The 141,854-nt window shown below is 30.8% G+C and overlaps 18 protein-coding genes and 1 non-coding gene across 29 annotated transcripts in view; 9 read left to right on the forward strand and 10 right to left on the reverse strand.

Annotated features, from left to right (window-relative positions):
- The first annotated feature begins 11,879 nt into the window (after positions 1–11,879).
- LOC114185970 (protein MAIN-LIKE 1-like) lies at positions 11,880–15,518 on the forward strand. Its single transcript, XM_028073960.1, has 3 exons — positions 11,880–12,057; positions 14,588–14,877; positions 14,997–15,518. The coding sequence occupies exons 1-3, from the start codon at positions 11,880–11,882 to the stop codon at positions 15,516–15,518; spliced, it is 990 nt and encodes a 329-aa protein (XP_027929761.1).
- Positions 15,519–15,681: 163 nt separating this feature from the next.
- On the forward strand, positions 15,682–16,142 carry LOC114185973. The gene is made up of 2 exons (XM_028073964.1): positions 15,682–16,070; positions 16,121–16,142. The coding sequence occupies exons 1-2, from the start codon at positions 15,682–15,684 to the stop codon at positions 16,140–16,142; spliced, it is 411 nt and encodes a 136-aa protein (XP_027929765.1).
- Positions 16,143–40,370: 24,228 nt separating this feature from the next.
- Positions 40,371–44,605, forward strand: LOC114185140 (metal tolerance protein 11). 4 transcript variants are annotated; one of them, XM_028072683.1, is made up of 7 exons: positions 40,371–40,694; positions 41,858–41,967; positions 42,058–42,303; positions 42,494–42,574; positions 42,679–42,912; positions 43,882–44,234; positions 44,314–44,605. In XM_028072683.1, exons 1-6 carry the CDS (start codon positions 40,523–40,525, stop codon positions 44,227–44,229), a joined length of 1,191 nt encoding a protein of 396 aa, XP_027928484.1. In that variant the 5' UTR covers positions 40,371–40,522; the 3' UTR covers positions 44,230–44,234; positions 44,314–44,605. The 4 variants fall into 4 exon arrangements, with proteins under 4 accessions (XP_027928484.1, XP_027928485.1, XP_027928483.1 ...); XM_028072684.1 differs by having other exon boundaries at positions 44,319–44,605; XM_028072682.1 differs by having other exon boundaries at positions 43,882–44,605.
- Positions 44,606–48,456: 3,851 nt separating this feature from the next.
- LOC114185053 (probable sulfate transporter 4.2) lies at positions 48,457–56,537 on the forward strand. The gene is made up of 17 exons (XM_028072548.1): positions 48,457–48,900; positions 49,006–49,054; positions 49,485–49,686; positions 50,049–50,217; positions 51,015–51,080; positions 51,164–51,271; positions 51,908–52,015; positions 52,103–52,168; positions 52,307–52,367; positions 52,545–52,672; positions 53,273–53,314; positions 53,796–53,912; positions 54,292–54,343; positions 55,141–55,279; positions 55,356–55,444; positions 55,848–55,924; positions 56,030–56,537. Exons 1-17 carry the CDS (start codon positions 48,577–48,579, stop codon positions 56,354–56,356), a joined length of 2,124 nt encoding a protein of 707 aa, XP_027928349.1. The 5' UTR covers positions 48,457–48,576; the 3' UTR covers positions 56,357–56,537.
- A 230-nt stretch (positions 56,538–56,767) lies between these two features.
- Positions 56,768–59,804, reverse strand: LOC114185055 (histone-lysine N-methyltransferase ATXR6). Of its 2 annotated transcripts, none has more exons than XM_028072551.1 (6): positions 59,523–59,804; positions 59,284–59,358; positions 58,953–59,182; positions 58,380–58,480; positions 58,050–58,262; positions 56,768–57,039 (listed from the first exon to the last, which is right to left on the reverse strand). In XM_028072551.1, the coding sequence occupies exons 1-6, from the start codon at positions 59,752–59,754 to the stop codon at positions 56,952–56,954; spliced, it is 939 nt and encodes a 312-aa protein (XP_027928352.1). In that variant the 5' UTR covers positions 59,755–59,804; the 3' UTR covers positions 56,768–56,951. The 2 variants fall into 2 exon arrangements, with proteins under 2 accessions (XP_027928352.1, XP_027928351.1); XM_028072550.1 differs by lacking the exon at positions 56,768–57,039 and adding an exon at positions 57,517–57,865 and having other exon boundaries at positions 59,523–59,791.
- A 4,502-nt stretch (positions 59,805–64,306) lies between these two features.
- LOC114185986 (NAD(P)H-dependent 6'-deoxychalcone synthase-like) lies at positions 64,307–65,961 on the forward strand. Its single transcript, XM_028073976.1, has 4 exons — positions 64,307–64,769; positions 65,007–65,250; positions 65,335–65,511; positions 65,597–65,961. The coding sequence occupies exons 1-4, from the start codon at positions 64,447–64,449 to the stop codon at positions 65,789–65,791; spliced, it is 939 nt and encodes a 312-aa protein (XP_027929777.1). The 5' UTR covers positions 64,307–64,446; the 3' UTR covers positions 65,792–65,961.
- Positions 65,962–70,179: 4,218 nt separating this feature from the next.
- Positions 70,180–72,027, forward strand: LOC114184275. The gene is made up of 3 exons (XM_028071563.1): positions 70,180–70,271; positions 70,345–70,450; positions 71,591–72,027. The coding sequence occupies exons 1-3, from the start codon at positions 70,230–70,232 to the stop codon at positions 71,737–71,739; spliced, it is 297 nt and encodes a 98-aa protein (XP_027927364.1). The 5' UTR covers positions 70,180–70,229; the 3' UTR covers positions 71,740–72,027.
- A 10,307-nt stretch (positions 72,028–82,334) lies between these two features.
- On the reverse strand, positions 82,335–82,491 carry LOC114186396. Its single transcript, XR_003605055.1, has one exon. It is a non-coding gene; the product is annotated as a U12 minor spliceosomal RNA (small nuclear RNA).
- A 614-nt stretch (positions 82,492–83,105) lies between these two features.
- Positions 83,106–88,256, reverse strand: LOC114185209. 5 transcript variants are annotated; one of them, XM_028072807.1, is made up of 5 exons: positions 87,998–88,254; positions 87,170–87,254; positions 85,566–87,052; positions 84,120–84,288; positions 83,106–83,999 (listed from the first exon to the last, which is right to left on the reverse strand). In XM_028072807.1, exons 3-5 carry the CDS (start codon positions 86,964–86,966, stop codon positions 83,329–83,331), a joined length of 2,241 nt encoding a protein of 746 aa, XP_027928608.1. In that variant the 5' UTR covers positions 86,967–87,052; positions 87,170–87,254; positions 87,998–88,254; the 3' UTR covers positions 83,106–83,328. The 5 variants fall into 5 exon arrangements, with proteins under 5 accessions (XP_027928608.1, XP_027928605.1, XP_027928606.1 ...); XM_028072804.1 differs by having other exon boundaries at positions 87,170–87,291; XM_028072805.1 differs by lacking the exon at positions 87,998–88,254 and adding an exon at positions 87,875–87,989 and having other exon boundaries at positions 87,170–87,291.
- A 2,660-nt stretch (positions 88,257–90,916) lies between these two features.
- Positions 90,917–93,515, forward strand: LOC114186353 (small nuclear ribonucleoprotein SmD1a). Its single transcript, XM_028074419.1, has 5 exons — positions 90,917–91,116; positions 91,273–91,330; positions 91,447–91,523; positions 92,773–92,964; positions 93,077–93,515. The coding sequence occupies exons 2-5, from the start codon at positions 91,317–91,319 to the stop codon at positions 93,136–93,138; spliced, it is 345 nt and encodes a 114-aa protein (XP_027930220.1). The 5' UTR covers positions 90,917–91,116; positions 91,273–91,316; the 3' UTR covers positions 93,139–93,515.
- A 386-nt stretch (positions 93,516–93,901) lies between these two features.
- LOC114186351 (triphosphate tunel metalloenzyme 3-like) lies at positions 93,902–94,655 on the reverse strand. The gene has a single exon (XM_028074418.1). The coding sequence runs from the start codon at positions 94,555–94,557 to the stop codon at positions 93,955–93,957; it is 603 nt and encodes a 200-aa protein (XP_027930219.1). The 5' UTR covers positions 94,558–94,655; the 3' UTR covers positions 93,902–93,954.
- Positions 94,656–97,597: 2,942 nt separating this feature from the next.
- Positions 97,598–98,262, reverse strand: LOC114183047 (glutaredoxin-C1-like). The gene has a single exon (XM_028069880.1). It carries the CDS (start codon positions 98,191–98,193, stop codon positions 97,783–97,785), a length of 411 nt encoding a protein of 136 aa, XP_027925681.1. The 5' UTR covers positions 98,194–98,262; the 3' UTR covers positions 97,598–97,782.
- Positions 98,263–101,224: 2,962 nt separating this feature from the next.
- On the forward strand, positions 101,225–102,013 carry LOC114185993 (golgin subfamily A member 1-like). The gene has a single exon (XM_028073985.1). It carries the CDS (start codon positions 101,225–101,227, stop codon positions 102,011–102,013), a length of 789 nt encoding a protein of 262 aa, XP_027929786.1.
- Positions 102,014–103,002: 989 nt separating this feature from the next.
- On the forward strand, positions 103,003–103,857 carry LOC114185998 (BAG family molecular chaperone regulator 5, mitochondrial-like). Its single transcript, XM_028073990.1, has one exon. The coding sequence runs from the start codon at positions 103,003–103,005 to the stop codon at positions 103,855–103,857; it is 855 nt and encodes a 284-aa protein (XP_027929791.1).
- Positions 103,858–105,469: 1,612 nt separating this feature from the next.
- LOC114184956 lies at positions 105,470–109,616 on the reverse strand. Of its 2 annotated transcripts, XM_028072381.1 has the most exons (11): positions 109,493–109,616; positions 108,996–109,153; positions 108,785–108,853; positions 108,425–108,504; positions 107,670–107,769; positions 107,534–107,587; positions 106,843–106,920; positions 106,555–106,652; positions 106,420–106,477; positions 105,955–106,076; positions 105,470–105,813 (listed from the first exon to the last, which is right to left on the reverse strand). In XM_028072381.1, the coding sequence occupies exons 2-11, from the start codon at positions 109,068–109,070 to the stop codon at positions 105,651–105,653; spliced, it is 897 nt and encodes a 298-aa protein (XP_027928182.1). In that variant the 5' UTR covers positions 109,071–109,153; positions 109,493–109,616; the 3' UTR covers positions 105,470–105,650. The 2 variants fall into 2 exon arrangements, with proteins under 2 accessions (XP_027928182.1, XP_027928181.1); XM_028072380.1 differs by lacking the exon at positions 109,493–109,616 and having other exon boundaries at positions 108,996–109,246.
- Positions 109,617–110,466: 850 nt separating this feature from the next.
- On the reverse strand, positions 110,467–113,447 carry LOC114184955 (ACT domain-containing protein ACR4-like). The gene is made up of 7 exons (XM_028072379.1): positions 113,106–113,447; positions 112,952–112,997; positions 112,745–112,859; positions 112,570–112,637; positions 111,470–112,069; positions 111,157–111,261; positions 110,467–111,068 (listed from the first exon to the last, which is right to left on the reverse strand). Exons 1-7 carry the CDS (start codon positions 113,177–113,179, stop codon positions 110,724–110,726), a joined length of 1,353 nt encoding a protein of 450 aa, XP_027928180.1. The 5' UTR covers positions 113,180–113,447; the 3' UTR covers positions 110,467–110,723.
- Positions 113,448–123,729: 10,282 nt separating this feature from the next.
- Positions 123,730–128,443, reverse strand: LOC114185253 (glucose-6-phosphate 1-dehydrogenase 2, chloroplastic-like). The gene is made up of 10 exons (XM_028072874.1): positions 128,021–128,443; positions 127,024–127,256; positions 126,859–126,953; positions 126,661–126,775; positions 125,781–125,986; positions 125,555–125,704; positions 125,350–125,470; positions 125,027–125,256; positions 124,717–124,917; positions 123,730–124,406 (listed from the first exon to the last, which is right to left on the reverse strand). Exons 1-10 carry the CDS (start codon positions 128,226–128,228, stop codon positions 124,151–124,153), a joined length of 1,815 nt encoding a protein of 604 aa, XP_027928675.1. The 5' UTR covers positions 128,229–128,443; the 3' UTR covers positions 123,730–124,150.
- Positions 128,444–131,448: 3,005 nt separating this feature from the next.
- LOC114185909 lies at positions 131,449–134,669 on the reverse strand. The gene is made up of 4 exons (XM_028073860.1): positions 133,858–134,669; positions 133,118–133,358; positions 132,140–132,257; positions 131,449–131,945 (listed from the first exon to the last, which is right to left on the reverse strand). The coding sequence occupies exons 1-4, from the start codon at positions 134,475–134,477 to the stop codon at positions 131,854–131,856; spliced, it is 1,071 nt and encodes a 356-aa protein (XP_027929661.1). The 5' UTR covers positions 134,478–134,669; the 3' UTR covers positions 131,449–131,853.
- A 6,981-nt stretch (positions 134,670–141,650) lies between these two features.
- The window catches only part of LOC114184255 (protein LAZY 1-like), a 2,619-nt gene continuing 2,415 nt past the window's right edge, over positions 141,651–141,854 (reverse strand). Inside the window, exon 5 of one of the 2 annotated variants that reach the window (XM_028071541.1) lies at positions 141,651–141,854. This exon is cut by the window's right edge and continues 184 nt beyond it. The gene's annotated coding sequence lies outside the window, so the exon portion shown is untranslated. The other variant, XM_028071542.1, reaches the window with a different exon arrangement.

Raw genomic sequence — 141,854 nt, forward strand, 5'->3', positions numbered from 1 at the left:
CCCTATATTTTAATTTTTGTAAAAATTGTGCAATTTTATCCCTCTCCAAATTGAAAAAAACATTATATATATGATATACAAATATTTTTATTAAATTTGATATTTTTATTCAAATTGATATTTTTATTATATATTTTTAACATAACTAAGTTTATGTAAATTTGTGTTTCACATTCAACTTCACTTAAATTTTTTTTCAAATTTTAAAGTTATCTTTTTTTGATTGTTACATGAACTAGTTAAAATCATTTTTAAAAGTTATATAATTGTTATTTTTACACCAACTCAAACATTTGTATAGAAATTATTGAACTTTACACATTTTAAAAATATACAACTATTTGAAATATAAATTCAAATAAAAAATATTAAAGTATGATGTAATAAAATATGAATATAATTTATGATTTTTTTTCTATTAGTATTATTTTCTATTAACAACTTTAAAACAATTTTAAATAAAGTTCAATGTAAAATATAAATTTAAATAAACTTAATTTTATTAAAAATATTTACTTGAAATATCAATTTTGATAGAAATATTTGGGTACATTTATATAGAAATTAAATTTGGTTTCAATTTGGAGAGGGACAAAATTGCTCCATTTTTACAAAATTTGGGACTAAATTGAAACAAAAATTAAAATACAATGACCAAATTCAGAATGTGGAAATGACACCTAGCATAATACTGACACGTGGCATTGTTACTACCATGTAGTCATTGCCACGTGGCACGACGTCGACTTGACACGTGGCAATTTTAAAAAAAATAAAAATTCAAAAAATCCAGGAATTGACACGTGGCACCCCATTTAACGTTATTACTACAGCATTAACGGAAATGACTTGATTGCATCAAATTTTCCAAAATAGGGACCAAATTGAGATAAAAACAAATAGAGGGATCAAATCGATATTTTGCTACGAACATGGAGACCAAAGGCATAATTAAACCAGAAATCAAGTACACCAAACAGTGGAGGATGTGCACAGACTTTACTGACCTTAACATGGCGTGTCTGAAGGACGCTTATCCATTGTCGATTATCGATCAATAGGTGGACAGAGCATCGAAGCACCACGTGTTGAGCTTTCTGGATGATTACGCAGGGTACAACTAGATACCCATGTACGAGCCTGGTCAAAGCAAAATCTCTTTCATCACTTAATGAGCCAACTATTGTTACGAAGTTATGTCGTATGGATTAAAGAACGCCAAAGCCACGCATCAGCGCCTCAGGGACAAGATCTTTCGTCACCAGATCGATCGAAGCCTGCAGGTGTATGTCGACGACATGGTGGTAAAGTCTCAGACGGTCGACGATCATGTTGAAGACTTGGGCGAGATTTTCCATCAAATCCATAAATATAACATGCACGACCAAATGTGTCTTCGAACTTGGGACGATAAAGTTTTTAGGCTTCATGCTCACCGAAATTGAAGCCAACCTTGACAAATACACAACAGTCCTACCTATGAGGAGCCCTCAAAACCTCAAAGAAATACAGAGGTTGGTGGCACGATTTACGTCCTTAGCGAGATTTGTATCGCAACTAATCGAAAGGATTACGTCGATCCTCAAAACAATGAAGAAGTAGACATTGGACAAGTGGGACGAGTAGTGAAAAGCCACCTTTCAAGATATCAAAGAGATGCTTGCGAGTCTCCAATCATGTGTTGACCGTCCACCGAGTGTTCCTTTCAACTGTATCTATCGGATTGATCACCAAAAGTCATCCGTTTGGAAGTCGACTTTCATAAACCAAGTAAATAATACACTACAAGTGGACTTTCGTACCGGAGGAAAATCAAATAAAAAATCTCACCGGAAGTTAACTGCCATAAATTTACTAAATGACGTGACTTTTGTAAGTTTACTAAATGAAACGATTTTCAGTGAATTAAATTTGGGACATGACAAGTGAATTGAATTTGGGACATGACACCTTACTATAAGTAAGTTTACTCAAAGACGAAAACTTTAAAATTTAATAATTTCAAAATTGAATGACTTGTGAATTATATAATTTGTTGTGATAAAAATATATTATTTTAGAAATAAATTTTTATATTACATTGTATTCCAAAGTTTTTTTATTTAACAATTAATATATTAAATAATATATGTGAATGTGGTACATTTCCCGTGTCAACTCAGTGAAGTACGTGTTGCTAGAAAATATTTTTTTATTAAGTATTCAAAGAAGAAAAGTAGAATAATTTAGTTTGCCTATTAAAATAAATATGTGCATATGTTAACAAAATTCAATTTAACTCATAATAAAATTTAATTTAATTTATAAAGTAAAACTAAATAATCTTTTTCTTTATAGTTTATTTCTCTGTAAATAAAATTCAATTTAACTCATAATAAAGATTAATTTAATTTATTCAACAATAAAATAAATAGAATTCAATTTAAGAAAATAAAATTAAAACAATAAAAAAATAAAAATATTCATTCAAAAATAAAATAAATATATAACATAAGTAAATAAATAAAATAAAACATAAATAATAACCCATAAAAATACCAATTAAAACAAAAACAAAAAAAAAGTTAAACAATAAAATATTCATGCAAAAAATAAATAAAGATAAAACATAAATAAACAAAATTATAAATTATAAATAAATACTAAAACGTAAGAAATACCAATTAAAACAAAAAAAAAAGATAGCTTTTACATTTACGAGAGAAAACTAAATTTTATACAAATGGAAGTCATTTGTAATTGTTCCTATTTACTTCCGGAAGAGAATCAACACACTTCCAGAGCAGCTAAATCACCGGAAGTTGATACTCAAATTACTTTATTTTCGAAAGTACACTTTATGAGGTCAAAATCACTTGTCCACTCCATATCGAAAGCTATTATTCTACTTCAAAAATGTAATTGAACTAGAATTTTGACCCGTGCAACGCACGGGCTATTTTGTAGATGAATGAATTTTATTTTTTTAGTAAATAAAAAAAATTAAGAAGTTAAAAATAGATATTAATAATAATGATAAATATGATTTAATATAGGAGATATCAATTTTATCATATTTATAAATAAATGCAACATTTATGAAGATCATGACAATATTAATATTTTAGTAATTATTATTTTGTCTAATATAAAGTTTTAACTTTCTGAATATTTATATGTGTACCTGTTATGAATATTTATACAAAACTTCTGATTGATTTCATGGTTCAGAAGACCATTATAATCTACAATTTAAAATTGGATTAAAACAATAAAAGAATGCAATACAGTAATTGACAAATAATCAAAGTAGTATAAGATTAATTTGTATACTTTTTATCAAAGATTTTTAAATATTTATTTGTAAACCACATTTGTAGTTGTAGTGATTAGTTATATTTTCATCTTCATCTATAATTAGTATTTTCAATCCAATCTTCTTTTCTATTTCACTTTAGAAACTGTTACATATAGTTGTCCATGAGTGAATATGGTGTGAGGAAGATAAAGTCCAACTTTAGAGAGAGTTTGTCCTTGTCTTTTGTTATATGTGTTCTAAGTCACACAACTACTTTTCACCTAATTAAATTGAATATTAATATAATTAAAATTCATTTCTTAATAAAAAATTGATATAATTAAAATACAGTTGCAATCCATCACAAAAATTTTCAATTAAAAAAAATTAATACGGTTATAATCTCTCCATTTTGCAACCACAATAATTTTGTATAGAACCAAAATATAATAACGTTTAGTATTTAATAATTATAATGTTAGTATTTATTATTTTTCGAATTTATTAATTATAACCTTACTATTTATTATTTTTTTATGAAGAAATTTATATTTGTAAGCTCTTTTTTTTTTAGTGTATAAAGTCTTTGGGCCTGGCCTTTTCGGAGGCCCAAGGCCAGCCCTTCAGTAGGACCCTATACCCTACATTGTCCCCTCATTTTGGCTCTTGTCACTTTTCAGAAGGCTCCCCCTCCCTTAAACGCTCTGAACTCTAAGAAAAGCAGGAGCTCTGCTAGGGCACGTACCATCTTCCATCTCCAAGCTAGCCTAACCCATCCGGTACTCTTGGTAAGTCGAACTCTAGAGCTTTAGTTTAATTCCTCCCTTTTTCTTCGCTGTTGAGCGCTTTGGGTATATTAGGGTTCGACCTCCTAACCCTGTGTTGGTTTGGATCTTCATGTTTCAGCTATACTCCTGTTCTTGTAGCTGCTATACCCCATAGCTAGGGTTGGTTGCTTTTAGTACTCCAAAACAAAGGTAAGGGAAGCTAGATTCTTTGGTCTTAAATATTTCTTGGCTGTTTTTGGTCGTTTTATGTTCATATGCGTGCATAGTGTGCTTTTATCGAATGAAATGGGGTTGCATGTGTGTTTGGGAGTGGATCTGGGCGGTTTCCGCCACTGCATGTGGGTTGACAGTGGTGAGCTCTGCTATTCTCGCCCAAGCGAGCTCGCCTCGCCTAGGCGAGAGTATCAGGATGCTCACCCTGGTTCTGCCTCGAGCACTCGCCCAGGCGAGGGGCTGCATTTTTGGGCGACAGGTCAGCTCGCTCAGGCGAGACAGCGTCGCCTGAGCGAGAAATCGTGAAACCTTCCAGGACCCAACGTGGTAGGCTCGCCTAAGCGAGAGCCAGTCGCCTGAGCGAGACAACTTCTCTCGCCTGGGCGACGTCTCCTAGCTTGAGCGAGGCTACTGCAGCGGGTGGTTCCAACTCTGTTTTCCTCCTTGTTTGATGGGTGAATGGTGTGATTTATTTATTTATCCCCTTTCTTTCAAAACCCAAAGCATGTGAATATATATATATGGTTGCTTGAATCTTATTCACAAAAAGTTGGTATGTTGGCGTGAATAACACATGGATTTTGTTTGGTTGGTTGGTTGAGAATTTGCATGAGAATTGGATGTTTCAAGATAAAGGTGGTGGATATGGTATGAAACATGATTTTGGTGAAATAGGCGTAATTCCATGAGTCCCGTGGGGAGACTCCATGGTGGCGTGTAGTGTATATGTTAAGATAAGGATTCAAGTAAGGATCGCATCCCGAAACTCTAAAGGGTCAGTGAGTCTCAGGTAGAGAAATCTGACCCAAGTGGTGAGAGTAGCGGGAGGCCCTAGTCTCTGGCAGGATAATGGCCTTAGACGCTTAAAGGCTAACCTTGTGTGTGGTAGGGTGAAACCCATTGGCAATGGCTCTGCAGAGCAGTAGAGGCCACCACAAGTGCAAGCGTCCGGTGAATCCGATCTTAATATATGTATCCGGATAATCGAGTCATAGTGTTTGCTTGCTTGTCATAACATGAATTATGTGCCTCTGTGTTGTATGTCTGGGAATGTTTACGCACTTATTCCTTTATACCATGATAAGTCTTATATTGCACTAGCTTACCCTTGCATTTTGTGTTGTTTCTGTTATGTTTTCTCTCTTGCGATGATCACCTTTTGGTGGGAGCAGATGAGAGGGAGGTTCGTGATGGATCCGGGAGACGCAGCGGTGCGGCCTAGACTTCCCTGTTTGGATGTCTTAGGAATAGTTTCAGGGCCATGAGGCCTTTTGTATCAGTTGCCTTGGTGGCAACTCTTTTGCAAAACTGTTGCACCCTTTTTAAATTTCCTTTTGCTTAGGACTATGTGGTATGCCTAAGTTTCTTTTAAGTAACTCCGGATGACTGTAATAGTTACCCTTCTTACGTTTCATGTTTATTCGATTGGCTCTCGTTATCAAAATTTTATGACGCTTTATTTGGTAGAATAATTCTATTAAAATGGGAGGTCACAATGTTAATGTTACTCGTGAAGCCAATAAAAAATTGTTTCTTTTGATTTATTTTTTCTCTTTTCATTTTATTTTAATTCTTTTCATATTTTTATATTTTTACATTAATTATTTTCATACACTATATATTAATACTATTCGTGAAGATCGATAAGAAATTGCTTCTTTTAATTTATTTTTTCTTTTTTGTTTTATTTTAATTCTTTTCATATTTTCATACTTATTATTAAACAAAAGAAGATATAAATAAATTCAAAATTATATATTAATATTTTGTGTTTGAAACAAAATATTATATTTTAAAAGTACACAACATAAAACAAAGTACTAACAAATTAAATTAAATTTTAATGAGAGAGTTTAAATACCTTCTTTTTCACCAAAATTACTCTTAAAATAAAATTATTAATCTACAAACTTGGAAGAAACTACAACTATAAAAGAAAAAACTAAAATTTATCATATCATGAAAACATAAGGATATGAGGTTGTCATCCCTCTGAATGCTCACACACTCACTACTAATGTCTTAGACAATTACCCTTTATCATGCATTTAGATTAACTTGATCAGTTTATTGTTTTCTATTATTTGTTTCTACATAGTATTCAATAGGGAGTGTTTTCTTTTAAAATTTTCTTTGGTGTATTCCTTTTTTTGTATCTTGTCGTATTAAACTAAATTGCAATATTTGTGTGATTATTTAATTTATTCCCTTGAAAAGGGAAAACGGTTTTTTGCATTCCAACCTTTGAGTTCTGTAAGAATGCTAAAAGATATAAAAATCAGTACAACAATGGAAACCTTTCATAAAAAAATGCTACACATAATCAAATTCTGCTCACATATTAGAAGTCAAAGTTGACACTCGAAAATTACCTTACTACTAAAAATTCAGGGGCATGTTAAACATTTTGTTTATAACATCCATGACTTCCTTTGTGAGAAGAGTTGTTTCAACCAAATTAAATTTCTTAGACTTTTTAAACAATCTTGTGGTGACGAAACTTGTTGTTCCAGTTGGTCATAGTTAGCAAGGATTGAAAACCCACCAAAGTCATTTCCTTTATTATTTTGGGATGCTTTTATTTGGTGCTTCCTTTTCTCCTAACAAAATCTATTGGCTTCCCAAACATGTTATTTAGATCACCAATAGCTACCTTCAAGGTGATTGTGGGGTTATACTAAACCGTAGTGGCAAACATTTTTCACCTCTGCGTTCATCCAAATGGTGGAACCTACCAGGAAATCTCTGACACTCATCCTTCTTATCAAGTTTTTATCATTAGCTACAACTTTGGCCAGATAACTCTGAATTTCGTTTTGCTTCCTGATGTTGCAGGAGATCCTTCTAAATTGCTAACTAAATGCCAATATTATCATTTTAACTTCTTATTATATTTATATAAATATAAATATATATAGTATGAAAAATATTTATACTTATATATAACTAAATATATATATATATATATATATATATATATATATATATATATATTATTTTGAATATTTAAAAATAATGAAAGTTATAAAACAGGAGATAAAATAAGTGAACACATGTCAAAAAAAGACATTGCCACATGTTATGTTATTATTCAACCATATGTCATAATGTGAAGTGTTTAAAAATTTTCTCTTTTGGTTAGTTTTTTGAATTATTTTTTGTTAGATATTTAAAAATTGTGTACTTTGTGCTCCCTTCAAATATTATATATATATATATATATATATATATATATATATATATATATATATATATATATATATATGAACATAAGAGAAAGATAAATGATCATAATAATAAATTTTGTAGATCAAAATCAAAATAATGATATAATATTACTTCAGTTAGGACCTAACAGCGTTGTAGTAATAATATAAATGATAGCTTATGATCTTGAACAATTAATGGTATATATTTGACATTTATTGTACAATGTAGTTAGTGTTGTAAAATCTGAAGAAGTGAATGTATTTTCTAAATTATTGATCACATTTGAAACGGTAATAACTAACCCATAACGACACCTACATACAAAAGATAGGAACAATGGCTAGTGTAGATTGATATAACTCAAAAACTTTATCAACATGGTTGCCTATTCCACTAACAAAATGGTGGTGACTACCACAAATTGGAGACTCATTAAAGGTGAACCTTCCAACATTTGCATTATTTCTGTCAGCATCAGAACCTGAGAGTTCGTTTTCTGTTATTTCAATCAGAGTATCAGATATCCTTCCAGCTTAAACATAGTTCTCAAAAATCCAATATACCATGCAATTGGGAATGTTATGATGACCATTCTCTAATTATTCCACCAAATTTTAATGGACAATGTGTACATTGTAAATAACCAAATGAGCATTTGGAATTCACAAACCTGGTCCGTGGAATAAAACAATGAGTGCATATGAGTAAGTGACTATGTGAATCATTTATAGAGTGAACGGTATAACTTTGTCAATGAAATTGTATCTATGATCTAACTTTTGGAAAGATGCTGCTATTGATATTATATATATACTGGTAGGATTGCAAAACAAACTTCAAATAAGATAAAAAAATGTATCATATAATCTTATATAATAATGTAGTATTTATAGTATTATATTTTAAGCAAATGATCCATAGAAAATATACCATCTTTATGTTTTCAGTGTAAGAGAATTGATTAATCAATAATTGAAAAGAAGAGAGAAGGAAGAAAGTGCAAACCTTATGGAAACCAAAGGGAACAAAATGTGAATCGAGAAAGTCTTAAACCACCCAGAAAAAGGTTTCTATTAAATACTTCAATATGCTTTTAGTACTTGTGGAATTTGTTGCTTCAACACCAACCTTACTCACGTGGAAGATAAATGTTAAAACATTTCTTTGCAGACAATCTTCCATTTAGATTACAACATGTTAGAAACTCAGTTAAATTCTACCTCTTGGTTCATTTTTTTTAATCTGCATCTAACATCAAGCCAATAATACATTAAAACCAGTGAATTAAAGGGAAAACACCAAAATAAAGGAGAAAAAAAAAGAATTACTAAAAAAGTAAATTGGTTTTACTCATTTCATTGTTCTCTCATCCACACACAACGTGGAGATGACCCTTTTCTTCTTAGAGCCTCCCTCTTCTCAGGCACCATCATCCCATCTTTGTAGAGTTTAAACACATCTTCAAAGCTACCAAACTCATCAGGGGCACCATCAAATAACAACTCATGTTTCATAACTTGAAATATGGACTTCAATGCGCTAGCAAGAAGGTCTTACAATTTCAAGTGCTCAAATCTTTCAACCCTTGAAACATTAAAGTAATCCCTTTGAAACATTAAAATAATCCATTTCTCCCAATACAGTTTTGATAAGTTAATATATCATAAGCTAATCCTAACAACATATTACATATAAAATAAACCCTTAACACATGAAAAAAATGAAAAACCAAAAGATGACAATGCTCGCATTTCATAGTTCACCTTAACACACTCACTGTTAATACAAAAAGATCTAGGATGTCCTATATTTAGGTTAATGCCTTCGTAAAAAAAAGATACGAAATTCTTATTTTATTTACCCAAAAATGAGAAATTAAGCACAATAAAATCACGTCAAATAAAAGCATGAACATAACACCAAAATTGCAAAAGAAATGAAGTTGGCATTTCTAATAACAAAAGCATAAATATAAAATGAATAATGCATTTATTATTGTGGAAAAGAAGAAACCTTTGTTGAAAAAAATCTAGGGGTTGATTGAGTGAGATAAATTTGAACATCTTCTTCTGAGAGTAAATGAGCACCAATTGACAACAATAACAATCATAATTGTTGAAGTGTTTCCTTATCTCAACGCTCAGAAGAATCCCCTTGTTTTTTGTCTTTCTCTGTTTCCATCCCAAAATTTCTCTACAACAAAATTGAGAAAAAAAAAACATAAAATTGTTAAGACACATAAAAAAATAATAATATAAGCAAACACATACTATAGGACGCTAAGTTAAATCCTGTATCACATACATCAAAAGCAAACCTGAGATTCACACCTTGAAACAACTAAATTCCTACAAAAATGTTTAAGACAAACACCTACCATAAACAATAACAAAAGAAATAGGAAAAGATATAAATCAAACCTACCTTCTTCTATGCTTGAGAGCATGTATCTTTAATCTAGGTCTTCTTTCGTTTTTCTCTTTTACACATCTGTCTTTTTCTTCGAGGCATATCAACACCTACATCTCCAACATTTTGTGAGTGGTGGTAGGGTTAGATTTTTGAGCAGAGAGAAAATGAGGAATGTTTGAATTACATGAACATACATAAATAGTAATTAGTAAGCGTTAAGGCACCGGGTAACATGTATTTCAAATTTTGAATTCAAAATGGTTAGAAAAGTCATCCATGTGGGCTAGACGAAATCACATAAAGTAATAATGGAGTTGAAAAAATTTTCAAATGGAAAAAAACATAGGAAATAATCATCGATTAGGAAAATTTTTGAAATCAAAAGCTGTCAAACAAATGAATGAATCATAAATTTGGAAAATCACTGAAATCAAATGCTGAAAAAAGAAATGCAGATCCTATAAGAGAAAAATAAGTGGAACTATGCAGAGGATCAGTGCTAAAAAAATGCAGCAGAAGAGAAAGCTGAAAATGGATGAAGAAAGCAAACACCAGCCATGGAAGATCTTTGAATCAACAATACAACAACAAAAAAACAATACAACATATTAAAGGGATTCCATTATCAATTTAATTAAACTGTGGAATCTGCCTTTTAGTTTTATTACCTTTAAAATTTGGTTAGCATTATCAACTACTCATCGGACTCTGCCTAACTCAATGCCATATTCAGAACTAATTCACATGATTTGCTTATGACTTAAGATGGCCACAGTTTCTGCATTAAATTATGAAAATGAAAGGCTTCGAAAATGAAATTAAGAATGCATTTAAACAAAATTAAAGCTGAAATCTTGACGTTCCTTGAAAGTTAAGGTGAAATCAGATCAATTGCATCATTTTTCTGGAATAGTAGGTGGACATCTTTTTGGAAAAAAATTGCTTCCTTTTTTCTGGAATTCCAACACAGAATAAGACAACAGTGGCAGCTTGGTTTGAAATCAAGCTATCTGAGTAATACAGGTAAAAAAAACAAAAATGAGTAAACCACCATAAGCTTTCAGTGATAAGCTTTGATAACCTATCTTCATCAGAAGTATATTTTGTAATGAATGGAAAGTAATACCAACTATAAAAACTACATAAGAATTAAGTAAACCTGAAATGTTGAGGTTTCTTGAAAGTTGAGGGATAATCAGATTAAATCTCAAATTACATCCTGGATGGAGAAAATTGATTTGATCAGACATCAAAAACTCAAAAACAAAAATGAAAGGCTTCGAAAATGAAATTAAGAATGCATTTAAACAAAAATAAACCTGAAATCTTGGCGTTTCTTGAAAGTTAAGGTGAAATCAGACCAATGGCATCCTAGATGGAGAAAAGTAATTTTATCAGACATGATAATTTTATACAAAAAAAGAAAAGAAAGAAGTGATCGCTTAATTGTGATTAGAAACTGGAATCCGCAATCCTCGTCATGATAAAGGTATCATCAACAACTGGAATCCGCAATCCTCGTTAGTGAAGGAATAACCCCAAAAACAATCTACACAAACAAAAAAAAAACAAAAATATGAGTTAGAAGAAACAAAAAATAAATGTAAACGAAGTTGGAATCACTGAGATTAAGAAAAAAATTAGGGTTTCAAAATGAGAAGTGAAGAGATCAAAATAGAAAGTATGATTAGAAGAAGATATGAGATTGAAATGCTAGGGTTTGAGGCGGCAAAGAAGTGGAGAGGGTTTGATTCAACAGAAACGTCGAAAGGGTTTGAGGCGACACAAATGTCGATTGCGTTTGAGAAGGAAGACAGGTGGAGAGCGTTTGAGGTGGAAGAGAGGTGGAAACCGTTTGTGGAGGCAGAGCGATGGAGAGCGTTTGAGGCGGCGCCAGAGAGGTGGCTAGGGTTTGAGTAGGCAGAAAGGTGGAGAGTGCGATTGGAAGAAGATATGACATTGAAATGGTTTAGGGTTTCATGCGGCAAAGAACTGGAGAGAGTTTGCGTCGCAAGAGACGTCGAGAGGGTTTGAGGCGGCAGAGATGTCGAATGCGTTTGAGAAGGAAGAGAGGTGGAGAGCGTTATAGGTGGGAGAGAGGTGGAGAGCGTTTGTGGAGGCAGAGCGAGGGAGAGCGTTTGAGGCGGCGGCAGAGAGGTGGCTAGGGTTTGAGGAGGCAGAGAAGTGGAGAGTGCGAAAGACATGGTAGGGTTCGGGAGATGGAAAGTGAAGAGAGCGGAAAAAAGTGAGTGTGGTGGAAAGTGAGAAAGAGGGGTTGAGAATTACTAAGTAGCTGACACGTGTAAAAATTACTTTAAGAGGTAAAAAAAATTTGAAATTTGAAATCGTAGAATTGCTAAGAAAATGACACGTGTAACATTTTGCTTTTTGTGATACTTTCAATTGTATTATAGATAGAAGTCACGTGTTCACCGAAATTTAACTTTCGATATGTATCCTCTTTTGTGGAAGTGGACTTCCGATCTTAATTTTTGGTTTGTCTTATAAAAGTTGCACAACCAATTTTGGATATCGAATGTTTTGCCGGAAGTCGACTTACGATACTTCTTCTTTTACGGAAGTCAACTTTCGATGTTGAGAGTCCTAAGATTTGTGGCTTTATATAAAAGATAAACATTATTAGTTAATCATTAATATTAATATTATATTTGTATTTAATATTTTACAGAAAAGTATTAGACAAAATTTAATTATCAATTATTTTTAACTAACTGTAAAGTTTGAGGGGTTTTTTTTCCTGCACCTCCAAAATTTCTTCTGTACCTCCAAAAGTTTTTTAAATTTTTAAAAAACCCTTTGACCATTTAAGGAAATCCACGGACATCACACCTCCAAAATTACTTCCGAATGTCGACTTTCGAAAATCAAAATATATGACTTCTGGAAGTCAAAATGTATCACTAGAAGTCAACTTCCAGAAGTCAAAAAATTAATTCTATTTTTTAATATTTTTAATTCTTTTTAAATGAAGTAGAATAAATTTTATTTTTTTGTTTTTTTTATTTAAAGTTTAATATTATTTTAATTTTACTTATTTTTATATTTATATTTATTTTTCAGTATATTAAATAAAATATATATATATATATATAGATATTAATATTTAAAAAAATATATATATTAAGAAATATGAAAACATAAAAAATAAATAAAATAATAAACTAAAAAAATCATTAAAAGTTAAAAAATATAATTTTAAAAAGAATTAAAAATATTCAAAATAAAATTTGTTTTTTGACTTACGAAAGTCGGAGAATGTTTTTTAACTTTCGGAAGTTGACTTCTGGGAATATTTTTTGACTTCCGGAAGTCGACTTCCGGGAATAGTTTTTGACTTCCGGTGATATATTTTGACTTCCAGAAATTAACTTCCGATAATATTTTTTGACTTCCATAAGTCATATATTTTGACTTCCGGAAGTCGACATAATTTTGGGGGTGTGATGTCTACGGGTTTCCTTAAATGGTCAAAGGGTTTTTTGGGAATTTAAAGAAAGTTTGGAGGTGCAGAAGAAATTTTGGAGGTGTAGGAAAAAGGACCCCATTTTGTAATGGTCTTTAATATCTTAGTGGGTGTTGAATAATGAAAGGGGCAAAGGCCTAAGAGAACCCCCCACAAAAAGGGACACAAGGTGCTGCAATCAAGAAATGTTGAGTTAGAGCCCAGTTAGAGAATAGTTTTGGGGGCTTCTCCCTACACCTCCAATGATTTCTCCTGTACCCCCAAAACCTAAATTATTTCCATCCTTTCTCTCCCCATCCTTCTTCTCCCGCTGTTCTCCCAGAGCCTCCATACAGTGTTCTTCTCCGCTGTTCTTCTCCCAGCAACGCACGCAGGCTCCTGTTTTCGTGCAACCCCATCTTCTCCATTTGCGCAATTAAGTGTGTATGTTGTAATTGATTTTAGCGATATTTCACCGATCCATGTCTTGTTTTTTATATTTCACTGATGCGTTTGTAACATTCGTGAAAGGGAATACATGTCGTTTAGGTAGATCACACGGAATACACATTCCGTTTAGGATTTTTTATTTTTTTTTACTAAAACGGTTTGTGAAAGCCGTTTCCTAGGTAGATGAAACGGAATACACATTCCGTTTAGTTTTTTTTTTCTGAAACGGTTTGTGAAATCCGTTTCCTAGGTAGATGAAACGGAATACACATTCTGTTTAGGGTTTTATTTTTTTTTCTGAAACGGTTTGTGAAATCCGTTTCCTAGTTAGGTTTTTTTTTTCTGAAACGGATTGTGAAATCCGTTTCCTACATAGATGAAACGGATTTCACATTCCGTTTAGGATTTTTTTTTTCTGAAACAGTTTGTGAAATCCGTTTCCTAGGAATTTTTTTTTTCTGAAACGGTTTGTGAAATCCGTTTCCTACATAGATGAAACGGATTTCACATTCCGTTTAGGGTTTTTTTTTTTCTGAAACGGTTTGTGAAATCCGTTTCCTACATAGATGAAACGGATTTCACATTCCGTTTCAATTTTTTTTCTTAGAAACGGATTGTGGAATCCGTGTTGGAGTACCCTGAAACGGAGCATGGAATCCGTTGTGGTGTTTGTTATCGGAATTCAAAATTCGTGTCATGTTGTTTATTTAATTTGGTTTTTTTTTTTTCAGGAAATTTATATTGGATTCTAATGTTTCAAACTTTGAATTACAGATATGGTTAAGACACGAGGAAATTTATCTAGGCGTGGTTCAAATGATGCACCTGAGAGTTCCACACAGGGTGGTGCACGCAAGAGACCGACAACTTCGGCTCGTAGAAAGGGTCAGCATGAGGCTAATGTTGTTGAGGATGATATTGTTGAGAATGAGGTTTCCGACGTTCCTCAGGAGGACGAGCAGGGGATTGATAACGATGGTGGAGGATTTCCTGGTGGTCCATATGATACATCTTTATTGACTCGGTACGAGGATCATGTTGCACGCATGATATGGGATGGTCAGGTCAGTAAGAAGTTTTTATCTATGTTTAACTTTGTTATTGTTAAGTATTTTTATTTATTTTTTGTTTCTTTTGTTAGGATTGAGTTGTGAAAGTAGTGTCCCATATTAAAAAAGTGAAGAAATTAGGACGTCCTCACCCTTCTGTTGCACCTTTTGTGTTAGCTTCTGGATTATCGCCTCTGTGCGATATTTTATATGAATATATCGATCTTGGGTTAGTATTGGGTTTCGTGGAGAGATGGCATCCCGAGACTAATATTTTTCATCTACCCATTGGGGAGATGACGATCACTTTAGATGGCGTATGGTTACTTCTCCATCTTCTCATCAGTGGAAACTTTTGCTCGACTGAAAATCTGGAATATGAAGATTCAATTGAGATTTTGACGACACTTCTTGGTGTTGACCGGGCCATGGCTTGTGTGGAGCTGAATCAAAGTCGGGGTGCACAGGTCCGACTTAGTTGGCTGAGAGAGTTGTATGATAGTTGTTGTGAAAACGAGCTATGGGAGTTTGCTGCACGTGCATATCTTTTGCACCTTGTAGGGTGCACGATATTTGTTAACAAAAGCGCCACCTATGTTCGTACACATTATCTCGAGCTATTTAGAGATCTCCCCACATGTCGTAGATATGCTTAGGGAGTTGCTGCTCTTGTCCACTTATATGACTAGCTAGGAGATGCCAGCTTTGCAAATACAAAGCAATTAGCTAGATATCTACCTCTTGTACAGGTACCATTTATATAACATTTTATTCTTTATTTTACTTTTTTTTAGTTTTATATGACAATGGTTAAACGAAATGTTATTTGTACAAGCTTGGATATACGAGCACTTCCCTACATTGGGAAGGAAGCAAGTACGGGATACATATGTGGAGACCGAACCCCGTGCTCTACATTATGTCACTGGACGCGCCATTTCCGCTATTGCTGATGTTAGAGTCCAGTTGGATGGCTTGACATATGATGGGATGATTTGGAACCCATATGTAGCACATAGAGTTGTTCGACAACTTGTAACACATGGCATGTTTTCTGGCTTCCTGAGGGTTGGTACCCTCCTACACCGTCATCTGTCGGAGCGTGTGTTGCGACAATTTGGCTTCATCCAGCCTATTCCACGACCGCCTAGTTCGGTTCCCATGATGGACTTTGAGGCTATTGATGATCGGTGGAAAACGCACAAGCAGTTTGTTGTACATGATGTGGTCCATGCACCAGCTCCTTTTTCATGTTCAGATGGATATTTGCAGTGGTTTAGGAGAGTCTCCCATCCATACATTTTACGTGGAGCTGAGACCGACCGACCTAGCCTTGTGCTTGTGCCCCGACTTTGTCGGAATTTGCCAGATGACATAACAGTTCAGAGGACGTCACCGTCATCATCTTCCAGTGGTTTATTGGTATGTTACAAATTTAGTTGTTCATATTATTAGTAACTTTTAATATTTGACATTAACATGTTATTATCACAGGGTCTCGTGAAACGCATTGTAGGTGGTCTTCAGCGGATGATAGACTGTAGAGACGTTACTGAGGGCACAGTTGGCTGGGATCGCACTCATGAGTTATTGCAGATGGCTCGAGATGGCGTTGAAGAGGAAGAGAGTAGAGGAGGATGTAGAGTTCGAGGTCGACGACCATCTACGTCTGGATAGTCGATTTATTTGTATTTGATGTCAGAATTGACATTTCTATTGGATTTTATATTAAGATATTTCATCTATATATGGTATTTTATATTAAGTTATTTAATGTTAGCAATGAGGCCAAAATATATTCGTCCCTTGGCCAAAGGAGTTAGAATTTTATATATTGGTAAAATAATTACAAACTACAACAGTGAAATATTTAATACAATCAACAAATATCAGTCTTCCATGAGATCTACATAACTACGATCCACTACGTGTAAATCTAGGAATGCTTGCATCCTATCTCTATAAAATGATGCCCACCCTTTTGCCTTTGGGTAACAATTGCTAGATGATATGATATTCACTGTTGGTAATGGACAACCTTCTTGTAGACGAACTTGTAAATATGCAATTAGTCAATAGAGAAATAAAGTTCTTTATAAAAATAATATATATATATATATATATATATATAAACATATATACCTGCACAAAATGAGAATTGTAAACATGTCCGATACAAATTAGTCGATGTTGACTTTGCGAAATAGGTGGGGATGTACGAAGTGGGACTATCGTCAAATTCTGAACTGATGACAAGCGCACGAGGATTATATTATACCGATTAGCAATCGCATACCCCATGTCTGGTATAGTCATCCACTTGTCTCGATTAGCCTGTATATAATTAATTAGATTATAATAAAACAAAATCATAAAAAACTTTTAATACATAAATTTCAACATTGGTGTATAGAAGTTGTACCCCTGATGGTGATTGAACTAGCAAAGACTTTCTCAGTTCTTCCAGACGATCATAGCCTCCAACTAATGTTGCATATTCATCTCGCCATTGACTAAGTTCTTTGTATATGTCATGTCTGATTAGAGGCCACGACTCCTCATCCATATCCAACAACGCAGCAATGCATCTATATCCACAATGACCGTCCGCCACAACATCGACAACATCGAGTATATAAGGATGAAAAACAGGATTGAACTGTTCTAGCATGGGTATAACTTTCTCTTCAATTACACGTTTGCTTTTCAGCTTGTTTTCTGTTTTTGCAACACGTGTGTCTTGTTTGAGGACTCAATGAAGGCGTCCACGTGCTCAAAATAGGAGGGGTCACGTTTGGTTGACTTCTTTGATCTATGACTCTTAGCTGCACCTTTCGTTTTAACTTTACTCGGTGGTGGTAACATCGATGTCATGGAAGGGCAAACTATGTCGAGTAATTTATGTTTTATGGTCACTTTTCCTGCAATATCAAGTTCTTTGAAAAGATTAAGCAGTAGATCAACCTCCCTCTGAATAGATAATTGCCCTTCAGATTGTGAAGACGAGACATTGGAGAAGCTCAACCTAGTCCACATGACATGAATTTCTTGGAGAGGAATAATCCCAGGATCATATCGTGTTAATTCACACACACATGGTAGACCATAAGTTTGTCTCAGAATGCAACCACAACGACTACTATCGAATCCATTCTTCTTTACTCTTTCCAACTCTGGAGCAAGGAGTTCTAAGGCACATCTAGAAATATTTCCCACTAATCTTCTATAACTCAATGCCTTGTAAGAGTCACTGATCAGATTTATACTTCTTTCAAAAGACGTTTTAATTTCGTTATGTTGCAAGATAATAATGTTGTGAATTCCATCCCAACACGAACAAAGGTCTCCCATACTACTTCCAAGAACTTTCTTCAGACTCCAGTGAGCAGACTCAACCCTAGTACAATTTATACAAGGAAATCATATAAACCATTAATAAATAAATTTAATTAATAGCAAAATGCAAATATACCTGTTTGATGTTGTATTCCCCAAATGCATAACTTTGTTCGTCCATGCCTTCACAAAGAATTTCTTGTAAGGAATGATCCACGAGTCGTTAACATATTCAAAGAATACAGGCCACGGTTGGCAAACAAGCTCAAGACGATGAACACACTCGTTGAACTTTAATTAATCTTCATAGTCCATGACATTCTCCCAGGCTTGCAGTACAACATCCCATGCATCAACAGAATTTACTAGCATTTTGCACTTTGCCTGCACATTTTTTTGAATGTGGAAACGACATAGAAAATGATAACACTCAGGGAACACAATGCCAACAACATTCATTAGAGCAAGATCCCTATCAGTTACAATGACTTGTGGACCACCCTCGCACGTCATAAACAGACCTCTTAGCCTTTCAAGAGCCCAAATGAAATTATTTTGCTTTTCACTAGATAAAAATGCAAAAGCGGCTGAGAAAGTTAATCCTGTTGAGGTCACACCAACAATCTCAAGTAATGGCAACCGATATTTGTTGGTTTTATAGGTACTATCCATTAAGAACACAATATTGAATGAATTTAACAACTTCACAGCATCAGGATGGGTCCAGAACAAATCGCTAACCACATCAGATTCATCAAGACATCTACTAAAATGGATGTAGTGATCACGTTCCAACATCAACATTAACTGTTGTAACTCAGTTCTTGAACCTCTTATCGAACGTTTGTACCTATATCTTGCATTATACACTTGCTTCAGGGTTGTAACATTACACTCATCTTTTTCTTTTAGAGCGAGAAGTATATTTGCAGGTTTGACTTGACTTTTAGTCATATCAACAAGTAACGACTGTTCAGTAGACTTCAACCTACCCGCATAGGGGTGACCAACTAGAGTAGATGAGACATCATGATTATGGTAACCACATTTTACGTTCAACACCCATCCCTCCCCTTGAGAGATGGGTCTCCCTCTCAATCTAAAGGGACAATCACATTTTCTTATCCCAGATAAACTCGGTTCTGCATCACACTTGTATTTTCTATATTTTCCACCTCTTTCACAACCTAATAATACATGGGTCTTTCTTCCAGGTTGTCCATTATATTTATCTGATCTTAGAATAATGACAACAAATCCAAGATTATAAGCAACCCCTCTAACCCACTTAATCAAATCTTCACGTGTTGGGAAAATAACATCGGTTGTAAAATGAGATGTATATGTTGGTATCGCGCAGCGGAATGTTTGAGCGTGTGGACAAAACCAAGAGGAGGGTGAATTGGGTTCTTAATAAAAATTGTGCTTTTAATATTTTCCCTTTTAATATCAAAGATCAATTAAAAATCTTTCCTTTATTTTAATAAACAACACAATAAAATAAAGAGAGTAGAGAAGAGAAAATTGCACAAAGTATTTATACTGGTTCAGATCAAAAGACCCTACGTCCAGTTGTTAATCTCTCAAAAACGAGATTAACTAAATCACTAAAATAAACCAAAGTTACAATCAATGATAAGAAAGATTAGGGTTTAGAAAACACCTCTCTTGAATCACACAAGAGATGAAGACACCTCCCTTGAAATCCACAAGGGATGAAAACACCTTCCTTGAATCACACAAGGAATGAACACCTCCTTTGAATCCCACAAAGGATGATCGGCTTCTCCTAGCAACAGCAGCAGCACTCAATCACTCAAGATCCCACTTGATGAAAGTTATCGCTCTACCCACACTAGGTTTTTCAAAGCCTTTCCACAGAGAGTTCTCAAGTACTCAGACTTCTCTAACTTCTGTCTATTTACAATGGAAGCCTACCACTCTATTTATAGAAGCCTATTTAGAAATTAGGTTAAGAATATGAAAAGTTAAGTCACAACTGCCATAGATAATCGATTATCATAACTGATAATCGATTATTCCAGAGCAGTTTCTGAAAAACATTGTTTCGCACTGATAATCGATTATCCTCTGAAATAATCGATTATTTCAGAGCAGTTTCTGAAAAATTTAAAAGAAAACTTATGATAATCGATTATCATAAGTGATAATCGATTATCACAGTGCATTTTGTAAAAATAAGACTTTCTCTCAGTGCTCTGTTGTTTGGGTTCTGCCTTTTGACTCTTGACCTACTATTTTAACTATCTTAAATAATGTACACATATTACAAGACTTTAAACAACTAAACTCTTAAGTCTTCAATTAATCTCTTGAATCGAAGCATTCTTTTAAGTCTTCAACATTTTTCCATGCATCATCATCAAGTCTTCCATACTTCTACATAAGTCATCATCATCATCAAAACTCCTTTTTGGAGGAAGATGTTCATCTTCTTCTTTTTGTCAACAATCTCCCCCTTTTTGATGATGATCAAAATTTGCTGAAGACTTGTGATTTGTCCTGTTCTTAATAAATAACTTAAGAGAAAATAGTAGTTAATCTAAATAAAAGATAATTAATTTTTCTCTCCTTTTTAAAACATAAGGTATTACAAGATATCAATAAACACATATCTTCTCCTTATATAGGTACAACTTATCACAAGATAATAACACAAATATATCTCCCCCTTTTTGATCATAATCAAAAATGAATTCTTTAGACAACTCCCCCTAAATCAGATAACTTAAGTTCCCCTTAAAAAATTGTTTAAGATATAAAACTCCTCCTACATGTAATATTTCTCCTTTTTGATACAAACATTTCAAGAACAAATACTCCCCCTTAATCAAAGACTCCTCCTAAAAAATATGGGTTTAAAGAAGGAAATGTTATATTAACAAAATGAACTCCAACGTTTAATTTGCATTTATGAAGTACCTAGTGGTTGCTCATGGTCTAAATTTTTGAAAAGCTCACTCAAACGGTAAAAAAATTTGAAAATATGCGTCCTACTATGCAAGATAATCTATTATCAGCTTAAGATAATCGATTATTGGTTCATACCCATGAACAAAAATTTCCAGATTTGCTGATAATCGATTATTACCTGAGATAATCGATTACTGATAATCGATTATCACCTGAGATAATCGATTATCACAGCGGAGTTTTTCGGAAAACACTGAAATTAATGATTTTTACCACTTTTTCACATATCTAATATTCTCAAACCCATTATAAAATCATATAACTCACCAGGATACCAAAAGTTTGATAAATATACTAGATCTTTGAACATCCAAAGGGACTTTCTTGATTTTTTTTTCTTCTTTTTTTAAATTACTTGTGAGATAGAGAACAATAAAATTTTGGTCCCCAATAAACTTCTTTGGGTCCTTTGAGGTTAGAGGCATGTTACTTTATAATAGGAATCCAAGCATATCTTCCATTAAGGACATCAAAATGTTTGATTCTACATTTATTTGAAGTGTGCCCCTTTAGCATACAATAAAAACATGTTACACAATTTATATTCCTAGAATAAGGTTTACCTTTTTCTACCCATACCCTATGGGCTCTTTTATTCTTATTCTTAGGAGCTTGCTTATTGTTACTTAAATCATTTTTCTTAAAATTAGGCTTTTTAACACTTTTAATTTCTAATGCATCTTCAAGTTGTTTTTCTAGAATATTTAAATCAAACATATAGCTTTTACAAGATGCACATTCAATAATTTCAGTCTCTTTATTTTCTAAAATTGAAATTTTATTTTTCAAAATTTCTTCTTCTTCAAGAGATTTTTCAAACTTACTTTGTAACTCCTTAAAATCATATTTTAATTTCTTGTGAGCAGCATCTAACTTACTAGATTTATGAAGTAGTTGTTGAAATGCATCATACAAAGAATCATAATCATTGTCATTACTACAAGAACTTACCTCACTGTCAGAAGAGTCATGTTCAGCAATCAAACATAGATTTGCTTCCTCATCAGATTCACTAGAGCTGGATGAGCTTGAAGAAGAACTTGAAGAAGAACTTGAATCGTTATCCTCCCATTTCTTTTTCTTGAAAACCTTTTTGCCCTTCTTTTCTTTACCCTTTTTAGCATTTGGACAGTCCGCTTTTACGTGACCTGTTTCACCACATCCATAGCAATTGAAATTTGAAACAAAGTTTTGGTTTTCATTTTTATACCTTTTGTGATGACCTTTGCCATTGCTCTTCATAAACTTTGTGAACTTCTTTATCATTAGACTCATATTCTCATCATCAGAGTCATTATCTTCTTTGGGGTTTTTGCTTTTGATGATCTCAGATTTGAAAGCTATGTTCCTTCCCTGGTCCTCTTCTTCATTTAAACGCCCAAGTTCAAGTTCATGCTCTCTCAATTTACCAAAAAGAGCCGCCATGGACATTGTTGTAAGATTTTGAGATTCAGTGATCGCCGTAACCTTTGGCTGCCATGTCCTGTTCAAAGATTTCAAAATTTTAATATTTAATTCATCAATATCAAAATTTTTACCTAACCCAGAGAGATGATTAACGATGTGGGTGAATCTCTTCTGCACATCATAAATGGTTTCGCCTTGTTGCATTCGAAACATCTCATATTCTTGAATTAATGAGTTCTTCCTTGCACGTTTAACATCATCTGTTCCTTCATGGGTTACTCGTAAAATCTCCCACATTTCCTGGGCACTTGTACAAACTGAAATTCTATAAAATTCATCAAGAGTTAGTGCAGATGATATTATATTTCTGGCCCTAACATCATATTGAGCCCTTCTATTTTCTTCCGCAGTCCATTGGGAAAAAGGCTTAGGTTCCTGCAAATTATTAACAGTAATAGTAGGAACAAAAGGACCATTTAAAATAGAATCCCAAATACCTCTATCAATAGACTCCAAAAAGATTTGCATCCTGATTTTCCAGAAAGGATAATTTTCACCAGTAAAAAGTGGAGGTCTGTCAATAGACGCACCCTCAGCAAAAGTTTGATTTTGTCCAACCATTTTCGAAAAATTTGAATAACTATCAAAGCAAGCTCTGATACCGATTGTTGGTATCGCGCAGCGGAATGTTTGAGCGTGTGGACAAAACCAAGAGGAGGGTGAATTGGGTTCTTAATAAAAATTGTGCTTTTAATATTTTCCCTTTTAATATCAAAGATCAATTAAAAATCTTTCCTTTATTTTAATACGATTAAATTTGACTAAATCTTCCCCAACCGAAATTTAACTAAATTCGATTGAGTTAGTCTAGTTAGAATTCGACTATAATTGGTCAAGTTAGCTTCGCCCGTTATTCGACCAAGTCCGCCCTAGAAAAATTCAGACAAGTCATCCTCATCTAAAATTCAACCGAATTCAAATGAGTCAGTCATATCCAAAATTCGAACGATTTTGACCCAATCAATCCAACTAAAATTCAACTATATTCAATGAGTCAATCCGATCGATATTCTGCCGACTTCTACCAAGAAATTTGGCCAAATTTAAATGAATTAATCTGGACAAAATTCTGCCGCAAGATGAGAAGGAGGCATCCGGTATAGTCCGCTGAACCAAAGAATAAACAAGGCAAGACCCTATATATATTATAATTCTAGAAAAACTTATTTGCTCTCTTACATTTTCACTTTATTAGGTATATGTCAAAGGACGCTTTTAATCCTCAAAATACAAACTCTATCTCATATATATGTCATAATCATAATATACGCGTTAATGCGAAGATTCTTTTCGTGTAAACATTAGAAACTATTCACGTCTTATTTTGAATTTAGTTCACGGATTTGGGAATTTAATTTTAGTAGATTCTCAAAACTAAATTGCAGAATCTTTACTTATTAGTAAAAGAATTCCAGGACTTAGTCCGAAAGAAAGGTATTGAAAAAGAAATTGTAAAAATCTTGATTCAGTGGACTACAAATTCTTATGAGTTATTTTTCAACCTATTTCAATAAAATTAATAAATAAATTTAATTTAAAGGAAAAATTATTAAATAAGTATAAACGAAGAAGATCATCCTTTGAAACTTAAATATTAAATAATATGGTTCAATTCAAAAGTGAGGTACGAACGGGAAGTTTGGTCTTTTTCGTTAAAAGAAAAACTGATGTGATACCAAACACAGATACTTATAAGCTTTGGCATTAGTTTATTAAGAAATAATAAAGTATAAACGAAGAAGATCCTTTATTGCAAACATAAAAGCATAATAACTTTAGCTTATTGAATATATTAAAACAATGAGTGGTTATCCCTGTTTAAGACTTTCAAACTATGCTTTGTTTATTCACCGGAAGAATAAGCCTAGGACACTCCCTGTTTTACACTTTCAATACGCCCTTTGCTCAATGCCAATTATAATCAATGAGAAGAAATAAATTGTATACACTTAATTTATGAAAGAAACAATTTAATTTTTAGTCTTATTTCTCTCTCTCTTCAGAATACTTACGGATAAATTTCTCTAAACACATTCTCATTCCCAGTCTCTTTATTTAAAAAAGTTGCCCCCATATACCAATAATTTTCCACCGTAGAAGTGTGAATTTGTGAAATGAAAACAGTGGAAAATACCAAGAATCACGACCTAAGGTGGGAAGGAAGCATCCAATATAGTCCACTAAACTAAAGAATAAACAGGCAAGACACTAATCAAACGTAGGACACTAATCAAACGTATCAACAAAGTTCTACTAGTATTGTAACATCAAAATACACTTCTTTTACCTCTCTTATTTTACATCACATCTCCTTTTCTCTTATCTTCCTATCTCTTTTCTTTCTTCAAGTCTATACATACCCATTTGGTGTACAAATATTATTTTTCCATAATCATTTCAATTTCGGAATAGGCTGCAATAAGGAATTTTACTTGCTACCAAACATGAGATTCCCATTGAGCACTATTCACTAACATCTAAAGAAACCATCAACAAGGACTTCACATGCTATGGAGGAATTTAGTTTGTTCTCGAATTAATAGTCAATGAATTATCCGTGCTCTATTCATCAAATTAGTGTAAAGTCACAACAACATATACATCTCAGGAGCCTGAATGAAGGAAAGAATTCCTTCACCAAACAAGTCAAACAGTGATACCTGGGTGAGAGCAGCAGATTTCTTCGATGCCTGAGTATCACCCATGTTACTTCTAAGTTCGCCATCTAAAGAAGTCTCATTTTTCATCTGCAGAAAATAATTGAATCAACTGAAGAAGCTTGAGCCTCTGCCTCTTCTTACTTATATGCATACAATTTTTAACCCTGGCACAATTTAATTATTTTTGTGAAAAAATTCCACTTGTATGACAAAAAAGCATCAAATATTACATAATACTAATCATAAAGTTTGTATTAGTCACATTGAAACAAAAAGTTTCAAAAAAACGTAGACTGAACACCAATCTGTGTGCATTGAAGAATCCAAGGACAAATCGAATGTAAATGATATGCATTGGCAACAATGACCATTTTCAAACCAAGTACTACATTATCATATATTCCGTATAAACATAAAAGAAGTTTTTATCACATGTGAAGTGACCAATCAGTGACACAAAAAAAGACAGCTGAAAACAACTAAGCAAACTTCTCCGTGACCATAATTCGTTCAGAAATCACACCATCTTCAATAGCAACTATAAAGCATATCAGTGGTTCAGACTATGATGATCTTTTTCTTTTACAACCCTTCTCCACCACCATAATTCTTTCAAAGATCGTTTTAAGCTCTCTCAGACAGTTTTCAACCGCAGCTATATCTTCTATATGGTTCAGACAATCAATGGCTCTAGAAATTGTAAAGTTGATGTCTTCCTTTTCTTTCGAGCTCAACTTTGAGCTGATATTCTCTTTCTCTAAAGCCTTGCTGATCTTGTAAATATGACCATCCAATTCATTTTTTGCATTGGCCATTCTAAGAAAAATCTCATCTTCAAACCTGTACTCCTCTGCTTCTTGAATCATTCTTCTCATTTCTACAGTATTTTGAGATCCATATGCTACCAAATGATTATGTGTTAAGATGTGAGAGTATTGTTAGCTGGATTATTTGGCTAAGGGCATAAGTTCTCTTCTTATATATTTGGACTTTTTTTGTATTTCAGGGTCCTTTAAACTTAGAATTTGAAAAAATGAGTCTGTTCAAATTCTTTTTGTAAGATGAGGGTAAGTCGTTAGTGTGGAGGACGACATTACAGTTGAAGTCGTCTTCCACCCTGTTAGTTTCTTTTTTCTTTTTCCAAAAATGAAGTCGTCATCTTAAAAACTATTTTCTATTAATTGCAAAAATGAAATCGTCTTCGTACATGACGACTTCCCTTCTTCTTTTTTTTTAATTTTAACATTTCCAAAATTCAAGTTTAATCCATAGCAGACTACGAAAACAAACAGTACAAAAGATTGTCACTCTTGATGAATATTATATAATGACAATATATTAAAAAAAAAACATTAAAATTTTGACTACATAATATTTATGGAAAAATATAATTATTTTCAACTCTTTTTTTTTTCTCTTATTTTCTTCTCTCACTAATCAAATAAAGCAATAATGAAATTGTATGGCACTACTCATGAGTCACAAAATGACACCAACATCCTAATCAACTGAAGCAATAATAAAATTTAAAGGTGTCATGAGTCACACAATGTAGTCGTCTTGTACGAGCACGACTTCACTTTATCAATCAATAAAAACCAGTTCTTAAGATAACGACTTTATTTTTTGAAAAAAAAAAGAAAGAAGAAACCGGTAGGGTAGAGAACGATTTCATTTCACCTACAACTTGTCTCATTTGAAAAAAACACAAAAAATCCTATAAATTTGTTTATAGTGAGTAAACTTTGAGTTTAATAAATAATGAACAGAATATATTATTGTGTTAAAGACAAAGGACACATGCTAATTATGGAATTAAAAAACGAGTTTTCTTTTGAAAAAATATATGAAAACCCATTCAAAATATAGAGTAAAATATATTTATTTCTGTTCTAATAAGAATGTTCTATATAATTCTTTAAACCAGCATCTTCATATTAGTATTAATATTTTAAATATATATATATATATATATATATATATATATATATATATGAGAGCGTATTTAAATGTTTTTCTTAAAAAAGAAAATAAAGACTTATTAAAAAAATATATAAGAAATGAAATAAAATCATCTAAAAATTAAGATCAGTTTATGATTTGAAAATATATCTGAAATTAAGGTTCATCAATTCATATTTATTCACGTTTTAGGTTTTTTAATAGAATAAATTGAATATATTTTTTTTCTAGAATACAGGTAAGAAATATGATTATTATCTATGTTAATAATTCGTAAATAATGAGTAATTTTCAAAAGTAATTTTATGTTATTTATGAATTACTTATGAAAAACATTTTGTATAGATAATTTAATTACAAACTTTATCTACAAAATCACATAAAAAATTTAGGGATTTTAATTCAGGACGGGTCAAGCGGATTGACCCGCAGACCTGCACAAAAAAACATGGAGCAGGTTGGGATGCACTGACCCGCAATGGCTTGCCCCGCAACTCACGCGGGTTAAAGGTGGGGCAAGACTAACTTGCTTACAAAATTATATTTTTATTTTTTAGTTCTCACATCATTCATCATGTTGTTTCTTTAAATTCCTTTTCTTATTATTATTATTATTATTATTATTATTATTATTATTATATTTATGTGTAATCATTGTATATAAAATAATGATTTTAATTTTGAATATGAAGTATCTTTTTATGCATTTCTAATAGATGTCTTATAAGGTGACATGTTGCTATTGTATTTTAACTATAATCTTCATTATTATTTTTCTTGTCTTTGATTAGATAAACCAATTGAAATTATTTCGATAGAAAATGAATATCAATTATTATGAAAAAATAAAAAATAAAAATTATTTTGCTCAACACAAAAAAAAAAATATTTCAACATCACAAATGCATCGAGCCGGAGGGTCCACGGCCAGAAAAGACAACCCAAAATTAAACTGCAAGAGCCCAACCCAATCCACACTTTACATGCCAAAACGCAAGACGGGCCAAAACGCAAGACGAGCCAAAACGCAAGGCAAGCCAAAACGGATCGAATTAACCCGCTTTGCCATCCCTATAAAAATTACCTACAAAAAATCGTGAAAAAATATTTAATTTACCTACGAAAAATTTTGTAAATAATTTTACCTATAAAGATTTTCATAGATAGCATCCTTACAAAATTCTTCATAAATAACTTACCTACAAAACATTTCGTAAGTAATTTAAATATAAAAAAAAAACATATTCTAAAATCCCTACAATCATATATACAAAATAAATTAGACTATTTACTTTCAACACTAAAAAATATAGTTGAAAAAGTTATATTGACCATTTTTAGACTCCATACAAATAGCAAATAGCCCTTGTCATTTTATACATATTTTCAACTACAAAAGCCTTTTAATTCTCTTCACATCTAAAGAGATTCATAGCACTACATGAAATAGTTCAAGAAGCTAAATGAAAAAGTAAAAATTACTTTGTTCCATCGACATTGAATCACCTTGGCGTAAGTTCCAATTATGTTATGCTGTCATGCATTCCCTTTCTATTGCACCTCCCAAATCATTAAGCACAAAAATTAAGTTCAATACGCACACAAGGATGTACTTAGGTAACATGAGATATTTAATTTCCAATCATATAATCCTGTTTTAGAAGCAACCCGGCACATTACATAAAACAAAGCACATCATAGATACCAATGAATTACATCAAATAAGTAAATTTCTCCACTCTATAAAATATATTTCAAAATACATTATTTGTTAAGTAGAAAAAAACTTAAAAAGAAAACACAATCAGTACCAAGAATTTAAGCATGAGTTTTATTCCGTGTGCTGTAAGTTGAGAGAATGTTAACAACCTCAAATTTAGTATTCAATAATACCAAATATGCATCGAGAGTAGTTAGTTACATCTTAAATCATAAATCCTATACCTAAAATAACATTTTAATTCTTTAAATTTAGCATACATAAACTAAAATCATATTTCTTTTAACTTTGAATGATTTAAGAAAATATTTTTCAATATTAAGATACTTAAAATCACAATAAAACCTAACATTAAATACCAAACAGTCCCTACTTTTACACATTGGAGGTATTTATATCATTACATGCATATATGAACGTTGAGCAAAGCTTGACGAATGAAACAGAATCTTCCATCTTTTCATGTTTAAAGAAGCAAATTAGACACCTAATTAGACCTTTTTCTATGCTAAATCTATTAATAAGTGCATAGACAACACACTACATCGGATGACAAATAAAAAACACTAAGAAAAAAGTGCACGTGGTTGACACAAACATACATAACATAAAATAAAGTAAAAAAGTGCATGACAATATAAAAGAAAATAAAGCGGCAGAGATCAAGGCACACAGCTTCATTTCAGATCTTACTTTGTCTCTCCCATTTTGCTTCTTTATTTCTTTAAGTAGTCACTTCAACATTAATGAGTGAAGGATTAGTCATATGATTCTCTTTCATTATTTCTAAGGTATTTCACTGTGTTATTTGTCGCTACTATTTGATTGACATTGACAGATATATTACAAGATTATAAGTATAGTATAGGAATAACACCAAATTTGAGAATCCAGACTATAGATTTTAAGTATAAGTTAATTTGACATGTTTAAAAAAGAATAATAAACATTAAGAAAAATTATATTAATTTCATTTTAAATTAAAATTAGTTTATGTAAAAATTGATTTATAAATGCTATTTCCGTATCAACTTTTCAAAAATTTAATTTTTAACTCTGTATAAATCATGAACCAATCCCTTCTTGTCATTGACCATTATTCTTTATGTGAATGAAGACTGTGAAAAAGTGAAAAACATGAAAAGTATGGATGAATACGAAAGATTGATTTTTATTTAGTTATACTAAGAAAATGACCGCAAACATTGATTGCATAAAAGAACCATTGTTTCCATCAACAGGGTCATTCGCACCATGGTGAGATATAAAGAACATTAAACATAATACAATTTTTCTTGAAACACTATGGTATGTTAATCTCTCCCAATAGGTACTCCAACAGTTTCCCACGTTGTTAGAGACAAAATCAACAAATAAAACAGGTCACAAGAGATTAACAGAGAAAATAGTGCAGCATGCAAACAAAAATCTATATACTAAAAATTTTCTTGACCTTTAAAGAAAAAGCAAAATTAACTTTTATCCATTGAGGTTTTCAAGAATCCACTTCTTACCTCCTACTTAGAAAACTTTAAGAAAAAAAAACAGAAAAAATTAACTTACAAAAAAACTCTGCTCAAGTAATGGTAGTAATGATAAAGGAGAATATTTAATTTAGAATTGAGTGACTGGTGTGGTGAATGCTATATTTATAAGTTTTTTAAGGCATAGATAAACAAATATAAATATAGGAAAGAGATTTTATTGCATAAGATAATTAACTATTATATATCATAATAATTTGATATATAATAAAATTAGATAAAAAATTACTATATTATAAGATATTATTAAAATATATCTTGAAGATATATTTTAATATTTTTGGAGATGTATCGTAATATTTCTAGAAATATATTGTAATATCCTATAGAGTATATATAGACATTTAATTATAATAAAATTATAAGAGTTAGTTAAATAAAAAATTATTTTAATAAAGTAAATAATAGAATCTAATATAAGCAAAACATAATAAAAATAAATATTGTTCACAAAAATAAATAAACATTTTCAAATCCTATAAATTATTATCATAATAAAAATATTATTGTTTTATATATTAAAATTTTCATCGGTCAATATCGATAAAAATAATGAGTCATTATTTTTTACAACTAACCATCATTATATTATTAGTTGTAAAAAAATTATTGATATTAATAGTTAAAGTTAAAAATTAATTTTAAAAATTTATATATATATATATATCATGTATGTTGAGAAACAATATAATTATACTTAATAAAAATACGTTGCTTTGTATGAATAAAATTAAGTTAATTTTAGTAAAATTATCTATGAATAAAACATATAAATAAATAATATATGAGAAATATTTTTTTATTTAATTAATAGAATGAATATTCAATTTAAAATGTTATTAATATTTATTCTCTATTCTTGTTGTAATATTTTTAATTCCTATTAATAAACTTATATAATTATTTTCAATGTTATTTTTAAGTAGATAAATAAATTTATAAAATTAGAAAGTGAAATTTTAATTTAATTTATCACATGATAAAATAAGAATAATTAATGTATTATAATTTACTTTAAAAAAATTACACTTATATAATGAGGGGATATTTTAATCAAATAATAATATTGAAATGACAATTTTAAAGAATATACCGAAAAATTCTTATATGTATTTATTGAAAATATATATCATATGATATGAACGTGTTTTTATTAAGTATAATTATATTGCTTCTCAATAAATATAATATATATATATATATATATATATTACTTATTTTTAAAATTAATTTTTAATTATAACTATTAACATCAATATTTAATATGCTATTTATAATGTTTATTAAAAACTTTGAATGTATAAAAAATGTTTTATTTTTACATTAATATTTTTTAATGACATTAAGTATTCAGGTTAAATTGATTAAATTGAAAGTTTTATAATTATTATATATATATATATATATATATATATAATAGAGCTGATTATTTTTTATTTTGAATTGTAGTCCAAGTTTGAAAGAATATATTTATGTTTTTTGCAATAACAATAACTAAGATCAAAATTAACATATATGATATGAACGTTTTTTTTATCAAAATTAACAAAATGTAAAATTGTTTGACAAGTACAAAAACCAAAACAACAATTTAATCAAAAATTTATTATGTCAATTTTGTGGTCATCCAATATAATAAATTGTGAATGATATACATATAGATCAAAATTTATGTCAGTTTTGTATTCTTTCTACATAATAAATTATGCGATGACATATAAATCAAATTTATTATTCAGTTAAATTTGGAATCACTATAACAAATTGTTTATTATATATAGGTTTCAAAATCAAATGACATAAACAAAGTTTTTTTTTTTTTTACGATTCTGAGTTAATTTAACTCATTTTTTACAAAAATGAATTAGTCCACTAAAAGTTTATAAAAAAGAAAAAAAGAAAAAAAAATCCTTTTAGTGGTTTAAATGTTTTGGTGGGTGTTAAGTGTCTTTTGAGAATTATAATTTATGACATAATTATTAGTTAAGTGAGTTTAGGTCAAGGAATAACGGTTGGTAACTTAAAAGGAGTTTTAGGAGTTATTGAATTATGTACATGCGTTTTGTTTGAAATTTAAATACTATGTGCATTCCCTTTAAAAAAAAAAAAAAGTTTAATTAATAGAATAGTACCCACTTTTATTTTGTTTAAATATGTCATTTTGGTATCCGTTTTTAAAAATGTGTCAATTGAGTTTCAATCTTTGAAAAGATGTTTCAATTAGGTTATTTTTAAACAACAAATTATTAACACAATTAACGGTATTGATATTTAAAATGACTTACAAAATTAAGTATTGATATTTATATTAAAATTTAGTGGTAAAATTCATTAATTAAGTTAACGATTTTAATAATTTTTGTCTAAAAGGGACTTGATTGAGATACTACTTCAAGAATTGAAATTCGATTAATACATTTTTAAAAGCGGTTACTAAATTAACACATCTAAATAAGAGTATGTAACATCCGACTAATTAAACCTATAAAAAAAAAAAAGTATTCCTTCACAAATCTGTAATTAATTTTGAACTGTATACTTATACTTGTTGTTTATAAGATTATATTGGCACTACGTAGATTGCCAATATGTAAAATGTATTTATATGTATTTGATAAAAAAATATATTATGCAAGAAAAAAACAAAATAGGAATATAATGTGTGACAACCTCAAAAGATTAAATAAATAAAACAAGTATTTATTTACAAATTTTAAAATAGTATTCCAGTGTCCGATACATTAGTGTGATAAAAAATAGTTCAACATTTCACATCATATTTGATAAATTCAAATGAAAACTTAATAAGACTTTAAATGTTATTTAAAGATTAATACTTTTTACGTAATTACATAATTGTTGTATTAAACACATACTTTATTTTAAAAAACAGGATAAGTATCATACTAAAACTATAAGTTTACTAAATATATAAATATTATATAGAATTCATTTATTTCACTCAACTCACTTAGATGTTCATCTAAATAAGTATAAGTATCTCTCTCTCGCTCTCTCTCTCGCTCTCTCTCTCTATATATATATATATATATATATATATATATATATATATTTATTTATTTCTAATGTCTTTAAGATTTCAATTTGATTTTTCAAATAAGAAATTTTAAACTGTTTTTAATGGTGAGTTTCATAAGTTAATTGTAAGAGTCATAAACTAATTCCTCAATAGACCAAAACATATTTAAGGGAATTTCTTCATGTACTCCATAATTTCTTCCAACACTTCCATATATTTTTAAATTATAATTTTACCTTCTTTCCAATTTTTGTTTTGGAATACATGATCCAAGAAATATTTCGGAATATATAATTAAAAATATAAGATTTGTATTATGGATTATATAATTTGGAATGTAAAATGAAAAATACAGTCTAAAATTTAAAATATAAATTTTACATTTTAGATTATGCAATCTAAAATACATTTTTTATTTTAGACTTCAAATTATACAATTTAAAATGTGTTTTTAATTTTAATTTTCATTACTGACCGTGCAATTCCAAATATAAAACTTTGTGTACCAAGTTATATAACCCAAAATAGAAAAGTAAAAAAAAAATGTTTTAGATTATACTAATTGTAATATCCTTTTTGTTGAAACTTGAAATATCGTTTCAGTCATAGTTTCATTTGGTTTTGTAGATCAAATCCTAATTTTTTTTTAAGTTAATAATTTTTGTAAATTTTGTTCAATTTAATATTTTTTTAATGTCATATAAATAATTAATGAATAGTTAATAGTGCATATTCGTTCTTTTTTTTTTTTGATTCATTTTATAGTTATTATTAATTTAAAATAAAAATGTTTGCGTGTGAAATTAATATTGTGCCATGACGGTAGTGTTACGTATCAGTGTTTGAAATTCAATTTGCTTTTTATATTCATCATTTTAGTTTAATTCAATCCTATAAAAAATAATACAATTTTATCCATTTATAAATTAAGACCAAATATAATTTTTATATAAATATAATTTTTTATTCAATATTTCTAATTTATGGTCAAAGTTGGTTTAAAATTAGAATAAAACTTTATAAATGGGGACCAATACCATTGGTTTAAAATTTTAAGAGATTAAAAATTACATAAATTATTACTTTATGTGATTTTTAGGTTACAAATCAATTAAATAGTTTAACATAAAAGTCAAGATGCTATTTATATAAAAAGAATTTTGATATTTACAAAAATTTCTATTTAATAAAGGGACTGGATTAATAAAAATAACGAATATAACGACCAAGTTAAATATAAGACACTGACACGTGATAATGACACTTACACACTTACCGTAACACGTGATACTGTCACCGTCACATAATACGATACTGACTTAATATATGAACATTTTTTCTTTTAAATTAAAAAAAACACAAAAATTAGTTAATTAGTTAAATAACATTAACAAAAATTATTAAATTAAACAAAATTGACAAAAATTGATATTTATTAAACGAAAAAACATATTAAAATTAAATAAATACTAAATTAATATTTTAACCAGTTATTTTTTATTTTGTATTATGGTTGTATAATTATAATGGATGTTTGGTGAGAAAAAAAAAGTGAAAGATTTATGAATTAGTGATCTATGGTACAGGTTTGTGTGTGTCTATTCATATTTTTTCATCTTTTAACCATTTGTGTTTGTGTAATTCTAAAAAAAAATAGATAGGAGATAAAAGATTGTGAAAAAAATAAGAGAGAATAATAAGGGGAGAGAGAAGAGGATGCACGCAGAAGAGGATTAGAATAAATAAAATAATCTTTTTATTTAATTTATGGAGGTGCATGAAGAAATTACGGAGGTACAAGATGAAATGGCCCATATTTAAAAGATTGACTCAATTGTATGTACGTAAAAGTAAGACCTAACCACTTGTCTAGAAAAAATAGAAAATTTATATTTGACACATTCAATCAATAAACACCTACTTAACAACTGTACTTTAATAATATAATAATATATATTAATATTTTAATTTAAGAACATAAAAGGATATATGAATAAATTATTAATACAATGAGGTGCCAAATGGTTATTTGTTTATTTCAATTTATCGACCCATGTGCTCAAATAAATAATAAAGTTATATAACACGTTGTCCTAAAATGTTTTTATTTAAATCTACAAACAGAAGGTGATTTAGAAACCTATAAACTCACTTCTTTCATCATTGTTACTTTATATTCATTATTGATATTTAATATATACATTCTTTCATCTAAAAAAATACTAATCTGTAGAATTTTTTCATATATTAAAACCAGCAGTAAAAAAATTTTCACCTGTTAAGAAAATAATTAAAATAATTTAATTCTCCCATTAGACAAATTATCCTTAGTTGTGACGAATACAAACATTAAATATCCAACTAGATTATTGAGAACAAATTAATAATACAAAATCAACTTTTCACTGAGAACACAGAGTCTTAGTCGATTTCAAATTTCCTTCGAAGACTGAATTAATTATATTTTATAAATTTTTACTTATTACATTTTTTATATATATTTTCGTGCTATCTTTTTTGACTATGTTTTTTTTACTTATGAATTTTTTGTGTGGTTGTAACTAATATTTTAGTTTACAAAATTATTAAAGTCAACATTGAGGAACAAATTAGAACTAAGCGTGACTCAACCTAACCTATATTTTTCTTACCCTTGTATACACGTCTAATGCTTATTTTACAAAGATATATTTTAAAAAAATAAATAAACATTTCAATATACAAAGTATACTACCGTTGGACCTGTAACAACAATTTATAATTTATATCTTTTATATAAAATTATATGGTGATACTAGATTATATTTAATTATTTATAATTATTACCTTAACCAAGTAAACATAGTATTATTGATGTTATTGACGTATCTTTTATACCAAAATTATACAGTTCTTCGTATTATGATATTAAATTTATTAACATATTTTATATTATTAAATAACATGAAGTTATTGGACATCTCATAACAAGTTCCCTAATAAAGACATACGAAAAAATTATAGATGAAATCAATGTTTTAACCTCGAGTCTTTTGATATAAAATCACTAAAGTCAATCATAGTCTCAAAAGTATTGTTCATTTTTAAGTTTGAAATTATGTCACGATTTTATTATTAAGAAGTCAACGCAGAAATTGTACTTAAATTGTTTTGAACCTTTATTTATAAGCAATGTAAGACTATTTGACATACTAAAAGTAACCTTTCCAACCAATTGAGATACAAGTGGAATTACGATTATCTCTAAAACTACTATTTAATCCCCTTAAAGAATGAGTACTTTTTTCTGAAACCTCTTTTCCGTTTTCGTAAATGGTATCTATGTTTGTTTTTCCTCAAGTTTATTGAGACAACTTCGTTATGGTTATAAATGTCAAAATAAGTTTCAATCCGTAAGCTAATCCTACTTATTATGGGTTCGAACCAAGTTGAGTTGCAAGAGATTCAATAATTTTAGATGTAGATCAACCTGAAACTAACTTATTTAATTCATAGGATGAGTGAGTTCGAATCGAGTTGAGTCATAACTCAAACAACTACAACTTTTATTAGTTTTTTACCATTTTTTATATTTTTTTATCATAATTATTTAATACTTCATATTATGTATATTAACATTTTGATATGTTTAATACTATAATATTTGATGAAATAGGTAAACACTTTCGTTATTTATGTTATAATAAAAATGAGTTAAGTAAATCAACTTTGATTATATACAGTAATAAATATATAAAATAATTTAAAAAATAAAAACATTTTTAAGCAAATCGATCTGTAAACTCACCCACTTATCAAATGTGGAACCACAAGTTATTGGATTTAAAATTTTTGGATTGAATGGACTCAATTTTAACTTAACTCATAATAAATCAATTTATGTTGAATCGTATTAACTACTTTGACCCTCTTAATAATCAAATACCATATTACTTTAAAGTCTAAGATTCTTTCATATATTTTATCCTTAAATTTTTAAAAAAATATATTTATATTGTATTTGACTTTTTACTTCTAAGTAAGACTAATTGAGGTAATAAAACTATAATTTTCTTTTACACTTTTGAAAACCAGTTTAAAAACATAAAAATAAAATATACAATATAACCTTTATTTAACTTATTTTTTTTACAAGAAGACAAATATAGCAAATAGCGAAGTCCACAATGGAATGATTAAACTAAAATCTAATAGTTTTTAATGCATTAAATCACACTTTTTTTATCATGGATCGGAGGTGATAATTCATCGATCCTATATAATCTATTAAAAATTCAATAATGTTGACTTTTGATTTTATTATTATTATTGGTATATATTAATAAAGTGTTAATTATCACTTTGACACGTTAATATATATATATATATATATATATATATATATATATATATATATATATATATATATACATTAACTTCTACATTAATTAAAAGATTGTGTATAGGCTTTGAAGTGTTAAGTTGGTTAAAGATTTGGTACTTAAGGTTAAGAAATTTGGTGGTACATGAGAGAGTAATAGCTTTTCAAGCTATGTCATTGAATTACATTTCATTAAATCAAAGTAAATTACAATTTTGACTTTTTATATTTTTTATATTATGGTCCCTCTTTAAATTAATATATATTTCCACGTGTCCAATTCCAAGCGGAAAAGATATGTTCGATTTCGCCCACCAGCTACAAACGAACGAAAATAAAAAATATTTCTTTTACAAGTTAAAGTAGGTTATGTATAAAATAATTTGTAATAAAGTTTATATTTTATAGTATAAATCAAATATCATATAATTTAGATCTTAACCTTATGATAATATGTATGATTTCTATTATCAAGATATTCTAAATTTTTATTGTAAAATTATTTAAATAGATATAAATATAGTCCGTGAGTTATTTATATTTCCATTTTTTTATTCAATTTGTTATTAAATGTCCTAACTAACACAGTTGCAAGAATCTTTTATTTTATTTTTTCTTTCACTTCAACCTTGTCTACCACTCAACTCAACTCGCTCTCCCAAAAAAAAAAAAAAAACTGAAATTATTCTCGCAAACAACTATTTTTACTCGTATTTTAGAAGTCCTAAAATGCTTAAATATTTTTCTAATTCAATCTAATATACCATGGCTATGTTTTATGAAAAAAAAACCCAAAAAGTCTAGATTAAAAATTATTTAAAACTAAATAGATATTTTATTAAGAATAAAAATTATAAAATTAATTAAAAATCTATTTTAGATAATTTGAACCACCATAAATTATCTTAAAAATACAATAAATTTGAACCACCATAAATTATCTTAAAAATACAATAATTATTCTTAAGTTTAATGTCAAACAGTTTATTTCAAATCACTTCATTGAGAAGGATCAATACCATTCCCACACTCAAAAGGCAATGTTAGGTTCATCTAAAATAAATAAGGATTTGCATTTTCCTTTTTATAACATATGGTATATTATACCTAAAAAATTATTATAGTAAGCACCTTTTGCACGTAAAAACGAATAAAAAACCGACTAATAAATCCAAACAAACACGGTTCACAAATGTTCTTATTGCATATTTTTCAAATATTATTTACCTCTAAATAAACGTTATTGTTAACGAGTTAAGGAAAGAAAAAAAATGTATGGACAAAAAATAAAATAAAAAGACAGATTTTTTTTAGCAAGTGGCATTTATTTTTATTCTTCGATAAAAAAACAAAAAGAAAATATTTTCTTTCTTTTTTGAGTATATAAAAAAATAAAAGTTATACATGCGAAAGAGTATATAACTTCTCCAAAAAATAAAAGATGTACCGAATAGATAAAAGTGCTGTCCTTTTCCCTTCTATAAAAAGTAATCATTTTTCCTCTTATTTGTCCGTTTAATTAAAATAATTAAAATAAAATCAGTTTATTTTTCATATATGCCAAAAAAAAATCAGTTTATTTTTCATATATGCCAAAAAAAAAATGCTCAGTTTTTAATATATAAAATTTAATCGTAAAGTATTGACAGAAGAATGATGGATATAGACTCTTTATAATTTTTGTGTGTGTATCTTTGTCAATTGTCAAATGTGATTAAAGATTTTTACTCTGTTGCATTTCAAAATTAAAAAACATTTAAATTTAATTTTTATTTTTCCATTTATGTAACAAATTTTGAATAGGTTTGAAGTTTGACAAATGGGATTCATACAAAGCAACATTAATGATGGATGGGGATGTCATGTCATGTACATCAATCAGCAACTCCATCGCGGTTCAAAGTGGGCCCCAAAATCCACTAACCACACATCAATTTCACCATACATCACATATCATCACACAACATGACATGATAACAATAACACTGTCTTCACATAATTGCATATTCTCATCCATTCAATGCAACCGAGACCATGTCCCATATTCAGAAAGAACCATCATCATAGAAACTCGCCACGTGTCGAAACACCATTAGCCGAATACTCTCCAATTGCTGTGGATGTGACAGCACTGTAAACTTTATCCTACGCATCCCTATGCCAAAACCGGACACTACGCAAATCGGGCCCCACCGGTTCAGATTCAATCTGCTCCAGTAAAGCAGCCACATTAAAAAGATCTTGCGCTGAAGGAATCTCAGCCGTCCACGCGTAACCATACAAATTCTCATCACACGCGCGAATTTCCAGCACTGCCCAATGAAACCGCAACACGTGTCGAACAGTGCCGAAATGTAGTCCTGCGTGGTACACGCGCCTATCGGATCTCATATCACACACACTTTTGTTTATTTATCAATTTTTTTTTCTCATGAATCCCACTTTACCGGTTTGAAAATCTGCTACGGCTGTTGTTATAACAAGCACCAACCACGACGACCGTGTGCTTCCATTCTTTGCTCCTTCGGGGCTGTCCAAAACGACGACGTTTAGACCAGATTCTCAGGCGACCGGGAAATGGTGGAGACGGTGGAGCTTCAAGGCGAGGAGCAGCGTTCGCTGCTCTCAGATTCGAGCAATGGTGACCGGTCCTGGCGGTTGAACTTCGAGGGGTTTCAGATATCTTCAGAGCACACGGAGAAGCAAGTGAAACCCTCTCGCGGACTCTATGACTGTTATGGCGTTCTAGGTAACAAAACAGTAAAATCGCATCTTCGTTATGTTTGTTTATTTATTTATTTTAATATTTTCAATTATTGTTATTGTTCAATTTGGAATCTGCTTTTTATTTTCTTTTAATCTGACAAAGATTTTATTTCACTGTTTGTTTTGTTCGAATAGGAATCTGCAATTTGCTTTACGTTAGTGGTTGTGGTTAATTGTGGTTTCAGTTTTAGTGTGGTGTTTTGTGCCATTTAATTTTTTTCTGTGTGTGTAAAGTTTCCCCTCTGCATTGAGTCCAGATATTGTTTTTGCTTTGTCGAAGATGCTATTATTACTGGATTTCATTCAGTTTGAGTAGAATGCTTTGTTTTTTGTCCTCCTTTTGCCAGGTTGAGTACCGTGTGCAGGAATTTGGAAGCAGGCTAGGTATAGTGTGTGGGGTCTTTTTTGAATTGTGGGTTGATGGTGTGGTGGCCTTTTTGCTATGTGAAATAAGTTGATATGGATTTTTGTTGCATCGGGTATTGCCTGCTTCTTTGGGGCAGTTGCTCTAAGATGGACTATAGGGTTTTGCATTTGGAAGCTCTAGAGGGTAGAGGCAAAACTTCTTTTGGGCACTGAAGTACTATTTTATTAGTTTTTTCCTTTTCTATTTCGAGTCTCTGTTTTTAGTGGAAGAAGTTTCACAAAATTGATCTTGGCATTTTAACTGAGTGCCTCTGGTCTCTTGCTTTATTTGTATAAATAAATGGGTTGTTTGGACCCTGCTCTTGCTGAAGCTTATACTTTCCCAGTTTGCAATAAGCATCTGCCTGTTGAGCTATGAAGCTTATATTTTCCAAGTTTTCTTGTTTCTGAAGCTTTAAAGTTCTTGTGGCCCGTATATGAAGTTCATTTGTCCTATATTTGTGACCGTGGAAGTCTAAAGCATAATTGTGTCTTTGAATATGGTTTTCTTCATCTGTGAATGATCTTTATTTGATTTTTTTCTTCCATTTAACAAGGTAGGTTAGGGATATGATCTTGAGGGTCAATGTAGTTTTGAGTTTTCTTTGTAATTTTTTTATCTTTTTAATTAGCCAAGCTTTTTTGAATGGAATGCTTTGCTTATGACATCTTTTCTACTAAATGGAAAGGGATCTCATGGATCTTGTCTTATTTTTTTCCTTCTGTTATATATTTCCTCAGGTCAAGAGGATAATATTGCGGAGTACTACCAGCAGCAAGTTGAAGTGCTTGAGGGATTTACTGAAATGGATGCTCTAGCAGAGCGTGGTTTTATTCCTGGAATGTCGAAGGTTTGTATTTCATTTTCTCCTTTTTTCTATCTAGATTTACGTTGGTTATATAGTCAAAAACCTTGGCTGAATATCCACTGCTGTGGGCAGGAGGAGCGAGACAAGTTAGCAAGAAGTGAGACGTTTGCCATCAGATTGTCAAATGTAGCAAACATGGTTCTTTTTATCGCCAAAGTTTATGCATCAATACGAAGTGGTTCCCTAGCCATCATTGCATCGACTTTAGACTCGCTTCTTGATCTCCTTTCTGGATTTATCCTCTGGTTCACTGCATTTTCCATGCAGACACCAAACCCGTATCAGTACCCTATTGGAAAGAAACGGATGCAACCATTGGTGAGTTCCTTAATTGATATTTTGTTTGAAATTATCTGAATCATCACCAGTAATATTATCTCGTTGATTATCAGGAGTTACTTTGTATTCAAATTACCTATCAGGGAAGAATACTAGAATTTGGTTGTGTATATTTATATGCTCTAATGTGTAAAGAGTAAACTATAAAGTGAAAATTTAAATTGTACAGGGAATTCTTGTTTTTGCCTCTGTCATGGCTACACTGGGACTGCAAATTATCTTGGAGTCTATCCGCACATTAATATATTCTGTAAGTTGATTTTTTTGTATATTTACAGATTCAAAGTTGACCCCAAACTCATAGAACAATAATAATTCTTCATTTAGTTCCTGAATCTCTTTTAACATTTCCAGGACAATGCATTCAACTTGACCAATGAACAAGAGCGATGGGTTGTGGGAATTATGCTTTCAGTGACTTTGGTGAAATTCTTACTGATGATTTATTGCCGCACTTTTACTAATGAGATCATTAAAGCCTATGCCCAGGATCATTTTTTCGATGTGATCACCAATGTCATTGGTCTTATTGCTGCACTTTTGGCAAACTATGTTGATGATTGGATGGATCCTGTTGGTGCTATCATTGTAAGTTAATACTTTCCTTTTGTTGGAGGTTTTGATTTGCTACTTGTGGCCATAGAGAATGATATATATGTTCGTTCTCAAATTTTCTTTGAAGTTAAAAGTTGATAATATGTTTGTTGTTACTTAAGATCCAATTAGGGCTCATTTTTTATTATTGTTTTCTTTTATTTGACTAATAGAATCTGTCTAATAATTTTATATTATTAGATTTCCGATTTTAGCTTCTACAAATTAGTATTTATATTAAATTGTCACCAAGGGACTTTAATCCTTGACGTTCGTTAACAATTTTTCAGTGAATTAAGTGATATGTCAGATTAATTTCTGGGTCGGAAGGTAAAAGAACCACAGTTTACCAAAAATATCACTGTTTTTCAATTTATATTATCCATCAACAATTGTAGACATCTGTTTCTCAGCTCCTGCTATGTGTTCCTGTTATTTTTAAAAATTGAGGTCTTATATTCTTAAGATGAAATTTCTCATTGCTATATTAATTGATTGTGACTATCTAATTAGCTTGTCTTACGCCTGTCCTTGAACTATGTGTATATTATGATGGTTTGATATGCACCCACCTTTTATGCTTTACACACATCCTCAATCACAGTTTTTTTTTGAGGTTTTAAGTTTGAGCATTATTTCTTACTCAAGATTACCATTGGAGGAAGCTATGGTTACTTCTAGCAGCAAGAACTGGTTCTCATGACTAAATAACGTTTTTAGAAATGTGGAATATATTTTCAAGCTCTCAGATGATTGTACTTAAACCTCTTAAATTTGATTTGGCATGGTAACCCTCACTAAAAGTGAATTAAAACCTTCCTTTTTGGTGCACTACTTGAGATGTTCTAAGATTTTAGTGAACTACAATAGGTTCTTTGGAGCACATCTAACTTACCACCATTTTGTACCTGGTCATTTAATGTTTTTTACTTGGTTTACTATGTGCAACTCTCACTGCTGCAGCTGGCGTTGTACACCATTCGCACATGGTCAATGACAGTGTTGGAAAACGTGAATTCCCTGGTTGGAAAATCAGCTGCACCTGAGTATCTTCAGAAACTCACATACCTATGCTGGAACCACCACAAGGCTGTGAGGCACATTGATACAGTTCGGGCATACACATTCGGGTCTCACTACTTTGTTGAAGTTGATATTGTCCTGCCAGCAGATATGCAGCTGCAAGAGGCCCATGATATTGGAGAATCATTGCAAGAGAAGCTTGAGCTTTTACCCGAGATCGAGCGTGCTTTTGTTCATCTTGATTATGAATACAGTCACAAACCTGAGCATGCACAATCTCACTCTTAGCAGCAGTAAGGAAAACCTATGTCCTTGTTTATTTCATTTGCTCTTTCATCTCCTTAAGTTGTAAAATGTGAATCGTATATGTAGTTCAGAATCTGAACTTCTGAGCAAGTCACTAAGAAGTTGTTAGCTATACCAGCAGCTATCACTCTACTTTCTGGCAGACCTGATAATGTTCCCAAATGTATATCAAGATACCCTTATCAGGTAAAGACCTTCCTTCCAGGTTCCATTTAGGGGAAACAGAATCGTTATGTTCTCATAGAGTGCACTCTTTCTACCTTAATTAAGCTTTAAGGTGTTGTGTGCTGGTCTTGGTTATTTCTAACTTCACCAAATATCATAATATATACATAACACGCAAAGTTTTTCTTTTACAGGACTTTTCTTTTTACATGTAGACTTTGTTGTCTTATTTATCTTGCATTTATTTTATTAAAAGCTTCATCCATGTCTCATCTCATTTTAGTATTTGGACCTAATCACCTCACTTTAATTCCCAAATTTAATTAAATTTAAGTTTGCTACTGAATCTGTAGAAACGAGTGAAGTCTTGTTTATACAGAGAACTGGTTTCATAGACAAAATGTTTAGAAGCAAAAGTACTGTTGAAGATGACCATTTTATGGAACTGAGCAAGTGTGAAACAGTTCAAATTAAAAGCCTGACATGTTTATATTAACTCTTACTAAAACAACAATGAATTACGTTTTTTATCCTAAGGTGGCATTGGGGAATTATAATATTTTATTTATGGATAAAATATTCTATTATTATGTTTTTCGTTTCGATTATTTAATTTGGTTTCTCATATTCTGCATTTTATTATTAATTTTACATTACATATTACAATGTTATTTATAAAATAAAATAAAATACATCTAACTAGATGTTATATTTTCATCATGCTGATTAATATGGTAGTGTCGTCTGAATATATTATTAGTATCTCAGATATAATAAATTATTTACATTAAATAGTACAATAAAAAAAGTATAAAAATCTCACTGAAAAGAGGATTAATGTTTATTATTTTTAATACAAAATTAAGATAAGAATAAACGAGTTACTTTATGAAAACAATTTTACTAAAATGTGATTATTCTTCCCAAATGTATTGCTTCAAGGATGATTGCTTTAAATTAGGTACAATTCTACGAATAAGAAAAATGAAGCAACATTCTTCAGCACTCAAAATTTGAAAAAAAAAAAAAAACTTACGCACAAGCACTTGTAATAAAAGAAAAAAGAGTATGATATTTTTGTTATCAATAAGAATTACTTTTTAGTTATATATATATATATATATATATAAAATTTTAACAAATTATTTACATCTAAAATGATCTTAATTGGGGAAAGTAATTTTTTAATTTTTCTTTTAGGAGTATTTTGATAATGTCCATAGTTCATAATTTGTAATAAGGGAATTCATGCATAAAGTAAACGACACTCCGATCATAAACACGAATACGACATTTATTTATGAAACAACCATAGCGAACATTTTCAAATACTATAATAAAAGAAACACAAGCAAAATAAAAATAATGTACTCATTTCATTAATTAGATGCCTATCAACTTCCGTGGTACTTGCAATCATGAGTCAAGGCTACCTATGAAACTGACTCGATAATTTCAATTAAAATGATATTTTCTTTTGGATAAAGGATTTTTACAATTTAAAAAAATTGGAATGTATATTATTTAAATAGGTTTATATTTGAAATATTATTATTTTTTAAATATTTGTTTCAATACAGACGTTTTACATTTAAATTTTTTTATAAAGTAATTGAATATTTCTTTTAAGAAAAAATGTATTTTAAAGCATCTATTTTAAAATTAAACTTTAAAAATATTAGCTAAATTTAATTATTCAAGTAATATTTAATAAAAAAAATCAATATATATGTATGTTTAAAGAGAAAATGACTAATTGTAAATTTTTATTTCTTTTAATTGTATTTTATATTGTTTTAATTATTTGAAATGCCTTTTAAAAGGTTATAAATTTCAGCATTCTTCTAACTTTTTTATCTAAATAACTCATTTTCCTCTGAAAAAATTAAATTCATAAAATAAATGAATTTTTCTTTTAAGAGTTAATTATATTTATTGTTCTTAAATTATAATACAAAATTAAAATCGATCTTTTTATTATCTCTTACTTTGTAAAATAATAAATTTTGTTCCTCTCACTTCGTTAAATTTTATGTGACGTGACATATATACTATTTACATGAAAATTTTAAGAATTTTTAAGATAAAAAATCAAACGAAATCAAAATTTCAAGCAGTTAATATTTTTCTAAATTAACTTTTTGTTATTTGACTTTATTAAAAACTTAAATACCTATAAATATAATTATTTATTGAAAAAATGTAAATCAATTATTGGTGTTTTAAGTCTTTTAGTGTCAATACAATGCAACAATATAATTAAAGTTCATTTTCAACAATACAATCATTGTTTTTTTCTACAACTTTCTGTGACTTTTAACCTTTTGATAAGAATATTTGATGACAATAATTGAATTTGGATAAAACTTTCGTAAATCACACACATTTATATATATATATATATATATATATATATATATATATATATATATATATATATTCTAAGTTTTTATTCAATTTTTTCTTCTTTATATGATGGGATGGATCTTTCAATAATACTTAAAAACTTAAAAATCTCAAAATCCGTGTGAAATTAAAGAAATGAGACAAATATCATACATAATCACAATCATGCAATAATAAAATGAAAAAAAATCAATTCCAAAAAATAAATAAATTAACAAGTTCACTTTTGAAGTTAATATTTTCAGAATTTTCATTTAACATATAAATTAATTTGAATTTAAATAATAAAATTAATTTTTTCATATTGTTTATCTGTGAGTTTTTATAGTTGAAACATAGCTTAAAACATTCCACCTTCCGTTTAGTTCAACAAGCATATTAAGAATCCCCTAAAAATTTGTAGAAAATTCAAATAATCTAATATTCACAAAAATGAAAAATACCATATCCATGTGCTAGCTAGAATACAAGATATTGTAGTTTTTTTTTTCTTTCCATTTTCCATTTATTCTACTGTACAATTTGTTCTTTCAATATTAATACACAAGACAACAATTTTAAAATTAAATCAATCACTATTAAATTCAATATATATATATATATATATATATATATATATATATAACCAAAATATATTTTTAAATAAAGTCATATCATATATCATTACGAATTAAATATGCCGAAATACCTTATACATGGTATAATATATAATATAAAACCTTATACATGGTATAATATATAATATAAAATTTTCAGCAACGCAGATTGGTCTTCTATGTGAAGTTTGAACATGGCCAAATAAAAGTCTAGGTTCATCTCAATAATTCAATTCTCAAACGTGTTTTTTTCAAACACTTTTTGTTCTCAATTTTGTTCCGCCACAAATGCGAAATGTCACAGTGATAATATATTCATTAATTCCAGTTGACGCAAATAAAGAAACTAACCCAATTAATATTTTATAATATCTAGAACCCACATTGCTTTAACTAATTATTAACTAATTGATTAATTAATCAATAATAATTAAGGATCTACCCTTGTGGTTAACACATTGACATGCGTAACTTATTTTTGTCTTTGCATCAAATTTCTTTTTAATAAATTATAAAACTTAATCTTTAAGCATTTTGTATTACTCTTTGGTCTTTAGTGAAAAAGAAAAAAAGATTTGATGTAATAATTATATAAAAACTTAATTTTTAAGTTATTATTTTCTTTGATGGAATTGTTAACCGTGATTAAAACTTAGCTTTTAAGTATATAAAAAAATGTTTAAATATATAGTTATTGACAAGTTACAGTAGGTTTGTGTCAATAAGTTTATAAACTAAATGATGAATTATAGCACAGGAAAAAAGTTATATTAAGTTTTATTTATTTTAGAAACCATTATTTTAATGTGAATAACTTAGTTTCATAAAAAGTTGAAATTCTGTGATGGATTTTCAGCGCCATAATTCAAAATAATAATAAAAAGGAATAAAGGAAAAGGAAAAGGAAAAAAACAAGGTGAAGTTTTCCCCCACGTCTCTGCTAACCTTAATTACATGAATTTTTGGTTTAATTAATTATTGAATGGTGATGTAGATTTGGTGATGGGTCCCATTTTTTAATTTCTGTAGTTTCCTCAATTTCTCAAAACCATCACATTCATTCGAATTCGCATTTGCTTTCTCATTCAGCGATTATGCGCCACTGCTACTGCATGCTCTTTTGAACTCTCAACTATATAAATATACATATAATGCGCCGGCGATGCGCATGGAGATAACCTACGCATCGCCAAGTTTCTACGACCTCCCTGCCGCCGCTGCTTCAACCATGCCGTCCTCCATGACCGGCGCACGTCCTGTAAGGATCATTCCTCTTCAGCATCCGACCGCCACCTCGTCCTCATCGTCTCCGTCAGCGAACGTAGCCTTCGCGCGGTGGACAGAGAAGCTCAGGCGAATGACGTGGCTCGAATGGCTCGAGTTCTTCCTCCCTTGCCTACGCTGGATTCGCATCTATAAATGGCGCGAGTATTTTCAGGTCGATCTCATGGCCGGAATCACCGTCGGCGTCATGCTCGTTCCTCAGGTAGTCGATAGATGGTTGTTTTCTGTGTAATGAATTGTGAATTGCTTGCTCGTATGTGTAGTTTTGAGATAATCGATGTTTATTTTTTGTTAATTGTTGATGCAGTCGATGTCGTATGCAAAATTGGCTGGACTTGAACCGATATATGGACTCTGTAAGATTACTGAACTTCCGCGCTCTGGATGAATCTTTTGGATTGTTTATTTATAGTTGAGCACAATTCCGTGTTTATTTGTCTTCTGAATTTGCAGTGTTATAATTCTTTCGTTTTTTCCTGATGTGATTTGGATTAACTTTTGATTTTTCGGGTAAAGCAATTTTCCACATTGTATTGCTAGAAATTTAGAAGAGTGAAGTTTGGTGTGACATTTAGAAGAGTCCTATCTCTCACTGTCTATGCAACCATGATGTTCTTGCCATTTTGAATGTCGATGGAATTCTATCCTTTCGCTGTCACCACTTATCTGTTAGTTTAAAATTGTTTATTCTACATTTTCATGATACTTCTATGTGTCGTCAATGTTTTATATCCTGAAATTATGTGTAATGTCTGCTTATTAATGTTATTTCTCTTTGCAAGGAAGACTCTGGTTTTGTGCCTATATTTGTGTATGCCATATTTGGATCTTCTCGCCAGCTTGCAGTAGGCCCAGTTGCATTGGTTTCCCTCTTGGTATCTAACGTGCTAAGTGGCATAACTGACTCGTCCGGTGAATTATACACAGAGCTTGCAATATTACTGTCCCTTATGGTGGGGATAATGGAGTGTATAATGGGACTATTGAGGTATTTTCGTCATTGCTTATTTTATCAATATAGATATACGTTCTTAACTTGGCTAGGAAACCTTGCATAAATTTTTCCTTCCTTGATCTTTCTCATTCATGCATCTAATACTCTAACTAGATATATAAGTGTACTTTGGCTTTTGTGTTCATGCATCTAGACATACAAATGTGATTAAATGATTATTTATAGACATGCTTGCTTTAACGCCATGGTAAGCTACTAGGTGACTGCCTTATAACAATTGGACTCCGGTAGCAGTTATATGATTCTGCAGGCTAAGCACTAGGCATCCGGTCTGATTCTTTTATGAAAGGGATTTTAATCATAACCTATATATACTTGTATTTTGGGTATTTCAGGCTTGGATGGCTTATTCGTTTCATTAGCCATTCAGTGATTTCTGGATTTACAACTGCTTCGGCTATTGTCATTGGTTTATCTCAAGCTAAGTACTTCGTGGGGTATGATATAGACAGAAGTAGCAAGATCATTCCAGTAGTTAAGAGTATAATAGATGGAGCAGATAAGGTATGCATTTCCTTTGAAATTTGAATTGTTCAGTGGAATTTTTACCCTGGTGTTTATGGTTTTCTTGCAATTTTTACGTAAAAAGTTGGGCCTAACGTAGGAAACCAACAAAATTAGGATTGAGAACTAAATTATGTAAGAAACGAACAAAATTAGGATTGAATTCGATGATAGTTTATTGAGAGAATGGATAGATTATAACTAAAATCGTGATTTTAGGGACAACTTTGCATCTGCTTGTGTATGATGAGCTGTCCGGTACCTGTTGAATTGCAATTCTGGGTTTGATGGTTCTTGGAGTCTGCACAAGGAAGGATGATGGTTTTTAAGGACCGAACTTTCCATTCTTTCCTAGTAATTGAGTCTGGGAAGCCTGAAATAATTAAATAATTGAAAATTAATTTGATTGCAACAGACAACCCAGAAGATTGCAATTTGCCTAAAGTTTAGCATTGCTGTCTCTGAACCATAAAAGAAAATGGTGCTAAACTAATTTCTAGTTATCGCTGGGTTTTCAAATATGTCCCTATAGTTTAAAATCTTTAATTGGGATCCCATTTCTTCATGTCCTTATTTTTATATGTTTAATTTCAATTCATCAAATAAGAATTCTCTTTTATGTCCATAACATGTCCTTTGGAATCAATATTCCATTTTGAACTTCAGCCTAAAATCTAATCTATTAATACTTCATAATCACCATACGTTCATTAGCTTACATTTTTTTTTTGAGTCATTACGCTGCTTTCACTTATCAAACCCCTTCTTTAACAGAGCTGTTTTTTTCCTTTTTATAGTTTTCATGGCCACCTTTTGTGATGGGATCCATTATGCTTACGATACTCCTTGTCATGAAACACCTGGTATGAATCTATCTCTGATGTTTTGTAAAGTACTTATATTAGATATCCACATCCTTCTCATTGTATGGATGTTATACAACCAGGGAAAATCAAGGAAGTACTTGCGATTCTTGAGAGCTGCTGGTCCTCTTACAGCAGTAGTTCTGGGAACATTATTTGCAAAAGTTTTTCATCCACCGTCAATTTCTTTGGTGAGTATCAAGTATATAGTGTGAATTTTTTTCTTCATGTTATTCATAATTTCTGACAAGGTTATAGTGATATGAATCTAGGCAAAGCTACAAAAGTAATAGATAATGAACGAAGTTGCATGTAGGTTATATTTACTAGATTTAACTATATTATACCAGAATTAAAACATTTTGTTATTGTACCCGGTAATATCAAATTGAGAAAACTGGCTGAATTTATGACATTTGTTTTCTAGGAGAGAAACATGAACAAAAAAAATAGTTTTTTCAATAAGCAAACAACAATTTTGTTTATTGAAAGACAGGAGGCACAAACAATGTCTCATCACCATTCACGAGTACATCATGACTTGGTCATGCAATGAACAACAAATGTAGTTGATCACGTTGGCTTAATTTTCTATGTTTAGTGTAATCTCGATACATAGTAATCACGTTAATTTGTTTATATTGGATAGTGTCTTCTTTCATTTGAATGTCTTGAACTCATGCTAGTATTCTTCATGGTTTACTTCTCTTGTTATTGTCACATGAATGTTATTTTGTAAATGAGAATTATGTATGACTAAGTTCAGCAGCTGACTAACATGTTTGATGACGCTGATAGAATTAACAAATAATGTGGTTTTTAATTAGGTCGGAGATATACCTCAAGGCTTACCAAAATTTTCTGTTCCAAAAGCTTTTGAGTATGCAAAGTCCTTAATTCCAACTGCTATTCTCATAACTAGTGTGGCTATACTGGTAAGTTTTCCTTTTTCTCCTCTATGATTTGAAGAAAATTGTGTCTTGGGAATTGTACTTCCAATTAAATTATATTTCAACCTACAGGAATCAGTGGGAATTGCCAAGGCATTAGCAGCGAAGAATGGGTACGAGTTGGATTCAAATCAAGAGGTATATTTCTTTGTAAGATATGCTTACTGCTCATACATCTTACTGGACAGTTCTAGAGTCCCCTCCTAAATGTTTACGCAAGAATCTAATATTTTTTAGTTAAAATACTTGACTAATTTTCCTGATATTTTTGGACAGTTGTTTGGTCTTGGTGTTTCCAATGTTCTTGGTTCATTCTTTTCAGCATACCCCACCACAGGTAATTGTTCAATTGAACTCTGAAATGTAAAGAGTCATTGTAGTTGGCTACTTATCTTTTGGTTCCAAAGCCTCAATTAATTTCAACATTATGATTTTACTTGAAAGAGCTTATTTTTTCCATGCAAAAGAGATATCATGTTAAAATATTTTTCAATTTTTTGATTGAGTAATGCAGGATCCTTTTCAAGGTCAGCTGTAAATCATGAGAGTGGTGCAAAATCTGGGGTATCAGGGCTTGTTTCAGGAATTATAATGATCTGTGCACTAATGTTTCTAACACCAGTATTTGAGTACATACCTCAGGTTTGTTTTCAACTATTTATAGGTCATTGGTATTGTTTGAAAAGGTTTTCCCTTATATTCAATGAAAGTTCTACTTTAAACATTTTACAAATGACTTATGTTGGTATTCTGATGTGTGCACCCACGGGAAAATCTTTAGTGTAAATTCTTATTCAAGAAATACAAACAAGTATTTTATTTGCTGGTAAAGATCTTTCCCATTCATACACCAAGAATAAATGGATATGGCGTTATTACTTGCAAAATGATTTAAATTTTAGGTCCATTTTCTTGAGTTTCGAAAATCAATGCTGTAATACAACTTGTTTTATGGCTTTTTTTCAAAATCTTCTATTTTCTTCTCATGAAAAAAACACTAGAACAGAATGTTTTGAGAACTTTGCTTTTTTAGTTTTGAACATACACAATTACTATATAAATTTTAAACACATCTTTGAATTGAAAGAACACTTTTCCTTCTAAAAGGATACTCGTTTTTACCTTTTCTTTCTGTCATTTTTTAAATTTTGTTTATGTTATTTCCGTGTATCACTGAAATGTAAGTGATGCATTTTCGTTTCTGGAATGCTGATGATGAATTTTCTGGTTTCAACAATCCAGTGTACCCTTGCTGCTATTGTGATCTCTGCTGTGATAGGTCTGGTAAGAAATCCCCTTTATGCTCAACTATTAATTATTCAACATCCATGGGTATTTAGAAGTGATAGTTTTATTCCATATAGAAAGAGTGGAAGAGGTGGCATTACTGGTTTTATGCAGTAGAAAATGGAAAATATAAAGTTGAAAATCAGAGGTTGACTCTATCCCTGTTCAAACTGTTCAAACTGTTATGAGAATGTTAGTCTTTGATTTTGATAACATAGGTTTGGGTTGTTTCAATATTGAAATCCAATTCACTGTGTTAGTGTTAATTCATATTATTGGTAGAAGAGAAATGTTATGTGTCCAACAATTATTTGTGTAAAATCAATTTGTATACACAATATGTTAATGTCTAAACTAATTAAATTTATGATTTATGCATTCAAGCAATGGAGAAAATATCTGTTTAGCTGCTATATCACTTTGAATGGTTAACTTGTTTGTCAGCCGTACATTCTTAGTTCTTGGCATGATTTTTCAGGTAGATTACGAGGAGGCCATTTTTTTGTGGCGTGTTGATAAGAAAGATTTTCTTCTTTGGACCATTACTAGTACTACAACATTGTTCCTTGGTATTGAGATTGGCGTCCTTGTTGGGGTGAGTACACGTTAGATTTGTTTTTTAGGTTGTAATAGATGTATTATAATTTTATATATATATATATATATATATATATATATATATTCTGAATTTTTTGTTAGAAACTGTTCACATTTTGATCCCTCTACTTAGTGAGGTTGAAATATTTATCTGGTTATGCATATTCATTGAGGAGCTATGTTTGCTGGCTAAAACTTTAGTGATTTGTTTTCATACTGAGAAGAAGAAATGTTTATAGAATCATTTCTTTAGATACCGGATTCATTAAATATAACTGATATCAAATTATTTTCTTGTTTGAACAGGCAAAAGTTGTGGTGTTTTCCATATGCTAAGATAATCACCTTTCTCACTTTATAAGGTTTTTTTATTGTAGGTTGGGGTTTCACTTGCTTTTGTCATTCATGAGTCAGCAAATCCACATATTGGTAAGTTGATTTGTACAGGTTCAGAAATTGTGCATGCTCTTTGTTTGTTCCACACTTATATGATGTGTATAGAATTGAATCACGTTATAGATGCTAACTTGTGTGAATATCTAAGAATCATGTCATGTGATTCGTGGAATTTTTAATTTATAAAATTTCTTTCAAATGAATACCTTGAACCTAAAATGATAAGAGACTAAAATTGGGTATTTATGCATGTCGATACATAAATAAGAAAATAAAACATTTATGAACTTTGGAAATATATTTTTTTCTGATGAACAACAATATTGCAGAACCCGTTTCGTTTCCCCTGAAAAATGCAAGAGACCGGTTACCAAACGATCATTAGCATAACAATTGAAAGACTGGAATCACAGTTAAGAATGCTAACAGCTAAAGCAGGGAAATAATTACAAAATATGATAGGACCATTTGTTTTAGGTTGCAATGGATCAATCCTGAATTAAGGCATCTAGATTTGGCCATGTGTTTGAAATACTTCACCTGGGATGTCAATTCATTATTTCAATCAAATGCTTTAAGGATTAAGGAGGGTATATTAATACAGAATTCCTGAAGTTATTTGAAATGTGATTGTTATGTAGGCATCTATGCATGCTTATAGTTTTTTAAAATATAAATTGTATGCCTTTCAACTTTAATATAACCAATAAAAATGAAAATTTCAATCTTGCATCTAAGACAAGAGTAGTCCTTCTGTATTTTGAAAACTAATATGTAAATATTGCAAGATATGTTAGTATGCTGACATTATTGTTTGGTCTTCACTGCAGCTGTTTTGGGTCGTTTGCCAGGGACAACTGTTTATAGGAATGTTAAACAGTATCCTGAAGCATATTCATATAATGGAATTGTAATTGTTCGTGTTGATGCTCCAATATATTTTGCAAACACGAGTTTCATAAAGGACAGGTAAGGAGAAGTGAGTTGTAATTGACATTTTTCCAACCAAGAGCATACTTTAATTCATCTAGAGTTTTCTTATCAGGTTGCGTGAATATGAAGTTCATGTTGATAGTTCTAAAAACCGTGGACCTGAGGTTGAAAGAATTTATTTTGTGATTCTTGAGATGGCACGTAAGTCTTCCTTGCCTTGTTCACAAAGAGGCCATATAATATATTATTAATGTGTTTAAGCTCTAAATAAGCTAACATCTAATGGGTAAATTAATGTGATTATATAATTATCACTTGTGACACTAATGGTTAATAAGACTCATAAGTCGTTCAGTGTCGTGAGATTATTAAAACGTCTAATTGTAATTAACTGTGACATATATGTCCAGTTGATGTTTTCGGTTGGTGTTGATCATTTCCATTATTTTTGAAGTTCCCTGGAGTGTTGAACTACATGAACCACATTTTACTGAGTTTGTAAATGTTCTTTTGCACTATGGTTGCTCGCAACTAAATTATGAAAGGGATAATGATGATAACTCTGGCTCGTTCTTCTAATCTTACAATCTGGTTATGAATGCAGCTGTGACCTACATAGATTCTAGTGCTGTTCAAGCTTTGAAAGACTTATATCAGGAGTACAAATTACGGGACATTCAGGTACAATAAGATTGTGAACTTTCAACCACTGTTAGAATGCTTAAAAATCATCACCGCGGGTCTACAGAGTTTCCACTATCTAACTTGAGCTTATTCTTCTTGCAGATTGCAATATCTAATCCAAGCCCAGAAGTTCTGCTCACCTTCTCAAAATCCGGTCTGGTGGAGTTGATAGGCAAAGAATGGTACTTTGTGAGAGTACATGATGCTGTTCAAGTTTGCTTGCAACATGTTCAAAGCTTGAAAGCGGGACCTGACAGTTCACTCACGCCACTTTCTTCATTTGAAGATAAACCAAGTTTGTTTGCTCGATTGTCGAAAGACAGAGCGGAGAAGTTTTCAGTGACCGACTTAGAATCTGGTAATGGCAGGCCTCCACACCCCAAGGACAGAGATTCCCAGTTGGAGCCATTGTTGCCCAAAGAACGTTGAAGTTTGCTCTGCATCGTATGGTATAAAGTGTATTTATCCATTCTTTGAAAAAAAATTAGTAGGTTAAACCCCGGTGTTATCAAGCTGATGTTAAAAAAATAATGTGTAATATATTATTGGCCGGTTGTTGTAAAAATGTACTTCATGAGTTTTTAATAATGGTTTTATTGTGTAACTCTTCTGTCCGCTGTGTATCCCTAATTTGAAATTCTTGTTATCTTGAGTTACATAGGGGATGGATTTGAGGTTTAGGTTTATGACCTTTTCAATATCCTATTTCATTGAACACTTTAATGTCTTAAAGAAGGCAACATAAAAGGCCAATTCTTTTAACATCCTAACTACTAGAATTAAAATTTGTTTAATAAATTACAACTACAGTTTACCCTTTTAGGGTTTACTAATTCCCACAATCGCAAAACTCAAACAAAAGCACTTCCCATATAAGAATTGATTGACCATATAAAAATAGCGCGGGCGTAGTATTGTACACATGTACATCAATTCTTTGACGCAAAACCTACCATTTTAATAAGAACACAACAGATTATTCATCCTCACATTATTCGTGTAAATATCTATCACTTTATGGCATTCAGAACTCATTATTCATGTGCGAGCGCAATGCATGAGCACCAAGGTGTGTTGCACTGTTTGCTGTTTCATAATCCCGACCATCCATACTAACAAAAGAAATCCACAAGCTCAAGTCAATCCAACTTTTCGATAATAAGGGAAGCGCCATACAAGTATTCGGTAACAAAAGGACCTCAATTTCTTTTCGAAAACATTCACCTTCTTTCAACCATTAAAATTAAGAGTGAACAAGACCTACATTTTTACATTATGGCCTTTCAAATTTCCTAATTGCTCTCTATATTTTAATTTTATTTTTCATGTCAACTTTTTCATCTTATTTCCTTTAATCAGATAAATAAAGCAATGTTCATAAACTCAAAAGCTAAAATTTGATTAGTATTTCAATTATCTTAAACATCTAAGTCACAGCTTAATTTAACATACCATTTACACTAAATATAAAGACTAGAAATCACTTATATAAAATAAAATTATAAACCCCAAATTAAGAGACGAATATCAGCTTTTGCTAAAAATATGCATCGATCATTGATCATTGCATATATTAAATCATACACTAATTTAATCAATAAACAATTTAAAAATATAGTGCATTCAACATGATACATGTCCAGCTCAGAGTGTACACCAAATGGGGCTGTCACAAAGCAATCATTCTAAAGCGGGTGGCCAAATCAACTTAGTGATGAAAAAAATGACAAGCTCGCAGTCCCCCTTGTTTGGGGTGCTTTGCTTACATCTGAAGGCAATCAGACAAAATTTTCAGTTGGATACTCATGTTCATCTCCATTGTAGTCATAGTACAACCTTTCCCCCTTTGAGATATCTCTATTGGAGACTAAAAGAACTCGACATTCGCCTCCAACATCAAATCTCACGCATTTTAAGTTTTGTTTCTTTTTTCCTTCCCTACACCAAAAGGGAAAACCCTTTATTAATTGTTGTTTCCATCAAACAACCACCTTACTTCAAGTGAAAGTAAAGGATTTCATACACATTATTATAATGTGTCCGTCCTTAATTCCTTAATTTCAGACTTCTCAAAACACAAGCAAAAATAACAAGAATAAAATCTGAGGTGAAAAAAACTTACTGTGTATGGTTATTGATGCCATTGATGAACCGGGCTATATTGCTACGTTTGTCAGGACAGATCACAAGTGTCTTCGAAGGATCAGAAGCTGAAAGAAGTGTCATTATGCTATCTCCATCATCATTTTCCCTATTCTTTAAAAAATCTACATCCCCAACATATTCTGTAATTATGGTTAAATCTTTGATGGGTCTATCTGCTTCGACTGTGAAGCTGCGCAAGAAAAAATTTAAAATCTGAGTATTCTTCTCTTGGAAATGGAAATTGAGATTGTTGTTGAATGATTACACAATCTGCAATCTGCAATCTATGTAACATGCTAATACATACCCTTCTAGAGGATCAAAAACAACCATTAGAGGTGGCCATTCTCCTCTTTCCATCATACTTTTGCACAAGTTTAATGTCTCAGTATCTTCTTTTGACAAAACCTGAGTAAAAAAGACAAAATCACAAAAGACTTATCAATTAAATACTGAAAAAGGAGAAGAACCAGAAACCAGCACAGATGCTAAATGTAGGGTGTTGCTTATTTTCTTCTGTTCCATTTAAGGAAAAGTTGCAAATTGTGAAATACATTGTCCCAATAAATATAAATATCTGTATACAACTGACTGGACAAAGCTTAGAATAAGACCATGTTCTTTGTATTTCAGAATCCCTTTCATACAAAAGTAAACAAATGGCATGTTTTGCATCTATTAGAACCATAAAGTGCTTGTTTTCTCAATAATACTAACTCTAGCTTCTCAATGTATAGGCAAAACCTGAACCATCAAAATCACACAACAATGTGATGTTCCTCCATTCACAAAATGCTTAACTAAAAACCCACTTCTTTACAAACAGTATCAGATAATCTGGGCACAAAAATTAGGGCAATTGTTCAGCAGTTCCAAGTACCTGCATTCCACCACGCTCGAGAGCAGGACAATTAGCAGACCTAGGTGCCATTCCAGGCATGTAAGTAAGCTTATTGCTGAACTCTGTATTAGTAGCGGTCAATGCCGTTGCCAGTGATGCCATCTGCTCCAACTTCCTATTTGGATCCTCACTCGGCACGAACGGCAACAGTTTCCGTTTCTTCTTCGAAATCACCAAGCTCCCACCCCGCTTTCGCTTCTTCCGTGCATCTAAAACCACCGCACCACCAGTTTCAACTTTCAACCAGAACCATAACATCTAACGACTCAAACTTACAGTACCAATATATTCAAAAACCATTTCACCTCACCTTGATTCAACAATGGCTCGGAGGAACGTTGAATGCGAAAGAAATCAATTATTTTGGTCTGAACAAGGGGGAAAGCTGCAGATTTAAATACCACCCAGGTTAATTATTGAATAACAAAAAATAAAATAAAAAACCCAAATTGCATGCAACCTAATCCAACCCTAAAACTAGTTTTTTGAACTCATCGGAAGGATTAACGGATGTGGGATCTGAAAGAGAGAAATGAAAGTAATGCTTACACTTAGGCTTGTGGTTGGAGCAGGAGCCACAGAACCAGGAGCCTGTGGGGACGGAAGGGAGGATGGGACGGAGGCAGAAGAGGTGGTAGCCTCGATCGCAGTTGTCGCAGAGAAGCAACCTCGCCGGAGAGTCGCCGGAGCCGCATTCCTGGCATAAAATGTCGTCGATTACGGCTACGGCGGGAGATGATTTGGGAGCGTGGGTTCTTCTCCGAGGGAGTGAAGACGCCATTGATACAGATGCAAGAACAAAGTCTGAATTTATTTGAACTATAAAGAACAAGCGACCTCTTTCGCGCCCTAATTTTGCTTAGCGCGCCATGCTTGCTCGCGCCATTTGTCAAATTTTATTTTTTTAACTTTTGTTCTAACACCCTTTTTTTCATTGTTTCCAGATTAAATAAATAAAATTAAAAATAAATAAACTTTATAATGAATATTTTTGAAAAAAAAAACACATTAAATATTTTGATTTGATTTTTAAACTTAATTAAAATAATTTAATTATCATAGTCTTAAATTAAGTATTTGATACAAAAATAAGATCATTAATGTAAAAGTAACATGAACTCTCTTTTCAGATCAGATTTTAAGCTTTGAAAACCCCTTTCTCTCTCTTCTTATTGAAAAAATATAAAAAATATTTTTCAAAACAAGTCTTAAACAGATAGAAGGAAAAGAAGAGTTGTTTTTATCTAATTGGTTTCAATCTTTCCAATAAATATTAAGAACCCAGAAAACTTTCAAGTTTCATTAATTACAGCATACTTTAAATATTACATGTCTCTATTTAAATATTTTATTTTAGTTAGATTTTTATGAAACTTTTGTAAATATTTTTTACAAAGCAGATTTTAAGTTTTATTTTCACTTTTATAATATTATTTTCATGTAGTGTCTTCGTGCTTTCTTTTTACTATTTTTGTATATCGTTCTCTTCAAATTTATATGTATGTTTTATATAATAAATTTCACATGTTTGAAAATATGAGAACGACAATACTGAAAACCTCGAAAATCTGAATATCTGAATATTTTGAGAAGCTGAACACTTTGAAAATCTAATAATTTTGAAAATCTGAGAATTTTGGTAATCTAAGAACTTTAAAAATTTGGACAATGATAATCTAGATGTTTTTTTTTCATTTTTTTTAGCTGACTTAATCATGTGGAAGATATTGGTTTGAAGGTTGTACTGTTAGATTTTTTTTGCTGATGAATTTTATCAAGAAAAATATATACAAGAATAAGTACAACCTTTTATTCAAGATGAAGAAATAGAGGATTAAAATAAACAAAACTCGTGATGGGTGACAATTTTAACCTATTTCTTCTAGTTTGCTCAAGGGGAAATGATCTTTGGCAATGTGAAGGCATGAAAAACTCATTTTGGAGAGCTTAAAGGTGTGTTAGGGCTCTTGGGAACGACTCCATCTTCCTTTTTGTATCTCCTTTATCTTCCATTTGTAAGCTTGAGCTCTCCATGACAATGGAGAGCTATACCCATTTTTGTTGGGGTTAGATGTAGCCACGAAACTTTTGTGTAAATACAAATACTTTGATTATATATATATATATATATATATATATATATATATATATATATATATATATATATATATATATATATATGTCTGTTTCATTAATTGCTAGTCTTCTTGTTTCTTCACTTAATGCTTGCATTGATTTGACCATTTATTGCATGATATTTGGTTCATTGGGTGTGAAAATATCTCTTGAAACCTTGAATTGGAACAAGAAAACCCAATGGAGCTTGTATATAGGAATGAGACTTGACCCATTGGTTGTCTTAAACCCTAGTACATAATGCGGATTTGCTTATTAAGAGTTCAAGGGATTGACTTTAATAAGGAAATTTAGGCTCATTCTAGTAAGGAATTAGGGTTTGAGCAGATTTGTGGGTTAACATTAGCATATTGATGTAGAGGATGTAAAATTGTAGTTGCATGAGAGCATAGTTGGTGAATTCTAATCCCGACAATATAAATTCATATCATTTCTAATCTTTTCCATTCACTAAGTGCCTTAAACTTCCAAAGTTCAATTTTAATCATTTATGCAAAATTACTTTCTTAGATGAAACTTAAAATTATGGATTCATTCTTTAGTTTTAAATTAGCTATTAATTGCACGATTATTTTAGTATACACGAGTCTCTTGAAAAATGATATCATGGTCTTACCGGTTACTATTTATGCGACCTTGTATACTTGTCTGAGTTTCAACACCTGCTCGACGAAATGCCTTACTTGATGAAAGAACTTCATGCAAAATGAATGATGGAGAAAGTGTATTGATGAACTATAGGATGGAAACTGCAACGTCAGTTGGAGTTCCACCGAGATAACTGGATATACCATCTTCATCAAGCTACTTGAACAACCATCCGAGATAAGTAAAAACTTCACACCACCCAAATCTTTAGGACAAGTTAATGCATCTTCACACCACTCATTTGTCTCGTAAGATAAATAAAGAATGCTATATAGAAATGAAATTGTGTTCATCTTCAAGCCACTTATGGACCCATGAGATAAATGAAGAAAACTCACACACCATGAAATAAAAAATCAAAAGAATAATAGTTTAACAAAGTTTTTTATTTAATAAATTTTAACAAACAACGGTTTTTGGTACAAAATAAACTCTAAAACTTTATTACAAAATAAAAAACTACTTTATTTAATAACTTTATCAAACAAAATGTTTACTAAAAATAAATTTTAACTAAATGACTCTGTATATATTCCAAATCTACTTACTGTACAAACATAACCCTATATTTATGGAAGGAAGAGCTCTATCTTTACTAAGCTAACTATTTACTAAACAAATAATACAAACTATCCTAATGACACGTACAAAAAAAAAAACTAGAATCTACTACACGTATTACAATCTTCCGCTTACAAACCAGTCTCTTCTACTTACTTTTCTAATATTATTTTCAAAGTATTTATTTTTCATATTCTCTCTTGTTGTATATACTACTTTTATTTTTTTATTTCAGTATCTTCAAATGTTGTTCGGATAAGTATTCTTTATATTGTATATTCGTATAACTTTTATCTTCTCGTAAGTAGTTTTTGTATTATTAGTCTCTTTAGATTGTATATTCTATCAAAATCGTCTTGAAACTTTTGACTGACATTAACATTATTCAAAATATATATATATATATATATATATATATGAATTTTAGCTTAAATTATTTTTTCTAATATACATTCTTAGGAAGTGAATGATTATTCATGCTGTTGAGTTCTATAATTATTTATTTATTTTAATTTATGTATACGAAGTTCAAAAAAATAGTTGTACAAACGACTTTTAATTATGTAAACCCAATAATGAAACACCGCAAAACAAACAAATTATTAAAATTACTTCTTAAAGGAGAAAAAGAAAAAAAAAACTCATTCAAACTCGAAAACATACCTTAATCCAAACTTTTAGTGTACTTCGACTTGATTTAAACATGCCATACACAAAATTCTGTTTCTTGAAATAGGACAGAAAAATAAATAAATAAAATATTTAGAAAGAAGTAAACAAAATAAAAATAAATAAAAAAATGATGCCGACAATTAATACAGGACGAAGTAATTTTGTTTTTTATGTATAGTATTTTTAATAAACTGTTTAATTTTCATTTCCTTTAAACTTGTCTTCTCTAAAACCTTCATAAAAGAAAACTCGTACAGAACTTATTACTATTTTTAATATGTAAACTCATTTTTGTAGAAGAAACATTGTATCTTATTATTTCTTAAACCAAATTTCAGCACCAATAGCAGCAAGGATATTTTGAACTTTTTATTCTGAAATAGAAAATTAACTAAAAATTCAATGTGATAAAAAGAAAAAAAAAACAATAATTGCAAGAAGAAAAGTAAACATTGAACTTACATCACACATCACGTGTACATTGAATTCAATGTTGCCACCTTTTTCTTTGGCGTTAGAATAGTATTTTAACTTGTAATAATGTGTAGGAGAAGAAAAAAAATGCTTATTTTCTATGATAAAATTTATAAATTATCGTTTATTGAATTTTATAATATATTTTAATTTACAATAAATAATTTATACTATGATAGTGGATGATATTGTAGAAGATAAGAGCTATCTTTTTAAAAATATATCCATCGAAGATTTCTTTAAAGAAAAAACATTGACCAAAAATTAATTCCACACATCACTTATACTCAAATATCGTACTTTTCAACTCTTCTGTTTGGTGATTTGATGTAGACCTATAATCCTTATAAATTTCAGATTAAAAACTGAATTGGCATCTTCACTAACTCTTTTATCATGGAATTTTTTTAGCTACCATCAATCATATTGTTTGGAATTTTCAATTCATTCAAAGTAAGATCTATTTTTCAAATTTATGTGAAATGATTTAGCAAAGGAAAAGAAAAAAAAAAGAAAAATGTCAAAGTAAATAGAAAAAGCATACAATTTCATTATTATTTCAATCGCTCCACTACTTGTTTTAGAAAACAAGTTTATCAGTTATGAAAAACTAATATATATATATATCGTAATAGAAAACATATAAAACAGAGTTTCATCGACATAGAACTTCAAATGAGGCCAAAAAACACAGCGAAACTATGTTACAGAATTGCAGTGAGTGTGTGTTTTTCTTTGTTCCAATTCAAAGTCTTTCGAAGAACAACAACATTAAAAATTCAAAAACACATGTATTCGATTCGAATAACACGAACACCAGCTACCCCAAAGTAGAGATAATCACTACTAATCTCACCTACCCACTCTGCTTCTTCAAACTTTCCATGGCTATAAAAGGACTTCTCTGTCACCCTTTTTCTAACATCAAAAACTAACCAAACCAAACCCAATTCACCGTTCTTCTTCTCCAATCCCAACAAAAATGACTGCCACCACAATCCCCCAAGTCACTCTCCACTCTTCCTCCGGCCACCGCAAGATGCCGGTCATCGGCCTCGGCACCGCGCCGGAAGCCACCAGCACCGTCACCACAAAAGATGCTGTTCTCGAGGCCATCAAGCAGGGCTACCGACACTTCGACGCTGCTTCTGCTTATGGCGTCGAACAGTCCGTCGGAGAAGCCATAGCAGAAGCTCTTAAACTTGGACTCATCGAATCCAGAGACCAACTCTTCATCACTTCCAAATTGTGGGTCACCGATAACCATGCACAAACCATTGTTCCAGCTCTCCAGAAATCTCTCAGGTCAACACACTTCTCACAATTTCATAATATATAACTGAGTGCAAATCTCATCTTACAGGTCAATTCTGTGTGTAAATTTCATCTCACAAGTCGATTTTGTACCTTATCTTACAAATCTCATCTTACAGGTCAATTCTGTGTGTAAATTTCATCTCACAAGTCGATTTTGTACCTTATCTTACAAGTCGATTTTGTAAAATTAATACTTCTTAACGGATTTTTCTCCCACCCATGCAGGACTCTTCAACTGGAGTACTTGGATCTGTATCTGATCCACTGGCCTATTGCTACGAAGCCTGGGAAAGTTGTGTACCCGATTGAAGTATCAGAGATAGTGGAGTTTGACATGAAGGGTGTGTGGGAATCCATGGAAGAATGCCAGAGACTTGGTCTCACCAAAGCCATTGGAGTCAGCAACTTCTCCATCAGCAAGCTTGAAAAATTGCTCTCTTTTGCTACCATTCCTCCTGCAGTGAACCAAGTAATTAAGTTAACCATATATAGATTAGTTTAATCAATTACCATCACTTGTTAAACTAATTAAACCTTCAACAACCATGAACAGGTTGAAGTTAACCTCGGGTGGCAGCAGCAGCAACTGAGAGAATTCTGCAAGGAAAAGGGTATCACTGTGACTGCTTTTTCACCCCTGAGAAAGGGTGCTAGCAGAGGTGCTAATCTTGTGATGGATAATGATGTACTTAAAGAATTGTCTGATGCTCATGGAAAAACTGTTGCTCAGGTAAACACTGATAAAATTCTTCTCAAATTCTTCTCTGTATAGTTGTATCTGTGTTCGGAAAAGTGATGTGAAAAAAAATCTGCAGATTTGTCTTCGATGGCTGTATGAAGAAGGATTAACCTTTGTGGTGAAGAGCTATGACAAAGATAGGATGAAGCAGAACTTGGGGATTTTCGATTGGTCCTTGACTGAAGATGATTACAAGAAGATAGCTGAAATCCATCAAGACAGGCTCATCAAAGGACCAACCAAGCCTCTTCTTGATGATCTTTGGGAATGAACATTCAATCACTTGTTTTCACAGTTTGTGTGTTTGCTTGTTACTTTCTCTAGGAAAAAATAAAGCTAGTATCATCATTCTGTTGATGTTGATGAGAATAATTAGTCAACCTCTTGTATTCATAAACTGTGCCAATTTTCTTATAGAGCATATCTACGTCTCATTTCGAATTTCTATAATAAATAAAACCCTAAACTTTATCTTAAAAATTTATAAGATTGAATTAAATATAAAATTTATTTCTTTAACATTTTATTCATAATAATCATCGCTAATAAATTTATTATGAAGAATTGTTGGAAAAAACCTTCTTGAATCACCATGTTAGCAAGAAATGATAGAAATAAGGAACACAGTAAAATAATATAACGTGAAAATTTCAAAATTAGAAAAAAATTACAACTGCAAAAAATAATCATCCACGACCACATATAATGATCACTATGTGTAAATTTGTATAACATACAATTAACACTATTTATCATTTGACTCAAAGTACACCCACGCCAACCTTTCGACCCTAATTACACTCACACCTTCACCTTCTAGAACAAGAATTTTACTACACATCATAATATTTAACTAAAAAAAATAAGAAAAGTCAAACACTAACTAAAATCGTCATTGATTTGGAACAAAGAATAATAAATTATTGTAAAAGTTCAACCTTGCTGTGCTGATTTTGGATTTTCGACAATTACAAGCTTATGTTGTCAATTGTCACTACAAACCAAAGACTACGATGTTTTATAACAATATTAAGCTATAGCCATTTGCGACGACACGTTTCTTTAGACAGCAATATTTTCCATGATTCTACAATTCAATAATCATCAACTGCATAAAACAATACAAAGTGCACTATCAGCATATGGTGTGGTTGTGCATGTTACTGTAAGCAAGTCCACATGAAAAATATATTTAAACTTCATATCCATCTACTACCATTATTCCATTATTCCACTATTATTCTTTATTCTTTAATCTTTACCTTTAGTTCAAGTTATTATTGGGCTGTTTTTTTTTATGCAAACTTTATTCATCTCACTAAATATATTTTATGTGTTCTACCTACTTTTAAACCCATTCAGAATATCTTTCTATTTTTTTTTTCCTTTATGTCTTTGTTAAATGTTTTGATACATTAAACAATACACACAAGATTGTTTGGAAGGATTTTTGAAAAATTGTTTTTTAATTGAATTATTTTTGATTAAATTTTGTTGTCAAGTGATTGTGATCATGACATGTTAGATGTTTCATTCCATAAGTGAGTTAACAATATCAAAATCACTTAAAATTATATAAATGATATTTTGACAATTTATCTTATAAGTAATTTTAAGTAATATTTTATTTAAAAGGGTTAAATATGTTTTTGTCCTTTAACTTTCACATTGAATTTTGAAATTAGTCTATTTTAAAATTTTAGATCAATTTAGTCATTTATTTTTCGAAATACGTGAATTTAGTAATTTTAATCAAATTTTGTTAAGTTTATTTGACATTTCAATCACGTTTCATAATAGTATTTGACTTAACATTAAAATAAAAAATGTGTCAAACAATATAAACAATTCAAATACAATTCTGAAATGCGTACGAAACATCAAATAAACCTAACAAATCTTGATTAAAAAGACTAAATCCACGTATGTTGAAAGATGAATGATTAAATTGATCTAAAGTTTTGAAATGTACTAATTTCAAAATTGATTTCAAAACTGACTGAAAGTTAAGGAATCAAAAACATATTTAACCCCATTTAAAATTACTTTTTATTTTTATAAAAACTGAACTGTTAAAGTAGATAATTCAGTCATTTGAGTATACCATGACATAAACTCTATCAATTTTGTTTTTTTAATCTTTCTTCTATATTTAGCATCTCCATGTACACATAGAAGGGATCCAAAGACACCACCACACACACTCCATGCTACAAAAGAATTATATTGAAGGGGTGAAATAGGTACAGTGGAAGAATCTTAATCTACTCCTTAAAAATTGGGCCGAAATAGTATGTGGTTGGCCCATTTATTTACTCTGCTTGCTTTTGTATAGTATTCAACTTACTTGGTGTAAAAAAATTCTTCAGTCAACGGCATTTATTTTGGAATAGACTTTCTGCATATTTTAAAATTAAATAATTTTAAGTATATTTTTATTCGTCAAATAGTAAGTTTTTTTTTCTTTCTAAATTAAAATTGATCCTTTTAGCCGTTGTAATTAAAAAAGAAGCATATTTTATTCCTTGAGTTAGATGCTTGTACATTACCTTTTGTCAAAATAAATATTTATTTATAGAATTAAATATATTTTTAATCTCTAAATTTTAATATAAAATTAAAATTTGTTAATATATTAAAATTTGTTACTTTTTATTTTTAAATTTTAAGAGTGAATAAATATATAGTCATTTTAATTAAATAATATTAATTTTAATTTTTTTGAGTTTCTTAAATGATGTTTAACATTGATATTTGAGTTGGAATGGGTGAAATAGTATAAATAGCTAAAACATAATTCTAAAACACATTTGATATTTGAGTTGGAATACGTGAAATAGTATAAATAGCTAAAACATAATTCTAAAACACATTTGATAGTAACAAAATTTAACAAATTTATTCAAAAAATTAAATCGATTTATTTTTAAAGTTTGGATTAAAATATATTAATTTTAAAACAATGAAAATTTTAATTTTAAATAAAAAAAATAAAAAATAAAATTATATTTAACTCTTATTAATATTATCCTATTAACTCTTATTTTATAGGGTGTAATTTTTATTTATCTAAATGCCAAGTTAATGATTTGTATAACTTAGCTTTCCATTTCAAACTCATGTGTAATCATTGGTACATTTCATACTTCCACTCGGAGGCCAACGGGTGAGTAAGTTATATTACTGTAAAAAAAAAGTTATTTTCTAATTGTGTGTACTGTGGATGAATTTGTTTCGGTTTTTTTACGAGAAAAAACTATATTTATAACAGAAAAAACATTTAATATATTTTTCTATATTTAATATTTGTTTAAACATGGCCACAAAATAAACTAAAATACTTTGTTTTGATAGATTACCTGGAATAGCTTATAAAGATAAGTGAGTGCAAATATTATTTTAAAAAATAATAAATTATAAGAAAATTATTAAATAACAATTAATTTTAAAGATAAAAACTAATTGATTATTATATTAATTAGGCTAGATTATTTTATAAAGTAAAAATTATTGGTATTTAAAATAAATTTTATTATTAATAAAAATTATAATTAATTTGTGAATTAGATTTTGAATTAATATTTTAGCATTAGACTGTTTATTATTATTAATTATAAAGTAGTTTTTAATTTGAAAACATAAACTAATTTATAAAAATATTCATCCTTTTTTTTTTCAAAAGTATTTCACTTTATATTGAACAATCTCACTCTGTAGCTTTTATTTGTTTAACTTTTTCATTTTAAGCAATTTAGAATTTAGAATATATATTCCCAATGAAAAGTTAACCAAACGTATTTTAAAACTCGCCAATATATATTTTTTTCTCTTCATAATATTTCAGTAAACTGCGATAGTATTATTTTAACATCAACTATATATATATATATATATATATATATATATATATATATATATATATATATATATATATATATATATATATATAACAAAAGAGTTTGATAATAAACTAATGAACTCATCATACATGAAACTTCATCTTCACATCATCAATAGTTACACAGTTTGCATAAAACAAATATGATGTAAGCAGAGACACCCTTATGTAAACATTCATGAATTATGAAGGAAAAAAAAAAAAAACAAAAGAGCAAACGATGGGTCTTTCAAAAGATGATAAAAAAAATACAACAATTTGTAATTGATGTGATATTTGTAATATATTTACCGTTTGTTTGGATGAGACAATTAAAGAGGGTGATCATTGTACAATGCATTTCAATATCTCAAAATTATTGAAATGCTTCTTCTAAACACAAGATAACTTAACAACAGTAAATTTTACTATACATAACTTCTGATATCATTTAATCATCTGAAAAAGCGAAGTTTTATGTTTTGTGTTTATAAAACATAGATAAACGCAGGATGATGATGAAATGAAATGAAAGATGATGGTTGCGGAAAATGGTGGAAAGTTGTGGCATCAATCGATGATCTGAGTTTGTCTGTTTGAGGGAAATGTGTGTAGGGGTGTCCCACAGATCACGTGCATGAGGATGCACAAGACAAAGGACTGGTCATTTACAATCTCTTCTAATCCCCTCTCAGCCAATCATCATCTATCCCTCACGTGGGACTCTTGACCCTACCTCTCTTCCCTCTCATATTATAAACCATTTTTTATTCCCTTTCCCTCTGCATTAAATCTTCTTCACATTTGCACCTTCTCTTCCTCTCTCACTGCTATGGGAGAGCCTTCTCATTCTTCTGCTTCTTACATTCACATGGTAACTAATCACACTTTTCATTTTCTCTTCTTTTTCTTCTTCTTCTTCTTCATCTTTCTACCAATTTCTACAGGTGCAGCACCTCATTGAGAAGTGTTTGATCTTTCACATGTCAAAGGAAGAATGCATGGAGGCTCTCTCCAAGCATGCAAATATCAAGCCTGTCATAACTTCCACTGGTATTATCTTTTCTTCTTTAAGCTTCACAAACAACATTTTCAACTCTTTACACAACATTAAACAGATATACATGATCAGATCATTTCAGAGTGTAAAAAATTACTTTCAACACTTTATTATTCTGTGTTTTCACCCCTTGTTACTTGCTCATTCGATTTTCATTTGTTAACTAGTTAAAACCTTCAATTCCTTGCTTCCAGAATTTATAAAGCCACTACTTGTGACTAGGACTTTGCAAGCTGACAAAAACACTGATACTGTTAGATCAAATAATTCATTTCTTCACATCAGACATGTTTTTCAAACTTTTTGCTCTATTTATATATTATGCTTCAATTCAACCTTGAAATTTTTCCTAGGTTATAATAATTAGAAGCTTCTTAGAGTTCTATGCAATTAAATCAGACAAGTAATACTTTGTATTACTCTTTACCATTTTTTCAATTGAATTTAGCACTTATATTATAACCTAGCTCTTATTAAACTCTGTGCATCACTTGGATTCCAAGAGATTTTAATCAAAGACTGTATAATACTGAGATTTATTTTTCTGAATGAATTATTATACCACAAAAGTTAAACTTATGTGAGAACAACCATACCAATTAAAGATCAGAGCATATCAATGTTATTTTTCCCCTCTTGCTCTGAGATGTTTACCATTTTTTAATAAACTTCTCAGCAAACATAACATGATACAATCAATTATTTTTCTTACAAGTTAAAAGTAATTTATATGCATAAATGAAAGAATCCAACAAATTAACTTTACCTTATGAAATAAATTCATTAACTTCTCCTTTCCTTGGTTTGTAAAAGTTTTTTAATTCTATAACTACTATACAAAAACAGTATCAACTATTGAATGCAACATATACATATGTAAGATTTGAACTACAATGTCCTTCACTGTACTTATGTTTTCTCCTTGAAATCTAAGAATTAAAAAAACACATATGTTTGAGTTCACTAATTTTTAGTAACCATAGAAAGAATCCAAGAAGAAGAGAAGGAGCATGCACGTGCATATATGACAGTCACGTTTGTGAGAACCACACATGACGATGGCATATCCGTACATTAATTGAATGAACATGTTTTGTGTGTGTACATGAATGCATATATGTGTGTGTGTGCAGTGTGGAATGAGCTAGAGAAAGAAAACAAAGAATTTTTTGAGGAGTATGCGAAAGCTAAGAGTAAAGAGGACCGAATGTCGGAGGAAGAGACAAGCCAAATGATACAGAAGATGATATCAGATTCCACTAAAGGTGCTGCCAATGACTAAGCAGCACCATTGACAATGATTTCACCTTTCTCTCTGTTCTCCTTAGCTTCACCACCATGCATGCATAAGTGGTCCCTGCAACTTTCCATTAAACATATGCTGTTACAATCTTATGTATGTAATCAAAATGGGGTTCTCACATACGGAACAAGCACGGATCTATACTCTAATAGTGTAGTGTGGTCCTCTCTCTACTATCTTTTAGGACAACGATAGTTTCATATTCACTTGCTTTTGACCATCGTTTTAATAATATATTTCCACTTCAACTTCATTCATATATTCATATATATTCTCAGTTATTATTTTCTCCAGTTTTTTTATATTATCAAGATATTATCATACAGTACTGATAAAGGGTGTTTGAGTTAGCAAATAACAGCGTGCCATATCAGCATGTGAAAGATTTCCCTGTAATTTGATTTGAGATAACAGTTATATATAAAAATTAATATTATAAGATGTGGCTGATGTGGCTGATGTGGCAAATGCTGACATGTGTGTGTCTGTTACACATATACGATAATCACAAAAACAACTCACTGTAAGGTCAACATTATGCAACAGGAATATCTCCTTGTTGTGATCATTCCCAGTCCTGTTGTGTATGCATGATGAGTGAGTGACCCGGTTCTGTCGTCGAGGACTGAGATTAGGGTTTGTGTCTTGTCGTATCATTTGATTATTAGTATAAAAGTGGAATGCTAGAGAAAGAGGAAGAGGGTCCCCAGAAACTAACATTTCTTGTTAAAGAATAGGTTTCTTCTTTGGAATATATATATATACCGTCCCACATTGAACAAATATGCAGTCTTCATACATCAGTACACACATAAAAATAAAGAATAATACTGTAAATTTTTTAGTACATGTCAAAAATTAAGTTGAAGTTATAGTAAAGAATAATTATCTGTTTAAGATATAGATCATAGATTTAAAGTATAAATGGTTATAATTTTGTTTTAAGTTATTTGAATAATATTTTTAATATATATATATATATATAATATAATATATAAATTAGATGTATTATCTATATTATCAATGAGTTGAAAGAATGACTTACTTATGTTTTCCGTACATTAATTAAAACTGGTTTTCTTATTTACTACTTTCAGATCAGAAGACAATGAGAAATATTGTTTCATATTGGTGTGACACAGAAATAAATATAAACTTTAATGATTAAGTCTCTTTGAATTTTTTTTTCTTTATATAGGAGAATGAAAAGAGGATTGAAATTTTTGTCCCATACATACATACACACACACACACATATATATATATATATATATATATATATATATATATATATATATATATATATATGTCAGTAATTGTTTTATATGCAGTCTGATACAACATATAAAAATCTTTAGAAATGTTGGGTCAGCTAAAACAATGGAAACAGACACAGTAAGTTGAAATGATGTCTTTCACCCTAAACCTTTAAGATGGTGCAAATGTTGGAAGCAATTGCCACAGTTTTCACTGTCTGGTACAGTGCAAAACTACAAACTACTGCGGCTGATGAATATTACAGTAAAATGCAAACATTGCAATGTTCACCTGTCTTAAAAATGTGGATAATATTTTAATATATAAGCATTTTTTTTTTACTTTTCTATATAAATTACATGTTAATGACCTCTAAAAATTAGTTTTAGTGTAATATATAGGTTTTGGAGGTGACAATTAATTGTGTAAATCAAGTGTTTATGAGAATTTGAGAGTGAAATGGTGAAAGAAATTAGATTGTGTTTGATATTTGTTACTCTTTGCTTAAATGTGTATTATTATATCAAAACTAACAATGCTTATCTTCTTGGATTTTAAACTAATGAAATGATAAAAGAAATTTAAAGAATTAATACTATAATCTTCCCATATACAAACATTTTGAAACCCTAACAAGAAACTGGAAACAAGAATATGTTTACTATGGAAGTAAATTTACTCTAACTGTTGTCTGTGGTTATTAATGAAATACAAATTGTTATTATTCATCAGAAAATATCTTATCTGAAGTATGTTGAAGTAAGAGCAGGGAAGCTAAGGCTTGGCAAGAAAACAAAGTTTTAAATTGCTTAAAAAAGTTGCAGATTTGATTCATTGACACCTGTCTGATGGAGCAAGATCCCACTTGTGAAACTGAAAGCCATGGATTTTTAGATGTTCCCTTCTCTGGTTTTCATCTCATGAAGATGAAATTTTAAATCCTTGTGTGGCAAATGCTGATTGGTTTAGGTATATATTCTGTATTAATTGATATGCATATATGCGACATCAGAGATTTAAAAAAAAAAAAAAAGACAAACATGCATGCATAGGTCTGAATCAGTGACACACACATATCCTAAATAAGAACATTTGTCTGATTGCATGAACACAGAACATACATCAACTCACAAATACAAACAATGCTAATTTATTGATGACACTTCCACCACTTGTATAATAACTACAAACAAAGTTATTTCACACCATCTCAGTAACCAACTTTTTTCAAGTGTCATCCTACCAGCACTATCTCTATGTAATGCAAGTAATCTAGTTCAATTCAACCACCTGAAACTCTAATTAGGTTAAATAACTTCAACTTGTAATTTTACTGCCGAACTCCTATAATAAAAGAAGTTATATACACTTCTTTTCTCCTTAAGTATAGATTGTTGTTTTTGTCCTTAAGTATAGATTGTTGTTGTTTTTGTGTTAAAAAGTCGACTTTAATAATTTAATTTTACAAAATCAATGATGAGATAACAAACTTGGTTATGATAGAATTTAATGTTGTAAGTGATATTAATTGTTCCATGACAGAGGTCAAGTGGACTAAGTTACAACTGAATCGTAACGTTTGGGTTTGTGTTACACTCTTAGGTAAAAAGAGTTGCGCCTTAATTAATGGCTATAGCTTTTGCCCTAGTGATAAGCGCTCTATCGCCAAGTGGACCAAGTCACAATCTAAATAGAATTCCTAGTAGGACAATTGTTGAGTGAGAAATTGTTGCATATGACATCAATTGTCCCATGGCAGATGTCAAGTGAGCCAAGTCACAACCGAATCGTGACGTTTGAACTTGTATTACATTCTTAAGTAAAAAAAATTACATCCTGATTAATAAATATAGCTTTTGCCCTGGTGGTAAGGACTCGATCGTGGCATCTAACTTGTAAATTAAGTTTTGTATGTACTTATTGTAAATTACCTCTAGAGACTTCCGACCATTGAACAAGAACAGTAAAATTATTATGAGTCACGGTTGAATTGGAAATCTGCATCACACGTCATGATTTGACAATTTAAAATCTTCATGTACCTTAAAATAGATGTGGGACAGGAGAAAGATTCCCGTGACCACCCCAGGTGAAGTAGACACAAGGCATGTCAAAATTTAGTAATAATAATAATAGTAGTAGTAGTGAAAATAGAATCTTCATAAATGAATGAATGAAATGTAGACAGAAATCATGAAGCAACATGCAGAAATAGACACAGAAGATGGAAAACGACGAAGAAGGGTTTGAAATCCGTGAAATGTAGGTTTTGCATTGCATTGATATGTGTGTAGAAAGTGAGATTCCTCTTCTCTTGTAGTTTGTCTCATTGCTTATCTTCAACCATGGCGTGTCTAAGTAGCAGCTAGAAGAAATCATGCAATTTTGTAATCTCTTCGACCAATGGCTTTCCCACTACTATATCTTTTCATCCAACAACAACAACCTCAAACCAAGATCTTTCATCAAAAATCTAATAATTCTCATATATGGCCAAACAAAATTCCTGCTTTTTTGCTCATACCATGCTTCTCATAATTTTGTCTTTCCGTACATGGATCTATATCAACACAAACACACAGTTTCTGTGATTTTTTTTTCTTTTCTTTGCTAAATAGGCCGTACGACAGGGAGTTTATTGTAGTCATCCAAGGTCTTTAGTTTTAGTGTCAGATGAGAAATCTGTGGCTAAAAGTGCTTTTGTTTTAGTGAAAATTAGTCTTTTGTTAAGGTAAGAGCTATTATTTCTGTCAGATGTGGTTAAAAGTGCTTTTGTTTTAGAGAAAATGGAGAAGAGTTTTCAGTTGTTTGTTAAGGTAAGAGCAATTATTTCTGTCAGATGAGATATCTGTGGTTAGAAAAGTGCTTTTGTTTTAGGGAAAATGGAGAAGAAACTTTGGTTGTTTGTTAAGGTAACAGCAATTATTTCTGTCAGATGAGATATCTGTGGTGAGAAGTGGTTTTGTTTTAAGGGAAAACATAGAGGAGACTAAGAACAATGGCTGAAATTTTAAGTCTGAGGTGCAAGTTAAGTAATATATAAAAATTATCTTGAAGTTTATTCACAATTTTGATATCTTTTACATAGGTTTAATTAGTGGGATGATATCCACTTTTATTTAGATGTGTTAGTTTGATAGCCACTTTTAAAAATGTGTTCATTGAGTCTCAACTTTTGTAAAAATGCCTCAATTAGGTCATTTTCAGCAAAAAAAATATTAACACCGTTAACGGTATTGATATTTAAAATGAATTACAAAATTAAGTATTGATATTTATATTAAAATTTAGTGATAAAAGTCATGAATTAAGTTAACAACTTTAGTAATTTTTGTCTGAAAAAGACCTGATTAAGACATTTTTTTCACAAATTTGTACTAGATTGACACATTTTTAAAAACGGATACCAAACTGACACATCTAAACGAAAGTGGGTACCAACCGATTAATTAAATCTTTTATATAATATTGATAGTTATCGTCAAATTTGTCTGTTAATTTTTTTTAAAATAAAATTTATATATTGTATTTAGATTTTGCAAGTTTTTCATATTTTTTTTGTATGGAATGATAATATGAAAGTTATAAAATCTTATTCTTAAATACAATTTAGCAACTTAATTACATTTTTAAAATTTATTTATTTTTGTAAAAATTTACCATACCCATAAAATACTATATCATTTTTCTTGAAAATCATAATCATGTTTTGGACTCGATATATAAATGTGCAAAACTGGAATGAGAACAAAGGATGCTGTCCATTGTCAAGTTTTCGTTTAGGAAAACTCCAATTCTTGTTTTCCACTTGCCTCATAATTTAACCTATCTCTAATTGCCGGTGTCCTAGGTTACACCTTCAAATAATTCACAAATATTGGAAATTTTGTACTAACCAGAGATAAACACATTATCAAATCGATTTCTAAGATTAAGTACAACTTAAAAAAGAAGAATATTTCGATTTTTAGGAAAAGAAAAAAAAAACTGTTTTCACTCACTAATTTTATTTATACATAGAAGTCTATATAATGATATAACGAAAAGGAAAATTATACTTTGAATGTTATTTTTTATTTACATTATTTATTTTCTGATGTTACTTATGAATCATTAATTCTTTCAAAAAAAAAAATATATTAATCAACTATTCACATTAAATTACTTCAGATAAAAATGATAAAAATAAAAAAATAAAAGTCATACGATCATTTATTCGGATCGAATCATGAAGACGTAACTTAAAAAATTGGCATGAATTTGTGAAACACGAGTGTCAGAGAATAGGAAGGGAATAAAAAACTGGAAAAAAATCTTATGCGACAGGAAGTACCAAGATTCAACTCCAACGTTGTCTTGATGACAGCTAAAACCTTTCCTTTCACACATTTTTCTGTCCGATCAATGATGCTCTCTATTCGGCCTCTCAAGTAGTCACGGTAAAGTGGATTCGGGTCGGTACGTCTATTTGTCTACAAAGGACATTTCAAATTTGCTAAATTAACTTAATTGATCTAATTTCTTAAAACAAAAAAGGTTCTTTAACGACCATTATACAACTTATGTAAGAGAAAATGATCATAAAAAAAGTAAGTTTTAATTTGTAAAAGAAAAAGTAAAGGAGTTGACTGATGAACAGTTAAAATTAAATGGCGTAAAACATTGGAATCAAGATTTTAAACTGCTCCTTTGGAAGTGATTGGTCGATCCGACACACCAAAACAAAAATGATAACAAAAAAGGTAAAATAAAAAATGAATACATAAAGAAATTATATTCATGACAATTACTTCATTTGTAGTTTCTTCATCTGATGCAAAGATAAGGTTACTATATGAATCAATAACATAACCCGTGTAAACATTTGAGAGATGAAAAATGACTGGAAATTCTTTCCTTCCAATCACTGTAATTTTTCTTTCACTTTGAATTCCCTGTTCTGCATAATTCCACACCCAAAACTTAAAATTAATGTGGAATGTAAAGTGTGATAATGATTCAAATAACATGACACTAATAGATCTGAGAGATAGAGTGTCTCTCATGTCAACTAATATAATCCTTAAACAAGTAATGGAGACTTAGAAGAGAAAAAATGGAGATGCATCATGGATAAAAATGGCGACACCTAACCCAAAAAGGTTATGCAATTGCCAGCATAGTTCAAAAAGTGTGCGACGAAATTAAGTCCCACATCGGTTGGGTACTTGTTCTGACTCAAAATCTAGATTATAAATGTGAGGAAACCGTGATCATAAGAATTTATTTGTGGTATAAGATTTGTTGATTGTTCAAATTTAATAGAATAAATTGAAATTAATGGTTCTAATTTGAGTTGACATGATATTAGTTATGTAATTTTAGCTTCAAATATAATAAAAACTCACAATCTTACGATAAATGTATTATATTTATAATTTCTTGAAACCCGTGTTTTTTTTTTTGTAACTTCTTTATTTTCTTAAAGAAAGTAACATAATTAAATTTATTTTTGAATAAATAAGTTTTGAATTTGTTTTAATAATAATATATAGGAATGACGAGGAAGCAAAAGACACCGACAATATACTAAATATTACAAATTTATTCATTAAATAGTAAATGTACCAAAATATTTTTATATATAGATTATAGGATATATGATTATAGGTTTAGAAATTTGTTTTGAATGATGTTGGAATAAATAAATAATTAAAATAAAATAAAGTTAGCTTTTTTTTTTGTCAAATTTTATTAAAATATTTATTAAAAAATTTTATTAGAAAATATAATTTTTTAAAATTGTTTTTAAAAGTTAAAATTATGTAAAATATTCAATTGTGATGATTGAATAAAGTTAATAGTATTAATTTAATAATAAAATGATAAATAAGTTTTAATGTATATTTTTTAAAAACTAAAATTATAAACAATAACAAATATATTAAAATATAAAATAGGAATATAAGTTAAACATAATCTAATATTTATTAAAATATAAAATAATAAATATTATTGAATAGATGAAAGAAAAACTCATTGATGCTAAACAAACCAAAGTTGTCAAATGATGGAGAAGCATAAACAATAAGATAAAGGGCGAGCTAGTATGCTTTAATGTATGATTAGGTTTGGATAATAAATGTGCTTACACGATCTCAGTATTTCAGCAATTTTACATTACAGTAGTTAAATTTAATATTGTCTTAGGAGATTATTACAAAGGTCAAAAGTGCTTTTAGTAATTATGACATGCAATATACTTTGTTAGTTACGGTTTAGATAGTGGTTGTATTTAACGAATGTAGTTGAAAGGTTTTGTCAAAAGATCTATAAATAGTCTTTGTACTATTCATTGTAAAAATACAAGTTTTAATATAGAGAGTATTCATCTAAAAGGATTTGTTTGTGAACAAATTAATATTAGAGCTTGATAGCCTAAGTGTCTGAGTGCTTAAGGAAAAGTGTGAGAGTTGGAGAATTTGAGCGAAATGGTCAACTTAGCAGACAACATGCTCTTGCCTGAGTTATTAAAAGGCATAAGCTATGACAACTGGAGTCCGCAAATGAAGGTCCTCCTTGGTTCCTAATAAGTATGAAAACTAGTTGAAAATGGACACCAAGAACAAGAATATATTGAAGAACAAATGATTGCCAAACTTGTTGCGTTAAGAGCAATGTGGATAAAGGACAAAACAACTTTGTACATGCTATACTGAGCAGTTGATGAGTTCGACTTTAAGAAGATAACAAATGCTAAATCTTCAAAAGAAGCGTGAGATATTTTGGAGAAGACATATAAAGGATAATCGTGTGAAACAAGTCAGACTTCAAACCCTTAGAAGCGAGCTTGAAAGCATGAGGATGAAATAGGCAGAAGGGGTTGTCAAGTATGTCTCGTGTTGAGACCATGGTGAATCAACTCAAAAGAATTGAAGAGATGCTTCCCACTTGCTGAGAGGTGGTGAAAATCTTGAGGTTGTTAACCGACGACTTTAAGTATATTGTTTGCGTAATTGAAGAGTCCAAAGACTTGACAATGCTTTCGGTGCAAGAGCTTATTGGGTGGTTTGAGACTCATGAGCAGGGAAGAAGGAAGAAGAAGGATGAGTCCCTTGATCAAGCACTTCAAGCAAAGACAACCATTAAGGAGAAAAGGGTTTCTTATACTCAGAACACTCAAGACCGCGGTGGTAGAGACTGAGGAGGATATGACAAAGGGAAAGAGAAATTCGATCAACAAAACTAATGTGGTTGAGGACAAGGTAGAGGTCGTGGAGGTAGTAGTCGAGGAGGGCATGCAAACAACTCATGGGGAATGAAACTGAGATGATTGAAGGGTTTAAAAATTTGATGAAGAAGGAGTGTGAGATGGCTGACTTGGGTCTAGTGAGAATTTTCTTTGTTTGGAAGTTGTTCAGGGAGAGAGACATTTTTGTGTCATGAGAAAGGTATGCTAAGGAGGTATTGAGAAAGTTTAAGATGACAAATTGCAACCTAGTTTCCACCCCTATGGAACCTAGTACAAAACTTTCTAAGTATGGAGATGGAGACCGAGTTAATACAAGCAAATACTGAAGTTTGATTGGAAGTCTTAAGTATCTTAAAAATACAAACTAGATTTAATGCTAAGTGTTGGAATAACAAGTCGGTATATGGAGGAGTCGAGATATACTTATTGGAAGACACTAAAGAGAATTTTAAGGTATGTGAGATGAACAATGTCACTTGGCCTAATATATACTACTAGGATGGATAATTACCGACTAGTTAGCTACTCGAACAATGATTAGTGTGGAGATGTTGATGACTGAAAAAAAGGTCTGAATATGTATTCTTCATGGAAAGCACAACATTCACCTGACTTCCGAAGAAACAACCAGTTATAACATTGTCAATTTGTAAAGTCGAGTACGTTGTAGCATCCTGGAGTGTCTACCATGTAGTTTGGCTTAGAAATCTTTTAAGCAAGTTGGAGTTGAAGTAAGAAAAGGGGACTATGATTCGAGTTGATAACAAATCGGTCATTGAATTGGTGAAGAACCCGATCAATCATGAGAAAAGTAAGCATATTAAGAAGCCGAACACAAGTTGCGGATATATATGTTCACAAAGACATTGCCAACCACTTTGCTTGGGAATATCTAGAAGATGCTTCGAATGAAAAATAAGAAAAACATTTAAGTTTATGGAAGAATTTTGTTAAATAAACTTAAATGCAAGTAGTTGCATTTAATAGTGTTGATATGATAAAGTGTCTTAAAAGAATTGAAAAAGTTTGGAGTGCTTCTAGTAATAATTGTGACATGCAATAGAAGCCATTAATTAGGGTTTAGATAGCGATTGTATTTAATGAATTTAGTTGAAAGACCTTACCAAAATGTCTATAAATAGTTATTGTACTATTCATTGTAAAAAAAGTTTTAATACAAAGAATATTTATTCAAAACAACTTATTTATCAGCAATCACTAGTAAAAGACAAAGAGCTTTTATGATATTGAGGTCTTATTTATCATACATGTACAAACAATGAAATAAATTATGTAAGTATATTTTGTCTAACTTTTTTATTAGACAAACGAGAGAAAAATAAATCAAATAAATTATGTAAATATATTTTGTCTAACTTTTTTATTAGACAAACGAGAGAAAAATAAATCAAATTATAGACTACTTGACCATAGAGAATTCGATAACAGGTTGAGACTAACATTGTTGATTTATAATAAATTTTCAACAATAAAAATAACCACTCCACTCGGATTTCATCCTTCATCCTCCAGATGACAATATACAAAATTATGAAATTACCCATTTAACTATATCGATAACGACAGTACAACACAGAAAACAACGCCTCCCTGCCTCTAGTAACAACCCTCGGTGGTAGAATCTATCTGAGAATGTTTAAAAGCATTAGAAAAACACGGATCCATTCGCACAGACTTTCAAGTTCCTAGATCATGTACAAACTTATTAGATCTACATGTTCATTTCTAACCATCAACATTAGCATTGACACAAAAATGAAACAGAACACACCCAATTGCAGTTAAAGAAGAAACCTGAAAAGTAAACAACAAAATGGTAGAAGTTCTTCGTTTTTGAAGAAAAAATAGAAAAACACAATAAAAAAAACAGATTAAAATGATAAAACAGGTTTAGAAAAAAAAAATTGTGACAAACAAGAAATAAGTAGAAGAAAAAGAACAATACCAAACAACCAAAATCATTAAATCTTCTGACAACATAATTGTATTAGGACTCACAAAAAGAGAAAAAAAATATATTAAAAAAATTACAGATTACAAATATATGATATGTGACTAAATTAATGGGATTGGGAGGCCCGCCTTTGAGAGTTCTGCATAAGTAAGCAGCGTCAGCTCAAGGCCAGCCTATAACCCCTTCAAAAATTCTTGCACATCAGAATGAGTGCTGCAAGCAGCTCCCACTGCTTGCTTTGTTTTCCTTACTCATTAGTTTAAGGCAAGTTTTAGCATACATAGTTTCCTCATATTTATACGTCAGATATTGGGTCTGCACAGATACCCGTATCGATGTGGGACTTGAACGTTTTCTGAACTTAGACGTTTTCCAATGTTCTTGGTTCATTCTTTTCAGCATACCCCACCACAAGTAACTATTCAATTGGACTCTGAACAAGAAAGAGTCATTGTAGTTAGCTACTTAGCTTTTGGTCCCAAAGTCTCAATTAATTTCAACATTAGGATTTTACTTGAAAGAGCTTATTTTTACATGTAAAAGATTTATCATATTAAAATATTTTTCAATTTTTTGAATGAGTAATGCAGCATTCATTCAAATATAACTGATATCAAATTATTTTCTTGTATTTAACAGGAAAAAGTGGTGGTGTTTTCCATATGCTAAGATTTTTTACTGTAGATTGGGGTTTCCCTTATTGGTAAGTTGATTTGTATAGGTTCTGAAATTATGCATGCTCTTTGTTTGTTCCACACTTATATGATGTGTATAGAGAGTTGAATCACATCATGGATGTTAACTTGTGTGAATATCGAAGAATCATGTCAAGTCATGTCATTCATGGAATTTTTAATTCATAAAATGATAAGAAAAAAGAGATAGAATGAAGAACAAATCAACATGCTGATCATTTTTTATACAAATGAAAAACAATAATCTTTCCGTATAAAAGAATATCAAACCTATACCTATATGCTAACTCAAACTCTTCAAATACCTATGTCCTAATTCCAATTCTCAAAATTGACTCAATAAACCTCTCAAAATCCACTCAATGAAACTATACACCAATTGCACATACTATAAAAAAAAATGCAATCTTTCAAAAATTCACAGAGGTAACTATCTCGTTTGCAAGCTCCTCTGTTACCAAATTAACTATCTCTGTAACAATATCCTCAACATCTTCAACTAGTTCTATCCATGTGATCTTCCCCTCAAGCGTATTGTCTGCTAAATCATTACTTGCTTTCTTTTCTTGCGCAACAAGCAACCCCCACATCTCATCTTCAATCATGTTCTGTCTTAGTTCAACATTCAATCTTTTTGATGTTGATTTTTCCCACATTGGAACAAATGAATATGGCTGAAAAATCTGTAGCAACCCTGTGTTCATGCGATCAAATAGCAGTTTCCTTTCAGATCTCCTCCAAAACTGTTGCTGGCCAAATTTCTTTTCCAGGACTTCAAAGACAGAAGGACTAATTGGACATTCTGAAGAGTGCCATGTAGAAAAATCTGTAAACAACTTCCTGTTAAATATACTTGCTTCTGTTAAAACCTCAACAACATATGAGAAATCCCTGCTTTCTTCAGCTCTAAATAATCCTGCTACTTCTTTCTTTTCTTGAGAGTTATGTGCATATTCATTCTCACAATCTTCATCACTTGAAACATTCAAACCACATTCTTCATCACTTGAAACATTCAAACCACATTCTTCATCATTTGAAACATTCAAACCACATTCTTCATCATCCACCTCTGATGAATCTGAAATTAATAAATGGTGTGTTTGTAATTAGTATCAAACTACAAGGAGGGAAACTAGGAAATAAAGCATTGATTTCAAATTATGTGTAGAACCAATGACACAACATAATCATTACAAACCATATATGTGATTGTCACTTTTATAGCTGAATTGAATGTCTTCTCCAAATAAGGGATCCAAGACAGAGATTGGACTCGGTTCATATGACTCCACAGAGCTACCAAGGGAATCTGGCTCAACCTCATGACAAGGCGAATGAACAGAATCTTCTTGCAGTTCTGATCTATCCTGTAATTAAAAAAATAAATACAAAACAACAACATAGTTCAGTAGTGAAACCTAAAGAAGAAATTTGACATAATTGAAATACAACCGTTAGAAAGAAAAAAAAAAATTATATGTAACATGCAATGGTATAAAAAGCAAAGTCAACTCAAAAAGTTTCAACTCAAGAAGCTAGATATGAAAAATATCTAGTGAAAAAAAAAACTGTTTAATATAACTAAGACATCTAAAAATGTTACTCGAGGAAATTAATGATGCAGCATTAACTTCTACAACTAAACCACGACATCAAAATTGACATGAATACTATAACTCAACAATCAAAGTTTATGTCGAATGCCTTATACTGGAAGTATAAATTTTACATATTAACTTAGATTTATAGTTCAATTATTATAATAGTATGTACTGTAAAACTATTATAATTATGTTTTGCATCAATCAATTATAACTGAAACATAATAGAATAAAATAAAACCCTACCCAATAAATCTAGCTTTCATATATTCAAAAGGGTAACCCAAATATCAGAGGTCAGGATTCAAAAGAAAAATATCACCTTAACTATTACTACTATCAGATTTTTTGACCTTGGTTTTGATATTGGAAATACAATGTATAAATTGAAAAGATAAAATGTTGGTACTATTTCAAAGATGCAAAACTTTGTACCATAAAATTTAGAACAAGAGGAAGATAATTTGGAGATTGAATTGATCTCTGTTTTGACTGTATTTCTTTCTATATTTTCTTCTTTTCCTTTTTGGCTTACATTCTATAATACCTTCAAATGTATTTTATTGATTGAAAATAACTTTTATTCTATAACAATGCTCTAGTAGTTACAAATATAAAGAGTCACTTCAACAGAGAAAAGATCACATAAAAAGATGGCTCAATGTGCAAGAGTCCAATCATTATGCAGGCCCTAGTGAGATTAGATTTACCACTGTAAATGAGAGGGTATTTACACTGCTTGAACTATCAAGCACAACTTCCACATGTGATCGGTTAATATTGAATGAGGAAATAAAACTTCTAATATTTCTCATGCATTTGAAGACTAAAGTTTAGCAAGTCACATGCATTGGGAATTTTTCATTCATCGGTAAAGTGATAAAATGCAGAGCACACCTGAAACAATAATATTACTCTATTATGGAAATTTCATGCATGTTTCCATTAAATATACAAAATCTGACACCTAAATGATTGATTGAATATACATCTAACTGGAAAAAATGAGTAATCCTAATCATTTTTAGTAAGAAAGAACAAACCTGTTGCTTTGAGGCATATGAAGTCTGATTCAAACAATCAATTTCTTGTGATAAAGTGAAGGCTGTTGATTTAGATTGATGTTCGGTTGGACTATGTGTCCAGTCAACAACCTCAGCTGTTGCATCAGATACCAAGAATTCAACTGATGAGTCAAGAGACACAACATTTTGCTTACACAAATTACTGTCTTCATACTTTCTGTTCTTCACTTCATCATTCATTACGCTTCTCTCTTGCAAGATTTGTCCGTCTATAAAGGTGGGAGAAGAACTAGAACTTGGCAATTGAGGAGGCATAGTTATCTTATCAGACAAATCGTTCTCATAAAATCTCTTCTCTGACTTGTGACTAATACAATTCTCTTCAGTGTGATCAATATTGAAATATGAGTAAAAAGAAAGGAATTTCTCACCAACAGAACTGAGGTTCACATCTTCTAAACATTCTTTGTGGTAATTATTTTGATTCTTCCATGATGACCAATTTGAGGATGCATTTTTTCTCAAACCCCAATATCTCTGAAACAAGATATCCTGATTCACAGTTCCACAATTATCAGCAACAACTGAAGCTGAACAAAGAGGTCTTGGCACTCTTCTAGCAAAGCTATAATTATCACCAGACTTAGTTCTAACATTACCATATCCCCTTTGATGAGTCAAATTTCTTGCTCCATTCCCTTTTTCCCAGATCATAGGCAATTGGTTATGCGTACAGTCTCCACCAAATGGTCTAGGTTCATGAACCTTTTCAGTCACATACTTCTTTTCCAAAGTTTTCCTACTGGCTTGAGAGCCTATATACGAACCATCTGAGCAGAAGATTGGGGAATTGAATTGGATCTCATTAACTGAAATATTTGAAGCAGGATTCAGCATATCATTGGCAAAAGCTTCATTCCCTCTGAAAAAAGTAGTTGAGGCAGTATGCAAAGCTCCATTTACAACATTTCCAGATTGCATAGAAATCTCCTCTGAAATTTTACTGAAAGATCTTGAGCTTGGCTTACCAAAATCCATGTGATGGGATATTTTCTTTCTATCTTCCTTTGGAGGAAATACTTTCATGCTTTCAGGATAAAATATCTGTTGGAGCAGCCCATCAGCCAAATGAGAATTTTTACTAGAACTGGGATTCTCTTTCCCATTTCTTTTTGATGGGTTATGGTGCTTACTTCGCCTGAGTGCTTTGAACACTTCTACACCATCCTCAGATTTGTCCTTTTCACTAGTATTCATTCCTTGATGAGATGAACGCTTCTTTCTGACACCAATGGAAGCAACTTTCTGCTGATAATTCTCAGAGAGCACTTTCTGTTTATCTCTGACAGGATGTTGGTTAGGCACTTTATCAAGACCCATCAAATTTAAAATAACACTTGGTGCTTCTTTAGACTCCATTCTGCAATTATTACTCTACAAGATAAGTTGAACACTGGAAGCACTCTCTAAAAACCAATGAAACTGTCTGCAATAGATCACAATACCTGTCACATGAAAATAAAAGTGATGAATGCATGCTGATAAGTGATAAATATAATCTATTTGGTCATTTCTTTCCTTTTCAAACAGTGCATCCAAAGCAAGAAGAATCACAAACCAACCTTCTGTATTACATCTCATTTGTTGTAGACCAAAGGATTAATAAAATATGTGTGGAATCTAGCGCTTCCTATTCTTCAACACTTCCTGGGAATGATTTTAATGCTCTATCAGCAAAATAGACCTAAAAAAAGTAAGAAAAGACATTAAAAAAAGTTCAATTTCAGAAAATAAATGCAATTAAAAATCTCATATAAGAGAGGCATCATAACCTAAAGCACATTTTTCATTATATTCTGTCTAACAAAACCAATATTGCAAAACAGGAAGAAAAAAAATAAACACACAGCAGCAACTGGTGAGATTAGTCTAAAATTGAACCATACCATTATTAATTTACTCTTTCAATTTAGTAGCAAAACAAAAATAGAAAAGTAAAAGATAAAATTACAATAATGTTAAAATAAAAGCATACAGGAGGAAGAAATAATCAAATCAACCTGCCAATGAATCTGATTCAACTGTGTTCAATCACTGACAGCAAAGAAACAGTGTAAAGCACAGAGGTAATCGAAACAAGGTGTGATTATTGGAAAGAGCCAACCCAGAAAAATTAAATGATAACGTTCTCCAATCCATGAAAACATAAGAAGGAAACAAAATGATTATGATCCCACTAGGAACAAAAATAAAAAAATAGAAACCTTCTTTGACAAAAGCACAAGCTAATCAAGATCCCAACAAAATCATGACTTTACAAACCTCACCCTAATAAAAGACTCATACATCACCACCCCACGATCATCATCACAATCATCATCGTCAAGATTCAAGAACAAGAAGTAGAAGAAGATGGAGAAACAGAAGAAGTATACGCAAAAATAACTAACCTTCTCTGGCAATCCTTTGAAAAATAAGACCTTTTTGGATTATGCGGGTACCCATAATCCAGAAACTTCACTGCATGAAACAAAACCGGTCAGGGTCGCCTACTTTTGCAAGAAAGCAAATTGGGGTATTCAATTCATGAATGGTTGCAACCCAATTTTTGTTATACCATGAAGGAAAGGGACACAGCCGACATAAACATCAATCGGGTCAAAACAAAAAAAAAAAAGACGTGGATGCTTTAAAAGATACTCAGCAACTATTCCTCCTAAAAACTCTGGGTAACTAAGTAAAATATTGGTTTTGTTTTGGAACTTGATTTCTCAAAGTATAAAATTAAAAAACTGAAATGATTGAAACAATAATTAATGACTCTTTATTATTTTATTTTTTCTTTATTGATTTAACTTTGTTTTGTCGTGTGTGGATTTCCTCACCAACTGTAATTGTCATGTTTGCGTTTTTGGCGCCATGAAGATATCATTGATTAATGGAAGTGTCGGGTTCGCCCCTGATTTTACCTTCCTCTGTTCTAAGCACACAACCTAAATATGGTCATGTCAAACATTTTATATTTTATATTATCAATAATATTTTTAAATTAAAGTATTAAATCGAGATAACTCTAGTTTAATAAGCTTAAATTAAGTTTAACTCAAAACCTGCACCTTAATTGAATTATTGATATTGGACTTATTAAAGTTCTCTAAGATAATCATAAGGATTTTTAATAAAAGTAAGTCATCAAGTCAAAATTGGCACTTTTAAATAAACCAAAACACGTTTTTTCAATTTAAAATCATAATAGATAAGATTGTTTATAATTTCAAATATTAGTGTATTTTTTCTGTTCTTTCAAATATAAGTTGTCAAAAATCATATATGAACATAGGGATGAGTAGTGACTTGCGCTTTGATAAAAATTAGGTTAATTGTTCTAAAATAAATTGAATCACACATGAAAAAAAAAAACACATACCAGAAGAATAGATGTGTTCTAAAGTTCATTAATCTCATTACACTACTTTAAAGTCAAAACTATTCATAATATTTAATTAGTAAAAAAATTATTCTCATGATTCTCATGATGTTGGTTTGGTTAAAATTCAATAATGTTGCGACCCCACGCACTACGGAGCGAGTGTGAAAGTGGCTTTCCACCTTTCTCACTTTTCTTATTTTCCAAAATAACTTCCAAATATTAGTTGCCGTCCATTTATAATTAGTATAGCTTTTTTTTTCCACGAAAAATATAACTTGGAAATAATAGTTTTTTTTTATATAATTTATTCCCATTAATAAATTTGAGTACTTTATTTTTTTTTGTTATAAAGCTCCCCCTCTATCAATTAATTTATTTTTGGTTTAATTAGTTGGATGGTATCCACTCTCGTTCAGATGTATCAGTTTGAGACTCGTTTTTAAAAATGTGTCAATCTAGTCTAAACTTTTGGAAAAGTGTCTTAATATAATATCATGACTAAAGTCGTTAACTTAAATTCATGACTGTTACTACTAAATTTTAATATAAATATCAATACTTAATTTTGTAAGTCATTTTAAATATCAATACCTTTAACGGTGTTAATAATTTTTTGTTGAGAATGACCTAATTGAGACATCTCTTAAAAAATTGGGACTCAATTAACATCTTTATAAAAACGGATATCAAACTGACATATCTAAATGAAAGTGGGTACCATCCGACTAGTTAAAATGACCTAATTGAGGCATTTTTTAAAAGTTGGGACTCAATTGACACCTTTATAAAAATCTTTATAAAAATGGATACCAAACTGACACATCTAAATAAAAGTGGGTACCATCCGACTAATTAAATCTTTATTATTTTATATACGGTTTATAATAATTAAAGTGATAGTGCATGATTATTAACAATTTTGTAATACTAAAAAATATATAAAACTTCTTCAGTAAATATGATTTCCAACACATCTCATTGTTTTTAGTAAACTCATAAAAAAATATTGTAGTCCATGGCATATTGGTGATTTATATAATAAGTTTATCGACTTAAAAAAAATTGTTCCACTAATTTCTATTTATAATACTTTTTAAAAACACAAGCCAAGTTTATAAATATGGGAGAAACTAAGACTGAAAAAGAAAATCAGCGGGTATTGTGGACTTTTCCGAAACTGGGTAGTGTATGAAAGAAATACAGATGTGCAAAAAGAAACAATCTTATGGGTTTCACATTTGGACCTGTTGGTGACTAGCAATGGGTCGCTACAGGCTTGTATTTTAAAATTATTTTGGTTACACATATCCTTCTTTCTTTTAATATTTTTTAGTCTTATAAAATTATGAACGTATTATTGTTATTGATGGAAAGGAAAACTCATTAATAAATTGTTAAAATAAAATACATTTATTCGTCCTTATTAAAATAGAAAGGTTCTTTTTTATCTCAATTTTTAGGACTTTTAGAATAATTATTGTTATCGATAAAGTTAAGATCAGTTAAATGACCTTTAGTACACAACCAATTATTCATTTACCTTAACAAAAATTATAGGTACAAACCATTGAAGTAAACAAAAATTAAAATTTAACCTTTTTTGTGATAAAATAAATTTTTATTATATTTTTCCTTAGTCAAAAAGAAATGTAGGTTTTATTTATAAATTTATTCAACAGATAAGAAAATTTTTAGGTAGTTGTAATCTTCAAATAATAAAAAATAAAATAAAATTGTTTTAATCAAATTAAAAGAAATTTCTAACAATTTATTTTAGTATATATAGATATAGATATATATATATATATATATATATATATATATATATATATATATATATATATATATATATATATATATATATATATATATATATATATATATATATAGTAAATACATTTAAAACTAACAAGCCAAAGTTGCATGCAAATTAAGCCAAAGCGCAGATAGAGATAATTAATTTCAATTGATTATATAATATTATTATTACTTTCCTTATTTTGTTTGGAAATTCAAAATTCAAAATCACGAAATTATCCCTTAAGCCCTTACAAAAGAACCGTTTCTTCTCCTCCCTCTCTCTTTCTTCCAATTTTTGCCCTAAAACCCTGGCTGCCGTCGTGGTGGCCGCCGCTGGAGGTAAGTCACCGTAAACTCCTCCGTTAGATCCTTCGTTCGTTTTCTCGGAATTGAATCGATTCAGTTGCATTCTAATTTTATGCATTATTATTTATTTATTATTATTATTATTATTTGCTCAATTCACACTATTTTTTCCCCTATATTGGTTCACAGAAGTAGAATAGCGAAGCAAACAGAGTATTACTCTCCGATTCGTCATGAAGCTCGTTAGGTCTCTTTTTTTTCTCTCTCTTTTGGTTGTGTTCGTCAATTTATGTTTTATTGTGGTATTGTTTTTTTCATTTTCTGGGATCAAAGCCTAATTATACGTGAACACTGTTTGAACAGGTTTTTAATGAAGTTGAACAATGAAACCGTATCCATTGAACTCAAGAATGGCACTATTGTTCATGGAACCATTACAGGTTTATTTTCTTCCTCGTATTTTTTTTCAGTGTACTAGTATTGTGTAGTCATTTACTAATAACCTAAATTTTACTACTGAACTAGACTTCCTGACTCACTTGTGTTCTAGAAGTGTAAAACCATTTGCAAACAACATACTAGAGTTGGATTGGAAGAGGGGGTTTGTTAGTTTCTAATTTGATTTTGAGGCATTTAATTATTTGCTCGGGTTCTCTGCTCTTTAGGTGATTGATTACTGATTGGATTGTACTCATTCAAACCTGTTTGCCCACCAACATTCTACTTCACTACCTTCGGCCTTTTCAGATATTGGTTCATTGACTTAGATAACATAGAAAGTTATAGTTCATTTTCTTCGTTCTGGTACTGACATGACGCTCTTATTGGGTTGGGTGGGAGATTTTTCGTATCCTGTAAGTGGAGATGACTGGGAACGTGGTTCCCAAAATTAATTTTGCTTTCGTTAATTTGTGGCTGAATTATTACTTATGTTTCCTATACAGAGTAGTTGATTGTGTGGGTAATTCGGAGTATAATTTAGACTGTGATACATTGTGTTGAATGGTAACATCAGAAACTGCAACTCCTTCTAGCTCTTACAGTGGTTTAAGACAGGTTGCCTCTGAGGGTTTGGATGATGGTTGTTTCTTGTATTACGTTTTTGTGGAATAATTGTGGGGAAATGATCCTGTTGTGGAAAATGTCGGGACCTCAATCACCTGTCTTCTAAGCATAGTTCTCACTCCCAAATTTCTCTTTTTAGGGGGCTCTATATATTCTTGAAATTTACATTTTGGAGAAGCTTTGCCTGATAGTGAAACTACTAAACTAGACTTGCTTAATCCCTCGTGCTTTAAGTTGATTATAGTGATCTATTCCTCAATTCGGACAGGAGAGCTTTGAATTATTTTGAAGTAGTAACGAGTGTCCTATGACATAAAATCAATGGCATTTCCATTGTCTGATTTAAATTAATGCATCCCCTTCCATTAAATTTTGTCTACTTGGTACCCATTTAATTGAGTTCGACATGTCATGAATATGTGTCTCCCTTGGCCCCCTTTTGTAGATAATAAGTGATCATGAAGTACATAGTTTATGAATTTAGGGTTTAGTGAATCCTTCTCCTTCAAGTAAGCATATCCTGCTGCTTCCTGGTATAACTCCACCAAGTATGTGTGCTTAAATACTTTATTCTTGCCAAAAAAATACAACTTTGAGATGCTGATTCTGGGACTTTTGCTACAGGTGTTGATATCAGTATGAACACTCATTTGAAAACAGTTAAGCTAACACTGAAAGGGAAAAATCCAGTGACTCTGGATCATCTCAGTGTGAGGGGTAACAACATAAGATACTATATTCTTCCTGACAGCTTGAATCTCGAAACCTTGCTTGTGGAAGAGACACCCAAGATCAAACCCAAGAAGCCAACTGCTGGTAATGTCTGTAGTTTGACTACAAATTTTTCATCCATACTCAGTACATTCTAATTGTTTCTTGCTGGGTTCCTCCGGTTTTAATGTTAGCATATTTTTTATTACTCTTCCAGGGAAACCTTTGGGCCGAGGACGGGGAAGGGGCCGTGGACGTGGGCGTGGTCGTGGCCGTTGAGTTCTGTCCTCCATTTCTGTGGCATGCAGTTATATACTTTGTGGCAAGATTTTCTGGGTGTTTTCAGCAACTTCTGCGGAGCGTAATTGTTAAGCTATTCCTGCTATTTTCTTGCAATGTTCTAGTGTACAATCATCTTCATGCCGAAACTGATGTAACCTGAATTACCTATTGCCTTATAGTTGTTAGTAAGGAATCCTCCATTCAGCAGTATGACAAATTGCTCATGACTTATTGGTTATACATAACACAGTAAATAGGCCAACGAGTTGCCTAATGAGGTTTGAACTAAATGATGGATTTCCCCATGACAGATTCTTAATGTCTATTTACATGTATGAATGGTATTTGTGAAATGTCTTAGTGTTGCTTGCTTCCATCGCCATACTGTTACATCCGTTGAAGTTAATCATGTAAATCTATATAATAAACCAGGAATATACTAGTTGCTATTTGCGCATTTGGGGCAGTCAGAGGATACCCGTTGAAGCTCTTTGAGACATTAGCAATTCTGGATATTTACTTTTAAATGTAGTATTTTAAAGTACTAAATCAATGCAGCGATTCTATTTCATTATACCATACAGGCTCCTCTGTTTTTACCTATAAGCTTTGAAAAAGATACATGGCTTCCTTTTCAGTAAAACCTGGATTTCAATGTTGCCTTCTATGAACAGATTCCGAATAAGAGTGTAAAGAGTGTGCTTTTAACTTTGGTATACACTAAATAGTTTTGTACGAAATAAAGAGCATTGTAATGTAGTTAATAAAGAACAATGCCTTGCATTCAACAATAATAATTGCTAAGGAGACTTCTCAAAATTCTGGCAGCTTCCTGGACTGAAAAACTGCAAATTTTGAAACTTGAGAATAAGAATAGCTGATTCCATTTTCTTGAAGAAAGTCCTCGAGCAGTTTCTTGTGTGTCTCTGGGTCAGAACTCTCACATTCCAACTCGTAGCTGGTCCCAAAATCATAGTTGGTCTCATCCAGTTTCAACCCTTGCCATTGATGCACAGCCCTCACATTCCTAAACCCACCTAAGCACACCACCCCATTTGCTCCAACACCGTACTCATCCCTCACCCTCTTCAGCACCGTGGAAGAATCCACTGATAAGAGCCTCCACGGCTCAGCGATGCAGGCACGGCCAAGCGCAGGGTCAAATGGCTCTTCATGTTCCTCCATGCGGCTGATTCCGCCGGAGATCACTGGCTTGGCCTTCAGGGAGAGGACGCATCGTTCCAGGTTGTAGAAACGGATTCGGAGAACAGCGAGGTTGGAAGTGAGTTCCTTGTTTGTGCCATCGAAGAAGATGTTTTCTTGGATTAAGGTTTTGGTGTGGAAAGGAGAAAGCACGTTGGAGAGTTTTTGGTGAGTGGCTGAGTCTGGGAGACGAAGCTTGATCTCTACTTCCATATTCACCTTTTTCAAAGTGCCCCAGATGAAGAATCAATCATTGTGCCATGCATACCAGTGGCGTTCACGTTCCGCTTTTTTCTGCCTCAAGAAATGGATAAGAATTAGAACGTGGTGATTTTTTCTATAATTTTATGTAATTGTAATGGTATGAATCCCAAATAATTTAATAAATTTATGAGTTAAATATGTTTTTGTCTCTCTAGTTTCACTGAAATTTAAAATTAGTCTCAAAATTTTTGACCAATTTAGTCCTTCATCTTTAGAAATGCGTGAATTTAGTCTTTTTAATCAAATTTTGTTAAATTTATTTGAAGTTTCAAACGCATTTTATGATAATATTTGAGTTAACATTTAAACAAAAATGAGTCGAACAATGTAAACAATTCAAATACTATCATGAAATGTGTTTGAATAGTTAGATAAATTTAACAAAATCTGGTTAAAATGACTAAATCCATACATTTCTAAAGATAATGACTAAATTGGTCAAAAGTTTCGAAGATAGACTAATTATAAATTTTACTGAAATTTGGGGATGAAAAATATATTTAACCCAAAATTTATTATTAAAAGTGTCCTATAATGGTATAATTTAATACTGTTATTGCTTACAAACCTAAATTTCTTTTTTAAAATGGCCTGGTTACTCAGTTGGTATAATACTGAATGAAAGGTATGAAAACGAATATGAAGTGCTAAACTCTTTTCCAAATTATTATTGATTAAACAAATAGCAAAATCAACAATTAGATCAGAATATTATATGGTTGTGATTTTCACAAAAATTGATTTGGTAAATTTAAAATTGTTTGTTAAATTTTTTGAAAGACTTATGGAGTGTTTAATAGTTTAATAATTTTTGCATCACAAAATAGTGACGCATACTTAACATGCAAGTGTAAAACTCTCTGCCAATGGATCAAGGACTGTACGTCAATCCTAAAATTTTGGGGTTTATATTTCTGAAGTGACCCATTACATATAACTTCTACAAAATATCTTTGGGATCATTAATAGATTTTTTCATAAACGAGAGAAAAGTAAAAAAAATACAGTTTTATAGAAATCAAAATTAATTTTTTTTACAAAAATGTAAAAATTATATAAGAAATTAGTTGTAACTTAATTCATGAATAAAATAAATTCAACTTGTAAAAATACCACTTTTTTTTCATCTAAATATATCTTAAAAAACCACTTTTTTTCATCTAAATATATCTTAAATCGCAATTTTAAAAAAAAAAAACTTGATTAATATATTTCCGTTGGATAAATCCAACATAATATATTTTATTTTATTATTCGTGACGCTTTAACATTTGATAGACCAAACTAAGCCCAAAACAGTATATATACAGCTTTTCCAAAAGGCTTTGGTGTGAAACATTACCTGCCCCTCAATATCAGCTAAAAGTTATTTATATTAAGAAAATCTCAACACGTCACCTCTATATATATATATATATATATATATATATATATTGTTAGTATTAAATAAATTACTAGTATTATTTTTATTCAAAAAAATAAAAATTATAAATATTTTTAAATAGTATAAAATATCATTCAGTATGAAAAATATTCTTAAACATTCATAGACAAATTATATGTCAGAGACCTGATACTGATAATTTATCTTTGAATGCAGATATTTAATAGTAACTATTATTATTATCATTGTGTTACATATAGTTACAGAGAAAAATTTGTAATCTATGTTGTGATAATTTTTGAGGCCTTTGTTATTTGTGGAGAGAGAGAAAATGTTGAATGGGAGAGAAAAAATGGCGATTCTTGTACTTTCTCTTTTCTTTAGTATTCTGATGGTTTGTTTCTGTTTCATTCTGATGATCCATTTCGTGATGGAATTGGCAGCAGTGATGCATAACAGAGCTCGAAAACAGCAAGAAGTTCTGTGGGCAGCATTTGGCATTGCTCTTTTCTTAATATTTTCGTTTGCTTTTGTTGTGTTTGCCATTTTTTCTGGTTGTGGCATGCTCTATATAGCTAATAGCAGCATCAAGGTTGCACCTGCACCCTCTCCTGTTGAAGCAGAACACCACCCTCCCATGGTTTAACATTTTCCATCTTCATCATCAAAAACATACCCTAAGGTTGCCTGTTATATGGAACAGTTTCAGATTAGTTTGAATATAATACAGTACTGCTGCTGCTGCTTATGTTGATATCATCAATGAAATTGTACATTTTATATTCTTAATAAACGTGAAATCTCGTAGTGTAATAACACTCACTTGTTCCTTGATCTGATCTTGAAGAAAAAATAAAACTTTTCAAGCATGTTTTACACAGATGACATGACATGATGATTTGTGACATGCATATCCAGCTCAAGATATGATTCTGATACATTGGAGGCTGAATATTCCTAGCCTACAAAAATAGTAGCACAAAGTACAGAAAAGTAAGCCAAAGTTTATGTGTTTGCTCTAACGGGTGAATATAGAAGAGTATCCCCAAATATCTGCGACAGTACATTCACACGGTCTATGGACTCAGACACAGCATGTGAAAATATGGTAATGAGATGTTCAAATTTCCTTCACATTAACAAAAACACAGGGAACCAAATTCAGAAGTTAACACAAACATCATAGTAAGACTATAAAGCAGGTTATTACTCATTGAGCCATGATATCAGCTTATAAAAGACTTTATATTATTATACTTTGTTGAGTCAATGATCATAATATTTTCCCATCAATGAAGCAAAGTTAGATGGATGAAAAAAAATCAGAACTTCCTTCCACAGACACTCTTTTCACTTCTTTCTCTGAAAATGGTCTCCAAAGAGCAAACATCTAGGTACACTAGGGGAGAAATTGTCGCGTGTCTCTGGACTCAGACAAATTTTCATGTGACATGCACTTAAATTATCGATTAACTTTTCCCATAAATTGAAAGACTCGCTAGAAAACTGGCATAGAGTTATTATGTGGTCCTGTCATAGGAGTTTACATTCATACCAAGATATATATATTTAAAAAAAGTTAAAGTCAAGGATAGTGTTTCAGACTTTGAGTAGAAGTTGTTGTTCATTTCCATAATACATGTGCTTCTTTATACAAACTACAAAGCACGCACAAAGCAGAAACTACAAGAGGCAAACGAGGAAAATTGAGAGGTTAAAATTTTTGGTGGTTTTCTGATATAAAATCTGATGTATTGATATAACAATGTCTTGAGTAAAAAGAAAGTGTTTCAAAGCCACAAAGCTCCAGCTTGTTTGAGAAGAGGGACAAGGGTGCCACTGATGTGGAAGGCCAGAACCCTGTCCATGGAGCCAACAAGTTTTCCTCCAATGAAGACGACAGGAACAGTTGCAGCAGTGGTGTTGATTCCATTTCCAAGAAGCCTCATCAGTGCTCTCTCCATGTCTTTTCCTTTGGGGTCTTGGTCGAGCTCATGAACAGTGGGGTTAACCCCCATGCCACAGAAGAGCGTCTTCATTGCATGGCACATGCAACAGCTACTCACACTGAAAATCACCACAGCACTCTGAGAGGCCAACCTCACCACTCTCTCCATCTGATCCTCTTCCATGCTCCGAACCCTCATCAGGTAGCTCCATGCAGCAGCAGCAGCAGAAGGAGACTCCACTTGGTAATGCATTGTTCTTGTTCTTGTAAGAATGAAGGAAGAAAAAGTACAAGTTTGGATGAGAAAAATGGGAAGAGGAGGCATGGTTTTTATAAGGGTTGGAAAAAGTTGAAGAATTGAAGAAGGGGTTATGCTTTATTGATTTGTCTGATGTTGTCGCAGGGCGTGTCTCTGATTCAGAGGGGGTGTTGTCTGTTGTTGTGTGGATGATACATGCATTGTAGCCGTAACGCTGCTTGCTTGCATTGGTTACTCGATCGAGGAGGAGAAGAATGCAAATGCTATGCATGATGCATGTTTGTGTGTGACACAGTGTGAGGTGAAAAAAGCAGCGTTATTGATAGAAACAGAAACAGAAGGACAACAGAAGGCAGAAAAAACGAAAAAGCAAAGGGCTAATCTACGTATAGCAGAATTGTGAGCATGTAAAGCCGGATGAATGTTTGTCCAAGATTGCGTCCTTGTTGTCGACCAAGCAACCTTTTTGGTTGTTGTTTCTGACATAAGGCATTGGATAGTAATGTTTGTGTTGTGCATGGTATGTGAGGATGATGATAGAGTAGGGATAGGAATAGGAATAGGAGAGAGAGAGAGAGAGAGAGGGTGTTCACCTAAAGCAGTGACAAAGGTGCAGATGGTGGTGTTGAAAACACAGTGAAAAAGGAGAGAAGAGAGAAGAGAGAAGAAGAAGGCGTGGTGTTTCTTTTCTTTCCACCGCATGCTCTGCTGCTCATTCAGGCGGCGCAACCATGCTGACGTGCCCACACTTTTCGATCAATTGTCGTTTTGGAATAATGACTGCATGCTTTGGAAATCACACTGCTTTTTTTTTTTTTTCTTTTCTCTCTCTCATCTCTTCTTCTTCTTCATTTAACACAAAATATTATATTCGTTTCTTTCGACAAAATTATTGTAATATCTTTGTTTGCACACAAGAAAATAACCGTTTATCTTACCATTCTATATTTCAAAGGTTGTGTTGTTAGGACGTTGCCATGAACTTAACCCAAAGTTTGACCTGTTGTTTGTCATAATTGGAGGTCAAAAGGGTTCTCCCATTAGGGCTTTTTACGAAAATGTGGCATGTGGGTCAACATAAATTATTAGATTAAATATGTTTTTTTTTCTTAATTTTAAGTAAGTTTTAGAATTATTGTCTTTTTAAATTTTATACCAATTTAGTCTTTTATCTCTAAAAATGCATTTTGATAAATTTATTTGACATTTTAAACACATTTTATAATAATAATTGAGTTCATATTGAAACAAAAATATGTTAAACGGTATAAACAATTCAAATATTATTATGAAATGCACTTGAAACATTAAATAAACTTAATAAATTTGGTTAAAATAATTAATTCACGTATTTTTAGACGTAAAAGACTAATTTGGTCAAAATTTTTGAAAAGAAACTAATTTCAAATTTGACTACAACTTAAAAGACCAAAAACATATTTAATCATAAATTATTATTTAAGCTTTTTCTTATTGCATTTATCTGCAAATTTGTAAATTTTTATTTTCTGCTCTAAGAAATTTTCAGAACAATTTTTCTGAAATTTTTAAAACAAGATTTTTGAAAAAAAAAAAATTGGAAACAAATTTTCTGCAATACATTATGGAAGGAGTTCTCCGGAAATCATTTTTGGAACATGTTTTCCGAAACATGTATTATACTTTTCGAAATGACTTTTTTGAAAATATGAAAATTATTCCACAATTTTTACAACATAATTTTCAATTCCAGAATGAGCTTTTCGGAAGAGTTCTGTTTCTTCTACTTCTTTTTCTTCTTCTTACATAACGTAGCAGTATGATGACGACAGTGGTGACATGATACAAAGAAAGAGGATATTTTTGTCTTTTTAGATGTTTGTAGGACTGATGTTAGCAATAATGAGGATGCAGAACGAATAACTCTATCTTATAATCATTTGTTAGGAGGTTTAGCAGCCCAGTTAAAAGGTTTCAATTAGGGCTTGACAATTTTTGGGCCACAAAGTGAAGTGGCCCATTTTCAAAGTTCGGATCAAAACTCAGAGGAGAAATGGTTAACAGTTCGATTTGTTGATGGATACTAATATGGTACAAAAAAAGAGGTCACTTGCACTAATTTTAATTAAAAATAGATAAAATTATAATTATTTTTTAAAAGAATATACTAAATAGTACTCATATATTTGTTAATTTTAAAATAAAATTCATTGATGTCACATCTTTAATAAAATAACATCTATATCCCTTTGATTTTTAAATATATATCAGGGAAAGATACTAACCTTCTTAATATTCTTAAGATTTTACGATGTTTTCATTTCTAACAAATTTACTAACTTTGTATTTAGTCTTTAATATATGTTTTTTCATTCTTAAAATATTTACAAGTTTTTGTATTTAGTGTTTGAAAAATATTTATTTATATGTCGTTCTTATTATTATATTAATTTTTTAAAGTAATTTAAAAAAGATTAGATTCTTTTTCTCAATTTTTTATCATGCCAATTGCTATGTTTTTCATTATGAAATAATGTCGAAAACATGGAATATATTAAAACCAAGTGCAAACTGAAAGAAAGTTAAAGGAATCAAAAGTAAAAAAAAAATGTCGGGATCTAATGTGAAATTTCTAAACTTTCGCAAGCTAATTTTTTTTTTAAAAAAATTAGTAAGTGACATTTTAATATTTTGTTTTTTGAAATATTATATTGAGTAGACTTTAAATAAAAAAATTTAAAAATAATTAATGTAATTTTTTAAAATTACAAACAAAAACTATTTTTTTTATCAAAAGTAGAATAGAGGTAAATATTTATTGAAGTACAGAGAGTAAGTAAATAAAGTAAGTGTATTTTGTGTAAAAGAATGATGACGTGTTGGAATACGAAACAGTTTTCTAGAAGACCGAAATGACAGTTTCTTGTTGTTCTCCTGAAACTTCTCGAACTTTCATCTTTTCCATTCCTGTTATAAAATCTCATTGTCTGTTACCTTACCTTAATCATCACAACCAAAAACAAAAACCTTAAAATTCTCGAAACCGATGCAGATGAAGAACACAGCTTTCAAGAGAACTCCCTGGGGCATGGTTGAGCCAAGCTTTTACAGAGCACCCTCTAAGGTGGTTTCCATTCCGGTTCACTTCGTGGGTTCAGAGCGCAGCAGAGAGGCGTCTGCAACAGAGATTCAACGGGCGTTGAGAGGGTTTCTGGTGAGGAAAACTTTGAAGAAGATCGAGGCCATGAGGGTGGAGTTGGCACGGATCGAGAGCGAGATTCGAGTCGAAGAGGTGAAGAGGGAAGCGAAGGAGAGGGTGAGGGTGATCGAGACCATCATGAACTTGCTTCTGAAGTTGGATTCGGTTCGGGTATTGCACTACTCTGGCCTGAGGGAGTGCAGAAAGTCTGTTATCAGAAAAGCCATTGCCCTTCAGGAAATGCTTGATCAAATGGAAGAGAAGGAGGATGAATGTGCCATGGAAGAAGTTGAAGAAGTGGAAGAAGGGAATTGTTTGGTGAAAGAAGAAGAAGAAGAAGATTTGAGGAATGAGGAAGAGGATAATGAAGGTTTGAGGAATGAGGAGGTGCAAGAGAAGGAGAGTGTGGAGAAGAGTTTGTTGATGGAGAAGATGGTGGAAGATAATCAGAAGATGATAGAGATGATGGCACAACTGTTTCAGAGGAATGAGGTGCACACTGCACTAATCACCTCTCTCACACAGAGGGTGGAGCAGCTTGAGAGAGCCTTGGCTTGTGAGAGGTTGAGAAGGAAGAAAAAGAGAAAGACTGATAGAAAAATTAAACAAACTCATCTCAGAAATTGCTTCATCTGAGATTTTGTAATTTTGTAATCTCGCTTTCTTTTTCTCATCTGTAACTGCTTTTGGTGTTGAAGTTGATGTTCATTGTAATTCATTCATTTCAATGAAGTGTTCTCAAGATTTTGTTTTGGAAACTCAAAATTCCCTTCTTATTATCTATGCATTTGCTCTGTTCGATAGAAATCCAAATTCACAGAATGATATTTGATGTTTTGGAAACTGATATGATTCATTTAAATCAATTTTATTCGTTTAATATAATTCGTTCATTTGAATGAACCAAACGATTGTACACTTAAATTTTCTTCAAAATTTTCGGGGTCGGATATATATATATATTTTTTTTGGCTCATAGCCTAATTACCTATCGTGTATCGTGATAACATACATAGGTCTTAGACATCAATTTTAAATGATATGGAAAAAGAGAAATTAACAATTAAAATTTAATAAACAGATCAAATTTTAATGTTGTCTTAATTAATGTTTAAATTTATCTCATTTTTACAAAATAAAATATTTTAAACTTTAATTTTATTTTTATTGATGTCTGTGTTATATTGTTTTTGTATTTGTATATATACACGCCCATAATTTTAATTTTCCCCAAATTAAAATTTAGGTTTTCTTTCTACTGATAATTTCTATATATTAACACTTCCTTCCCTACTTATACTACAATAAGATTTGCAAGTTGTAATTTAAATTAAAAAAAAAAAATCTAGTTCGAAATGTGTTATAAAGTTCCAAAAATGATGATGTGGCGGAAGAGACGAGAAAGTAGAAGAAGAATCCACAGCTCTCTAGAAAGAGAGCATAGTGACGCCACGTAAGCAAGTCGTTAATTCTTCCTTTTGGTCCTGAAACTTCTGGAACTTTCGTTCTCCTTGTCCCTTCCTCGGTATAAATATCTTCCTCTGTTACCTTTTTACTCACAAACAAAAGCAAAAACCTTAGAATTCTCTAAATCCTTAAAATTCTCGAAATCCACACGACGCACAATGATGCAGATGAAGAACAGCCATCCTTTTTACAGAACCCATCAGAGCACGGGCGAGCCTGGTTACTACAGAGTACCCTCTAAGGTGGTTTCCATTCCGGTTCACTTTGTGGGTTCAGAGCGCAGCAGAACCGAGTCTGCGATAAAGATTCAGAGGATGTTGAGAGGGTTCCTTGTGAGGAACGCGATGAAGAAGATCGGTGCCATGAGGGTGGAGTTGGAGCGGATCGAGAGCGGGATTCGAGTGGAAGTGTTGAGGAGGGAAGAAAAGGAGAGGGTGAGGGTGATCGAGACCATCATGAACTTGCTTCTGAGGCTGGATTCTGTTCGGGTGTTGCACTACTCTGGCCTCAGGGAGTGCAGAAAGTCTGTCATAAAAAAAGCTATTGCCGTTCAAGAAATGCTCGATGAAATGTCCGTTCTGGGTTCAGAGGATTGTTTGGTGAAGGAAGAGGAATGTAATGCAATGGATGAAGAGGGAAAGGAGGGTGAAATTACGTGTGAGGAGCAAAAGGAAGAAGAGAAGATTGAAGTTTTGAGGAATGAGGAGGTGGAAGGGAAGGAAGATGATGAAGAAGGAAAGAGTTTGGTGAAAGGGGATTGTGAAACAGAGGAAGGTGATGAGAAGAAGAAGAAGAAGAAGGAGATGTTGTTGGAGAAGCTTGTGGAAGATAACCAGAAGATGATGGAGATGATGACGCAGCTTTTTCAGAGGAATGAAACAGAGACTACACTTCTCAACTCTCTCTCGCAAAGGGTGGAGCAGATTGAGAGAGCATTTGTGAGTGAGAAGTTGAGGAGCAAGAAGAAGAAGAGCAAAGCTAAGCAAACTCGCCCTAAAAATGGCTTCCACTGATTTCTGCCACCTCTCTAAAGATCCTCCATTTTTGTGATTTTCACTTCTTTCTGTTTTCTCTGTTTTCCTCTGGTAACCAATGTTTTTTATGAAGTTGATGAGTTACTTTGACTAAAACTTTAACAGGTGAATGAACATTTTTATTTGTAATAGTTAAACACGTGTCAGGAAGTTTGACACAACCCAAACATCTTATTTAACCAACTTAACTAAACTCTCTTTTGACAAATAAGTGAATTTATTAATTTAAGTACTTATAGTTATAAAAAAATATTTTTATTAGCTTTAACTGTTTTCCATGGTAAAAACTAAAATAGTAAAATCAATTTTTATTTATTTTATAAAATGAAATACACGAATATGATAAATTAATTCGTAATGACTGATAACTGAATCCACAAATTGAAATACTCAATGGTAACATTTTTTAAAACCTATTGTATTTCTCCCAATGCTTAATAGTTAAAACATGGAAAAGCGGGTTATTTTATAAAATGTAAAAAATACACTATATATTAAATACCATAATAACTGCAGTTTATTGAATAAATAAAAAGAAAGAATTGTTTTTCCTTAGCTAAAAAATTTCGCTAATTTAAAGTTATCATGGAGTACAACGTTAAATAAAAATAATCATAAATAATGTAATGATTAAAATAAACTATACAGTATCAAAATAAGAAAAAAATACAATAAATATTTTGAAGATAAAATATAAGTATTATTCAAATAATTACAAGTTATCATTTTAAAAACCTTACATAAAACAATATCTAATTTTTGTATCCTCTACTAAAGATCGTGTGTATTTTTATTTTTTTTTACTTTTCTTTTTTAACAAAATATAATATAATGTGAAAGGAACAAATCTAAATCATCCTATCGGATACACCATAGCCATTACCTCATACGACTAGAAATAGGAAGAAAAGTTTTGATGAATTAGAGTAAATTTAATGGTGAACAAATTGTATAAATTTTACATGGTGAAACTCATTTTATTTGTATTATTTCTTTTAAGTAACAGTTTTATCCAAATAAATCTTAATTCTTTCTAACCACTAAACTTGAAGATTAATTACTGTATAACTGTTATCACTTAATCATTAATTTTACCTCCCAAAATCTTGTAATTTCGTCTTTTTATGTTGAACATACGCTCGCCTTAAATATTTAAAAGATCATTTTATCACTTGCTATAATTTTATCAATCTCAAACAACACATTTATACCAAAAAATAATAACCCTCTATAGACATGAAATAATTACTAGTACCTTTTTCTCGTACACTTGTCCCTATCTTATGTACTAGAGAATCTTTAGAAAGACCAGATCTAGGTGTTCCTAAATGAGACGCTTTGACAGGTCAATGGATTTAGTATACTCATGTTTTTTAATAGTATTAAAAATATACATAAATACACCTAAAAAGAGTTTTTTATAGATAGAAATTTTCTATTTTGCAGTTGTACAACATTAATATTCAAATTCAACACATCATCACCTTCTGTGGATTATATATATATATATATATATATATATATATATATATATATATATGTCATAGCTTTCTGAAAAAATGCAGAGAACCGAGCAAGAACAACAATTAAGTTATCACCAACAAATGATTTACTTCAACCAGAAAAACCAAATCAAGCCCAGTAAGAAAATGTTTGGTAAGAAAATTAAAAAAACATAGCTTCAATGCTTTCACAGTTTAGGATCTATATCCAACATCTGAATTATGATATAACAGTTAAAAAGTTTTGCAGAACTCAGAGCATCCCCACTCTCAGTTCTTGAGTGGAGTCAATTGGTTTTGGAAGAGTTGTGTAGCTGTCTTTCCCATGATCCACTCTAAATCTGATAAAGGCAAAGAGATCTCATTTGCAATATGATGCACTGCTTCTTTGGCTCCTTTGTAACCACATTCAGCAACAACATATGGAAAATCACTGTAACAGCATGATTGGAAAAGAAAAAAAAGTTACTTTGGTTGTTTATGGATAAGATTCTCTTACCCCTTTCCCCATTCTACTGTTTCCTCACTAAATTGAGTTCTATTTTAGCTGAACACATGTATGATTGGAAGTTACCTGCCCCACATTACACGGTTAGCACCAAAGTGAGAGACAACTTGGGATAAGAGAACAGACAAATCCAGATAAGGAAACTGTCCTCTTGACACTCTGAAAAAGGCACTAAATTTCACATGTACCTGTCATAAATTCAAAATTTAGCATACTCATGCTAGAGGTTTCACTGATAAGGGAAAAACAAAAAATCAAAGGACTGTCAATTATTTTGACAAAGGACTTCAACAAGTTAAATGAATTTTGATCATACCAATATCTCAGATTTCATCTTTTACCATTTGACTCATTTAATTGATAAGAGGATACTACTGATATTGGAAAAAATAGAATTAGCATCTACAAGAGTTAAAAATCTGTGCTTCTGTCATGGTCTTCAGCAGTATAGAAAAAGTGAAGCTAATGAGAACTTTATGCATGTTGTGCTTCCTTGAAGTCACGCTGATGAGGAAAGAATCAAACACTTACTTGTGGGAATCTAGACAGATTTAAAAGTTGAGAAAAGACAAGAGCTTCCTCATCATTTCTGCAACACAATATTCATATAAGGGAACTTGTCTGTGTCTTTCAGACTATTATTGTAAATATAATAATATGGCTTACGTTGGTGGTTTGCAAAAGGCCAAATGGTCAAGCAATACTACTGTTGATGGAAATTCTGTGCACAGTTGCTCAATTTCAGAAATATACAGACCAAGCCCCTGAAATTATTCAACACAATGATTCTTAATTTCGTCAACTTCATACAAGGAAGTGTCTCAACAACTGTATAAAAGGGTAGCGATACCATAAGCCAAAAGTAGGAATGTTACAGCAAAATGAAATGATGGGAAGAAACTTTACAACAAGACAGTTCTTCTATATTTGCAATACAAGGAAATAAAAAATCACCTTCATACACAAGAAGCCCACTGCCACATTAAGTTCTCCAGCCCTTTGGAAAATTGCCTTTCCAACTTTATTTGTCATCTGCACTGTGATCATTCAATTGTAACCCGGAAAAAAAGAGACAATTTTGATCCAATAAACAACAACATTAACAAAGCCTTTTTTCCATTGGAAGACATAGGCTACATGGATGAAACGATGCCATTGAATTTTGTCCAAATTCTTAATTTTGATCCAATACAACGTAAAAAGGTGTACACTCTTAGTGTAACATATGATGCCACCACCTTTTTAAAAAGCAGATCTAATATTTTACTAAAAGACACTATTTACTACAGGTTTACACGTTACAATGATACGACACTTTCCCTTATTCCTCCAAAGTGAGTCAAATTTAAATACTAAAAAGAACAACATTGAAAGAAACTGCCCCTGCAAAGAAATTTGCCAAACCCAGTATTATTCACATCTGTTTGTTGCAGCACATATTTATAGCAATGTTTTTAGGATATTGTTTAGGTTCAGGAAAACTTAGGGAAAGTTAGTGTAATCTACTATGTAAGTTACTACTTCATTAATCTAAGTGAAAAAAAAAACAGATAATAGAAGAGTAAGGGCGAAAAAAGAATGACTCAATTATGTCTCCAGCCTAAATCATCAACAAGCAGACATGTGACAGAAATCGGTTGCATGCCTTTTCTCCGGTTGGCCACAAATACGGATTAAATCGAACAGCACGGTAACCATCCTATAATCAAAGATAAAAAGAAAAACTCAATTATTTTGTAATAAAATTAACTATCTTGATGAAAAGAAGTAATTTATTAAACCTTCAAAACAAGATCTTCAAATTGCTTAAGCCCAGTTCCATCATCAGCTGGATTAGCAAGGCAACAGCCAACAAATTTGGTCGGGTATTTCTTCAAAACGCTGTCCAATGAACAGAATGACAAGAGTGGCACAACATAATAACACTATAAAAGTTAAAACAAAATCCATTACATGGAAGATGTGATGATTAATACAGTGAAATCCACAATTTAGTCCATGTGAAATTTTTCCTCCAGTATTATACAGTTCACTTTGCAACTAATATTATCATAGCAACAGTCTTATCTTCTAGATAAGGTTGGCTACATAAACCATACAAATTACAATGCCATGGGACTTGGTTATAAACCAAATTTTCAGGGATATGATTCAGTGTAAGATCCTTTTCAATAATGAATGAATATATAAATTTGACAGATCAAGCTTTTAAATTATTAGCTTAAGGAATTTCAAATGATCTTGGAGATCTTTCCTTTTGTTTCACTACTAGAAAAGGGTAGTTCCCTGTTTCCACATAAAAGTCCTTCTATAACAGAATGTCTAATCTTATCAAGCATTGCCATTATTGTGTTATCAGAATTTCTCCCTTTCTTCTCCCCTATTCTCCTTTCCTTGGCAATTTCCAGCATTGGAAAACACATCAATGCTGAGATCACACTTCCACTAGACATTCCATCACCCAAACTCTCGTTTCAGTATTGTTTAATACGAAAACTCTAAATAACTCAGTTCTTTCATCAAACAGGTAACAAACCTTGTGACGTAACTATGATCAAATTTATGATTAATTGGTTGCACAATGAGTGCACCATCTACTCCTGCCTCCTCCATACACTGAAAAAAGTGAGCATCAGCATCAATAATATACACACAAACTCAAATGCAAACACAATCCTTTTCATAAAATTAATCTCAGACCATTGGGATCTGTGAGAAACAGCAGATAGAAAGACGCTGTCACATTCTCAACGAATGAGTCAAAATTTGCAGAAAATACAAGAACAAGGCATCTACAAACTGTTTGCACAAAAATGTTAAAAAAATATACACACTATTGTCAAGTTAATTGACCCACAGGTAATAATGGGTAGAGAGATAATAAACTAAATCATACCTGGAGAAAAAAATCGGCATTTCCTTGTAAAGTGGGTTCTTGTCCAGGAAAATAAGGAAATCTACCAGCCTTCCTTTTCACAAAAAGAAAAGGTTAATCACAATTTGGTGAGTGATGATAATAAAAGTCAGCAATAACATTAACATTAACATTAACTAATAATACAAAAAGAAAAAGGTGAAGAAAGTGTACTGTGGTGTGTTAGTGTTACCTCTTGAGGTGAAGCCCACACGTGGAGATGGGAATCAATGACTTTGGAGGCTGAAGGGGTTTCAGTGAAGGCCATATTCGTAACTGTAGCACAACAACCACTTCTGATTCTGAACCTCAACTTTAACCTAGGTTTACTCGAATGCCTCGGACAAACACCTAAAACCACAGTACTCAACCTCAGCGCCATTTCATGTGAATTATCACTAAGATTTATTTTTTTATTGTTTCGCAAGTACAATATCTTTTTACTTTATTCTCAAAAAATTGTATCTTTTGTTTTACTTATTGAAAACATTTAAATATAAATATGACATAATATTGACGATGTTGATTCATAATTGATGCAAACTTATCCTTTTCATACACAATGTGCAACTTCTATTTGTAATAATAAATTAAAAACTACATAAACTGGAATAAGGAAACATTTTTTGTTTGAGTGAAATGTTAAAAGGGTTTTGTAGAATTTAGATGATGATACAAAGAAAGAGAAACCTTTCGAATGTTACACGTTCAGCAAAAGGGAAAGAAAAAAACTTTCCTTTTGTTAACCGCTGCTATAAATTTACATTGACCTTTGTACTTTTTTCCCATCTGCAATGGTTTGTGTCAAAATCAAACGCGCTTTATATCTTACGCGTATAGCTGCTAAATAACAAGCATGTCCATGTTCATAAATGAAGAGTTTTTGTTGTGTGCAATGGATTTTTTCAGCTTAGAAATTTACAACTCTACCTATTATTTGGCTCTGGATTATATGTCAGAACTATAAGGTAAATGAGCGATTGTGGTTGAACCTGCACACTTTTCCACACGCGTTTGCCAAAAAAGAAAGTGCTGTCTTCCCTTAAACCAGAGTGTGAAGGCCAAAAGAAACGTCTCAATCTAGCAGACACTATTTTGAAACTACACGGCCTCTTTAAGAAGGTACACGACACGTGCTATTACCAGTACTACGTTAGTGTGCCACATAACACCCTCTTCTTTCCTGGTTTTTTTCCCCTCCAACGTATATCTCTATAATCTTTGGCTTGATATATGTAAATTGGTGTCGCTTTGTTTAACATGTGATGTGTTCTGGTTACAAAGTTTACAGCTGGTATAATTTTGTCTGTGTTTTAGTACATGCATGTTTCAAGATACGTTTTCGATTGAATATGTGAATGCTACAAAATACTATGTTGTACACGTTCGAATGCAATGATGATCAGTTCATGATGTATGAATAAACACGACATATGCATTAAATGAAATTATTACCAGTTAAAGTAGAATTAACGTTATAATGTGACTCATAAAGTGAAAACAACGTTAAAGTTGATTGTCATAGCTAATTCCAAAAATGATGACAACATATACACGTTTTAAACCTTTTCATTTTACATTCTGCAAACTTTTGTTATGGTAGAGCTTCTGAGATGAGAAAAATGTAACAGAAGCTGAGTATTATACAATTCAACCAAGAAACATGCCTGGACCAAACCCTACCATCTGAATTGATTCTGAGAAATTAATGTAACAGACATATTAATATACAATTCACTTAGAAACATGTCTAGATTGAACTCTACAATCAGACATCTACTTACAACTTTCACCAAATGTAGAAAAATCTACCACAAAAGCATTGCAATGGGATTAAAAGCAGTCTATCTAGGCTAAACTAAGCTACTGTTTACAATTTAGAACATTGCATATATCTCCTAATTCTGGAAACACGGTAGGTTCAAGAATAAGACTTCATTAGACCCAAGTTGTAAAGAAACTTCTCAGAGCTTGATCGAAAGAGACCAGACAGAGAGAATTTTCCTCTCTCATGGGGTTCGGGTTTTGAGCAGACATCATCTTTGACATGCAGAATGGCCAAGCCAATCTCTTTTCGAACTGCTTCAATTGTTTCACTCTTAACAGGATTTCCAGTCACATCAGTCACATAGAAAACATTCACAGCTTGAGTGCCCCTGGTTGTAACTTCAGCACGGTTCACTGAAAGGCCATTTTCTCTGAAGATGCGAGTTACATCAGACAGAAGGCCAACCCTGTCCTCCCCACAAAGTTCTAGCTTTATGCCCTGCAAAATCAAATACAAAATAATTGTATCACTGATAAATATTTGGTAAGAACATGTGAATTAGCACACCAATCACTTGTTGTAGTACCTCAGAAGTTCGTCTCCTAATAGCAGCTTCCAAACAATGAATCACTCTTTGCCTTTCTGCTTCAGAACTGATAGGACACCCATCCACATGCCTTATATAATATTCCTGTAAATGAAGGCAAAACAAAAACATACCAGTCAGTGATGAATTCCAATAGCAACCACAAACAAGATGATAGAAAGTAGTATTTTGCACTCAAGTAACATGACAAGACATGCAATGTCACTAAAGTATGATAACTATAATTCAAGTCTAAGTTGGTAAGATGTACAAGTACTAACATGGTGTCAATTCCAAGAACATCAAAACTAACCTGATATGCCTCTGGTCCTTCGGCAATGACTGTTCCATGGTACACAACATACTGCATGTCTGTGAGGGTGCACACGGTGTCAAACAGTAACTTAGGTCTATCTGGACACCTCAAGTTCACAACAGTATATCCCTTATCTATGCAATCATCAACAGTTACAAGGAGCTTGTTCCTGTCACTTGTTGACCCAGAATCTCCATCGTCTATGTCATAATCACGGTCGGCATACATCAACTGATGCAGCCTCCTATCCTTGTGAGTAGAACCAACAGAAACAGCAGTGTTGGCACTCTTCTTATCTATGTCTCCTTTCAGCACATACAGCAGAAGCTGCTTAATCTTAGCAAGGCGATCCGGATTGTCGATGGACAATCCTGTTTCCTCATCTGTGATGTAAACAACAGATGCCATTCTTGAATTGTGTGTCCAGACTTCTGCTGCTACCACATTGCATTTCAGGTCTGCAAGAACAGCAAAAACCTCCGAAAGCAACCCTGGCCTGTCTCTTCCGGTCAATTCAATGATTGTGTGTTCTGCTTCAGCTTGAACCCCAACAGATCTTCTCAAGGATCGGAAACTAGAGGCTCTTGGACCCAGCGACTGCAACGAGAAACAGGAATTATCAGAGTGAATTGGGTAATTCAGATGGATCCATACAGAGCAGTGACATGCAAGAGGAAATCTGCTGATTCAAGTTTCAAAATGAAAACAAACTAGTCCTTCTTCGTCTTTTGTCTGGTTTCTTTTTCATTCTAGTTGTTAATTTGATTTGTTGAAAGGAAAGAACACAAACAGAATCATGCATTATTTTCTTCATTGGAGATATATACAGACCAAACAATCTCATATTTCAATTCCGCCAACTGCCCCTTTATTCAAATAGTTGAATAGCAGATATTTAAGGTCATCAATTCACAAGCTTCCAGCTGAAAGTTTGAAATTTGAGCAGCATAAAGGACTTAAGAAACTACGATAACTCACAATTGAACAATATCAAATAAACTTAATCCTAATTTCAGGGTCAATTAATACAGGAAATTAAAAAATATAAAATACGTGAAAATAAAAATGGCCTGGGATTAGTTTCACAGATCTACTACCTGTTGAATACGGTCGGCTACATCATCTTGCACAAACTTTTTCCCATTCTGATCCGTGACATGAAAAACTGGGCAGTGACAGAAAACCACATAAAACAATATCACAAGAAGTGAAAACACAATTGAGCAGAGCGAAGGTGAGATAGAAAATTGAGAAGTGAGAAGTGAAGCGTACCATCCATGAACCATTCTCCATCAGAGGAAATGTAAGCTCTTCTAACACTGAGATTCATGTCAGTGAGAACCTGAACCACCTCCAGCAAACTCCCGCGTCTGTTTGCGCTATCAACCTGCAACAAACAACACTCACGGAAAATGGTCACACAGAGCGACCCTTTTGCAATGCAGAAAAGACAAGGCCAATGGGAGGTGAATTTAGCACCTTTATCACAGTGTCTGTTCTGCTGGAAACGTTATCCACAGCAACTCTGCAGGGCAGCAAAAAAAACACAACATGAAACACTATTACGCTGCACAAACACCTCCCAGCGGTGCAAAGAAGCAAGAAGTGGATTAGTGATGGTAGAGTGGCCAACCTGGGAGGGTTCATTCGAATGACAAGCTTCTCGAATTCATCATGAAGAGGTAGAGGAGACGACCAACAATCCATTGGGGTGGGTGTGGTGGGAAACAAAACAGAACAGAACAGAACAGAGTAGAGAGTGTGGCTTTGTTTGGATAACGGGGAGAGTGTGTTTGGGGTGAGTTTGTGTTGTGTTGTGTTTGTGTGTCTGATTTGATTCGTGTGTTGTTGGACTTTGCTTGTACCTTGCAATTGGGATGTGTGTTGTGTTTGTGTTTTCGTGTTTTGTGTTGTGTTGGGTCTTTGGAATGTGGTCGATTGGTGGAATGGCTCCTAAGCTGGACCAAGCGTTCCCTAACGACACACCACACAACACACTATCACAATTTTTTTCTCCTCAATCAATATTTATTATATTATTTAATTCTCAATAAATTCTCAATAAATGTTTAATTACTCACTAAATATTTGCTGTCCAAAAATTAACTTTTACTTTTCCATATTAACAGTAACAACAGCTCTCTATTAAAGGGAGGATATCAAGAGATACTTAATTTTCTGTTTTATATTTTCTTGCAAGTTATGTGTAATAAATTTCAATTTTTCTAGCCATTTAAAAAAAAAATACACGTCACCGTATTTGGAAAAGTTGACTAAAATAATAATAAGTAAATAGTGAAATATACGATTAAACTAAAAAGTTATATGGTATTAGTTTAAGAATTTACCTTTTTCTATTCGATTAAATTAAGAAAACTTATGATTTACGGGAACTGGTTTTAGACGTACTTCCTCAAAAGTGATAGCTGTATTATTACCTTTTTAGCCTTGTGTATTAACTTTTTTTTTTCACTTGGAAAGAATTAAGACGTTTGATAAATTGTGTTAAATTTTATTAGATTTATATATTTTCTTTTCAAGATTATTGGGACTTTGTTTTTTAATTATATTTTCCCAGATTAGTTGTAATATATTGAAGTAAGTGATTACGTTTTGACTAGTGATCATCCTCTGTTCCCGTGGAAGGGAAAAAAATTAAAGAATTCGCATATTGCATTTATTACTTTGACCAGAATGTTTATTTATTAAGGAAAAATTTGTAAAAAAAGGTTAATACAGAAAACAATTTGACTGAAGACTAATAAAGAAGAATGAAGTCAACTAAATTTTTTTTTTCTAACAACGGCCGCGAACTAAATTAAAAAAAAAAAAAAAACAGTTGCTTTTTGAAAAATTAATACTTATTTAAATATTTTTTTCTTTCGGTCCTACAATTCTTTTTTTTTTTTGCTTTTTATCTCTGTAAAAATTTTAATAATTATTTATAGTCCTTATAAAACTATAAATTTTAGTCTTGGTCCCTGTAAAATATCTTTTTGTTGTTTTTCATCTTCTAATTTTTTTTTTTTTTGAAATTACCAATTTTGCTCCTAATATCAATTTTAGGAAGAATTAATAGCATATATTTGACTTATCTTTAATTTATGTTTAAAAGCTTTGCCGAGAAATATAGTAGGCGCCACTTAAAAATGTCACTTTTTTTTTATCACATAATTAACTATTTCACATATTTTTAAAAACAGGGACTAAAGACAAATGAAAAAACACATAGAAACTGTAAATATATATACTCAAGTTATAATTATAATCAACCATCTTACAAATTTTATGATATCAAATAACGTTATGATAAATAAAAAACTTGCTAAATTATATACTAATAAATTCAAAATTTATATTAAAATATTTTTTAATCGATTAATTTTTTGTTCTGAAATCAAGTATACTAACTAAGACATTATTAATAGGACTATTTGAAATTTAGAAATCTTATTCTTAAAAATATTTTAAAATTTCATCGTAAACTATAATGTAACATCTGCATATATTTTATTTTGTATGATTTTCATAAAGCGCAAAATAAAGTATTTTATAATTTAATTTAAGAATAAAAAATATAACTTTTTATAATAATTTAGGAAAAAAATATTAATGTTTTATATATAAAAATGTTATGTAGTTGGTGGTGAGTGGTGAAACATGTGAAAGTTGGAATGCATGATAGAATGTCCTTTGTCATAAGAAACCGTTACTAATGAGCTGGCATTTGTAGTGTTAGTTTGAATGAACAAACTGCTTCACTATGAGTTGTCATCCACACTCTTTCTTTCTTAGTCAACCCTTCTTTATTATTAATTACCACTCTTTTTTCATTCACACTGTTAACCCTAATTACTCTCATTAATCAATTAATCAAGGAACCAATGAACAATTAAGGAAACATTGGACATTTTGTGAATTTGGATTTTCTGCTAATTTTTTTTGTGATGTTCCTCTACTGTGTTTTCATAATACACTTATTATCACTAAGTTTGACGTTTTAAAATATATTAAAAAGATATTTAAAATATCAACACAGTGTATTTTTAATATTCAGCTGATAACAACACCCAAAAAATCAGTAGAAAATCTGGACTCACATTTTGTTCTCTTGAGAAATATAAGATATTTTCAAATTCCTAAATTTGACTCCTTAAAAGAAACACTTTTTTGTTAATTATGTTTTGATAAATACTTAATTATTTATTAAATTTTTTTTTCCCTTTCTTCCTTTTAAAGGACACACTATAAGGTATGAGAAAAAGACACTTTACGCAATTAAGAGGTAAAGCATGTGAATCTTTTCATGTTATGAGTTGAGGAGTCATGTGGATGCATATGTTTCGGTTTTGTAAAAGGAAAATACTAAATGCATCATTCTTTTATTTATTTTATTTTACTTTTATTTTGGTTAATTTCTGGTTTCAATATCAATGGACCACAGTGCATTTTTTCATTGAAAATTTGACTTGTACTCTTTCGTATATTTCGTACGGCGCATACTTTCAAACATATAAACTATAATTTCAAATTAGATTATGAATTATTTTATAAGTAGCGTATTAATTTAAATTTCTTTTGTATAAATTTATCAAAATATTGTTTATTTGAACTTATTTTAGTGACCAAATTTATGAGTATTTTTCATTTGACATAATGCATTATGTTATTGGATGAAATAACGAAAAAGAAACGCGTCTATGATAAAATAATAAAATAATAAAGTTGTAAAATCATAAACTCCCAATTAATGCATGTCTATTGAACAATGAACCGACAACATAGTAACTCACAAATAACAAATTAAAATATTTACACATAAATTTGTTGTAAATAAGTGTGACTATAGGTGGACCTAAGTTCAGTCTCCTTTACCCTCCTTGTCTCACCACCAACACTAGTATTTATTTTCATGTCTCAAAATTGTTAAATTTTGTTAATAAAATAAAATGGTCAAATACTTTTTTATTAGTAAGTTTTGTAGATTTTTCTTATCACTATACATATACTTAAAATAAATATAAAAATGAAAACATTGTGATATGAAGCACATTTTGGCACTATCATTATCTATTTTGTGAGATACATTTGGTGATGAAATAGGAAAGTTGAAAGCAAAAGGGTGGCATAGTTGAAACTCATTGTGGACCAGAAAATGTTTTCCTTTGTGTGTTGGGAAAATAGTTGATGCATGTGTTAATTAAAGCTTGCATTATCAAAGAGTGCTAGTGCTGGTGCTTCTCCAAACTCTTGTCCCATCTCTATGCAATACATTCATTTTCAACATTATTTAATAATTTAAAATTTAAATTTTGATAACCATAGAGAAAAATATGACTTTGTTTACTAATTTTATAAAATATATGAAAAAAAAAACATGAAGTCAAGAAACTCACTCCAAGATGATAAATATATGTATTCGTATAAAATGGTAGTGTTAAAAGCTATATCGTTTTAAAAAGGTTTTTCATTTCTTTATCAACAAATGTTAATATATTATTTGTTAGTGGAAGAGTTCAACTCACAGTCTCTTTCGCTCTCACTTCTAATGTTGTCACTAAATTATTTTTATATTTTCAAAAAGATTTTTACAAGAAATATATTCTTCGTACATCGAAAATATTTTTCTAATACAATTATTTTAACAGTGATGTATAATTTATCGTGTCATTTTACAATAAAATACATTTGTCCAAAAAATTTCGATACAAGGAATTTTTAAACTTTAAAATTCTTTACTTACAATATATTTTACTCTTTCAAACTTGTAAGATTTTTAAAAAAGAAATATAGTAAAAATTCAATATCAATGAGTCATGAAAAATTTCATACCAACGATTTGAAAACATCAACATTAATTTAAAACCTTATAACCATAAATTTGCGGATTTTTCTGTTTACTTATATAATTTATTTTACTCATTTCTAACTAATGCTAAACCCTAAATTTCAACCACTTTGAATTCTTTATGATATTATTTTGACCACATTGGTAGGTATATTCAAGTGCTCTATTTTATTTTGACTTGAGTATTCATTCCCTCGGGATATTTATAGTTGTGGACACAGATTTTGTCATTCATATAGTTTTGATTGGGACAAAAAACAGTGAGCAGCAAATTTTGTAAGTATATATATATATATATATATATATATATATATATATATATATATATATTATATATACGATGAGTTTGGTGTTATATAATTAACATCGTCACTGCTAAAATACTGCCAACTAAAATTTAATTATGAATAAAATTGTCCTGTTGCAAAACTCAACAACCAAAATAAAATATCAAATATTCTATAAAAAATTACCACAAAACATCCTCATGCATAAAATAATAATTATCGTGGATTCGATTCTTGGAGATTAATTATAATAATAAGAAGAAGATCTATCCCTCTCCATTACAAAATATATTCTACCTCTTCTTGCTTTATAAATATAAAAGAAAATTGTAAGTTGGTGTGTATTAAGCATAAGGGATGGAGCTGCAAAATCATGGCTTTCAAAGAAAATAGGTATGATTAGTCGGATGCCAACTATTTTTGTTTAAATATATCAGTTTGATATTTATTTTTTAAAATGTGTCAATCTAGTTCAAATTTTTAACAAAGTGTTTTAGTCAGGTTCTTTTGAAACAAAAATTACTAAAACTGTTAACTTAATTCATGATTTTTATCACTAAATTTTAATATAAATATTAATACTTAATTGTGTAAGTCATTTTAAATATTAATATCGTTAATGATATTAATAAATTTTTATGAAAATGACTTAATTGAAGTATCTTTTCAAAAGTTGAGACTTAATTGATATTTTTTAGAAGCGAGTACCAAACTGACACATCCAAATGAAAGTGGGTACCATCCGACTAATTCAACCAAGAAAATATGAAAAAAAAAATTGACTACTAAATTTTGACAACTTTTTCTTACAATCTTAAATAGTAATTTTTAAATAGTTTTTTATTTTTTATTTTTTTATTTTTAATATTTTAAAACTATTTAAAAAACGATATCTCATATCATAAAAAATGTTATCAAATTTAATAATCAAAATATATAGGCATAATAAAAATAAAAATAGTTTTGTTATGGTTTTTTTTACTGGTGATGTGAAAGTGAAACCCTAGAAAAAAAGTGTGGGAGACAGAGTACTGACAGGTACGGTAAGTAAGTGTATTGCCACATCATTATCTCCTTTTTGTCTCTCTTTACTTTTATTGTCTGTCTCATCCAATCCAAACCTAGTAGACTCACATGACCTTCCATCACACATGTGTTTCTCTGAGATATTTTTTTTTTCTCTTTCAGATACACGTGAGGTAAATATAAATATCTTTTTTTTAACCTTTTAGGTTCAAATCATTTTTTTAATCTTTAAATTTTAATATATTTTCCACTTTCATCCTTTATACTTTAAAGTAAACCGATATACTTTTAAAGTAATATTTAAATTATTTATGTGGTTGATATCGTTTGATATGTTTCGGTTCAAATGATTTAGAATACGGTTTAATAAATAAAAAGTTTAACACAGTTAAATCTGATGACTGTATATTTCTTTTTTAATTTAAAGAATAAATTTTCTTTACATATTTAACTTTTTTAATATTATAATAATTTAAGAAAATTAATTTATAATTTTCAGATTATGTAAGTTAAATTGCCTTAAAAAATATTTGAACTTTCATCTTATAAATAAAATATCTGTAAAAAAAAATGTCATCTTTATGTTTCTTCACCAAACAAGGGAATATTTTCTTGGCTCATTTGTGTTTCTCCCCATTTATCAAAACTTTCTCACTTTCTCGTCTCTTTTAAACCAAACACTATTGAGAAAATTTGTACCCAATTTAAAATCACTCTTTACACGAATCAAACTATTAAAGATCGAAAAGTTGTCAAATCTAGTTAGATTGATACTATTCTTTTATTTTTATTTTAAAAATTACTCAAATAAAAAAAGTTACTCTAACTCGGCAGTTTAAATGACACGTTTAATTGACTAAAAGTTTAAATAAAAATGAATTTATCCAATTCTTTACGTTGTCATAAAAAATTCGATTCAATTTTGGCCATTCTACGTTAATAAATTAAATGAGTTGATTCACTAAGTTTAAAAATACAAAAATCAATAACATTGTTTTATTGGGGTGTGTATAAATTGTATTTCTTTCAATAATACAAAAATTGGTTAATTCACTTAAACTTGGTTCAAACAACTTATTAGCTAATTAATCTGACCTACGATAAAAGAAAAAAACTTCAATATTTTCAATTCAATGTTTTATTTTTTATAAATTAATTATAATTCAATATTATTAATTAAGAGCAACACATATTTTTGTACATTTAAGCCACCTTATTTTATAAAAGATACAAAGTTTATCTTTAAGAAACCCTGCATCTTATGCAGATTTTTTTATATAAGAGGTAGTACATCAAAATTATAATTAATCATAAAATATTTCCAACTTTCCAGCTTGATAAGAGACGAATAATCTCATTTACTTGTAATATTGAGTTTACATGATTTTCCTAATCCCTTGCAGAATCTGTGCACAAAATTGGGACAGTGTTATATAACATACACACTTATTCAAATTTGCATGTGCCTCTATGTAGAATTTATATTTTCTGCTATGTTTTTCTGTGCTGAGTGTGTAGTGTGTATTCAAAATACATCGATAGATATATAGAGTTGTTATAGAGGGAGTTTTATTGAAGAGATACAACACCAATGAGATCAGAGTCCAACCACATAAAACATTGACACCACTCTCAACCCAAAATCTTAAGACAATGGGTTTATGAGTCTTTATTCTTATAGAGTGCTTTACTTTCCCATTTCTAGCCAATGTAGGACTTAAACTCACACTTGAATTCCTAACGTAAGATGTTCCTAAGATTTGATGCCACCAGACACACACTCAAGTAACTATGTTCAATGCATATACATTGTAAAAGGATTTCATATTAACAAAGAAGATATCATGTTACAACATTGTCAAATTGTTAGTTTCTGATAAAAGAAACTGTACACAAACTGGTGTAGATTATCTGCAAATAACAGAGCTAAGGAAAATAGTAATAAATAACATCAAAAGAAATTGCATTCATTCATAAATAAAATTGTACAACAAACAATGAAGGGTTGTTTTTAACAACAGAAGTTAAGTGACATGAGCAAGAATTTTTAAGCATGAACCATGTTAGAAGATAAGAAAATAGTAATTTTTTAAATTTTATGTGTGAATCAACCTTCTTAAGTGCTTGAAAAGTGGCATGAAGCAGTTGCAAAGTTTTTCAACCCCAATCCTACCTCAAAACTCAGTACAGAATGCCAGAAACAGGCCTAATTGATGCTATGAGTTCATATCAGTTAACTTGAAACTGTAGTAAATAACAATCCTACCTCACACTCATCATGAATAATACATTGCAGATATACTTTTTTTCTTTGATTCTTGATCTATGTGTTAATAATTAAGAGATAAAATATGAGTTGGTCAGACTCAAAAAAACTGCCATGAATGATGCATAACTGAAATTCTTAAAGCATTCCCATTTTTTCACATCAATGACGTTGCCTTACAATGGTAATGCTTTAAGAATATTCAGTTATACTTCAAGAAGGGAAGGTGGAGCTGCTCTTTTCTGAATGAGTGGTGAATAGAACCAATAACAAGGAAGCAAGAAGTAAAGAGAGAAGAGTGATGGAAATGAATGAATGAATAAAATTATGAAACTAAGTTTTTTGGCTTAGTCCTTTTATAGATAAGAACCAAAAAGAATCAGAACTCATTAACTTCATTTCACAGATGCATGAATCAAGAAATTATCAAAATGTGTCAATCAAGTCAACCAAAAGTGTGATGAATCTATCTATAGAGGAAGAAGGTTCACTGGAAAGATACAATAACAATGAGACTGAGTCAGGCCACATAAGAATGACACTACTCTCGACCTAAAAACTTACAACAATGAATTTATGAGTCTTTATCTTCATACGGTGTTCAACTTTCTCATTTTTACTCAACGTAAAACTGAAACTTAGACTCAGTGTGTTGAATTACAACCAGATCAAATCTCACCCTTGAAAAAGAACCTTCCTGATAAAGTAGTATTTTCCAATGTTTTTCTTGTAATACATAGTACTTGTGCATGCTCATTCATAGCAAAATGACGTGGTGCACTGCATGTAGGCTGAAAAACTGTGCAGTGTGTGGTAGTAATTAATTGATTAATCAACAAAGATGCATCATCATCATCATCATCATCAACAACAAAGGCCATTTCATGAACAATGTATCTGAACTTGATTACCTTGTGGTTAATTGTGAAGAAAGGACGATATGAACCTAGCTGTTATCACTTTCAATTGCTCTTAATTTGTACACTTTTTTGTGATTTTGTAACACTTAAGTGGTGCTTTCTTTTCTTATGTTGGGTCAATTTATAGCATTAAAAATTGGCCACCAGTTTGTAGTGAATGATATATCACATGGGTGGATCATATACTGATGCAAGGTTTTGTAAACATATTTAACAGGGAAAGGGACCACTGATGCAGAAATTAATAGCACAAAAAATTGTAATCTTTCACAAACCAATGTTAAGGTTAATTTCTTCTGACATCTTTCACTTTATTATTCCTCCCATTACCATTAACACCACTGTTATTCCACAACAATCAGGAAATAGTATGCGTCTTAAATTTGATTTCTGAGGTAGACTTTAATTTAGGTAACTTTTAACATGACATTAATCATTACTTTTTATCATACTCTTAGTTTCATTTAGTTCTTACTTAGGTTGCACCTTTATCATGGGTGAAAGAGAAATAATAAAGGAGGTCGTATTAGGAAATTGTACATCTTTTTAATGTGAATCATGATATCAATTACATTTATTGATTTATATTTTGTTTTAGAAGATAAATAGATAAAAAGGGTAAAAGTGTTTGTTGGTTGACTTAGATATGTTGATACAATTTTTCCAATCTATTAAATAATCTGTAAAAATCATAATTATTAATTTTCATCTTCTGAACAAATTTTTAGATAAAGTTGAATTGGGTGTGTTTACTGTGGCAATTTTCTTACATGCACAACAAAAAGAAATAAGAAAAATTAATAACACCTTTTAATAATTTATGTCAAGCATAACATTTGGTAACGCAGTCTTGTGTTATTTTTTTATGGTATTAAAGAGGTTAATGCTTCCTGCACCCCACAATCACTGACTTTACTCCTATGATATTAGGAAAATACTAAAATACTCTTTACCATTTTACCACTCTCTCGGGAAGAAAAAAAAACTCATTCTAAAAAGTCTTTTCAAAACTCGTTTCATGTGTTCGAAAAAGCTTTTTTTTTCATAACATTTTTCAAAAAACTTATTCTGAAAGACATTTTGAGTTTCGGAATTTTTCTTTTTTGAAATTTTCATTGTGGAAAATTTATTTCAAAAACACATTTAATGTTCCAAAAGTCACATTTTGAAAATTTCGTTCCAAAAATTTTATTTCGGAAATGTTCTAAAAATTCTTAATAATTTGCTCCGAAAAGTTTTCAGAATATACAATCTGAAAGTCGCTTTTCTTGTGGGTAAAATGGTTATTTCAAAATTTTGAGAGGGTACGCAAAGAAATTGCAAGAGTGCAGCGAGTAAAAGCCTATAAAAATTGGAGAAGACTGTAACGATAATAGATGCAATCACATTACATCGTACTCTTCTGCATAATTTAGCCTTAAAAAGGTATTTAAAGCACTTAAAAATAATTGTATGTTCTTAGAGCCCTTGCAGATTATTTCTAAAAACCTAGAAAAACAATTATATCAACTTGAGACACTAAAAATACATTTAAATTTTAATTATTAGACATTCATCTCAATAATACATTCTTGCACAAATAGAAAAAAAAAATATCTTATTTAATGAAGTACTTCCTAAAAGAAAGATGAAATAGAAATTTACAGGATTTAAGTAAATTTTCTTTAAAAACAATATAATAATACTTAAGTATGCACTCAATCAGTCATATCAGTTCTAACTGTTATCTTTTAAATGCATATTTCCTCAGTCAAAGCAATATGATTTTCTTGATTTAACCAAAAATATTACGTTTAAATATTATTATCTGTTTATCCATAATTAGTATAGTCAATGTTATCATTAAAAGCGAAAGTTCTGTCAGATACATGTAACAAATCAATGAAAAATTATAATGCAACACATTGATAATGTATGAAAAATCATCTCTTGTTATGATAACACAATCAAGGTTGCAGGAGAATTACCTGAATGGGTTGTGTTTGATACTAACTTGCGAGCTTTCTTCATTTTCCTCTTCAAAATCAAAATACATCATCACCTAACTACATTGGTAGGCAACTAAATGAAACATTTCCTCCGTCCAAACTTTCCTAACTCTCAAACAACAACAATAACTAAAAAAAAAAATCAATGATGATCTAAGAGCTTTATTACTCTACTTTGAAACCAGATGCTTTATTGCTTTACATGATTTCAAGTGTGTGCCTGATATCTGCCTTCCATCAGAGAAGTAAACATGGTGCTGAAGGAAAAGGAAAATGCAAGCAAAGCAGAAACCACAAAATAGCTAACATCTGAGGCTGATCACAAGTGAACAAAATTTGAGAGTTAGCGGTCAATGTCTGAACCAAGGTCACCCCACCTTACGTTGTATCTGGCTGCAAGATAGTGAGCACCAACAGGACCCCTACTACCATAAGGATAGTACTCTGGAATTATCTTTTTCTCTTCTAGTTCCTTCAGTACAGGTGTAAAGAGTGACCATGCTGCATCCAGTTCATCACTACGTATGAAGAGTCTTCTTTCTCCTTCAATGGCATCCAACAGTAGCCTCTCATAAGCATCTGGAATCTCCTTTGAATATCTGTAATGAAGTAAAAATGAAAACTACTTTCAAAATGATCTTACAATATGTCATCCATAGATATATCACTTTACTACTTTCAAAATGTCCAATTTCGTTTATGGAGCAAGAAAAATCCTGGAATTATGGTGGCATGGCAGACATGTCACCGGCCACAAAGATTATATGGACATTAGATCAATGTTGAACATTGCCACCAGTTTAAGAAAGCAAGAAACTAAGAATGAAGTGAATTTGTGAGATAATAATCTAACGAAGAGTGTATTTCAGGGGTCCCATAAAGTTGATTTTAAGAGTAAAAGCAAAATACCTTGCTGCATAGTGAAGATTTAGATTACTGCGGTCCAACTTCATTCCCAGACCTGGTACTTTGTTGTTTATCTTCAAATAAATAGCCTCATCAGGCTGAACTCTAATCACAAGTTCATTGGTCGCCCGATCAAGATCAGTACCAAAGTTCCGGTTGTACAAATTACCCGGCACATGCCTGAACTGTACCCGTATCTCAGCTCTGAAACCAAAACAACATAGCAGTTAAATATATCTAAAGTGGGGCGTGGAGACCTAGAAGTATATATAGATGGCTAACACTATAAAGTAAATTTATTTCCTTCCCTTACCCTTTGTTGTGTAATGCTTTCCCTGCCTTCATCAGGAAAGGTACCCCATCCCATCTTGCATTATCTATAAAGAGGGCAGCTGCAGCAAATGTTGGGGTTAAGCTGCCTACTGGTACAGTTTTGTCATCAGTGTAGGCTGGATATGTAACACCTCCTCTTGTGTGACTCTTATACTGGCCTATAACCACATCTTCAAGTTGTAGGGGTCTCATTGAACGAAGAACCTTGACCTGAGATCCATTAGGTAATTGAGAATCTGGTGAAAAAGAAAATTTCACAATTACTTAGAACAACTAAATTCAAGGCATATAACCATTTGAGACCTTTTCATTTCTTATATCCTCTGCATCCAAACTAACAGGGGTTTCCATTGCAAAGAGTGCTAGTATTTGAAGTAAATGATTCTGCATAATGTCTCTTATGATACCATAATGGTCAAAGTACCTATACATATAGTACAATGGAAATGGATAAGAATCCCCATTATATGAACAGAAAGTGTGAAAGATGTGAAGGAACAAAAGTTACCCGCCACGTCCTTCAGTGCCAAAATCTTCCGAGAATATCAACTGTACATTTCTTATATACTGCCTTGACCATAATGGCTCAAAGATGAGATTTGAGAATCGGAGGACAGAAAGATTTTCCACAAGCTCTTTCCCAAGATAGTGGTCAATTCTGTATAATATTTCCCACTTTATAAAATGCACATTACAATCTTAAAGTTGAAGATGATTAGTGTTAGTTGGAAAACCTGAAAATTTGATCCTCAGTCAGATACTGCTTGAGTGATTTTGTTAATGCAGCTGAAGATTCAGAATCACGACCAAAAGGCTTTTCAACAATGACCCTGGTCCAACCATTACCAGAAGAAGCTGACAAGCTTGCACATTTTACAGCATCTATAAATATATTAGGAGGAATTGAAAGATAAAACAGGCGATTAGAAGTTCTCCCACCCTACAAAAACAAAATTCATATTCAAACAGAATGGTTAAAATCTGATAATAAAAATGCTGAGATTAGCTTCAACTATTCGAACAAAAATAAATAAAATAAGTTTTTTCTTTATTCGTATACCTAGCTTGAGGTAGATAAAAATTGCATACAATAAAAAAATGCACACAAAAGTAAAAAGTGAAGATTGGAGAGAAAAAGAATGAAAGAATGCAAGCATGTGATTCTAATTAAACGTTGATTCTAATTAAAACATGAACAAATAGGTTTTTTTCTTAATGATGTCATCTGGTATTGTTATATTTGAAGAATTAGAACATCAGTGAAATTATGGCCAATTGGTCATGGAGACAAAAGGAAAATGTCATAATACAAAGTAGATATCAACTATAGAGATCTACTATGGACGTAACCGGTATAAAATAGCTAATGTATACAAATTCTTTCTCGTTTTCTTTATTTGTTTCCACCCTTTTTTTTTCTTCATCTTTTTTATTTGCTTTTCAGCAAGAGATTTTCCTTTCAAGTTGGAAAACATGCATTCATTCCAATTATCAAATTTCTACTATTTCAGAAAACTATATTTAGAACAATGCTTGCTTCTTACAGTAGGAATCTGACCACATTTAAGCTATAAACAACAATTATATCATATTATCCCTTTCCAATCCAACTACCTCTTGTTCCTTCAGCTTCTTGTCTAGCACGGCAAAGTGTTCCTGAGAATCATATTGACCAGAATGGTAGAAACATCTTTTTAGGAATTGCTCCATCTTCTCATTGCAGTTCTCTCTGAAATTCCACAGCACGAATTTCCAAACATTAAATACGAAGCTTAACCCTAAGCATGATAAATAATTAGATATAATAATCACCTCTTATCAATTCTACAAGTGAGGGTCCTGCTAACCATATTTCTCAGTTCTGCATCAGTCATCTTACTCCGTGCGTAACCATAGATGGTGAAATGCTGCCATAAACCAAAGCATTAGTTCAATCCAAACACAAATAAAAAATAATACCATCGATCCAAATCCAACCTTAGGGAGACAATCCTCATAGTAAAGTGCAAAGAGAGCTGGAAATATCTTCTTCTTAGCAAGGTCCCCAGAGGCTCCGACAACCGTAATACTAACAGTGGACTCATTTCCATCCTTTTCAAAACCGTCTTCAACTAGAGACTCCTTCGGGGACTTAACAGACAATAATTCAGCATTCAGCTGCTTGTGAGAAGTGCCGTTTTCAACAGGCGCCACGGAAGAAGCTACTGCACCTACATTTAGAAATCACACGCGCCATATATGACTAAGGATTTTCCAAACCATATATCATAAGAATATATAATAAATGCACTACCCGTGTAATTTTTTACATGTTCATCTAATCAGAACCAATCAGATATAGTAAGCTTGGAATAAACCCTCAATTTGATCCCTAGAGAATTACTCTCTGTTAAATATAAAGAAGTTAAAATGTACAAGCGATCCCCCAAGCATTAGAAATCATGATAAGTAGTCCCTCGAGTACTGAAAAACCATCAAACCGGTCACTGAACGAAAGAAAAACATACCAACTTCGAGACTAAACTGTTGGATATTCAATACTTGAGCAGTTACTTACATAAGTTTACTACGTTAAGGACTGGGGCTATGTTTGTATTCCCATTTGGGGCGCTCCAAACACAGCTCGGAGAATAAACTCAGTTTGGATGGAGTAGATTCACACGCACCAATACTTTGCCAGAAACCAAGTTTCATAAATGCAAGACTACAGTTCCTTTTGCAAACTCAAATTTTTTTTATGGATTCAAATTGGTCGACAAAGTAAGATTTCCAACTAACATATGCCTGTTAAAGTCATCTCATAACATACTAAACACCCATTTCCAATTCTCTCGTCTCTCCCTGACACATCCCAAATTACATGTGTAGTACAGCATAACAAGAATGGAAAGCACCCATCAGAAAAAGATTGAAAATTTAAAAGAAAGAAACAAAAGGGCATAAGAAGAAGAAAGAGAAGAAGAAGAAGAAGAACCTTCCTGTTGCTGGGTGTGGACCGGAATCTGATACGACTGGGGTTGATACTTGAGAGAGACCTTAGAAGCGATAAAGCGGTGCGAGAAGGTGACGCGTTGAAGGTAAGCGAGGTTAGACGAGAAGGGAGAGGGTTGGAAGGAAGCTGAGGAAGAGGAGGAGGTGGTGGCGAGTGAACGACAATGTGTTGAATAGAAAGTGGTGGCCATGAGGGAACGAAAAATTGGGGAAGAGAATTGAAAAACGAGGGAAATAAGAAGAGAAAGGGTGTGAGTTCGGAGAGTACGAGGGAAGGGCCCTTGAGATCTCCGAAGGGGTGCTTTGCTTGTCCCTTTCCCTTGCTGGGTGGCAGAGGACAATATAAAACGGTGGGTGTTTTTGGTCTCTCCGATTTATTAGGTTACCCTTTTTTTTCAATTATGTTTGCAAATTGTGTTTTGCCTTTGCATTAATATGTCCCACCGCACTGCACCAAACCAAATTGCCATCAATTTAACTATTTCCAAGTATTTGACTCTGAAATATAAAATGAAAAAAAAAAACTATTTTCAATCTTTCTGTGTTTCAAACTCGTATAGCCTTCGTACTGTTTCTGTCAAAAGTGGCTCACTTGGGTCGACAATCAACGTATTGATTTAACAATATTTTTTTGTAATAAAAAAACTAAGGTATCTTTTATTATTGGATGTATATATTTTTTCTTTTAAGTTGTAGTACAAGTTTTATATAATTATGATACATCTAATAATATTATATTATTTCTAGTTCTCAATTTAGACTTATTTTGATTCACTTAATAGTTCATCATTATTTAAAATTTGAAGTCAATAACAGTTTAATAGTTTGAATATTCATTATTCGTTCCTCGTATAAATTTTTCTTTCTTCAATGCTCATATATGTCTCTAAGAATAAATCTCTAATGGACCCATGTCAATAGACTTGAAGTTAAAATATTATCCAAAATTTTTGAAAGACCCTTTGAAGTAATTAACTTTGAAAATGTTAGACAAATTTTGTTAAGATGAAAAGAGTAATCGAAAAGATTGAGTTTTAGTGGTTAATTAAAGAACTATAAGAAAAAAGTATGTAATATGCATAAAGGTACATGTTTAACCCTGAATAGATAGGCATTGATGAATAGATAATGTTCGCTTAATTAATAATTCAATCTTTATATTTTTTTATCTTATATTTTCTTTTGACTAATTAAGTCCCTATTCTTTAAAAGGATTTAATTAAACTCTTATTTTTGTAAAAAAAATTAATGTTTTTCATTCCATTAAATTGATGTTAACAGCAATTGTTGTGTCTAAATTTAGTTTATATTTTAGTTGAAAAGTGTCCAAAGAATTTTAAAATAACAAATAATCCAAATTTTAAAATGTATGTACATATATTTTAACATTTGACAATTCCAAACAAAGTTGTCAATCTAAACAAGGACTTACATTAAGTTTTTTTACAAAAATAAATAGCCAATTGAATCAAAAATTATGGACCAAAATAAATTAAAAGTCTAAATATAATAACTAAATTATAATTAACCTAAAATAAATCATAAAGGATTTAATCAAATTGTTTACTAGCCCGATCAGTTATAAAATTCTATGTATTCGCATTTAATTTCAATGAATAAAAAGGATACTGTAACTTATAAAATAAACACAAATAAGTTATATATAAATCTTCTGAACACATTTTGAGTGATAAAATGGTTTTATTGTATGTTCTGTTCTCCATACTCGTGTCGATAAGAAGTCAAGTCTCAGGTTTAAGACTGATAACTGTATATTTTAAAATAATAAACTACAGACCAATTTTACTAAACCACTGTGCTATGAGAATCAAAAAGATAATTAAGGAGAGCAAATAATATTCAGTTTGCTTTGCTCTTTCACCCCTCTTTCCTAGATTTTTTTATTGTTTAGTATATATTAAATCTTTCCTCTTGATTAAAATGACATCATGTTCCCCAAGAGCAAGTATTGGGCAGTTCTTCCTGCTCCTCCTTAACATTCTTCATGCACCCCTATAAAATGTTTTTTTTCTCATTTTTGTCTTTGATGGATTGCACAATCTGGCAAGTTATTTTTGACTTTCAAATTTTCCAATTCTAAAGTCGTTTTTTCTACGTCTAAAGTAAATATGATTTCGAAGTTGGGTAATTTAAAGTTTTTTTTTTAAAAGATTTCCGACACAATCTAGATATCATTTGGTTTCCCTATGTACAATATGAAAGTCTTTTAGCTTTCTGGACTGTGAAACCCAAAAAGTCTTTTTGAAGGGAAAAATTGACTTAAGCATTCTACAATCCGAAAAGAGTAAAATGGAAAAAAATTATGGGGTACAGGAAGAAACTGTCCAAGTCTTTGTATAAATGCAAACCCACATCATGTATGGACACAACAAATAATAAGTGACTTTACGGTGCGTGGCCAGAAAAAAAATTGTCAAAAAATAGCTTTATGTATAACTCAAACTTACAAATTAACTTACAATTTAGTTATATATACTCGATTTGGGATAAGAAAAACGAGTGAGTGATTTTGTTAGAAAAAATAGAAATATTTGATCGACTATATCTTATTCTCGATATTGCTTCATTGTTGGAAAAATAGAAATATTTATGCTTATCGTTTATTTGTTGCGTTAATCTAAAATCCAAATTTGACATGTTGGATTTATGTTCGTTAAGAATTCAAGTGTGAGTCTAAGTCCCACATCAGAAAGAGATGAGAAAGTAGCACTATATAAAAATGATGACCCATAAATTTATTGTCTCTTAAGGTTTTTAGTTGAAAGTGATATCAATATCTTATATGATTAGACTCAGATCTCATTGATATTATATCTCCCAAATAACTTCTGCCTCAAAAAACCTAACAAGGGGTAACCCTTGACTGAGAGATTGTTAAGAATCCAAATGTGAACCTAAATCCCACATTGGATAAAAATAAAAAAATAAAACATTATAAATGATGACCCATAAACCTATTACCTTAAAATTGTATTGAGAATTATATTAATCTTTTATGTGATTAGACTCAAGTCTTATTAGTATTATATCTTCTGAATGAACTTCCTCCATCGAAAAACCGTATTTATATAGAAAGACTTACTAACTCCAAAGGGCATGAAAATCGACAACTTTTTTTAATATTTATTCTTTTAATTTATTTTCTAAATTTAAAATCACGTAATGTGTACCGGTAGGTGCTTTCCCGGTCTAATTCATGCTGCGTAAATGTTGGTTCAGATGCATTACTGAGCCCCCTTTTCCTGAAATAGCCAATTCCAATAAAAGCTTACTAAAATTGCATTAATCATATATTTAAGAAAAAAACACAAACACATTTAAGACCAGCTTCTCGCATTTATTAATTTAGGAAAGCCTAGTGAATCGCAAAGTAAAAATGACACATGCAGAAGCCCAGAAAAGAAGAAGCCACTTCATTACTGTGATGAAATCCACAGAGATACAACTCAACTCTTCCAATTGAACAACACACTACTACCTATAGACGGTATGACCCTCTAATTAACTCAACAACAGGAACAACAAAACAGAAGCCGGTGAAACTAATACAAATACTCTAGGGTTGCTCAAACCGCAGGCAATGGCATACCTGCTTGTCCAATGTCAAGAGTCAAAGATGATTGATTCTAAATGTCAGTAACAAAATAAATGCTACCCAATGAGGTTCTCTTTTGGGACAAGACATGAGAACCACCACAACCCAGGCCAAACACTTTGATACTGGCCCATAAATAGGGTGACGAAATTCTAATTCTACTCGATCTCTATTCCACAAAATTGCAGGTCGGGAAAACCTCACAGTACCAGAGCAACCTTCTCTTGGGAAACAAAGGTGGAAGGATGAGCAATCAGGGGCTCGTAGTGGTCAGCTCCAGCACCGCACCAGCCTGTATGTCGAAATTTACTCAGAAATTTCATTACAAGATTACAATAAAGGGAAAGATAATAAAAAATTGTCTCCATCTGCTGGTTGAACAACCTTAGCCCATAATGAAAACAAACGGAAAATAGAGAAAACATTACTGCTGAAAGCTTGAACAAAAATGGTCATATCTATCAAAATAATTTTTTTCTACGGTACCTGTTCCTTTCATGAAAAGGAAGAATGGAGGTTCGGTAATTCGGCTCCTTGGACGATGTGGAAGGAAGAAAACACAATTTTCTTCATCGACCATGGCATCTGAACCATGGGCTTGCACCTGAAAATAGTGAACATATTCAGATGGAAGCATGGTGACTGACAATTGCTCACACATGTATAAAAACTAAACAGCGAAAAAAGATGAACTTTACATTCATAATATCACACGAAAAATATATCAGTAGCGATCGCAATCAACACCCATATAAAAAAGAACTCCCATTCGTAATAGATTCATAAGAAAAGGTGAACGCATAATAATCGATCCTACAAGGAGAGTTATCAAATTCCAGGATATATCTGCAATTGCAGTCCAAAACTCTAACTACCTAGAGTGGCTCTCGAGGTCCAATCAATCTGCCAATTAGTTCCTAGAATTCAATTGAAGAAAATCCCATATCTAAAACATTTATGAGAACCTCTCAAAAACGAAGTTTATGGAAATCCAATTTACTTTTACTCGATTAGAACTGTCATGCAGCAACACAGAAATTAAGTTTTTATCTACTAAACACCGCAAAGTAAAAACATGTAGGAGTGTAAAAATAGTTGTCAAACAATAATAGTGTTTTAACAATAATAACATATTCCACGGAAGATAGGATTGTTATGAGATGTTGGTAATAGTCTAAGAATGAGTCAAAATCCCATATTGGATTGGATAGAATAGATAAAATTAAACATTATATAAGAATAAAAATTCATGATAACATTGTCTTAAAGTTTTGGAAAAAAATTGGTGTTAAATGTATGTATATATATAATCACACTCTCTTAATAACTATATCCATATATTTGAAATATATAAACCCAACACAGAGATAACAGACCAACTGGTGAAAAATCCTGAAAAAAAATACAAACATACACCAAAAACAACTTTAAGCTATGCTGAAAGCTCCTGGAATTGTTACTTACCACATATATCTCTCGCTTGAACTCTGTAGCAAGACATTCAATTGCAATATCGTCACCGAAAGCTGCAGCACGACCCTCTCTATTTTCGTCTACAGATAATAAACCCTCCTCGGTATATTGCAAAGTGATGATATCATACTCATCATCAGGAGAACCAGAGATCAACATGTATTTGGCCCAACTGGGACCATCATTCACAGGAATGCATCTCTCTTTGTAAATAGACTCCGCCGCCATTTCTCTTCATTCAGAAAAAGAACACACAGTAAACAAACCAACCAAAACCATACGCAACAAACAGAAGTGTGATGAAACTTCCAAGCCCCATTTCAACACTTGTCATATCAAAATACATTACAAAAACACATATCTCTTACGAACATCTCATTTAGGGTGAAAAAGAAATGCGGCTCAAACAAAACAACTTTCATTCTTAATTTCTTTCGTCTTCTATATAATTGTAGCTGTGAATCTTCTAATTTAACTATTATACGCATTTTACCTCAACATTTCTCAAACCCTAAAAAAGAGAAAAAGAGAAAACGAATGGATTAGTCCAGAATATCATTAAGTTAAACAATAAAAACAGTGAACAACTCATTCTTGCATTTCTTCATTTCAATTTAAACAAATAAAAATCATGTTTATATGAAATCAATGAATGAAACTTCCGGCAAGTCAAGAGGAAAGAAACAAGCAAATAGCAAAACCAAACAATGAAACTTCAAGCGATTCAATACCTTTGCATGCCGAGGTGAACGAGCTCGTCGATGGCCGAATCAAGAGCAAATCGATCCTCCTTCTTTGCCAACAACTTCACCTCCTGAACGACATGAATCCCCCAACCATTCTTCAGATCTGGCGAGTACATGTGCCGAATCGCGTCATCGATTGCTTCTCTTTCCACAAAACTCACAGATCGAAGATCCTCCGAGAACCGCGTCACCGTCCGCCGCCGCAGCTCGCGCGCGTTCACCTCCTCGACTCCCATCGCCTTTCGAGACGCCGTGAACAGGCAGTTCCCGTCGGCCGACACCTCGCCGCCGTGTGAGAGCCGGAAAACGACGGATCTAAGATGGGAGGACAACGGCGGAGACGATGACGAGTCCTCTACCTCCTCTGGCGGCTTCCAGAGCACGCCTTTGGCGTGGAGCTTCTGGAGGTGGCGCCGCTGCTGCTCTTCCAGACCGACGACATCTTCCCAACCGCCGGCGAAGGTCGCACCACCAACGCTAGCCGGAACGACGAGATCTACGGCCGCAATTGATTCCGATTTGGGATCCCGCCATGGAAGCGCTGCCGGCGGCGAACCTTGGAATGGTTCGGCGACGGTGGTTGAATCACACAAGAGCTTCCCCATTGTGATAGATGAATGTGTGTGGATACAGATTTTGTCTCTTTTTTTATTTTTTTTCTGATTATTCGAAAACAAAGAATTTGGGTTTTCTTGTGTCTGTGTTCAACGGGAAGAATTGCAGAAGAGAGAGAATGTAAGAGAGAGACTAGGGTTAACGGATAGATGGACGGAGCGGGAGAATTAGACACGTGGATCCATGTGAACGTTAACATTATTATAACCTTTAACACCATATAAATATATATTCGATTAGTATTTAATACTGTTTTTTTTTAAGTTATATTACTCTTAATTAATAGAAAATTTATTCCAAGCCATTCTCGAGAGTGAATTTACAATTACAAGAAGAGTATTAACATATTAAATTCTTTCATATACGTTATGTATTAATTATTTTAATACCCTTTGGGTTGAATTGATTAGCCATAATAAAATTATAAATAAAAATTAATTATCACGATCTTATATAGAAATAGATAAATAGATAATTTTTTTAAAAGTATATTATAGTATACTAATACATGTAAAAATTTAAATATAGAAGTTCACTTGGTTTGCAAATAAAAATATATAACCACTTCTTTACACGTAAGAATATATGTGTATCTAATGATTTTACATGAGAATTGAAGGAGGAAATGAGGTTGATGTACTCTTCTCTCTTTTCTGGCAAGTAAATTTTCGATAATAGTTTAAGTAAATTTTCAATTAATAATCTCTGAAATTTAAGTTTTATATAATGAAGATCATAGTAAATAAGTTTCAATTAATAATCTTAAAATTTTAAGTTTTATTCAAGAGATATAAAGTAAATGGTTTGAGGATAGTTATATTTAATAATTTTACTCGTAATTTAATGATTATTATCAATTAATAAGAATATTTTACACTACTAATAATAATCAAATAAATTGTTTGTTGAAATGTTTTACAATAAATGAATGGAATAAAAATAAATAAATCACAAATGCATTTGAAAGTGGTTATGTTTTCTTATAAGAAAAAATCACACTGTTTTCTACAGGTAGAGTTAAAAAGTTATATATTTTATAATTTAATTAGATTTTCGAAACATTTTTTGAGAATTTATTTGTAAAAGTAAAAAAAAAAATATATTTAACTATAAAAAAATTCGTTAAATTAATGTTTTCCAATTAAACATTGAAAACAATCTTGAGAAAAAAAAAAGAGTACAATGAATCATTACTGATCCATATTAAATGTATAGGTTTTAATCAAAATTTTTCTAATAAGATTGATTTACCTGTGAATAAATTAGATCATTGGTAAATAAACGAATTATTTAGTCTATCATAAAACTATAAAAGAAAAAAAAAATATTAAATAGAATACTAAACCTATCAGATTTTGAAATTTTTAATAAATTTGAATCGATAAGAAAAGTGTGGGGAAGGTGCATAAAAGTATTAATCTTCTCAAAATGTTAATAACACTTTTTCGTATATAGTTATTTTTATTCTATACTTTAACAAATAATCTTAGCTCACTAATATTATATTTGTAACACAGACTTTTGAATATTTTATTTTGAGGAGTATCTCATTAATTAGAAACGCAATGAATATATTTATTTAATTTTACTTATTTGTTAATTTAAAAGATAACTATTACCATATACTTATAATGTTTTAAAGGAAAAATTAGTTGAAATCTGTTGACAGATATATGACATTTTTAAATTTAAAATCAAATTGTGTTTTAATATGAAATTATTTAAAGAAAAACAATTATTCTCTTATTCATTTAAAACGTTTAAAGTTAAAAATTAAAATTAATCATATCAAACACTACTAAAAATTCTTATATTACATGATATTTTTCTTGCAAATTTGTTAAAAGAATTTGTAAGAAAAGACTTTTTCTTTTTAAAGAATTTTAATTGTTAGGTAATTCTTTCGTAGGTAAACATTTCTTACGAAATTATAAAATTTATAAGTATTTTCTACAAAACTTGTTGTGAAAAGTGTTTTATATAAAATATTTTGCAACAAAATTGATAATAATTTCTTACAAATTTTATTAACAATAAAATTTATAAGTAATTTTTATAAAAGAATTTTAAAATAATATTGACAGAAAATATAAATTTTTTTAGTAATGAAACAAATTCAAATATTATTTTTGAGATTTTAAGATATTTTTTAAAATAAATTACTCTATTTAAAAATATCAAAATAATGATCGAAATAAAATTTGACTTAAAAGTAAAAAAGATAAAATACAATAATGGTCTCTTCATATTTGGGAATGCGTGGTTGTTGAAGGGATAAATAATTAATGATTAAAAAATATACCTTTTATATGCACAATGCTGCATGAACATTGGTGGTCCAAATACAACGCAAAAGTTAAGTATTTATTATTATTTATTATTTATGGAATATTCTTATAAGATTCTGACAACTCATTTTCGTCACCTTCCACCTTCCCCTGCCACAATTTTACAATTACATTCAAACTAAATTTTGTCTTTTCATATTTACTTTTTATAAATAAAAAAATAACCACCAACTAATTTTAATTTTCATTACTTTAAAATTTGAATATTACGACAAATTGTGTTTACTTGCGAAATTTTAATGAATGTTTGTTTTTTCTAAAATCGAGAATGAAGATTAAAGACTTTTATCCTATACTTCTATCTTGAGTTTCACTAATGGTCTTCAATCGAATCTCGTATTCATTTTTATCCCAAAATTTATCCCAAAATTCGATTCTTACTCTTATTAATAGCCAGAGATTAAATAGCTAATATAGAACACCAAAATTTGAATACTGTTTCTGTAATTAAATATCAATGTTCTATGTAAAGATTTTTTTTGCTTTTGTATGACTTTTATACTTGCAACACTTTCCATAAAAAAAATAATTTTTATACATGTATATATATTTAGGTTAAAAATATTTTTTATTCCTCAAGTTCCCGTGAATTTTGAAATTAGTTTATTTTCGAAACTTTATACCAATTTAGTTTTTAATCTTTATAAATGTGTGAATTTAGTCATTAATTCTTACAAAATTTTGTTAAGTTTATTTGAAATTTTAAATACATTTTATTATAATATTTGAGTTAACATTGAAGCAAAAATATGTCAAATGGCGTAAACAATTCAAATACTGTCATGAAATACACTTGAAACGTCAGATAAACTTAACAAAATTGAGTTAAAATGACTAAATTCACACATTTTTAAAGATGAATTACTAAATTGATCAAAAATTTTGAAAAGAGACTAATTCTAAATTTCACTAAAACTTTATTTCATGTTTCCACATTTTTAATTTTATTTTGAAAGGTAATTCTTATTTTTTGGGTAAACAAATTAGTATAAGACAAATTCATTTTTTTTCTATACAACTTTTTGTTCTGATTATAACTTTTTTTAAACTATAGTATCTATTTTATTGGATTTCATATTTTAGTGTATGATTTGTCTATTAAAGTAATGGTTGTGAGTAGTGTATGTATTTTCTTGAATATTATGTTCTCAAATGATATGATAATGTAGAAATTCTTTTAACTCTTAATATGTCACGTGCTTTTACTTAAAAGTTTCATTCTGAAAACCTAAGTAGTCAACCGAAATTACAATATTGAATGCTCCTATCTAAGAAACATATTCAAACAACAAACAACGCACTAACAATTAAGAAAAAAAAAAAGAAAAAAGAGAAAGTGAAAAGCAATTTAAGAAACAAAAAAGAACAAAGAAAAAATAATGTGAATTGGAAGCCCTAATAAGAACAAAGAAAAATAAAACTTTGAAATTTCTAAATCATTTTATTTTACCATGATTGAGAAATGAAACAAGATTCGAAGAGATCATATATCGAAAGATAAAACAAATATATGAAAAATGACAATAAAGAAAAAGGTGAAAAATAAAATAAAAAATTATCAAATTTTACTTTAATTTTAAAACAAATCATCCATACTTATTAGGAGTTTATAAAACTCCAATACTTATGTTTCTTACCCAAAATTATTATAACTTAGATTAACAAATCCTATTAAAATTAAAGAATTTTGTATTGTGAGAAGTGTAATATAACTGAGAAGTATAATATAACATGACATTAAAAGATGATAAATATAAAAAAAATGTTAAATAAATGTTTTTACCTGTTGAAATTTAATGATCGTGTACTGATAATATAAAATAATTTAAGACTATTAATAAATTGAAAAACTATTAATGGTGTAAGTTTTAGATAATTAATTAATGTAGAAGTTAAGAAATTTATTATACATAATGATAATATTCGTAAAATTATTTATATTATTAATATTTTTTCGTATTCCACTACCTATGTATATTCATAATGTGCTATTAAAATTTAGGAAAATGATATTTTGACTACTAAAATTTGATAACTTTCTTACAACATGAGGTGTCATCTTTTAAGTGTTTTTGGACCATTAAGAATGTGAAAATGAAAAAATGGAAAATCACTTAAAAAATGACACCTAAAATTGTAAGAGAAAGTTGTCAAAATTTAGTAATCAAAAATCATTTTTCTAAAATTCAACATTTTATTTTTTATGGTCATATATATATATATATATATATATATATATATATATATATATATATATATATATTCATGATTTTTCTTTGTTTTACTATTCATTGATCAGGCAGCAACTATCCGTTTCAACACATTACGTTGCTATTTTTAAATAATAAAAACTAAAATAAATATTCTACAAAGAGAGGGAGGTTAATAAAAAAAATGTAATTTTATAAAAACTAAACAAAAAATGTCATTAAAGACTAAAAACGTAAAATATATTTTATAGAAACAAATATTTTTTGTAAAAACTAAAGTATAAAAGAGATGCATCGTACATTAAAATCACCATAAACATATTTAAACTCAAATTAATTACAATCACCAATAATACTTTACAGCCATCAACTTTTTCCATCTTGCTTTGTTTACCCGTCATTATTGAAGGGCAAATACTGAGGTTAAAAAAATAATCAAAGATTAGGTGAATAATTTGGCAAATAATATAAGGGTGATTAAATTTCAAAGTTGAGTTTTTTTTTTTCTTTTTTTGTGATTGACTTCACTTAAAAGTCATATGTGAGAATCACATCAAAAGAATTAGGACATGATAGAGTCTTTATCTTTAGAAAAAAAAAAAATTATGATTGAAAAAAGAGTTGAATTAGATGTGAAAGATGGATGTAGATTTATCCAAATTCAATGTTAATACCTTTCAACTCCATCTATTCTCTAGGTTTCATATTCTATTGCTATAGATATGCATCCACGTGGCTATCATAAATCAAATTGTCTCATGGTTTAGACATTATGATGGGACCTTTTTTTAGCTAAATTTATTTCACTTAGCTAAATAAAAAAAAAAGTAAATTTAGTATTACATGGATTTTATTTCTCTAACATGACATATTACACAAATGATCCCTAATATAAAAATATGATTTTATTTAATATATTATTTTAATATTTTAAGTTGAAAGTGATTTTACCTTTATTTGGCTAAGGTGTTCTTAGATGAAGTTACTTAATAACACAATCCAATTCAATTAGATTGACTTAAATTTTATATACAATTAACTCAAACTCAACCTAATTCATTCCGATAAGGATATGGGTTTGATGATAAATTTAAGGGTTAAATATGTATTTAGTCCATGAACTTTGACTCAAAATTGGAATTCGTTCCTGTCCGAAACTTTAATATATTTTGGTCCCTAAACTTTAAAAATAAATGAATATAATCTTTTTAATTCAATTAAGTTAACTTTTTTTGAGGTGTCGAACATATTTCTCATTAGATAAATCAAGATTGTGTCAAACAGTGTAAAAAACTCCAATACTAATATGAGAAGCGTTCGACACGTCAAAAGAATTAACATAATTGAGTTAAAAGGACTATATTCATTCATTTTTAAAGTTTAGGGACCAAAATGTATCGAAATTTCATACAGGACGAATTCCAATTTTAGATAAAGTTCCTGGACTAAAACATATTTAACCCTAAATTTAATATGGATGACCCATACTTAATATCAAATTCATTTTTATATTTGTGTTATAAATAAATCATATTATTCATTTTTCATGTCTTAAATTAATTTGATTATAATTTAACTTATTGACTTTATATGAAACATTAAAATTATTGTTTAAAATAAAATAAACAAGTTTTTTAAAATTTTAATTCAGTTAATACTACACTAATCTAATCTATTCAAAAGTAAATTAGGTTTGATGGAGTATAACGTTAAAAATACATAAATCCAACTCTATATTTTTTAGAAAGTTGGATAATGAATTTGCTCAAATTCTAACAAAGGAACATAAAACATCCTTAGATTTAACTCATATAACTTTTTGATACTGAATTTCTTTATTCTCTTTAAACGACCTGCATTTCTTCTAAGAATCAATTCTAGTTGAATTAACTTTCTAATGTTAAAATAACAATTCAACATAAATTATTTACATTTTAACTGATTATAATTTAGAAAAGGATTAAGTATGTTTTTAGTCCTGGAACTTTGATCCAAAATTGGAATTCGTCCGTGTCTGAAACTTCGATACATTTTGATCCCTAAACTTTAAAAATGAATGAATATAGTCCTTTTAATCCAATTATATGTTAACTTTTTTTGACGTGTCGAAAGCTTCTCATATTAGTATTGAAGTTTTTTACACTGTTTAACACATTATTGATTCAATATCTAATGAGAAATATGTTCGACACCTCAAAAAAAGTTAACGTAATTGAATTAAAAGGATTATATTCATTCATTTTTAAAATTTAGGGACCAAAATATATTGAAGTTTCGGACAGAGGCGAATTCCAATTTTGAGTCAAAATTCATAGACTAAAAACCTAATTAACCCTTTAAAAAATCAATTCTACGTCGGTCTAATGAGTTAAATTCAATGGAGTTGAAGAAGGATACTTACTCTAAAAAAATCTAACTATCTTAAAACACTTTTACCCTTTCCCTAATCTTTCTCGATCGAGAAAAGAATTCCCGATTGAATTTTAACTTTTGCCAACACCTTTATTATCCATCATGATTTGATTTGATGTTTGATATTTATGAAAATAGCAACATTCACAAAATCTAAGCATATGGTGTTTTGATGAGTTCGTGTTACTTTTCCAATAATATTATTCAAATGTGGATACAATACACCTAACTCCACCACCGCATGATCATCTACACGGATTCATCGAATTTCCGCAGCTCAACTTGCATACCCTCATGATTTGACGGTGGATTCTGCCATCATGATTTATTCATAATTTATGTGTCAACTCAATCAAATAGCTATATTTTTCTTTTTTTTTCATCTTTCATGATTATT

Source organism: Vigna unguiculata, chromosome 5 (genome assembly GCF_004118075.2).
Source record: "Vigna unguiculata cultivar IT97K-499-35 chromosome 5, ASM411807v1, whole genome shotgun sequence".
Taxonomy (NCBI): Eukaryota; Viridiplantae; Streptophyta; class Magnoliopsida; order Fabales; family Fabaceae; genus Vigna; species Vigna unguiculata.

What these genes read in the sequence shown, in the direction of transcription:
- LOC114185970 (XM_028073960.1), top strand. Translation starts at nt 11,880, where the DNA reads ATGCGGCAAAGAACTGGAGAGAGTTTGCGTCGCAAGAGACGTCGAGAG. An exon ending in TTTGAGGCGGCGGCAGAGAG is followed by an intron (nt 12,058 to 14,587) that starts GTGGCTAGGGTT and finishes TTTGAATTACAG; the next exon opens with ATATGGTTAAGACACGAGGA. An exon ending in GCATGATATGGGATGGTCAG is followed by an intron (nt 14,878 to 14,996) that starts GTCAGTAAGAAG and finishes AAAAAAGTGAAG; the next exon opens with AAATTAGGACGTCCTCACCC.
- LOC114185973 (XM_028073964.1), top strand. Translation starts at nt 15,682, where the DNA reads ATGTTATTTGTACAAGCTTGGATATACGAGCACTTCCCTACATTGGGA. An exon ending in CGGTGGAAAACGCACAAGCA is followed by an intron (nt 16,071 to 16,120) that starts GTTTGTTGTACA and finishes TTTCATGTTCAG; the next exon opens with ATGGATATTTGCAGTGGTTT.
- LOC114185140 (XM_028072682.1), top strand. Translation starts at nt 40,523, where the DNA reads ATGGTGGAGACGGTGGAGCTTCAAGGCGAGGAGCAGCGTTCGCTGCTC. An exon ending in TTATTCCTGGAATGTCGAAG is followed by an intron (nt 41,968 to 42,057) that starts GTTTGTATTTCA and finishes TGCTGTGGGCAG; the next exon opens with GAGGAGCGAGACAAGTTAGC. An exon ending in ATCCTGTTGGTGCTATCATT is followed by an intron (nt 42,913 to 43,881) that starts GTAAGTTAATAC and finishes TCACTGCTGCAG; the next exon opens with CTGGCGTTGTACACCATTCG.
- LOC114185053 (XM_028072548.1), top strand. Translation starts at nt 48,577, where the DNA reads ATGCGCATGGAGATAACCTACGCATCGCCAAGTTTCTACGACCTCCCT. An exon ending in TAATAGATGGAGCAGATAAG is followed by an intron (nt 50,218 to 51,014) that starts GTATGCATTTCC and finishes TCCTTTTTATAG; the next exon opens with TTTTCATGGCCACCTTTTGT. An exon ending in AGTTGGATTCAAATCAAGAG is followed by an intron (nt 52,169 to 52,306) that starts GTATATTTCTTT and finishes ATTTTTGGACAG; the next exon opens with TTGTTTGGTCTTGGTGTTTC.
- LOC114185055 (XM_028072550.1), bottom strand. Translation starts at nt 59,754, where the DNA reads ATGGCGTCTTCACTCCCTCGGAGAAGAACCCACGCTCCCAAATCATCT. An exon ending in TCGAGCGTGGTGGAATGCAG is followed by an intron (nt 58,481 to 58,952) that starts GTACTTGGAACT and finishes TTTTTTACTCAG; the next exon opens with GTTTTGTCAAAAGAAGATAC. An exon ending in GTTTTTGATCCTCTAGAAGG is followed by an intron (nt 58,263 to 58,379) that starts GTATGTATTAGC and finishes TTTCTTGCGCAG; the next exon opens with CTTCACAGTCGAAGCAGATA.
- LOC114185986 (XM_028073976.1), top strand. Translation starts at nt 64,447, where the DNA reads ATGACTGCCACCACAATCCCCCAAGTCACTCTCCACTCTTCCTCCGGC. An exon ending in GCTCTCCAGAAATCTCTCAG is followed by an intron (nt 64,770 to 65,006) that starts GTCAACACACTT and finishes CCACCCATGCAG; the next exon opens with GACTCTTCAACTGGAGTACT. An exon ending in TTCCTCCTGCAGTGAACCAA is followed by an intron (nt 65,251 to 65,334) that starts GTAATTAAGTTA and finishes AACCATGAACAG; the next exon opens with GTTGAAGTTAACCTCGGGTG.
- LOC114184275 (XM_028071563.1), top strand. Translation starts at nt 70,230, where the DNA reads ATGGGAGAGCCTTCTCATTCTTCTGCTTCTTACATTCACATG. An exon ending in CTGCTTCTTACATTCACATG is followed by an intron (nt 70,272 to 70,344) that starts GTAACTAATCAC and finishes CAATTTCTACAG; the next exon opens with GTGCAGCACCTCATTGAGAA. An exon ending in GCCTGTCATAACTTCCACTG is followed by an intron (nt 70,451 to 71,590) that starts GTATTATCTTTT and finishes GTGTGTGTGCAG; the next exon opens with TGTGGAATGAGCTAGAGAAA.
- LOC114185209 (XM_028072808.1), bottom strand. Translation starts at nt 86,966, where the DNA reads ATGGAGTCTAAAGAAGCACCAAGTGTTATTTTAAATTTGATGGGTCTT. An exon ending in CATATGCCTCAAAGCAACAG is followed by an intron (nt 84,289 to 85,565) that starts GTTTGTTCTTTC and finishes TTTTAATTACAG; the next exon opens with GATAGATCAGAACTGCAAGA. An exon ending in AAGTGACAATCACATATATG is followed by an intron (nt 84,000 to 84,119) that starts GTTTGTAATGAT and finishes TATTAATTTCAG; the next exon opens with ATTCATCAGAGGTGGATGAT.
- LOC114186353 (XM_028074419.1), top strand. An exon ending in TGTTCATGGAACCATTACAG is followed by an intron (nt 91,524 to 92,772) that starts GTTTATTTTCTT and finishes CTTTTGCTACAG; the next exon opens with GTGTTGATATCAGTATGAAC. An exon ending in ACCCAAGAAGCCAACTGCTG is followed by an intron (nt 92,965 to 93,076) that starts GTAATGTCTGTA and finishes TTACTCTTCCAG; the next exon opens with GGAAACCTTTGGGCCGAGGA.
- LOC114186351 (XM_028074418.1), bottom strand. Translation starts at nt 94,557, where the DNA reads ATGGAAGTAGAGATCAAGCTTCGTCTCCCAGACTCAGCCACTCACCAA.
- LOC114183047 (XM_028069880.1), bottom strand. Translation starts at nt 98,193, where the DNA reads ATGCATTACCAAGTGGAGTCTCCTTCTGCTGCTGCTGCTGCATGGAGC.
- LOC114185993 (XM_028073985.1), top strand. Translation starts at nt 101,225, where the DNA reads ATGCAGATGAAGAACACAGCTTTCAAGAGAACTCCCTGGGGCATGGTT.
- LOC114185998 (XM_028073990.1), top strand. Translation starts at nt 103,003, where the DNA reads ATGATGCAGATGAAGAACAGCCATCCTTTTTACAGAACCCATCAGAGC.
- LOC114184956 (XM_028072380.1), bottom strand. Translation starts at nt 109,184, where the DNA reads ATGGCGCTGAGGTTGAGTACTGTGGTTTTAGGTGTTTGTCCGAGGCAT. An exon ending in TGTGGGCTTCACCTCAAGAG is followed by an intron (nt 108,854 to 108,995) that starts GTAACACTAACA and finishes GTGAAAAGGAAG; the next exon opens with GCTGGTAGATTTCCTTATTT. An exon ending in TGGGCTTCTTGTGTATGAAG is followed by an intron (nt 106,653 to 106,842) that starts GTGATTTTTTAT and finishes GAATAATTTCAG; the next exon opens with GGGCTTGGTCTGTATATTTC.
- LOC114184955 (XM_028072379.1), bottom strand. Translation starts at nt 113,179, where the DNA reads ATGGATTGTTGGTCGTCTCCTCTACCTCTTCATGATGAATTCGAGAAG. An exon ending in AAGGACCAGAGGCATATCAG is followed by an intron (nt 111,262 to 111,469) that starts GTTAGTTTTGAT and finishes CTTCATTTACAG; the next exon opens with GAATATTATATAAGGCATGT. An exon ending in TTAGGAGACGAACTTCTGAG is followed by an intron (nt 111,069 to 111,156) that starts GTACTACAACAA and finishes TTGATTTTGCAG; the next exon opens with GGCATAAAGCTAGAACTTTG.
- LOC114185253 (XM_028072874.1), bottom strand. Translation starts at nt 128,228, where the DNA reads ATGGCCACCACTTTCTATTCAACACATTGTCGTTCACTCGCCACCACC. An exon ending in ACTTGTAGAATTGATAAGAG is followed by an intron (nt 126,776 to 126,858) that starts GTGATTATTATA and finishes GTGGAATTTCAG; the next exon opens with AGAGAACTGCAATGAGAAGA. An exon ending in AGGATATAAGAAATGAAAAG is followed by an intron (nt 125,257 to 125,349) that starts GTCTCAAATGGT and finishes AATGGATCTCAG; the next exon opens with GTCAAGGTTCTTCGTTCAAT.
- LOC114185909 (XM_028073860.1), bottom strand. Translation starts at nt 134,477, where the DNA reads ATGGGGAAGCTCTTGTGTGATTCAACCACCGTCGCCGAACCATTCCAA. An exon ending in TCAAGCGAGAGATATATGTG is followed by an intron (nt 132,258 to 133,117) that starts GTAAGTAACAAT and finishes CACTATTTTCAG; the next exon opens with GTGCAAGCCCATGGTTCAGA. An exon ending in CCTTTTCATGAAAGGAACAG is followed by an intron (nt 131,946 to 132,139) that starts GTACCGTAGAAA and finishes TTCGACATACAG; the next exon opens with GCTGGTGCGGTGCTGGAGCT.